The 143,040-nt window shown below is 37.6% G+C and overlaps 8 protein-coding genes and 1 long non-coding RNA gene across 15 annotated transcripts; 3 read left to right on the plus strand and 6 right to left on the minus strand.

Moving 5' to 3' along the window:
- Positions 1-3,866: 3,866 nt before the first annotated feature.
- On the minus strand, positions 3,867-12,521 carry RTCA (RNA 3'-terminal phosphate cyclase). The gene is made up of 11 exons (XM_059821925.1): positions 12,458-12,521; positions 12,233-12,333; positions 11,091-11,234; positions 9,489-9,612; positions 8,931-8,989; positions 8,339-8,480; positions 7,039-7,163; positions 6,842-6,900; positions 6,112-6,206; positions 4,830-4,934; positions 3,867-4,473 (listed from the first exon to the last, which is right to left on the minus strand). The coding sequence occupies exons 1-11, from the start codon at positions 12,500-12,502 to the stop codon at positions 4,375-4,377; spliced, it is 1,098 nt and encodes a 365-aa protein (XP_059677908.1). The 5' UTR covers positions 12,503-12,521; the 3' UTR covers positions 3,867-4,374.
- A 1,010-nt stretch (positions 12,522-13,531) lies between these two features.
- DBT (dihydrolipoamide branched chain transacylase E2) lies at positions 13,532-27,100 on the plus strand. 2 transcript variants are annotated; one of them, XM_059821848.1, is made up of 11 exons: positions 13,532-13,601; positions 18,084-18,207; positions 18,380-18,455; positions 19,358-19,539; positions 19,909-20,036; positions 20,807-21,050; positions 21,843-22,009; positions 23,070-23,147; positions 24,025-24,216; positions 24,381-24,452; positions 25,370-27,100. In XM_059821848.1, exons 1-11 carry the CDS (start codon positions 13,551-13,553, stop codon positions 25,535-25,537), a joined length of 1,482 nt encoding a protein of 493 aa, XP_059677831.1. In that variant the 5' UTR covers positions 13,532-13,550; the 3' UTR covers positions 25,538-27,100. The 2 variants fall into 2 exon arrangements, with proteins under 2 accessions (XP_059677831.1, XP_059677832.1); XM_059821849.1 differs by lacking the exons at positions 13,532-13,601; positions 18,380-18,455 and having other exon boundaries at positions 18,189-18,207.
- A 117-nt stretch (positions 27,101-27,217) lies between these two features.
- LRRC39 (leucine rich repeat containing 39) lies at positions 27,218-37,840 on the plus strand. Of its 5 annotated transcripts, none has more exons than XM_059821853.1 (10): positions 27,218-27,636; positions 28,190-28,235; positions 30,456-30,656; positions 31,565-31,670; positions 32,726-32,882; positions 33,441-33,577; positions 35,109-35,272; positions 35,651-35,803; positions 36,646-36,785; positions 37,781-37,840. In XM_059821853.1, exons 3-10 carry the CDS (start codon positions 30,463-30,465, stop codon positions 37,834-37,836), a joined length of 1,107 nt encoding a protein of 368 aa, XP_059677836.1. In that variant the 5' UTR covers positions 27,218-27,636; positions 28,190-28,235; positions 30,456-30,462; the 3' UTR covers positions 37,837-37,840. The 5 variants fall into 5 exon arrangements, with proteins under 5 accessions (XP_059677836.1, XP_059677835.1, XP_059677834.1 ...); XM_059821852.1 differs by having other exon boundaries at positions 30,495-30,656; XM_059821851.1 differs by lacking the exon at positions 27,218-27,636 and having other exon boundaries at positions 28,131-28,235; positions 30,495-30,656.
- Positions 37,841-38,095: 255 nt separating this feature from the next.
- TRMT13 (tRNA methyltransferase 13 homolog) lies at positions 38,096-44,973 on the minus strand. Its single transcript, XM_059821850.1, has 11 exons — positions 44,833-44,973; positions 44,364-44,410; positions 44,209-44,275; positions 43,291-43,353; positions 43,093-43,162; positions 42,539-42,645; positions 41,406-41,573; positions 41,029-41,101; positions 39,950-40,024; positions 38,614-39,028; positions 38,096-38,301 (listed from the first exon to the last, which is right to left on the minus strand). The coding sequence occupies exons 1-11, from the start codon at positions 44,971-44,973 to the stop codon at positions 38,106-38,108; spliced, it is 1,422 nt and encodes a 473-aa protein (XP_059677833.1). The 3' UTR covers positions 38,096-38,105.
- A 56-nt stretch (positions 44,974-45,029) lies between these two features.
- Positions 45,030-57,804, plus strand: SASS6 (SAS-6 centriolar assembly protein). Its single transcript, XM_059821874.1, has 17 exons — positions 45,030-45,130; positions 46,390-46,450; positions 47,295-47,374; positions 48,536-48,640; positions 49,576-49,747; positions 50,698-50,775; positions 51,767-51,886; positions 51,991-52,182; positions 52,390-52,584; positions 52,979-53,068; positions 53,158-53,337; positions 53,938-54,019; positions 54,483-54,592; positions 55,401-55,520; positions 55,845-55,933; positions 56,417-56,508; positions 56,602-57,804. Exons 1-17 carry the CDS (start codon positions 45,063-45,065, stop codon positions 56,682-56,684), a joined length of 1,917 nt encoding a protein of 638 aa, XP_059677857.1. The 5' UTR covers positions 45,030-45,062; the 3' UTR covers positions 56,685-57,804.
- Positions 57,805-58,558: 754 nt separating this feature from the next.
- Positions 58,559-73,111, minus strand: MFSD14A (major facilitator superfamily domain containing 14A). Of its 2 annotated transcripts, none has more exons than XM_059821692.1 (12): positions 72,963-73,111; positions 67,392-67,487; positions 66,160-66,222; positions 65,413-65,540; positions 64,185-64,299; positions 62,869-63,087; positions 62,462-62,575; positions 61,955-62,026; positions 61,397-61,509; positions 61,116-61,213; positions 60,478-60,641; positions 58,559-59,821 (listed from the first exon to the last, which is right to left on the minus strand). In XM_059821692.1, exons 1-12 carry the CDS (start codon positions 73,047-73,049, stop codon positions 59,615-59,617), a joined length of 1,476 nt encoding a protein of 491 aa, XP_059677675.1. In that variant the 5' UTR covers positions 73,050-73,111; the 3' UTR covers positions 58,559-59,614. The 2 variants fall into 2 exon arrangements, with proteins under 2 accessions (XP_059677675.1, XP_059677674.1); XM_059821691.1 differs by having other exon boundaries at positions 60,502-60,641; positions 72,963-73,088.
- An 8,284-nt stretch (positions 73,112-81,395) lies between these two features.
- Positions 81,396-102,714, minus strand: SLC35A3 (solute carrier family 35 member A3). The gene is made up of 8 exons (XM_059821860.1): positions 102,676-102,714; positions 90,795-91,000; positions 89,749-89,903; positions 89,545-89,667; positions 88,248-88,419; positions 84,498-84,616; positions 83,858-83,991; positions 81,396-81,566 (listed from the first exon to the last, which is right to left on the minus strand). Exons 2-8 carry the CDS (start codon positions 90,979-90,981, stop codon positions 81,476-81,478), a joined length of 981 nt encoding a protein of 326 aa, XP_059677843.1. The 5' UTR covers positions 90,982-91,000; positions 102,676-102,714; the 3' UTR covers positions 81,396-81,475.
- Positions 102,715-104,219: 1,505 nt separating this feature from the next.
- Positions 104,220-108,312, minus strand: LOC132317637 (uncharacterized). Its single transcript, XR_009484127.1, has 5 exons — positions 108,277-108,312; positions 107,816-107,851; positions 106,008-106,046; positions 105,273-105,302; positions 104,220-104,865 (listed from the first exon to the last, which is right to left on the minus strand). It is a non-coding gene; the product is annotated as an uncharacterized LOC132317637 (long non-coding RNA).
- A 2,247-nt stretch (positions 108,313-110,559) lies between these two features.
- Positions 110,560-118,768, minus strand: LOC132317626 (peroxisomal membrane protein PEX13-like). The gene is made up of 10 exons (XM_059822171.1): positions 118,757-118,768; positions 115,547-115,585; positions 114,768-114,806; positions 114,445-114,483; positions 113,637-113,675; positions 112,748-112,786; positions 112,270-112,308; positions 111,887-111,922; positions 111,049-111,078; positions 110,560-110,568 (listed from the first exon to the last, which is right to left on the minus strand). Exons 1-10 carry the CDS (start codon positions 118,766-118,768, stop codon positions 110,560-110,562), a joined length of 321 nt encoding a protein of 106 aa, XP_059678154.1.
- Positions 118,769-143,040: the final 24,272 nt, after the last annotated feature.

The raw sequence follows: 143,040 nt of genomic DNA on the forward strand, positions 1-143,040 counted from the left end.
ATGATATGATTGTAAATGGATATAAATGAAAGTTAAAAAGCTTCAAATAACGCACTGTAATTATTAGTTAATATTCGAAAAGGGCAGGAAGTTTAAAAAAAAAAAGTTACACCACTAACTACCAACAACTAATTTGCATATACTGCATTAATTTTAAGAATTAATTATGCTGTAAAATTTAAGCTTAAGTACATACAGCACATGTGATGTAGGAGTGTGATGTAACAAGATCTGCAGCTCATGTTTTGACTTGTAGATTTAAAATCTAAGTGAATTGAAAGTAAATGTAAACCTGGAGGATTTAAGTTTTATCATGCAGAACCCCATTGAAAAGGGAAAATAGCAACTTGGTACAATATGAATGATACTAATAGTCCCAAATTAATTTTATTACCTCAGTTAAAATTTGTTCAAGTATATATGTAATGAAGAGTAGTTAATTATTGTATATATAAAAAGAACAGGAATCGTAATAAACATTTCCATGACGTGACAGGATGTGAACTGGGCCTGGTTAATAAAATTCTGTGTGTGCATGTATAGCAGGGAGTCAAAATTGGTTTGGGAATTTAATCCTATTGAAGAGTAAAATCTGTTGTGAATATCTCCCATCTAGAGATTTTCTAACACCCGAGGAGAAAAAGGTTGCATGTAAAGCCTGATCAAATCAGCACGAGCTTTCTTCAATGCAGGAAGCACTGCAGGGATGGTGTAAGGGCACAGCCATTACAACGACAAAGGTGAGCAAAGATGGGCCAGCACACCAGCTTCCTCATCCACCCAGTGGTGGCCCCAGTGGTCGTGTCACAAGAGGGGGCTGGACACTTGAACGGGCCTGCAAGGAAACTACCAAGGACTGCCAGTTATTAATGACCAGCTGCTCTTTTTAACAGGCTTATGGAGAGCAGGGAGGTGCAGTAGTAGTTGTCAGTATTGTTGAGCTGCTATTTATTGTGCGTTTACTAAGAGGAGGGTTTTTTTCTGGTAACCTGGGTTTTGTTAATCTTTGTTAAATATGTTCATTGAGCATTTATATGCTTCTGCGTGTCTGTTTGAAAGACAGGAATTGCATTTCAGTTTTTCAATGGCAAATTTTTGTTCAACTGAATTTTGTTTCGTTTTGTTGATTTTTTTAAATTTTCCTTAGAAACAAAACCTGTGCATTTTAAAATTCTTTCCAAAAGATATTTTTAGTTAGATAGACCTGATTTCAGGAAGTGTTGGATAGAGCTAGAAATTTTAATGTGAGAGTTCTCTCAAGGTTTCGCTAGCTCTTCTTTTTTGCTGCAATTGTTCCAAGACAGTCTTGGGCGTTTGTGAATGCGGGAAAAACTTTTGTAGCACTGCAGACAACATCTCAGGTGTGCAAACTGGCATAGTTTTTCAGAAGCAAAGAAAAGCTATGAAAAAGCTATGAAAAAGTACTCCAGTCAGCCTTTGAGACTGGATATAAACTCATGCTCAAGCTTATCCTACTTTTCATCCATAATGCAGTATGTATATGTGCACACATATATAAAAGTTTGCCTAAATTTAAAAGATTTAATTTAGCTGTGCTTTTATTCATAAGGTTTTCTTAACATGACAGGAGCTAGTTATGCTCATTTATTTGGTCTTTAAACCATCTAGGCATTAACATCCAAGTATGTTCACAGTCCACAAAGAATCTATTAGGCGAGAAAGCTGGTCATTCTTATTTGATTGCTGAAGTGAAGCAGTGATTACAGGACAAGAAGTCCAAGTGTGTAAGGCACTCGCTAAAGATTTTAAAACCTAAAGGGAAGGTGTTAGTTCTGGACTGGAATTTATAAAGATGTACACAATGTTGGCTTACTTTGAATAACGGTACAAAGAATGTAAATTTTATTTTCTCTCAAGGAGCATAATTTCTACAAATGTTGGAATTGCATAATAAAAAATAAAGGTAATTGACTGTACTCTGTGAAAGTTGCTTGATTGGATATTGGTAAAAAGATATTAAATTACAGAGAATCCGATGACTGAACTTCAAAGGTAACAAAAAGGAGTACTTTAACTACGTAGGTTACAAACTGTATTCAATATGCTTTTCTGTATTAATTTTCAGCATGGATATATAACTCTGTAATAAATTTTTGGTTTTATCATCTTGGTTCTAGGGCTTACTGAAGCTTCCTTGTTCTCAGCTGCCAGAGCAACCTGAGTATTTCCCACATACCAGAAATCTTCTGAGTAAGGTAGGACTGATGATATAATTTGCTTCTGCCGTGTTTTCTTCTGAAGAAACAGTGAAGAACTCGTATATTGCTAAGCTCACCTTCCCAATGTTTCCTGCAGCAAGAAGTAACTTCCATTTAAGAAGCAGTCCCTCAGCTTAAGAAACAAGCAAACAAAAAAAACCCCACAAAAACTAAACAAACAAAAAGCCTAACCCTTTTGCCTGCTCACATTAAATACCAGTTCTGGGCGTGGTTAAGCTCTGTTAACAAGTTGTCCAGAAAAATTGTAGAACATCCATCTTTGAAAATTTTCAAAACCTGACTGGACAAGGCTCTAATCAACCTGATATAACTTCTAAGTTAGTGGTGCTTTGATCAGGAGGCTGCATTAAATTACACCCAGCCATCCCTTCAGCAGGAAACTCTCCATTAGAAGTTAAATTAGTCAAGTATACTAATTTTTTGTATTGTAGAAACAGGTAAGGTCCATTCGAATGTCATTTAGAAGAGCTTGTTTTCTTAAGCACAGACAAGAACTCTTTCGGGGCTTTCTTTCAAGTTTTTTTGAAAAATACATTCAGAGTTCTTCCAAAAGGAAGCACTGAAAATCATTAGCAGCACAGACTAATAATTCGGAGAGGTGCTCTTCAACGGCAGTCGAGGATCAGTGTTACAAACATTCTTCAGCCGGTGTCTGCTGCCTCCCAGTGTTCGAGAAAAAGAATTACTATTTAGTCAGAAGTTAATAGCATCCCTTTCTTTTGCACTAGTTTTCAGGTGGGGAGAGGGGAAGGACCCTAAGAAGAAAGATATTCTTAAGAATATAGTTGGTGAATGTTTTTGTATATCAGCAAAGGATTTTTTTCGTGTTAGAAATGCACAGTAATGCAATTATCTTAATGAGTAAGACAAATGATACTTCAAGTTACATCTTCAGCTGTCAGGTTCAATAGTCACAAATGAGGAAAAAAAGATCTTAGCGCAAAGGCTGCAGACTGGGCTGTGGAAAACCTGGAAATCAATTCAAGCTTCCAGAGTGCATTTATATAGTCTTGGTTAAGTGATTCCAACTCTGTGATTCAGTTCATATGCAAAACAAATTATGCCCTGTCTCTTATCTTCCTTTTACTTCAGAAAAAGCTTTTGTAGCACAATCAAGGCCAGATTAGCAGAAGGTCTTCCTTACTTAATCCACAGATGGGGGATAACGCAACTGGATTTTATGTGCCTAAATACAACTGTGTGTATAGGTAGTGCTCAGTGTACATACATGTACGTATCCCTGTGTATCTATGTATGTTCAACAGCTCCCTAATCTCAGCTGAAATTAAGTACTCCCTTTAAAAAGAACAAACAACAACAGCTTGGTGAAAATGTAGACCTAGTTAGTACGCTAATAAGGACAACTGTAGACGGGAAATCCAATCATAGCATTTTGCGTTTGGGATGTAATGTCGTACATTGTTTTAGCTTGCCTGACAAGGATTTTTAAAATAGATGAAAAGAAAATATTTAAAAGAAGATCATTTTATGCATTGAGTGTTCTTTCCACAGAGAGAGAGAGAAATTTTGCTTCTGAAAAGTTACTTTGTATCCATCTCCCACTAACACAACCTGCTGAGGTAACAGCAAATATAAATACGAGGCTTTCATATAGTGATGCTGCTTTATTATTACCTCACGAACAATTTAAGCAAAATGGTTAAGGAAGAACAGCGATACAGATTTGATGGTGCACTTCATTCCATATACCTCATAACATAAAGGTTCCCAAAGAATAAAACTTGCATTTTTTTAAAGGAGAAAGAATGTAACAGTATTTTTTCAGGACTGAAATAGTTACTTTCTACTTTGGTGAATCCAAATTTTCAAAGCTTCTAATTGAAGCTCTCAAATACATACAAAGTATTCTGTTTGCTGTCCTGTCTGTACTCATTTTGCTGCTAAGAGTGAAAAAAAAAAAAAATAATTAAAGTTTTCCTTTTTCACACCACAGATTCCCAGCACACCAAGGAAAAAGTCGACATAATCCTTGACGTTAAATCACTCAGATGTGACAGAGGGCTCCTCCTGTTCACATGCATATTATTATACATCATTCAAACGTAGTGCAATACATCGTTGAGGTATGTTGAGTTTTGCTTTTGTCAACTTGCTGCTTTTTTTTTAAAAAACCCTATAAATTTGGGTTTATCATCCCCATTCCTTGGCACTCAATGATGTAGGTATCTTCACTGGGATCTTCCTCTTCTGATTTTGTCACAGTAAATTTGGCCTAAAACAGGATTAGAAATATATAACTAATAAAGTTGTAACATACATAAGTTTAAACACTCAATACCTGATGCCCAATAATCATATTGCCATGTGTTTACGTATATTACAGCTTTGACTGGTTTCATTAAAACACATTTAAATAAAGGTGGTAAAAGTATCTAACCATTATAAGGCATTTAACTCCAAAGTATGTTCACTTTCAACAAGTAAACTCCCATATAAATATTGCAGCAATTATTTTCTCAATGTTTGTCCTCCATGATCAAGTTCAGTTCAAAATGCCTGCTAAACTGTACGTTGTCTAGTTACTGGAAGACAACCGATAGGTAAAACTTCCTGAACTTGTGGACTCACCTTTGTTAGCTGCTCTGCAAAGTGTATGGCTGTTTGAGTATGAAGTGTAATTGGTCCACTTTTCACTCTAGACACCCCCTTTGCTAGCGCCATAAAAATGATCAGCTGAAAGGGAGAGAAAGGTAATAATTAAGTAACTTTTCAGATCCTAGGAACTTATGGATTAAAAAAAAAAAAAAGGAAAAACATGCAAAATGTCTGTAGATGTAAAAATGTGGTCTGCCAAGTTTCACAGAAGTTCATGATGCTGAGTGTTAAGAGTGATCCAAGGCTCAAGAAGCTGGGAAATTACTATTGTAGTGCCTATTACAGAAGGGCTGCTACTTTTCCACAGTGGAGTTTGCCACTGAATTCCTGTTACTACATTTAAGTTTGCTCTCTCTCGCCCTCCTGCCCTGAAATTCCTCAAAGTCCTGTCAGACTCCAGATTGGTAGCTTACCTTTTTGGAGAGAAAAACTCAGGAAGAGGTTTTTTAATTCTAACACTTCCTGATCACATATTTGCCAGATAGATAATTAAAAAAACCTGATTTGATTTACAGCCATCACCATGACAAGTACTCTGTAAAGCGCGATATAACTCTGAGCAGTTCCCACACATACTGAATCTAACCGTGGCATGTTTCCACTAAATGTACTGCGCATGCTTTGAAATAAGTAGGATGAGTCCAAGACCTAAATACTTCCTTTTATACTACATAATAGTAATGTGTGGCCAGCTGTTTACAGCTAAGAGGTAACATCATCCTGTCTAGAGCAGCCCAAGATTCTCATCAGGCTGTGTTGTCGAAAATAAGATCGTGGAGGGTCTTCATTCTCAAATTAAATTAGGTGAGCAAGACAAACGGGAGCACATCCTAGATATTCTATTCTCTATTAGGTTCACTTAGCTCCCTGGTTACATATTAAGAATGACAGTATTTTTACTCCACTACATGGAGTGCCAAATAGAAGCCAATTCTTACCTCTTTCTTCCATACCTACTAAGATTTACAGGAAAGGAAAATTCAAGGATGTTGGTGCAAAGCCAGATGCATCTGTGGTTCCTAGGAACTGTATGTAATTTGCTAATCCTAGTGATGTTGTGACCACACCCGGAAACCTCTTAAGGCTTCTAATTATCAAATAATTCTGTAAAGCCACACCTACCTGTGGAGATACAGTCTAAGTTTGAAATCTACATCTCATTCATTCCCTGTTCAGATTTATATTCTTTACAAGTAATACATACATGCATGTTCCTGCTACTTCAACTTCATGTAAACACATACAGGAGCCTTACTTGGTCTTGCAGAGAATCATCCACAGTTCCACCATGTTTAAGATTCCTAAGCAGTGTCTCAGCTGCTTCAATGCCAACCTTGTCAGAATTCTTTCCTAACAGAGAAATCCAGGAGATTAGGATGCTGCCAATTATTATTTAACATTTTAAAAATACAGAAGGAAAAAAAATAATCAAGAAATTATAAACTTTTTAAACCTTATTCCCATGCTGTTGCCTTAAATGTCTGCTTAAAAAACCCCTCCCATCTTATGATGACATATAGTTCATACTTCCTAAGCAGTGGAAAAAAAGTAGCCCCACTTAGAGAAACATTTTATTCAAACCATTTAAAAAAAAAAAATCACTTCTATTCCTTTTAATCTAGACACACATCTAAATTCACTGTTGAACAAAAACTTCACAGGTAAACCACAAAGACTGTATGTTCTTGAAGTCCAGAAGCATTTTCAGCTCAGTGATCCTTAACAATGCATTCTGATAAAAGATGAGTTTAACAATTTTGTAATTTTTGTCACTATGCAGAAGCACAGTGTACAAAGTGTAAGATTCCATTTCCTACGTTTAAAATCTGCTCATTTCCACTGTCCTTTATTACTAAACAACATCCATTTAAAAATGCAACACTCAAAGCACCATGTCTTTGAATACATTATACTTCAGATTCCTATTCGTTAACAGTATATTAAGTTAAATCTGAAAGAGGTATACCTCATGGAACTCTTATTACCTCTCTTGCCAAGTGATGACCCAGCTAACAAACAACCTGTTGAAGTCTCCGCAACAACGCTAAGCAGAAAAAAAACAGAATCATTATTAAAAACAAAATCACTCACATCACACTTTATTTATCAAATATGTAATCAAGATCTAGCTAATCAACCAACAAGGTTACAAATATCAATAAAAAGTTTGGCCTCATCTTACATTATTCCACTTCCAGTCCCAAAGGCTTGATCATCAGGTTCTCGAACAGGCTGAATGTTAATGTAAAGATCTCTGATTTCTTTTCTGATGCATCTCACTGCTGCTGCTGACATGTCTTTTGCCAGCTAACAAGATAAGAGATAAAAACAGTAATTAAATTATGTAACCATAGTAATGCTTTTTCCTCATAAGTCTAATTATTACAGTGAATCCCTGAATAAAGGGGCTACTTTATTAATTAGAAAAACAAAGGATTGTTATAAAACCACTACAAGCAAGCACGGAACATAATCTCTTCCGAGAATTTTCCCACAAAATTAAGGTAACATTAAAGGCTGAACAAATGACAATTGTAGTGATGCATGTAGAAGCTTCAATATCAATAAAAATTCAAGAACTTTTCTCCATTCATAGGGAGAAAGATTTGATTTTAGTCTTGATTATCTCAAGACATTAGATTGTTAAAAAAACCCAAACACCCACAAACCCACAATTATTATGTACAGGATATACTCTATAAGATATAATATGTAAAATAACAATTTTAAAATCACAGGCAGGTGGGGGCAGATGAAGTGCTTATCCCATCCTTGTGATCCAATCACAGCCAATATTCATAGGTTTGGAGATTTTAAGACCAAAACCAGCACAGCTCTTCAAAAAGTAACTCAGTTTCTCCTCTTCCTTCCTCTACTAATTCCCAGCCTGTGTGGGAGAAGGAGCCTTAAGGAGATCCCACCACTCATTCTCTATAAACACAGACAGGATAGGAATAATAGAAAGAAGGGGGTACAAAGGAGCAAATTTCTCCCTGTTTTATCTTTGGTTAAACCTACCCTTAACTTGTTCTATCTAATACCCTTAGCAATGGTTGAAAAATTTTATGTAGTCTAACCTCTGCCTATTACAGTGCACTATAACTTACCCATAAATCTATGAACAAGGGCCATGATTTCAGGTATAAACTAATCCGCGTAAATACAAATGATACGTAAATCAGATAGAAGATACCCCTCAATATACGCTAAAGACTTTTGAACAGTCATATGAAGGATATCAGGGATACCGTTCTCATTTCCTGTTTTAGCTGTTACCATATTGCTGTGCAATAAATGCATTTTAGAAGTGTCCAAAATTCTATTCTACGGCCTGAATAATTGAAACCCTTTAATAAGGCTACTTAGTTTGCATGTAAAAGACTGCAGAATACAGGAACAGTAGAGGTATGTTAAGCAGATTACATGCAATTTTACATAGATATATGAAGTTGGATACTACCAGAGCTATTGTCAACACTTACTTTTATAGGCAGCGCTCCAGCAACAAATGCTCTTCCATATATCTTTGTCACTGTGCCACGTTCTGTTAAGTTTATTGGGCTCAGCTCTTTGACCGGTGACATCTGGACTACAACTTCACCACCTCCCTGAGGATAGTAGCCCCTATTTAGAAACAGTAATCTGATATAATTAAATGCAAAGATCATAAGGAAACCATACTGTACATATGAATACATATGATGTGTGCCTTAGAAATCTTTACAACAGAATTAGGTTCTTTAACAGTATTACCTCATAACACACATCTTATTAACTACTTAACGCTAACATAACTGGCACCTCAGAAAAAGCTCAGTAATGCACTGCCTGTTCAGCATGCACTTCCCTCAGGGGTAGCCCATAGGAAACATTAAACAGCAGCTGAAGACTCAGCAACGAAAAAAGAAGACATTCATCCTATGGTGACAGTACACACAGGGGCAGCTAAAGCAGGTTAGTTCATGTATTATAAACTCATCCCTCAGCTTGATTGAGGGCACCTTGTGTGCGTGCCTCTGTGCTCACATACTGGTTCAGTAAGGCCTGCCTCTGCCACATGTCTCCATAACTCACCTCTTTTTTATGTCACAATTAAATGTGAAATTGAACTTTTCAACTATTGGCTTGAAAACCTGAAAAACAAGCATATATAAAAACACAGAGTGAATCTATTTTGCATTTATAATTACCCACTATTTTATGCAGTCTTCCAAAAAATAAAAAAGTTCAACACAAAAATTTCAGTTACATTATTAAAAAAAAAGATAGTCAGTCCCATCCAAACAGCTCATTTGAGATTCCTCATACTTCATTCTGAATGACACTTTGTGTAAAAGGATTTTCTTATGGAAATAGAAAGAGCAATTCTTAACAATTCACAGTACTTCTAGAATAAAGAATATATTTTAAGTGAAATTTTCTTTAGTAATTAAAACCAAACAGACTAGTTGCTATTTCAGAGAATTCCACGAAACACTGGTTGCTCTCTACATACAGTACACTAATAGTGTTATATTCCCATGCCTAATTCCATAATTACAAATAAACTTGCAGTAAAAGCAACAGAAGTACAGTATTACATTGCATGTATATGCATGAAAGATGCACCAAGCCAAAGAAATTTTTCCCTACCATGACTGTGTAGTCTATCTGAGGAGCCATCTCAGCATTAGTCCCACCTTTTAAATGAAGTTCTGATGGGGAAGCAGCAAACAGCACACAGGGCATTGCTACCTGCATCAGTAGACACACACTCCTAAAAGCAATTATAAGACACTCAAATGTTGTGCAGTCAAAATCCATAGAATCATTACATATCAAAGGCAAATTACTTCCCAGAGCATTTACATAAGTATTTGATTTTGAACATTGTATATAAAGTAAATGTATTAGTCTTAAAAAAATACTAATGTAAAACTTCATGTCCTTAGCAAGCCTAAATATGGAGGGGTTTGTATCACAATAATTACATCTTTAATATTCCTGTTTGAAATAAAAGTAATGTAGCTTACTTAGTATAGTGATGGGACTGTGAAAACTGTAGGTTTAGCTAGCAGATGATAAAAGCAGAAAAGGCTTAGGCAGCAATTTTAACATTTTAGTACTTATTTAATAACAAAATATTTAGAAAACTACAAAATTGCTTAGAAGCTGATCAGCATCCCACACAAGAAAAGTCAGGGGCATAGAAAATATGCTTTTAGATACAAGACTCCCCTATCATTGAATCTCTCCACATTTCATAGATAATAAAAAACTTAAAAAATAAATTTTCCAAAAGTAAATTTGTTCAGCAAAACAAAACAGTTATCTCACAGGGGTTTCAAACATTATTTTGAATTGTGAAAACAGTAATCACCACTGAACTGGAAAAAACACGGTTTTGTCTTCTTAAATAACTTCCAAATGTCTGTGAACCGTGCTGTTACTCTTTTGTTTTGTTTTGTTTTGCTTGTGCTTAATTACTAATTCTGCTGCATTGTTGCTTACTCAAATCTTTCTGTGTTAAGTAAAAGGTATCAGCTTGGTTGCTTATACTATTGTAGCTCAGAAAAATATTTTTCTTAACTTAAATGAATCTTTAACTTATGCCTAACCTGGCTTATGCTTCCAAACAACTGTTCACATCAGCCTTCCATAGCTAAACCCATTTACTCAGTTTTGCAACAGATTCCAAGAACAAAGGACTGAATACAAAAATATAGAAGAAACACAGGCACAAAGAACCGTGGGTAGAATATGTTCCCAGTTCCAAAAGACTAGTATCCCATATTGTACCATAATGTGCGTAAGTAAAATCTCAAAATTTACTTTATTATATGATGAGCATTCTCACTGATTTGAGATACTTATCTAATTTGATGCATTTGACCTGATATGTAATGTATTAACGTGAGAAAATAAGAGATATTGTTTTAAATACATGGACAGCTGTTTTTTTGCTTAACATCAATCAAGTGTTCCAGTTATATATCAATTATAATTTTAAAACTATTACACTTGCATGTACTTTATTCATACATATCCTGCCTACACTAGAAGTTTTTTGGTCACATATATCTGGCTCAGGCAGCACAGATTTTGGCTCATTACCCCTGTATTAATGTTCTTTTTTTCCCTGCTCTTTTATGATAATTTTAAAGTTACCAAGACATCTTCCGTCATAATTTTAAAGCTACGAAAAGCAGTTAAGAGCAGTTACTGGTCAGTCATTATCCATGAACAAGGACATACCCTGCTGTTTTTGTATCTGCTATGTGGGTTCCACCTTTGATCTTCCCAGGAGTGAAGGTTATTTCTGTTGAGCCAATTTCTCCGCCTTCCAGCTTCCCCTCACATAGATCTCGAATGATCTCCAATCCAGACAGATGCTGAGGCCTTGGAGTGCCAATACGAAGTTATAGGTATGCGCAAGTAGACCACATACTCATGTAACATTAAAAGAACTACTAAAAACTAACTAATAAATACTACAATTGCAAATTTCAGATCAAAAAAGGATCAGAAAATCGATCTAGTTCCTACAGTATTTCTGAGTTCACAAGAGCTAAAGGAGCAGCATCCAGGCTGTTCTGGAATTTCCAGGATTCTGGTGCGTTTTCCATTAGAATGGGTCCAGACAGATGACATGCAGGAACAGTCGCTTGTCCTAATGTGATAAATGCTTGGAAAAAAATGCAATGGGATAACGATGGCAACACTGAACTGGAGCCAAGCCAACAGCTGGTTGCCAGAGCCACAAGAGAGCTAACAGTTTTGCTACGTATCTGTCTTGCTGTGCTTGCATTTCCATTTGTTTGAGTAATCTAAACAGGAAAGAAATGAACTGTTCTTAACGCTATACGCCCGGTGAACCATGTTTTGCTGAGGCATTACATGACCTCAACTGTATTTTACGTTTCATACCGTGCAGTCTGCTTAGCACCTTTGAAAACATTTTCGAGAGGCTCTGTGAGTCTGTGGCGCCTGACAGGTGGCGACGGGGGCAGCGCCCTCACCTGCCCGGGCAGCCCGCCAGGGCCAGGGGCGGGAACTGCGCTGAGGGGAGCGGGCGAAGGGGTCCCAATCCTCTCGCCGGCAGACTGCCAGGGGCCCGGTTCATACCCTAGCTTTCCTCCGTGCTCAGTCCTTTCATACAAGCGAGCCACAGGCGGGATTTTCTGATAAAAAGGCCCTCTTAAAGCAATGGAAACACATGGGGTTTGTTCTTGAAAGTATTTCAGGCAAAAGCAAGCCAAGGCGTTTGCACGGCTACGCCCCCGGCCCGGGAGGGCCTCTCACACACACCAGGAGTCCGCTGAACGCGCCCGGGGACCGCCGCGCCCCGGGACAGCCCCCCAGGCAAGCGGACGCGAGGAGGCGGGAAGGGCCGTTACCTGAGGCCGGGCTGGCTCCTCCCGGCGCGGATCCGGCGCACCCGCAGCGGCAGGCCCAGCAGGCAGCTCAGGGCCGTGGACACTCGCAAGATCTGCCCGCCCTGCACGGAGAAACGGCGCTCGTCAGGCGCTACGGCGCTTCCCACCCAGCCGGCCGCTACCGGCCCGCCCGCCACCGCTGCCCGGGGCGAGGCAAGGGGAGGCCAGCCCGCCGCTGGTGCTCACCCCTTCCATGATCCCGCCGTCTATCTCCACCCTGTCCCCGTCCATGACTGGCGGTGAGCGGAGCTGTCTCTCGCAGAGGCCCCTGCCGCGCCGATGGGATCCCAGCGGAGCCCTGCAGACGGCGAGCCCCCGGCGAAGCAGGTCCCCGCGGCCGCAAACGTTTGGCGACGGAAGCGCGCCCAAGATGCGCTCCGGTGGCGGCGGTGCCCCGACCTGCCGGTGCCTGGGCCGGGCGGCGGCGCTGGAGCAGGCGCAGAGCGGAGCCACCTCCCCGCCCACCCGCCGTGGGTCGGCAGAGGCGGCTCCGCTGCGTGAGGAGCAGCCACCGGGTCCCAGCGCCCGGGCAGCCGCGTAGCGGGCGGGGAGAGCTTCCTTCCCGCGTTAACGACCACGTCCCGGCACCGGGCAGAGCTGCGGCGGCTTGGTGTCCCGGAGGAAGCATCGCCTTTCCCCTGTCCCGAGGCTACAGCCAAGGGCCGCGCTAGGCCGGAGCGGTGACAAATGCGGCACCCCGCAGGCTGCGGCTAAGCGGCGGCTGGGACGGCAGCCCCGCGGGCACAGCTCTGCCCTGCGGCGCCCTGTGCCGCCGCCGAAGGCCGGAGGAGAGCGGCCGGACTCCTGCCGTCACGGTCACAAGCGAATAGTTTTCCCCAGAAGCGAGATCGCTAAAAGAAGCACGGAGAGACATGCGCGTGTTGGTCTGGCAGTCACACTCGGAACTTTATTACGGGCGTATCGGGAACGGCCGGGCCCTTCGCGCCGCTTCGGCCAAGCGAAGGCACACTCCCTCTACCACCGCCAGCAGTTTTGTTACGCGAACCCCCGTGATGCGCTCGGGACAGGTGACGCCCTCCCGTTACTTCCCGTGGGCGTGTGACGGCGCCGAGGCGCCGCCTGCGCTCCCCGGGCAGCGGCCGGGACCGGCCGGCTACCCCCGCCGCCGCCCCGCGCTCCCGGCCCCCGCCGCCCTCTCTGGCCCGTGCCCAGGGTGGCCGCCCGCCGCCTGGTTGGCTGCGGTTAGCGTGGCTGCCCTGCGGTTGGCTGGTCGGTGGGAGGTGTGCGGGGCGTGGGGGCTGCTTCTTCCCGGAGTAAGATGGCGGCCGTGACCGCTCTGAGGAGCAGCTGCCGAGCCGCGGGGCGCCTGGTAAGGGGAGTAGGGGACCCTGTGGGTGGTGGCTTTCCCGGTTAGCTGGTGGACAGTGCGCGGCATCTGCGCCTCGGCGGCGGCGGCTTCCTGAAGCCCTGTTGCTTCCTTCCAGCCGGGCGCGAGCGAGGACCGCGCGGCCAGACCCTCGGAGCAAACACGAGACGCTCGCGCGCTTGCCGCCTCCCCTCAGCTCTCCCGGCCGCCGCCTCCTGCGCGCGGGCAGTGCCCGAGCTGCCCTCCCCGCCTCTCCTCAGCCTGCCCGTGCGCCTCAGCCGCGCCTCCGGGCGGGCAGCGCCCCCGCCCGCCCCGCCGCTGCCCCACGGTGCGGCCGCACAGGTGACCGTATCCCCCGCGGCCAGTCAGCCGGCAGTGCCCGGCCCCCCACGCCCCGTGCTGCCGCGGTGCCGGCGGCGCCCGCCCGCTGCTCCCTGCGGGTCAGAGTGTCCTCGCTCCCCAGGGACCCCCAGAACAGACTTCCTCCGCCCCACGCTGCTGCTCCCTGAGTGTCTTCCCCGTCGCCCATGTTTCCTGTGGAAGAGACGTGTGCCTCCTGTAACGAGCCACTGACATCCTTCTCTTCTGTTATTCCTTAGGCATCTGATTCATTGCATTGCCTATACGTTACACTGCCATCACCGCTCCTCCGCCCATGCATCAGCGCCCTTTTCATACCGTGTCTGCACAGAGACGGTGTAGTTACACACACAGAAAGGGGAAACGTATTCCCTTGAATCCCAGTAGCCTTGATATTTGTGAATTAAGTAGTTGAGATACCTTACCATACTTCGAGAAGTGAATCTACGTGGTTGCCTTTTAGGACACTTGTAAACATCATGAAGACTTACTTCATGCTTTCTTCTGCCTTCTTGTAGTCCTCCTGCTGTAGTGAAGAGTGTTGGTTTCCAATTATGTCACTGCTGTTTTGTGAAATGTCAGAAAAGGAAACATCTTATTGTAATATAAACCAAGTGAAAACAAAATTAAGGATCAGTTCTAGTTTCTATTATTATTTCTGCTCTTAATAGTAATTCATACTGTATTTTGAAAGCTAGTAATGAGGAATTTTTTCAGTGATACTTTTGTAATTACCTAGTTTTAGGCTACATATAAATAATTTTACTAATTAAGAATATTGAAAATAGCAGCTTCTTTTTAGTTTTCTTCCTAACTAAACCATTTACTCTTAAATCCAGAGGGAGATTCTGATAAGATGAAAATGCTCATCTTATCTATGTGCATGCTGAACTATAGAATTGGCTACTTATAGTGTGTGTTTCCTGAAAGCACATTTTGAATTTTGCTAGGTACTAATTCTTCTTGTGACTATCTACTGTGAAACAGTGATAAGATCTAAGAAATAATATGTTTATTATAATATTAAAGGGCTTTATTTTAATATTCTTAATGCTTTTGCAAACACTTTGGCTAGCAAGAGGAAGAAGGACAAAGTAACGGTGGTTGTCCATGGGGGCTGTAAGTTGTGAAAAAGAAAAGAAAGGAGCCTGGGGGTCTTTGTGTTAAGTAGTAGGGAAATAACAGTTACCGAAGCACTAGGACATGGTGCCAGTTATTTAGGTGAGGAATAACATCTGACTGAAACATGCTACCAAGGACATGGGTTTAGTATATAGGCAACAATGCACTTGGAGATACAGAATATGTATGCAAAACAAATCCAATGTAAGTAAATGTTCACTAAAATGACTCAATGTGACAGCAAGTCAAAAGAGTTCTATAGAGGAGTATCCTTTAATGAGAAGTCATTGCCTTCAAGTACAAACTATTCAATTTGTCTTTGAAATTCAGTGTTACTTCATCAGGTAATTGGTTGCCTCAGGCTGCATAAAAACATTTTGTTCTAAGGTCAGCAATAGATTTTTAGGATCAGTGGTGATTTAGAAAAGCACAGTTGGCTTCTTTTTAAGGAAACAACCAAAACTGAACTAAACGGGGGCAAGGCAGTTCTCCCCCAAATAGCATACAGCTCCCATGTTGTCTTGGTTCAAACCACAAGTCTTAGTCAAACAGATATCAGTGGCTGATGTGTCCTCAGGATCAGTGAGAGATTGGAGTGGGCCCTCAGTTTCTTCTCACCACACTAATACAGCACTTTGAAGACTTACACAGAAAAGGTGTTATCTTACTGTGGCATTATTGCCTTTAAATTGTCATGTAGAGTAATAGTGGTGATATAAACATAACTGCAAGTACTGTGCTTGTTCATTTTTTATTACTATATTTTTACAGACATCAAGATACGTAGATAAGTATGCTATGGATATTAGAACTAATTTTGTCTTTTATATGCTTTTGTTGCTTCCTTATTCGGCATTACACAGAAAATAGTATCATGGTAATTAAATACTGAAATTAATAAGCACAGTCTCTTATTTTAATGGATTTTAATTTTTCCCCTTGTTAGAAAGGAACACTGTTCTATGAAGAGATTGGGTACTGTATTACTGCTTTAACATACTAGCACACCAACTTTTTAGCAGAGAATGTGCAAAACTGCAAACCAAAAAGATTCCATTTTTAAAAAATGTAGTGGTTTTGAATTATTTCTACAAATATAATTTGAAACAGCGTTGAAACTCTTCTGTAACAAAACCAGTCTGGTTTTTTGGCAGAGACGTTACTAATTTACTACCTGCATTGATTACCAAATGTTAAAAACACATGGAAAGCATTATGAACCTTCACGTTTAGAAATAGTTCAGAGATTTGATGTGCTCCTTGTGGTCATCTTCACAGGTAAATATTGAATGTTTTCCGTGTAGAGTTACATAAAGAGAAAAGAGTTTTATCGTAAGTTTGGGACAAAAGGATCTTGTTGGACCAAAAAATGTAACCATGGACTCAAGCAGGAAGAAAAACACAATTGAAATAGGAGAAAATAGGCTTGTGAAGATGTACGTTATATACCAGTTCTGTAATTGAATGAGAATGTTAAATGTGTTCATAAAATAAGATTTGCCATAGCTTAAAATTGTAATTTTACCTGATTTTTTTTTTTTTAATAGAGGAAATTTTTTGGAGGACTAGTGAAAAGGGCTTACTGTTTGCTCATTATAGGAATTGGAAAAATATTTGTTCTAGATTAGTAGATACAATCTTAGTAGCAGGCAGTTGAAAAGTAACTCAGTATAACTTTGGTTGTGTCCTTTATGGTAGATTATATTGTATAAATATTTGTTCCCAAAATAAAGGTGATATTAAATATAACTTGAAATGCTAGATTAAATAATATAGAAAATGTGTACATTGTCAGTTCAGAATTGTACATTTTTCTGAATAATCTACTTTTTTAAAGTGTAATATAAAATCAAATAGTTTAACAGTTTCGGGGGCGGGGAGGGCAATCAGGAAGTTTCATGTGCTCTGTAATTACTGAAAGGATTTTTAGAAAAAGAAGTTAAAATTAACTTTCCCATGCAGGTGTGCTGTTTTCTGGCTCCTCTAAGAAGATAATTTCTAAATTTTACAGTTTTGAGCTACTTGAGGTACATTGCAGCACCTGAATTTTTTTCATATCTCTAAATTAATTAGAGATAGTATCTACAGATAAATTGTTATTTTTGTGAATTTTACAGCACTCTAAGACAACGTAACACCAGAATTATGTTAGATTTAAGAAATCTTACTAAATAAGAAAGGGTCTGGACTAACTTCTGTTGAGATTAATGATAAAATGCCTGTTTATGTCAATGCAAGTGCTACTGGCTTTGCTTTTGACCAAAATCATGACTGATTACATAATGCTTTAAAGCATAAGGTTTTGTTTGAAGAACCTTTCAGAAAATTCTGTTGACCCTTTAAGTTGATTTCTGGATAAATATAATTGTAATGATGAAAGAAAACCATCTCACACCCAGTTCTTAAAAAAATGTCATTAAAATTGATGTGAAATGGTACTAAGCTTGAAGATGATTGCCTCCTATATATTAACAGAAATAAAAGGGCAACTGTCTGTGCCCTCTGGTGTGAATTTCCTTTCCTGATCAACCTTTGACTGGAATAAGAACTGACAAAGAAAAATATGCTGATTTTTTCCTGTAGTCTAGGGGACCCTTCCAGCATCCATTCTGGATGACAGTATTTCAGATGACTGATGTAGTTCATATTAATGTATGCTTTTTGTGTGTGTGTCCTGATTAAACTAATTGCTTAGAGAAACAATAGCAAGTATGAATCTCTTACCAGATCTTGTCATGATTTTTGTTAATTGGTTATGTTATTGTGGCTTTGATCTCCCCATGTGTTGTGTTAGCGAAAGAAGTTAAAGACCTGGCAAAGCTTATGCTAATTTAATGGTTATTGTACATTCAGTATGTATTCAGTATAATTGTGTTTCCTTAAGAACTTCTCTTATATAAACTAGAATTAAACTATTTTAGTATTACTGTTGCATCAGGAATATTAAATGAACTCTACATTCCTCAGTCCATTATATTAACACTTGAGACTTTCCTCCCTCAGGTTTGCATTCACCGTGTTAGATCGTGCAGCAGCATTCGCTTCATAAAATCAAAATATGTGTGCGTGTTTGACAAATCTGCCCTCAAGTTTAGTCATCAACAGCGATTATTCAGAACATCTGCTGGTAATCTTTTTCATAATAAAATAATTTATTTTATTTTGCTGTTTTATGAGTGTTATGTTAGCAGTTTGTGTATGACTGGTATGTAGACTATTTTTGATGCATTCAGATTTTTCTGTCTGATATCTTATATTTAATATTAAACATGCCATATTTCCTTATTGCCTGTTTTAAGTTTCATGTGGCCAAATCGTCCAGTTTAAGCTTTCTGACATTGGCGAAGGGATTACAGAGGTGACTGTAAAAGAATGGTAAGCTCTACTTTCCTAGAAATATACTAAGAAATCAGCAAGTAGTTTAACAGCTGTATTATTAGTTATTTTTCTGAGAATGTGTTTTCTGGGTTACTAGTGAAGTTTTTCAAGTTTCATTTTCAACATTTTAAAACCTTGTATATACTAAGCTTTGCATTTTGTTTATTTGAGAGTGGAAAAGATGGAAGGAATGGGATGCCCTAACTGCACCAGTATATAGGCTTTCCTTCAGTGATTAATGTTTCTAGAGTGCAGGAGGTCTGTCTTTTATTATCTTACTTAAGCTGAACTTTGGAAACAAATTATTAGTCTGGAGAATCCACATAATTTTATCCTATACCCCTTCTCTATTTACTTTAGTAAAAGATTTGAACATTTAAATTGTTTGTAAAAAAAGCCAGTGATGAATGGATTAAGCAAAACCAAAGTGTACAGTGAAGGAAGGCAGTGTTGAAGTGCTTTGTTCTTTGTACAAATAGGTGAAAATGCCTCTCTTTGCATATAAGACTGTTTCCCACTTTCAGTTTCTTTTCTGAAACTGATCATATACTGATCCTGGCAATTTGAAACTAAGAACTTCCTTAGGTTTAGACTAAGCTGGGCTCATTCTTATTTTTAGATGGTTTATAGTCTGTCAAGAAAACTCTGCTTTACTAAAGTAATAGTAAAAATATGTGTGGTGATATTCTAAATCATTGTGTCATTTGACACAACAAAGGGTTGTGGAGCAGTCAGGCAAAAGGTATATAGGAAATGTATCCATTATGTAGAATTTGACGTCTTATCTGGAATGTGTTTTCATGTTGTAGGGATGTACATAACTGAACTTATGAAAAGAATACACAGCATAGAATTTTACACTTAGTATGTTTTATACTAGCCTGTGTCTTTTCTCTTAGGTATATAAAAGAAGGTGATAGTGTGTCTCAGTTTGATAGCATCTGTGAAGTACAAAGCGATAAAGCTTCCGTTACTATTACTAGTCGTTATGATGGCATCATCAGAAAACTCCATTACAATTTAGATGAAATTGCTTATGTTGGAAAACCGTTAGTGGACATTGAAATCGATGCTTCAAAAGGTATTGTAAGCCCTTTTTTCCTCTTGTATATTTTATGCTTGTTGTCATAAAACCATCAGTGGCAGAGGAGTTTACTTCTTCCTCCTGAAAATCTTAAAACTGAATAATTTTTTTCCCCTGTATAAAATCAAGGAAATTAAGTGGAAAAAGTGGTGATATTTTATTAGGATTTAAAATCTCAAAAGCCAGATGTTTCCTATTGAAAATTTAGCTTAAGCAGCAGCCTTTAGTATGCTATGTTCCCATCCGCAGTAGCTCAAAGTAAATGTTAAAAAATTCAGCTGTCACAGAATCACAGAATGGTTGAGGTTGGAATTTAACAAATGCTTATAATGTAGTAAAGTTAATTTTTTTTCTTTTTGTTTGCAGGTGTTGCCCCAGAAGAAGATGTTGTTGAAACACCTCCTATGTCTCATGAAGAGCACACTCACCAAGAGATAAAAGGTCACAAAACATTAGCAACCCCTGCAGTTCGTCGTCTCGCCATGGAGAACAATGTAAGTCTGCTGAATCGGGTCCTGCTGCTTTTTATCCATCTTTTACATAGCAGTTTGGCCGACTAGGAGAACATTAACCTAGAGGAAAATCACTTGTTTTCAAATACATTTCAAATGTGTAAAAACTGTTGTGAATGGGATTGTGCTTTCTGGTGATTATGGTGGACAGGAAAAGAATTACTGGGCTTAAAATGCAGTTAGGATGCTTTAGGCTGGAGATTAAAGAAAATCTCTTTAGAATAAAAATAATGAAGTATCAGAATAGATTCCTGGGACAGAGGAAGGAGGAGTGAAAAATGGAATCTCAGCTTTAGCTACCTTGTTCTGTTTATCAGATTTGTATTAGAGCAGAGGATGTACTAGGTGATCTTTTAAGCACTTTTCTAATTCTTTTTTCTTGTGAATCTATGAATATTCCGTTGGTTTTGAAAGCTTGTGGTGCATTTTTAGGAGAAAAAGAAAACAATAAGTAGAGAAAATTAAGTGACAAATATAGCTTTCCTCAAATCAATGTTTCACTATTGATCCTGTGAGTTAATTAAGAGGTAAGTAGTATTCATAGTTCCTCCTTGAAGTATGGAATTAGACACCTAGTGGGCCTTCTGGGTGATTTGAAGAATGTTGAGTACCTAATAAATCATAGAAATGGAAAGAAAACTGTAGGTATGTTAGATCAGTAACAGGAATAATTTTTAACCGTAGCTCACAATATAGCATATTTTTATATTGCTGTAAAGTGGAAGTGTCATAACTCGTTATGTACTTTTCAGATTAAATTGAGTGAAGTTATTGGAACAGGGAAAGATAACAGAATCCTTAAAGAAGACATACTCAATTACTTGGCCAAACAAACAGGAGCTATTTTACCTCCATCACCGAAGGCTGAAATTATCCCACCTTTGCCAAAATCAGAGACCGTGCCAGCCGCTGCAAAGGACAAAGCACGCAAAATTCCTGTACCTGTTTCCAGACCCATTGTGTTTTCAGGAAAAGATAAAACTGAACCTATAACAGGTAAATCATGAAATATAATATCTTCAGGCCATGTTCACAGTACACTACCAGTAAATGTTACTCAGTGAACAGTTGATTCCTTTTGATGGGAGTGTGTTTCATGTTATTGTCATGCAGGTGAGCAATAGGAAAACATGCTCTGTAAGAAGGTGTTGTATGAAATTATTATTTTATTAAATAATTGTTCATGTTTTGGTTGGATGGAGTTGGGCTGCAAGTTGCAGTTGCTCATTTTTAATCCGAGTTTCTTCAAATGTATGCTGAAACAGGTAGGAATTCTGAAACACACGCAAATTTGTCACAATATGAAACATTATGCAATTAGTGGCAAAGTGCAGTGAATTTAAGGGTTTATCAGTGCTTAACAATAGCATACTTCAGTATTCACACTTCTTCTGGAGAAGAGTGCAACAAAAGATACTAAGGTAAGAAAAATCACATTAAAAGAGGAAGATAAAAGTTTTTTGCTTGCCTTTCAGGTAGCACTTATTTGAAGAGGCTGGAAAGAGTAGTGCAGATTAGTGTATTATGATTTCAAATACATACATACATAGGAGAGATATGCAGTAATATAATCTGAAATATTACAATCATAAAAATTGAGTTCCATGTGCTGAATAACTGTTGATCTAAAAGAGAGGTTTACCCTGTCCTTTTTTGGTTGTGGTTGGGTTTTGTTTTCATTTGTTTTAAGTTATGTAATTTGTTTAGTAGAAACAAATAATTGAATTTTCCCCATAACTTTCCAGAAGCTCATTTTGTTGGTTTAAGAAGTCAGTGAATATTTTCCAGGTTTTCACAAGGCAATGGTAAAGACTATGAGTGCAGCCCTGAAGATACCCCACTTCGGTTATTGTGATGAGATTGATTTGACTCAGCTTGTTCAGTTGCGAGAAGAGCTGAAACCTCTAGCACAAAGTCGTGGGGTTAAGCTTTCCTTTATGCCTTTCTTCATAAAGGTGAGATGTGCAGCATGTAATACTTATGCAGACTTTGCCAAAATCTGATCAGTGATTGTTATAAGTTTGGAGCACCTCACTATCATCTGGATAATTACAGGTCACAAGAAAAATCTCTCTTGTTTGTTGAACCACTTAGGAATTTACTGTTGGAATTGTAGTTAGGGTTATATAATATAATGGAAAATGTTTGAAATATTAATGGGGAAGGATGGAGCAGATAAAGCATTATTCATTATGGGGGTAAGCATCACTGGGTGTTTGAATTACACAAAACAAATTTTGGAAACTGTCAATATTTTTTATTAGCTCCATTAAAATGACTCTCGTGCAATGCATCATTATTATTGTTACTGTTATTATATTTTTGTTGGTAATGAATCCCTCAGGTGAATCAGTATGTCTCTTCTGTTGTTCAGGTGAATGAGTATGTCTCTTCTGTTGTTCAGAAGACCAGGCACTTGCACTCATTAGTTGCCATGGTTCCATTTCCAACTGTTGGCATCAATGAAGGCTGATGCACTGTCTAAGATAAGCATTGAATTCATAGCTTAGTCTGAAACTTCTGGTAATGCTATTTCAATTACAGTGCTAAGTAAGCACTTGGTCTACTCACTGTCTTTTAGCGGGAATTAATATTACTCCCTTGAAATAATTGTCATCTAAGTGGAGAGCCAAGAATGACATTGCTGCTGAATCTCATAACTTTTTTGTCTTGGGATATTTGATTTGAATTGTGGAACAGAAATAACAAATTCAGATTCAGCTTCAATTATACTTGGGAAAGGGCTTATCACTTTTCATGAGTCTGTCTGACCTATATTTGGTTTTTGTAAGCTGTCTTTTTCTTCTCCTATCCTAATAATGACAGAATATCAGCAGACAAGTTTAGGAGAGTTTAGGCCAAATTTGATTGCATTGAGGAAATCCATATTGTTATTAATCTAAATTGTCTCCCACCTTCCCTCCCGTTCCTTCCTTTCCATGCAGCTCTCCGGTTATAAAACATAAAAATTTATCTTTTTTTTCTCTCCCCCCCCCCCCCTTTTATATTTAACAGGCAGCCTCTCTGGGATTATTGCAGTATCCCATTCTTAATGCTTCTTTGGATGAAAGCTGTCAAAATGTCACATACAAGGTTTGTAAACTACTGATAAAAATTGTGAGCAGAAAACCTGAACTAACAGCTAACAAGGGCTTTTCAGAATGTCTGAGCTAATTGTAAGAACCAAAATTATGATGTTGTGCTGGAAAATAATTTGTGTGTCCAGATTCTAAGATGGATTTGATTTATTATTGATCTTATTTCAGTAGTTTGTTTAATTAGTGATTTAATTTAGTATAGTGATTTCCTGTTTTTCATCAGAAGATGGGCTAAGCATTTAAAATGAGAACATTTGAAACCTAATACAGTATTTTTTAGGTAATGGCACAATGGTTCCACTGTTCCAATGCTCAACCCTTATGTATTAAAGTCATTTTAAAATCAGTTTTGATAACAATTATTTAATTTTCATACAAGGTGCTGGATTGATACTTCTGGGCAGCAAGTATCTATTTTCTTAAGTGATGTGTACATACTTCTTGCAGTACAAACTCCTTTTGTGCTGTTTTATCGATATCTCCCAGATGAATCATTATATATTCCTTCTAGCAAATGAAAGGCAACTCAGTTTCCTCTTTTTTTTCATTTTAGTGTTCTCTTTAAAATCTGCTAGTCATGTTTTGTTACCCGTATAATCATCCTAAAGTGAAATATTCTCAGTGTGAAACTGATTCCAGGATTTTGTATTTCCTGGATTTGAAATTGCTAAAATCAGTTTGCACTTTGCAGATGTGGAAAGCTAATATTTAAAAATTTACATACCCTTCTCCCCTCAAAGTTGTATAGAGGAGTTGCTTACTACAGACAGCACTTTCTAGGTTAAAAAGATATATAAAGAAGACATTATTCAGGTGCTTTTTCGTGTAAAATATGTTTTATGTTGATGTCCAGTTAATGAAACTTGTTGCAGGCTTCGCACAACATTGGAGTTGCTATGGACACAGAGCAAGGTTTAATTGTCCCAAACGTGAAAAATGTTCAAGTCTGTAGTGTGTTTGAGATTGCTTCCGAATTAAATCGCCTACAGTCCCTGGGCTCTGCAGGCCAACTGGGAACAAATGACCTCACTGGGGGAACATTCACCCTTTCAAATATTGGCACAGTAAGTAGAGGAAAAATGAGAACTCATATCTGAAAACTGCTTCTGAAATGAATACCTTAGTAAAGTTTAATGTGCAATGAACAAAACATAGCAATTAATGCAAGAGGCAATCTGCTTTAAAAAAAAAAAAGGCTAACTAATACCCTCAGCTTTTTCTTTTCTAGATTGGTGGCACTTACGCCAAACCAGTGATTCTACCTCCTGAAGTAGCTATTGGAGCACTTGGAAAGATACAGGTATATTAACTTCATCTTAGTGATGTGAGGGCTTAACTCTAGCTAACTAAGGTCATCTGTAATGAAAATGAAATGTGGAGTGTCCCTTTGTTTTGTTTTTCGTATATAAACATTTCCTCTTTATGTTACAGAAGCTGCATAGCTTGTGATTGAAAAGTTTTGTGATGTTTTTAGATGACACTGGAGAGACACCAAATGTTTAAATAGGACTTTTGTTATTCCAAAGGGTCAGATTTGTTTTCAAGAATCCTGTTAGATTTCACTCACATCTATGTTTAGCCTTCTAGTTATTAAGAAACAATGTAAATATGTTTTTACAAGTTTTGCAGTATGGCAATAGGATTTTTGCTATCATCAAGGAGACAACTTGAGACTAAAAAAGTATTCTGATAATGAAGTCTAATTTCATGAGCCAGATAGCTGAATCCATACAGAACTCTGTGTGGTGAAGGCAGTTTCATATTTTCTGAATTTCAGGCTTTAATTCTTTAATATAGGCATTTGAGATCAATGCTGGAAATGAAATCAGTATTAATTTAAAATACTTTTTCTATGTTCTTCCTATGAGCCGTTTGTTTAGGGAGTGCTTTAAGGAAACCATCACTTCGAGCACTAACAGTGCAATAAACTATTCAGGAAAAAACTTTTGAGTCAAGAAAGGTTTTTGCTACTTCAGTATTTACATGATAGTGGAAACAGGATATGACTGTGACTGTTTACTACGTAGGTTTGCAATATATTCTGATCCACAGCACAAACAATAATGGGAAGGTCTTTGTTTTTTGAATGACACTATGCTGTCTGTCTAATTTAGCAAAATGTTTAAATTTAGATTAACAAATTAACAATTAAAAAAACCACAGGTTTGTTAATGAAAGTATTTTATATTTCTGTTTTTTCCTTCCTCTGATTTTTAGGTTCTTCCTCGGTTTAATGGAAAAGGTGAAGTATTTAAAGCACAGATAATGAATGTGAGTTGGTCAGCTGATCACCGCATCATTGATGGAGCTACAATGGCCCGGTTTTCTAACTTGTGGAAATCTTACTTGGAGAGCCCTGCTTCGATGCTGCTAGACCTTAAATAAAGGAAACCATGGCTAGAATATACCTTTAAACTTTGTGGATTAGACTGAATAATTATAAAAGCTGGCTCTGCTAGCACGTGCCCTTTGCTACTCACATTATATAATTATTTTATGTGGTTAAAAGTTCTCAACAGCTGATACCAGTCTATCAATTAGTTGTTACTTCTTTTAATTAGTAGTGCTGTAATTTCTACAGCGAACTGTTAAACTTAATAGGTCATGGTGCAACTTCTGAATATAGTGATGGAATGTCTTTTATTTTGCCTTTTATAATACATACGGTTGTGAGGCTGGTGTGACTGAATGACACTATGTCTGCAGTATTTATAATCTGATTAACCTGTTTTGAAGGGAAATACTCATAGTTCTTCCTTGTTGGACACAAATTTATTTTAACAAATAATATCCAAATTCCCAAAAGAAGTTATGCAAAAATCATATACAAATAAATGCCTTTTATGCTTCTGCTGTAAGATGTCCAGAGAGCTTTTTGTTGTTTAACTGAGTAAACCTCTTAAGTCTTTTGCTAAACCACTTTTTCCTGGCAATTACTTGCACAGGTACTCTTTATCAAATTATAAATGAAGAGGCCATATTTATTCAAATGCTTACTGATAACTTTTATTGATAACTATCAGGGCTTTAATACTCTCTAGAATATCCTATATTTTTATAGGCTGGAAGTAGTTGCAGTCCTTAAATACTTTCCAGTTATTTTTGTTTCTTATAGAAAGGATCTGCTTCTTTAAAAAAGAAAAAAAAAAAAAGGAAAGAAAGTAAGTAGGATTTCATTTGTTACTCTGTCATTAGGTAAGCCTGATAGTAAGCAGAACATCTTCTAAAAGCTTGCATGACCTTGTATTATTGATGTTCAGATACTAGCATTTGACAGATTAATCAGATACAATAAAGAATTAACATTAAAAAAACCCTATATGTGAGATCAGGACTTTCTAAACTCGGATACAAGGCATATAATGAATAGATTCAAGTTAATGCCTTCAGAACAGACAACAGTTATGTGGCTTTAAGGTAAACTACACAGATGATGAGGATTGCACTGGTTATTTAATAGGAGATATGAAAAAACCCTGTTGGATATAAATACCTTCTAGAAACCTAAGTTGCAAACAGACACAAGAAAAGACAGTTACATGGCTTAGAAACTAATTCGTGAGGCACAAAATGGACATTTTCTCCTTTCTTTAGATATATCAAAAACTGCCTCTACAGGAGCATTCTCCAAAATTGTAGACCAAAGTTGTCTATTGCATTTAGCTGTGAAGATGCAAGACACAAGCTACCAGAGGTAGAATCTCTGCTATCCTTGATGTTGAGACTGAGCAAGAGGAAAGCTGGTAATGTAGGGGAGGGAGCATGGGAGCATACATGTAAGGTGCTATTTATATTTCTATTGTGGTATAAGGGTCTTTTATGTATAGGTCACTTCTTGCAAAGTTTGACTAATATATCCTGCTTATCACCTATTTAATTTTTATCGGATTTATTTATTCCTAATAAAAATGAAAGCCACAAAGAATTGTAGTAATACTGTTTCTATTTGTGAATTTTATGCAGGCAATCCTGTACAGGTGACTCAAACTTCTATACCAATACCTATACCAAAGAACCTGTTGGATCATTTTTGCTTTTGCATAACTTTTTAAAAAAAAAAAAAAAGCTTAGAAGATTGAAAGCTAAAGCAGTTACTGTCTTTTTAAATAGATATTGGTGTTCAGGTAGTTAGTGGGTGATGGACTGGAGAGGGGTTTTTTGGTTATAAAGTCCTATGTGGTAGTGATAGAATCTAAGGCTAATAATGAGGATAAACTATTTCTGCTGAAAGAGGGTTATAACCAAATGAATGAAGTTTTTAAAATTTCATCCTCACATTTTATATTCCAGTGCAAGAATTGGTTAGAATTATGCAGTTCTATGGCTTCTGCCTCAAATAGTAACCTGTGATTATTGCCGTCTCTCTCTTTGCATTTGATTGAAGAAAAAGATTCTGACAGAGTTGTTCTCCTTTTATCTTCTCCAAGGGCTCTTTGAAGAAATACAATGTTAAAAATGTTTCATGATTGGAAGCATGAAAAGGGGTGAGTAATAACCCCTCTGCACATCCTGATAAAGGTTACTTTTCTGTCTGGACTTTGATAATTTGCACTAAAATTCTTCAACAAGAGAATTCTTCAGCATGGGCAAAAGTAACGAATAAAATACCTAGTGATGTAATACTTTTAATAGTCTAATTAATCAATGTTGCTGTTTAATAGCACTTTGAAGCTTAGTTATCTTGCAGAGAAACATTACTAGACTAAAGCAAGTAATTGTCATTTTGAATTCAAAACTAGCTTATTTTTCATTGTGGAGCATAACAAGTACTCCTTTGTTCTTTTTGTTCACAATTTGTGAATTTTGTTAATGGATGTCCAGGAGATTATGGCAGTCCAGTCATGTTCAGCAAACTGGGAAGATGTTAAGAGTGGTAAACGCTTGGGGGTTTTGCAGAAGTGCCTCATGTGATACCTTCTATTCTCAGCATAGGTTAAAATTAGAACTAGACTGACATTGCATTGGAGTCTGAGTGAGAGTTCTAAATGGTTTTGGTAGTACAGACAAGATTCGTAATTTATCTCTGCTTTTGCCCAGAAAGCAATGAGTCCCAGAAAATCCTTGGAAACACCAAACAATTGAGGTAAGTTGTTAAACTCTTTCAGATGTTTAGAGGTGAAGTTGTTGGGAGATCCTATTACTTGTGAATAAATTAGTGGTTGTTTTACAGCCACGCTTGGGAATTCACTTCTGAATTGTTGGCCATGATGGCATGTTTATTACAGCTTTTATTTTCCTGACAAATAATAAGATCTAAGAACAAGAAGCTTTTGATGGTAGTCCTGTTATTATATAATTAAATCTCCTTATACTTAGGCCCTCTTTCCTATTTCAGAGTTATAGAGCAATGTTTATTGAATAATATGCTTTCCACAGCAAAAGAGAGTAGCCCAGTGTAATCTTTACTAAAAATAAGTATTGTTTTGACTGCATAGTCTGATACTGGTTTTAGTAGTACAAGTATTAACAAATACCTCTTCAGAGATTTGCACCGCAATGTCTCTTTTCTGCACAATTTATATAAAAAGATTTCTAGTTTTCTACCTAAAAAGGCTTGTAGTTCAAAAAATGTCACTAAACAACAAGAAATGTTAGATTGTTAGATCAAGTAAATCACTTAATCTCAGAAGTTTAATCCTGAAAAATAAGGCAATTTAAATTGTAACCACTAATCAGAGAAAAAAACATATAATGTCTTAGTCATTGCTGTTGCATATTGGGATGAGGAATGGGAAAAGTAATCACTATGAGGACCACTGAAAGAGAAGTTAATCCTTCAAACCAGTAAATATGATCACATTTATATGGGGGAGGGAAAGAGGATATAATCCTCTCTTTACAGCAAAAAATTGAATCCCTTTTTAGGAACTCAGATGCCAGACTGCATTGTGCCACACTGTGGTTGCCATTTGTGTCACCTGTCAAATCCTGTCATTTTTCCTTAACAAACAGAGAACAGTTAAGAAACCTTAATATTAAAGTATTGGACCAGATTCTTCTTTATTCAAGCATTATAATTTGATTTTTTATGCTGTCTTTACAACAGGAAGCAATCCTGACAATTTACATTTCTTATTATTTGCTTGCCTGGACATTTTTAATTAGGTGATTTCAGTATAATCAGGCTTTACAAATTACTATCTTAGCAAAAGACATGGTAAACATAAAACAGAATAATTGACAGTTTGAACACAAAAATGTTCACTAAGCAATTGTGACATATCCATGCCACAGAAAATCATAATAGATAAAAAGATAGAAAAGATTTCTCTAAAAGACAGACCTGCAGCAATTATTGTAGGGTAATATATGTATTAAAAGACCTGAAATTCCACTTTTGGTGTTATCTACCTGCTTGTTTGGAAGAAAGTTATCCTCACTTTTTTAGTTTGAAGGGATATGTAAGACATTTTTCTTACTTGTCCCTGGGAGTATTAGTAAAAAGTTTGAAAGGGAGCATTCAGATCATCAGTGTTCAGAGTACACTGCTGTTGGCATAAAATTTAGCCCTCCAAGCTTATCTGAATATCAGTATCTTGGTTCCAGTTTATTTCCAAAAAACCGCTTCTCCAAATGACTACAGTAATGGCAATAAGAATGCTTTTTAGAGGGATGCACTGATTAGGATGACCGAGTATCCTGCTTTGCTGTTCTTCAGGAAAATATGTATTAGTTGTCTCACTAAGGAATAGGTGACTTCAAAACTTTAGGTTGAATTTTTTTTTTAAAATGTGGATGCTGACACTCAGCAGGACTACAAGAAGATTCAAAGAGAGAGATGAATTTAAAAAACCTTTTCTTACAGGTAATGCATTACTAACTATAAAATATATTATGATGAGTTAAACTATGAAGAAAATTAATGCAAATGAAGTATACTAATTTATTTCCAGCAACAGTTCAGTTTCTCTAAAGTGCAAAACTACTTTAGTTACAAATATTTATACCAGGTAGTTGCCAGGATGCAGCTACTGGGATTTAATTGCTTTAAATTGCAGGTAACAGCTTAAATTTCTTCCTGGGAGGGGAATGAATGCTTATATCTGCATTTAATAATTATGGTTGGTTCTTAGCCTACCGTTGGAAGGAACTGAGAAAAGCAGTTGTTCACTAAGAATGCAGACAGATTGCAAGAATACCCTTTCTTATTATAAGAAAATTTAACTAGGTGCAATTATCTATTGTTATAAAGAGAAAGTAGTTGGTAAAATTCTATCAGTTCTATACATTAACTAAATTTAATAATATAATCAAGTGGGTATTGCAGTGTTTTAGTTTTCATGTCACTATCCCCATCTGGTAGCTGATACATGTGCTTATGCATTGAGCCTGAAATTCACAGTCAGATTCCTGTGACTGAATCTGAACATGTAAGGATCATGACTGAAACTGCAGTTTGCCTTGGAACATTCACTGCTGTGAAGACACTTTGGGAAGTGAGAATACACAAGATAAATGAAGAATTACAAAAAGAAAAGGAATTCAGACAGAGGTCTGCAGGAAGGTAGGTAAATTGTAGATCTTTAAGTATGTGAAAAGACAGCCTATATGTTACATTTCAGAAAACTGTAATTGGTCTTTTCAAACTCATCCAGAGTCTAATTCTTTAGTCCAGCAGAATTCTGGAGTTATGGTTATGGTTAGAATCTAGCAATATGGTCAGGTCAAACCAAGAATTGTGTTCTGTAATAAAAATATTAGCATATATACTAAATCCCCTAAATTCAGAAATTAAAATACTCTCCTGTGTGGATACTCTAATCAGTGGATATTTAATTTGTTACGCTTTCTTCTCAATGGAGGCATTAACAGGTTCACTTGGTCTTCTGTCTGGCCAGCATTTTCATGAAATGTGAAGAAATATAGCATTCTATTTGTGAAACACTTCCTAATTTGTCAGATTTGTTTGAAACGGAATAACAAAATCAAAAGTTACTAATGGAAAACATAAGCAGAAAGAAAGAATTAGCTTAAATTTCATAATTCTTGTTTAAGTCCCCTTTGGAAATTAAGCTAAAAGAATCCCTAGTTTCAATTGCACTTACATTTGGTGGAACTGAAAGCTTTCTTTTTAGGAGACTGCTTCAAAATTAATGGCTTTGGAACTTAATTTCACATGACTTTATATTCTGTTGCCCTGCTGCAACATGGTGAAAGTGAATGAAGTTATGTCTTCCTTCTGACTGTAAATGTGAAGAACTGTAAAATAGAATTCCTATAAATTACCTCAGCCAAACATTACTTTATGTTCTTGTCTTCCCTGTAATTGATAGTATATTTAGCATCGAGATCTAATAAATGTTGTTTGCCATCCGAAAAGGCTACTGTCTCTTTGTTCCAGAAAATAGAATGGAGAGTAATTATTGCCTGTTTTCATTGTTGCACCACTGACAGATCTTCTTTCCCTTGTAGGCTACTACTTGTCTGGGAGGAGAGAGCTGCTTTAGCAAAGCTCAAAGAAAAAGTTGTTAATGAAGATGGAAGAGCAATTTTAAGGATAGAGGAAGAAGAATGGAAGGTAGTGTTGATAGGAATGAATGTTGCTTGAGTTGAATGACTGATGCATTAGAAAACTACTATTTGCAACTTTACACTCACAGTTGTACTATTTTTAATCTACGAAGTGCTCACTGTGTGCTTTGCTAACAATGAATTGAGACACACTGTTGTGAGAGTGTAAAAGCAAGCTGATTTTTTTTAGTCATGAATATTAAGCATTACTCTGCAAAAATATCACCCAAAAGGCTTTTCTGCATTAGAAATGATTTACACTGCAAATTATTAGTTTAATTACGTAAATCCTCATTTAACATTAACACACCAGAACTACTGAAATATATCAAGGTGAAAGCCCTCTGTATTTAGGTACATGAAAATATTTCTTACTGTTGTTTACTTTCTCTTTCTAAGAGTGAAAAATAGATTCCCAGAATACTATTATTCTTGTTTCTAATGCATGGGGGGAAGCAGCTAGCTGTAGAATCAACAACAGAGCAGAAGCTAACAGTCTGTTCAGAGCTACAAAGAAATGCAGGTGCCAGTTCCTATGAAGCGATGAGAATTAGACCATGGTGAGGCCAGAGAGGGACAGCCACACCCAGCAATACTCTGGTGGTTCAGAATGCATAGCATACAGACATTGCAGTTTTTCTATCCCTTGGCTCTTCTGCTCTCAGATGCTTACTGTTTTTCCTAACAGAATAGGAAGTACAATTTAGATCACCAGTTAAATGCAAAAAGATATTTGGAGCAGTTTCATCTTCAGTTATATTGGCTTTGTTTAAAAAAAAAAAAAAAAAGAAACAAAAGCAAGCCTGAGGTTTTTCAAGCAATGACAGTAGTGCAGATATCTAAATCCTGGGAACAAAAAGTGGGCAGGTTAAATCTGTGGTCAGAATGACCCGCATTGGTGGTGTGCATTTTGGGATGTTACAGTACAGCTTGAGAAGAAGAAAAGATTTCTTTTACTTCCTTAATCATAAGTCTGTTACTGTTTCAGATAACTTCTACCTAAGCCTGCATTCTTGTTGTATACTAAGCTGAATTTCTTCTGGTTCCTATTTCTTGCCTTAGACACTACCATCATGCATACTGAAACTAGCCCATCTCCAGGAATGGCAGCTTCACAGAACTAGTTTGCAGAAAATTCCTCAGTTCATTGGAAGATTTCACAATCTCGTTGTTCTGGATCTATCCCGGAACTCAATTGAAAGTGTACCTAAAGAAATTGGTGAGCTGTGCTTTCTTTTAAGCTGCTTTTCTAAGAAAATTAATCTTACAGAAACGTGCCATTTTTGTGCACTTCGCCTGTCTAGCAATCCTATTGTGTAGTTAGAAAACAGACAATTTAAATCTGACAGTGAGCTAGAGATCTTAAAACCATGAATTCCCTATGAATTAAAAAAAAAAAAAATGGCCGGATGGAGGAGACGTATCATTATGAAAGCTCCCCGTGAGAAAAAAGCTTGTAAGCACAGCAGGTAGTAGACATCAGAGTGGAGCTAGAAAAGTGATACTGAAAAACAGGCTTCATGTTCTGAGTCCGCAGCACGAGTAGTCTATGTTCGTAAGTTTGGTTTTTTGGGTGTTTTTTTGTAGCACTCAACTAGAGTGCAGTTCTGTACTAAAGAGTCCTGAGGTCCTACTATTTGAATTTCAGTGAATCTTTTTTTTAGTGAGAACACAGAGCACTTGTATAACAGTATAAGGATAACACAAACCAAGTAATATTGTCTTTCAAATAGAATGAACATGAACATTTATAATTTCTCATCTGTGCTCTCCACAGGCCAGCTGACTAGCCTCCAAGAGCTGCTTCTCAGTTACAACAGAATAAAGTCTGTTCCTAAGGAAATAAGTAACTGCGTCAGTCTGGAAAGATTGGAACTTGCTGTCAACAGGAGTATCTGTGATCTTCCTTCTCAGGTTTTGACAGACTGTTTTGTTTTGTTTAGTTTTGTTTAATGCATATTTTGAATTTATCCAAAACCAATTATCATTAAACATTGCACTCCATGTTTTCACATTTGCTTTGATATTCTGATTTCACAGCTACTCCACAGAAACACATATGTGAACAATATTTATATGACTAGTCAAACTGAAGCCACATAAGGACATACCTATACCTGAGTAGTTGAAGGAGCCAATCTTTATTTTGTCCAGATAAATGACTTGGTAGTGCATATAGGACAGTGATACACTTGATGTTAATTTGTTTAGGCTGAAGGTCTTCACCGCTGTACCCCACTGAGGATCTGATGTCTTAGCACCGAGAAGTTCCCTTTTATGGTTGAGAATACAAATTCATACCATATGCCAGGACAGAACTGTAAGCATCTTTACCAGAGCTGCTAGCTATGAAAAAGTTCTGTGTGATTTATACAACTGCCTATGCACAGAGTTGAATGAATGTTGTTCTGAGATGTTGAAAGCAATTAAGAGAGAATAAAAACAACTGCTCACTTACTGCTGAGCTTCAGTTTGGACTGACCTAAATGTGAGAGAGACCTGTGTCTCTTCATCTCTTAGATAGAGATGACAAGTATGTAACCATATTTACTTGTTTTAACTTATTTTAAAAAAAACAGTAGCGGCAATAGTTGACAGCAATCAGTGCCTTGCAAAATTGAGTGAGTCCAAACAGTAATACCTAACAACAAATCTTCAAATGCAAATATACACTATTAATCAGAATCCAGAATTTACAAAATCTATGTGAATACAGATTACATGGTGTAATGTAGAGTCATAGCTTTTAAATTAACAGCTCATAGCAAATACATAGTTCTGTCCTCTTGAGATGACGTGAACACCATGAAGCTTTGGTTCTATGTACTTCAGTGGCATTCAGCGTTTAGACAGTTGGACCAGATTTGCAATAAAACATCTTTGCATCACTTGAACATTGTAAAAGCACCTGGAGGCATGATTCACCAAAGGACTTAGGTGTTGCAATACTGAATGATGCTACGTTTAATTTTTAGAATGTCTTGCCATAGTACTAGACTTCACAACATGGAAAGTGTCTAGGTTCACTCTAAAATACAGTCCATGCAATTTGATCCATAAAAATTGAAATATTTGACTAATGAAAAATGGTGTACTGCATGGAGAAACACCACCAAGTATGAAAGACTAAGGACAGTGGTGTCTTTTAAAATTCCTTTTCTTCTCAAGGCTTGGGGTATATCTGCATTGTAGTCATTGCATTCAGCTTCTCAACAGTTAGGGCACTCACTACCCGGTGGGAGATACAGTTCTGCCTGATCAGTTTCAAACCTACTTACCAGGTGAGAACTGTAATTATTAGGTAATACCAGCTAATGTAACTCAGAAACCATTCCGTGTTTACTAACTCCAAAATATGTTGTGGTGTTTTTAAATTGTTTCTTTTTTTTCAGTCAACATTATTACAGCACTGCTGTAATGGAACAGCTATACAAACTTGCATTAGATTTCACTTTCTTTTCAGCTCAGTGATTTAAAGAAGCTTTCACACATAGATTTGTGCATGAATCAGTTTACTACCATCCCTTCAGCTCTTCTGAACATGCCAAACCTGGAATGGTTAGATATGGGGGGAAATAAACTCCAACAGCTTCCTGATGCGATTGACAGGTAAATAAATCTCAAAGCTCACATCTTAGTCTCAATTCCATTGCACTGAAATTCTAATTACTAAATCCTACTTCAAAAGATTATTTTAATGTTGACCTTACTGCAAACTTAAGATTTATCATCCCCAATGTGATATTTTGGATGAGCTGGAATAATCCATTCAATAAACAATAAATCCAGTATCAAGTTAAATATTTCCTGTCACTGACATATTTGACTAGAGGTTAGGTGATTATGTTGGACACAGGGTTTTCTTTGAGAATTGTTATATTCTTTATGCAAGTCCTTGATGTGGCTGTAAAAATGAATCAATTACTTTACGTTAATGATTGATAATTTTCTAAATCTTGATTGATTGCACAAATACCTATTTTACAGAATGGGAAATCTCCACACTTTATGGCTCCAAAGGAATGAGATAAACTCTTTGCCAGAAACCATTGGTAATATGAAAAACCTTAGTACTCTTGTTCTTAGCAACAACAAACTTAAGGATATTCCAGCTTGTATGAAGGACATGACAAATCTGAGGTAAGAAAAAACAATAGAAATATAAATAAAAATACTGAAAGAAAAGTTTCAAAGCCTCCCTTCAGTTGTATATCATAGACTTAAGGAAGCGGAAAGGAAAAGGCATGTCCACCGTTGTACAGATGGACACAATGCTATATAAATAAGCATAATTGCACAGATTCACAACAGTTGAGGATCTGGTCAAGAAAGCTTTGTGTAGCACAACTCATTTGAAGAAGTAAGCTTTATTTGAAAAGTAAAGGAGAACGAATGTGAATTTTTAATTGGTAGAATTGGAAGTATTATTTTGTATACTGTGACAGAAACTTTCCTATTGTTTGCATTTTCATTTGAATTACTGGATGCTGGCCATTTCAGAGAAAAAATGCTAGTCTAAATAAATCACATCTAACCCAGTAAGACAATTCCTGTTTTCAGATGTTTCGGAAGAAGCAACATCTCTTTAAACAAATATATATAAGCATTGGCCCAGGGATGGACCAAGAACAAATGAAGACAGGGCTGGTTGTTGCCTTGCAAAGTTGGGAGGATGCACTCTTGTTCTCATCCACTCATCTGTTTGTGGAAGCTCAATAAGGCTCACAATGAGGTGAAAACCTGAAGACAAAATGATGAGGACTGCAATGTTTTCTCCCGCCACAATCAGCTACTGTTATTACAAGGCACCTTCTTAGTTTAGTTTACTTAATATTACTAATATAGTGGTGGGTTTAATATAAGACAAGACTTACTTTATTTTGCTCGAAATAGTGTTTGAGGAATCTTAATTCAGTTTCAAAAGCATTGTTGTCTCTGGACAAAACCTGTTGCAAAAGTAACCTTTTCTGGTGAACCATCAGATTTGTCAACTTCAGAGACAACCCACTGGAGTTAGAGGTAACACTCCCTCCATGTGAGAATACAGAAGAGGAGGAGCAACAGGAAATGTTTGGCATTGAATTCATGCACATGTATATCCAGGAGTCACTAAAGAAAACAGGTATGGCTTTTTTATTAATTCTAATCCCTCTAGAATACAGTGAGGAAGGGAAGGATAAACTGGATAAAAGAAAGCTAGGATATGTATGCAAATGAAACATGAAAGATCTTAATAAATGATTAAGATTTTGCAAAAATCTATAAACACATTTTTACTGAGGGCAGGGGGACTTTTATGAGGAATTGGTACAGCAGGTCTTCACATGAACAGCACATATTCTAGTAGGAACGTACTGGAACCATGGAACACTGGAATAAATGTGCCTGAGTTACCTACAGCCTGGGTAACTGGAAGTTGATGACTGTCTCCTGTATTTGCAATTTAATCAGAGTTTACATAGTGTGGGCCTTCCAGCACTGTCTCACAAAGCTCAACTTTCCCTATTTTTGGATGTTGTCCAGATGGGGACAACATACAACATTTTTTAGCAATGAATTATCAACACCTGATAAACAGATGTTTCTCACAACTTACTTTCCCTGACAGAAAATCCAGTCACCTAAACAAAACACTCCTGCCAATTTCATCCCATTTCTAAATCGCTGTGACAAAAAAATGCTGTTAGTAGTTTCCAAGGTAACAGGTTAAAGGTTGCCGTAAGAAACCAAAATAAGCACTTTTGAACAGATGTGCAGGTAGCAGCTGTTACTTGTAGAGAGAGCTTCATTCGTTGCAGATATAAAATGTTCTCTCTGATCATCATTCTATACATCGTGAAGACTTAAATGAATGACTGAAATGCTCTTGATTTAGAATGCTAAGCCAGCTTTTTTCTTATCAATATTTCATTAATGAATAATCAAATTAACAAAAATATATCAAGATGATAGTTTACAAATAAAGTTTTCTTCCTTAACAGATTCCCCTAGCAGCATGGGCTGATGAAAATACCTAGGCCTACTTAAATAATTTAAGAGGAAATACAAAGCAATCCTGTACTTCAAAGTGAAAACAAAGTATGTTGATTTCTTTTATTTTAACTCATTGTCTTTCAGGAAACTTGGGAAGTTGTACTTCTGGTCCTTCTTCTATCATAAATGCTAATGAATAAAGAATGTAACTGTGAATGGAAGAAAATATCAAGTATACTTCCTAACAAAGAGGCGTACAACAGGGATTTTGTTTTTCCACTGATGAGAAGTGGTTTGCATATTTGTAATTCTCAGTGAAACTGGGAAATAAGACCTCTTCCTATGTACAGGAAAGACTAAACCAGTTTTTTTTGTAAGCAATGAATTAGTTTTTAAAAAGCTAAAAGCAAAAAAAAAAAGATAGATTTGGAATTGGTAGGAAAAAAACCCCTGTAAAACCTAACTCCTGTCATGTAGTTGGCTCTGGTATCAAAGATGGACTTGGGATAGCTGTCAACAGGACATTCTCCAAGGACACAGCAGACTCTGTATAATACTGTAGTGCAGCCTTGTATCCTCGTTGTTGTAAATATTCAATCCGTCCATAATCAATCAGCAGTTTACAGAGGCAACCTATCTCCTTTCGTTCTTCAACAGTAAGTATCCTAGTTCCATAAAAAAGAGGAAAAGAATGAACAACATCTGTCAGAAGACTAGTTTTGCTAACTAACATTAGTAAAGCTTAGAAAAAAATTTTGAAATCGCTAAGTTCATTTCAATTCTGGCAAGCATGACTGTTCAACTATTTTGAAATGTATGTCCATTAAAGTTTTATTTTTAAGGGAGAATATTGCTATAAATTTAGTAATTAAAATGTCAATATATGAGTAATTTTGAAGACCCAGAACAATTTTGTATACCACTATACATAATTTTGCTTTTCTGCAGGAGTCTGTTTGCTAGAAAAAATTACATACCCTTGTAAAGTATCAGAACCACTCTCTGTCTTGCTGAATGTTTGCTCATGTTCTTCTGTGTCGTTAGTTTGATCTTCACTTTCTTCAATTGTAGAGGCTTTGGGTGTGGTTTCTTGCATGCCACAAGTGGCCCAGCTACTCATTCTCTGAAAATAATGAAATTCTACTGGTCCAAGTCCTACTGATTTAAAGAAGTCTTTACCTACATAATGGGTCCAGTCACACTTGTGATGGCAGCACAAAGCAATAACAATTCCAGCTACAGGCTTACAGCCTTCTTTGTTGCTTTCATTATCAGCAGAATTGTTAGAAGCCACCTCTGTCTTATCATTCCTAGAGCGTTTTGGTGCAGGCTCTTCATTTTCTCTATCACAGCAAGTTGTATAACTTTCAACCAAGCATCTCAAAGCAAGATCTGGGAAAAAACAGATACACCCCAAAAAAAACAGTGATGAGCACGATGCTGTTATTTATACAGGCTGTATCATGGTTGGCAATGTACTTCCCACAAACAATAATAAAAGTGTACATCACAACCTAAGCTAAAAAGCAAGTTTAAGGATAACTAAAAATTAAAAACATGCTTTGAAAAAATGAAAACCCTAAATGCTAAATGAATTTTATGAGACCTCTGGAGCTACTAATGGTTTATCCTCTTGAATATTTGTTCTACACAAGTGAATTTGAAATACTTTAGTTAACAAACTTGCATATTATAGGAATATCTCCTCCCTGTAAAACATGCAAGTATTTGCTCTAAAAGTTTGATGTGTAGAACACAATCTATTTTAATATGTACATATACTCCTTAAATGCTTAACTGTGTCATCTTTGTAATGGTACCTATAGAGGTGTAATATTTGAGATGTCTTTCTCTACTTAGTAGACATATAACATTAGAAAAAGTGTATTAGTTGAAAATTATCAGGACAGAAACACATTCTTCTCTTCTCATTTGTTTGGTTGGGATACATATTCAGATAGCCAATACAAATTTAGAAAGAAAAGTATTTCAGAGTAGAGGCGATGGTGTTAAAAAAAAACAAACAACACAACTTTCAACTGTTTACATATACACGACCTATGCCACTATTATTCTTTGTTCTGCTCTATAGAAACCAAGAAAAGTTTTACTTCTCTCTAAAGTAGCCTTGCATCTATTATCCATTTACTATTCCATTGAAGTCAACAGATATTTAGAATATAATTGCTACATTCACCAACAAAGGGTTAGAGGGCAAGAAAAGCTTAAAAGGACAGTTTGGAAGATCAGTCTATGCAGATTATAAGATTTAGTATTCTAACTTTCTGCAGTTAACACATATATTATTCATACCTGTCGCAGCACCACACAAATGCTTCCCAATTCCTACCACTGGTAGTTTTTTCTTCTCCAAAATAGGTACCTTATCTGGAAAAATAAAAAAAAATAAACACACACAAGCCACAACAACCCCAGAACCTCTATTATTATAGTTAGGGCAACATTTTTTCTGGATAATACAATTTCAGCACACTTTAAAAAAATAAATAAATGTTTACCACTACTAAAAATACAGTGGCCTGTACATACAGTTATAATGTATTAAAAGGAAAGTTTCTTTTTCTGAAACAAATTAAGAGAATTAGATGCTGTGGCTGGGAAGTATATTCATCTTTTTCTTAAACAACTCAACCTTGTCCAAAGGCAAAGTATGTATTTTAATGCTGTTATGAAGCAATCCAATTTTGTTTCTAAGCAGCAACACTACTATATAGCAGTAAAATGATTACCAGAGAACAATGGACTGATTTTCCTTAACAGAATTATTTGTGGCCCAGTGATTAGCTCCAGCTAAATAATAATATAAATACTTTGCCTTTTATTAAAATGAAGTATTAGCATAAATGCAAAATCCTGTATTTTTAAGATAGTTACGTTTATCTATTTAAGCATTTCAGCCTTTCTATACTGCCTATGAAATGTAAATGTGACATTAATACATCTCCTGAGGACAGGTGTTCCCACAAATTCTATAGTATTGATATGCATAGCATATCAATGATATGCATGACTTGCTTCATTCTGCACACCTAAAACAAACAATGCAAAGGTGTTTAATCCTGCAAGTTCTAAAAAAAAAAAAACCACACAAAACCCTTCGAAATGTTTTTATTTTGGTATTTCTCACATATAATGATGTCCTACAAAAGCAGAAAAAAAAAGCAGAAAATTTTAAGTCCCCATTTAATATATATGTGTGTGTGTATATATGCATTTACACACAGCATTAACGTGTCCAAGCAACCACTGAGAATAATCTTCAGAATCACGTACATTTAAGTGTGCTACATACAAATTGACTTGAACTCCAGTATTCAAAATCTAAAATTAAGCCTCTATTTCAGAATTATGCAAGCCAAGAAGGAACTTACTTAAACATAAGTGTTGAATATCAACTTGAAGTCTTTCAAATATAGAATCTCTCCTTTTATGTTTTCCATCCACCTGTGTAAACAGAACAAGATCATTAAGTAGGGCTGGCCACTAATAATTATAATTTTGCTTCATGTATTAATAATGGACTTTTTTCCTGTCAAGTCAACATCTGCACATTTCCTACATTAGTGGATTTTTTTCTAATAAATTTCCTTTCAGCAAAGTATGGAATGTAGGCAATCACACTTCCAAAACTTTTAACATTTCAAAGGCTTTATGTTATTTTTGAAGATAAAAAACAAATACTAACTTCAGCTTCAGCGACAACAGTTTAAAAATTATACTCTGCTAATGTGACAATATCCTCTCTTACCTTGAATCTTGTAGTTGCCCTTTCCACAAGCAAAAACTGAACATCTTCAACATTCTGTAAGGCAACATCAACCCAGTGAGATAGTTTTCCTCGCCCAGCTCCAAACTCAACAAAACATCTTCCTGGACCAAGTAAATGTAATTTTTCCATGTTACCTAAAATAGAAGCCTGCAAACATCAAAAGATTATTTACAAACCAAGCAAATATATACTGTGTATTGTAATGCCTGATAGAAAAATGATTATTTCACCAAACTGCACAAGACTTTTTCAAGTCTTCCCTTCCGTGAGGGATTAGGGAAAAGATCTTGTGTGTACAGAGCAAAGGGATTATAAATTCTGTCTAGTCAGCATCACCCTGCCCTTCTTCCACTGCTCACAGAACTCCACCCAGAAGTTTTTGGAATAGATTTTTGGGATCAGGTACACATTATAATATTGTTCTCTGCTGATTCTCGAAGTAATCATCCAAAATACGGGTACTGTACTGGATTTTCTGTGAAGCCTCAGTGCCTGCAGAGCCCTTGCTCTCTGCTGCAGTTACACATTATGTAATACATACGAAAGGAAAGGTGAGCACAGGAAGAAAGTACAGAACAACAGACATTTTCACTTTTTAAATTTTCTTCCTAAAACTTTCTATTTTGCTACAGTATGCAATCCATCTCTCTTAAAATTCCTGCTGTTCAATATACATTAAAAAGGCAGAAGGTAAACTCAGGCTCTCCAATCCTTTTTATGATCTGTTACACAACCAGGAAATCTAGGACCAGCTCTTACAGAAAAAGTAAAAAAAAAATTCTTTTACTTCTTAGCAAATGCAACGTTTTACCTTTTGTAGCTCAGATTTATTATGAGTTAAAATAAAATAAGTAAAAATTCAGAAGAGCACCACACAATTTGTAATTTATTTCAGTATCCTAATAAACTTCTGTTACTAGCACTTAACAAAGCAGCCATTCAAAGGTTATATACATATATATTTTATTTGAAGAGCATAGAGTTATAGGGCATATCAGATTTCCTCTATATGAAGTGACTAGCATTATGCATGCACAGTCGCTCAAATTTACAGCAGCAGAATTCCGTATGTTTAAAAACATCTATAGCTATTAGTAAAGCAGTGACCATACCTGTTGTTTCAAGTGTTTGAAAGCAGATTCCCCATTCTTTGGGTCATTTAAGGCTTCTTGTAAAGCCTGGTGAGACAGTATTTGTTCCTTAAGGCAAAGTTCCAGGCCTGCATGCAAATACAAAACTTTTAGGTATAGGTTTCCAGTTTCAAGAGTTTCTGGTTTTGTAACACACACATTGCAATAGTCAGACATGAGCTCAATTTGTAGCACTAACAAAATAGTCTGTTGGGAGCACAAAGCTATCATCATGTGTTTATAACAGAGCTGTACTGTTATCTGTAGTGATATTTGAGTGGGAAACAAAACACACAAAAGGAAGGCAAATTAGCTATATGAACAAAAAGATCAGCGTTTTATCATTCTCTCCCTCTAGTTTATTCTTCTGAATAAAATTTAGCTATTGGAGGACTGCCTACATCTTGATAATTACTTCAGATGTGTTTAGTGCCAAATGTCTCACATTTTCACAGATGTCTAACAACAAAAATAACAATGAAATATTTAATCAACTCAATATAAAACATCTTATTTTCAGTATTAAGTAAGCTCACCGTTACTTGCTTTTTTCAACTTGGTAATTAAGTTATCCAGCTCTTCTTTGGATAGAGAAGAGATAGCTACCTTTTTAAGGAAAAAAAAGTGCCATCCATAAATACAAGACCTTTTTATTTTTGCTAGTTCTTTAGTCATATGATAAATTGCAACATGCTATGTAGTGACTGAGCTTTAGAACGAATAAATGTACTCACTTGTTTTTCTGGTATTTCTGCTGTATCTTTTAAACCTGCATTAATATCTTGAATGAAGTAGACCTTTAAAAATCAAAAGAAAAGTAAGCTGCTTCTGTTAATTACCAGGAAGCAAAAAGCTAAATCCTTCAGTGTTTTTATCATAAGGTACATAACAATAGGAATCCACTACACAAGAAGATATTCCAAGTAATTTTTTTTCCTATCGTTTGATCCTGAATCCCCAGCAGAAAGGACTGTTCTGACACATTTTGACAAGATTGAACGTGTTCATAAGAGTTAAGCTGTCAGTGCTTACTAGACTGATTCTAGAGAACATTTTAAGGTTTCCCAGGTAATACTAAAGGTGCAATATGATAAGGCAGAAAGGCAGACAATAAAGAAGCCACCTTCTGTTTTCTTGAAACAGCTGTTGAGACATAAATCCTGTTCCTTCCCTCAGCACTGGCTGCAGCTGTCAGTCTAGCTTTTCATAACTCACTGCTAGCTTGTCTGAAGCAGGCAGTTGGCTAGGGCAGGAGACTGCCAGAGATAGGAAAACGCCTAGAGCCTCCCTGCTACTTTTGCTTTCTAAGGACAATCTCTCACCCAGCCTCTAAAATGAACGGCACTGTGAGAGACTGTTCTTAGAGAATGTTTTTGAGAAAAATGAATTCAACATTTTCATTTGTAACTAAGAAAAGTGAAAAGCTGTACTGAACTACAGTGAAAGGGGACATAGAATACGAGGAGAGTGGAATGTGAATTCCATTTCAGCAAGTATTTATTCAGCTTCCACACTGTCCTTACTGTAGTGCTTGCTAAGACTGCTGTCCTCCAGTTCACAGCTGCTCTCAGCACAATAAATTCTCTGCAGAGCTGCAATGTTTAGGGTCTCAAATCTGAGAGGAAGTAGTGCTGAATTTATGCTGCACTTACTGGCTTTGGCTTCTCTCTTGAATTACATTTTTTTAAATGTTTTTGTAGTTGGTCTTCATATACAGTGCTAAAATCCAAATGGAAAGAAAAGTAAGTAACAGCATTTATCATGTGAACTCTGACAAAGAATAGAAAAAGCATTTACATATACTTACTGTTTTGGATCAAGAGGACATGGAATTCTTTTTCTGTCATTTTCTACCTAGTTAGAAAAGTTTTAGACAACGCTTCAGCACGCATTCAGTGTTCCCGTTTTAGAATAGCTGTTGAGGGACATCTGAGTTTCGTAAAACATCTATTCTGAGGTGGGTGGGCTAACCGACATGGAGAAACTGAGACAAGAATTTAATACTTAAATGGATCCTAAAAGACTGAAACTGTAACGTAATGGCAATGTTACTGCTGGACTGATCTGATGGTCTTAGCACCTCTAGAGCTGAAAGGAAGGCGCAGACGCTGCCTCTCCTGCCCGCGCTGCGGGGCTAGCTCCGGCGGACGTGCCGCCCCAGGGCCCCCCGGGGCTTCCCACCTGCCCCAACCCTCCCAGGGCCCCCCTGACCCCAGGAGCCCATCTTCCCCAGCCGGAGAAGGGAGCCTGCTGCTCCGCCCGGCCAGGCCCAGCACCTCCTGCTGCCCATGCTCTCCGCAAAAGCGCCTCCCAGGAGCCGGGATCATCTTGCAGAAGCGCTTCTTCCTCTCCACGAAGTAGGCACATCGACCTGGGACCAGGGAGCCGCCGCCCTCCCCCAGCTGCGACGCCGCCATTTCCGTCCCAGAACCCCCTGCGGTCGCGCCTCGCCTCCATCTTGAGGCTCCTCCTCCGCGGGAGCCCGGCGCCAAACTCGAAGCGCAAGATGGCGGCGGAGAGTATCTTCAACCGGCCGGTGTGTGTGCAAGTGAGGTGCCAGGGCTGCGAGGAGAGGTGAGGGGCTGGCTTGAACGGCGCGGTGGGCTCTGACCTGGTTTCCTCACCAGCTGCGCGGAAGCTTTATTGCATCCTTTAGGAGAAGGGCTGCTGTGCCCCAGGCTCTTTCCTCCTGTATTTTCATCCTGCCTTGTATCCTAACAGCTGCTGGGTGAGAGGCGAGGCTCTGTGCGTAGTGCGGGCGGTCAGCTGAGTAGCCTTGTTCTCGCTTTGGGGCTGGTCGTGGGGGGACACTGGGTTGGAGAGAAGGGGACTCGCTCACAGCTAGGCTGGAGGTAGTCAGTGAGGGCTGGAGTGGCTGCTGGGGTGCCTTGCCGGGGGGAGGGGGCGGAGGGGGCACTGGTCGCAGAGAAAACACGCAGTGGCTTTACAGAAATGCTTTAGGGGTACGGGGGCAAACGCGTCTCCCCTGCAGGCTACATGAGGGCCGGGATTTCTGCCTCGGCCCTGCACGGGCCCTCGCAGCGCTGCAAGTCCGGCTGGCCGGGCCCGTGTTTGCGCGTCTCCCAGGCCGCAGCGGTTGCCCCGCGGGCAGGCCCGCTTCTTCCTCCTCCTCCTCGCAGTCTGAAGCCGGCCTTACCGCGGCCTCCTGGGGCGTTTCAGCTCCCTCGTTACAGCCCCTACGGCGTGAGCGAGCCCACACGTCCGTCCCGGTCGGTTTCTGGCGAGGGATAAGTCGATTTGGGCGCACCCGTGTGCGTGGCTTAGCACTGGTGTTTGGGAAAGCCCAGGAATATTTTATGTGAAGTGTCTATCCAAAATATAGTGAATTTCAGTAATATAGGTCCTATCTGGACTAGACAGCATATGCAGGCGTTAGAGCTACTCTGGGTTGCCTATATTACAAGGCACAGAAAGGCTGATGTCTGTGGGTGTATTTTGTAATGCAAGCAACTTCTCGGATTACTCAACAAGAAATAAAGGAAGACAAGGTAGTGCCGTATAAGTGATTATTAACAATTGCTGAAACTTTTGATAAACTTCAGCAAGCTTTTCCAAAGGTTCCAGTTTCTGGACGAAGTTTCAAAACTTCTGCCTTGCTACTTAAAGTTTGGTGGGTAACAATAAACAAACCTGAGCTGATTGTGGGTCTTTCAGATATCTTAGTAGTAGTCATCAATGGGAACTTTCTCGATATTTCTGCCTAAATTTTTGCTTTCTGAATGCCGTCCGATTCCTGTAGTGTGCCTATGAACACTTGTTATTTGGAGAATGTTTCCTTGATTTGTTACTAAGTTTCATCTTTTTGTACACAGGAGATTAAATGTTCGAGTCAATATTGACCTACTGTCAATTTCTAATCCTGTTCATAAAAAGGTTTGTGGATTAGTTATATTTGTGTCATTCATTAGGTATTATCTGAATTTCATTGTATAAGAGGACAAATAGGCAAAGGAAAAGCAAAATAGTATCTTTGTCACTTGACCTTATTTTCCTGCAGGGAAAATTATATTCTTCACACAGGTTTGAGCCTCGTTATAGAAAAAGGGGTGCCTGGGCCTAATGGGCCAGGTGTTTTGCATAACCCCAGCCTTCTAATGAAAGACTAATGTTTACAGAGAACGCAGTTTTTCCAAAACACTGTGTAGTCCTCCTGTGAACAAATGAGTTTATTTTTAAAAGCTAAGCAGCATGATGCTACAATTTTCCTTACTAGCTTACTGGACTTCAGCTGTATCCATTTTATGTTTGCTTTGTGAAGCTCTGTGTTCAAATATATAAACTCTTCAGAAGGTGGTTTCTTAAAATTTTAGGAGCAGTATGCTCTGAAAAACTTCCAGTTACGGGAATGATATGTTTGTGATCCATTACAGTGGACTGCTAGTGCTACACTCTGTTTCATGATGGGGAAAATAGCAAATAGTTTTCTTTCTGTAAAATGATGACGACACGTTGGATTTCGAAACTTTTGCTGCTCGAAGTTGAAGGTTTTTACTTGGTTCATTTTTGTGAGAAATAGTTTTCCTGTTTTTCCCACTGTAATATTTGAAGTTGTGTTAAACATCAATGTTTACCACCTTCTGAATTAGTTGCCACAATTCTATCTTAATTTTTGGTTAAACAGTAAAAACATTATATACTGTTTGCAATACAATATTTAAACAGTCCTGCAGGGTGGTTTATAGTATTTTAAATCATATTTAAATGTCTGTCTTTTCAGGATTTAGCTGTTCGATTGACTGATGATACTGACCCTTTTTTCCTTTATAACCTTGTCATATCTGAGGAAGATTTTCAAAGGTAAGTGAAATTAAAATGTCTTGTCTGTGAAATGTTTCTAAGTGGCAAAAAAGAATGAAGGAATATTTTTTTAGTTTAGAATGGTCTGTCTTAGAATTTAGATTTTGGCATTTTCCACTTGTGAAATTTTGTCAGTATTTTGGTATTATTCTTCTCTGACCAGTTGGTTGAAACAGCCAAGTACAGGGAAGTGATTGGTTCAAGATTATGCAGATGAGTGACAGAACCCTGATGTTAAGTTCCCTGTGTAGCTACAGTACCACAGTTTATATTATTATTTGCATCTTCTGTTTATCGTAACTACTTCATATAGACTATTATATGCGTGTGAACTACTTAACGAAATAATTGCAAGAGGAAAGTCGGTTTGCATGGCCGTGGGTTCACAGACCTAAGCCTTTGTCTTGTGGGTTTCTTGCATACTAATTGTACTGTTGGGTCTCATTTTACTTTACTTGCTCAGAATTTGATCATCACATTTGGGCACCAAGCATGAACAGTTGAGTTTTCTGCTTTGTGGCTTGGTGGTTTTGTTGGGGGTTTTTTGGGTTGTTTTTTTTTTTTGGTGGTGGTGTTTTCTTGGTGTGGTTTTTTTTTTTTTGAGAGATGTGACCAGTGTGTGCATCAACAGGCAAAAGTAAAATAGTATTTGTAAAACAGATGTGCAGAAGTGTTTTGTTATACAAGGTATGGCTTTGTGCGTACACTGTTGAATATTTGGTTCTGTCTTTGAATTTACTGCGTCTATGGTGAAGGTGTGCAATTAAATAAACAAGTACGCAGATAAAGTCTTGATAATGGTTGAGTCTCTCCTTATTGTCCTTTGCTTCTTCCATGTGCCCCTATCCAATAAGCTTACCACTCTGTGCTGTAAGGAAGACATATACTCAAAGGAGCACATTTGTTCTGCCACAGTAACTTTTTTTGTTCTTAGTGCAATCCATTTGCAAGAACTCTTGAAATCAAAAATACCCTCTGGTGATTATAATTCAAGATGTGATCACATTTCTTCTGTGTTCAGGATTGAAAATAAGATGCTAGCAAACTTAAATGACGTGATCAGAATTAGTTCTTTCTACTAATGTAAACAAAATATTTTATAGGAAATAAATTACACCTCTATATACGGTTAACTTTTTTTTTTCCAATCTGTTTATATAGTTTAAAATCCCAGCAAGGTCTTTTGGTAGACTTCTCTGCTTTCCCACAAAAATTTATAGATCTGCTTCAGCAGTGCATTCAGGAACAGAACAAAGATATCCCAAGGTAGGTAATAAGTGAGTGCCATATTACTCTGTGTGTGTGTTGAGGTCTTAAAATATGTGTCAGCCACTAGGACTGAGAGGAGTCAGTAGAACAAGAATAATGTAACCTTCCCTAGACATATCAGGATATCAGTCAGTGGATGTTGCTGACAAAACCTAAGTCTCAGGAGGACAGAGCAGTGGAATTCATGTCTAGTAATAGTCTCTCCATCTGAGCTGAAGCTGGCAAGCTTCGCAAGCTAGCAGAGGTGCAAGGTTGCAGCACTGGTCCTTTTTTTTTTTTTCTTTTTTTAACAGTTTAATGCTGGAGAGCTAATCTGAATTTCATGGACTGAGGTGTAAATCATTCTGTTTCACAGGAGAAGGCAAAGTTATAAGGCATTCTGACAAGGATTTTTTTTTTCTTTCATTTCAGTGTTCAGATATTAATATGTGAGGGGGGAGACCTGAGGTCCACCCTTCCCTGTAGTGGCCTTTTCACACATTATTTTTGTTTGTGTGGGTACAGAGGACAGCCCTGTCCAGAGTACCTAGTTCCACTCCAGTAGTCAGGCCATTTCCTGAAGTATGTACTGTGGGCTATGAATTTTACTAGGTTATAGGATACCTAAAAGTCAGGAGTCTGTTTTCCTTTTGAATGTGGTTACAAAGGACTTACTTAGTTTTGGACTCCTAAGTCTAAGATGGGCATCTGAAAATTTTAAAATAAATAAACCGATTAGTTTTGTACATTTCTCATGATAAGGTGCAAGCATTTTAGTTGTTATTTGTAGTATTAACTAAAACATAGGGATTGCATTTCATAGTTCTTTTTTTAAACAAAAATTGGGCAGCCTTTTATTGCACATACAAAAATGTATTTTATTTGACAATATCTTGTTTTAGTTTCAGGAAAAGAAATATGCTAAACATTTGGCTATTTTTTATTTTCCCTAGGTTTTTGCTGCAGTTAGTTTCTTCAGCGTCTGTTCTAGATCACACACCTGTCTTTTTAAATGTAGTGGAGACCAACCCTTTTAAACATCTTACCCATCTCTCTCTGAAATTCATACCAGGAAATGACACAGCAGTAAAGAAGTTTTTAGCCAGCTGTTTGAAGTGCCTTAAGGTAAAATGAAGGCTTGTCATAGCTGCAGCTAGGCCTTGATGCTATGTGTGCTTAAGCATTTTTTCAGTCTTAATACCTCAAAAGTATGTACCAAATTTTATGCTCTGGTTTGTTTTTTATTTGCTATATGTCATTGTATGCAGTTATTTGGGTGCATGTTATAAAACTAAATTGTTACTGTCGCTCCAGCAATGAAAATATTACATGCATATTCAACCAAGCACTGTAATTTGAACCGGCAGAAAATCGGCTATTTTACATGTGCAGTGCATGTAGTATGCAGCTGTTGAATGCTTCTGAATCCTTCAGTGTCTCGCGCTTTATAGCCTTGTGCTGATTGCCAGATCAACTGCGAAAGTAAAATACTGGTAAACTTTCAGTGTCTTTGTTCTGCAGTTGTGTTCAGGAAAGAATGTGTGTGTATATAATTCTAAGGCTTCATGAACCTCAAAGGGCTAGTAGCTATAAATAGCAAATTAAAATTGTAATGTTGATGCAGTTGGTAGCATGCTAGGTTTTATTTAATAAGTTAATGGTCTCATAGTTTAGTTGTTGTCTGTTTCAGTTTCGTAGCCTGGGATTTGTGTCTCTCCTACTGTCATGTTTATAGCCACCTAATAAGCCATTATAATAATATAAATGTACAGTATTTCAATTGATTTGTTGTTCTTGCAACTCCTTTGTAAACAAGTCTTTATGATGAGATACTATTTCCATATAGAAACTTGGTAATAATTTAATTCAGGGTTTTTACCTTGTGAGCTAATGTGTTTTCTTTTAAATTTATAGATTATATCTTATTCAATATGAAGTTTATTAGATAAAGATGATTCTTCCACAAATATAATGGGCATGCAGTTGCTTAGGCAGAGTATGCTGATAAAATGGAAGCTAAATGCTGCTAGCATTTTGGGAGCTAAGGATTTGACTTGATGTCAATTTGTACGTAGGAAGACAAAATGATGTTGGAAGAAAAGCTTAGAAAAACTGAAGAGGATCTTACCAGGCAACTGAGCTACACTCAACAGGTAATGTACATTTTTAACTTTCCTGTTGTAAGTTGCGCTTTTTTTAATCTGTGGAAAATGTACCTTCTTTTGGGTGCTGGTTGGTTAGCCACTAGCTAGCCAAGATAATTGACTTGGGAGTGAGTGAAAAGAAAAGTAATCTACAGTAGCTTTTCTTAAGAATGAGTAAAGCGTGCAACTGAAGAATAAAATTCAGTTCTTGTAGTACTAAAACAGAATTTTACTTTATTTTGTACAGAGGTCTGTCTGTATATACACACACAAGTTATATACTAAATATATGGTAGCATGAAGATAAATATACTCTGCATATTCTGTGAATGGTTGGAAATCCTTATATTTGGAAAAATTGTGAAACCGTGATAAATAAATCAGAAGTCTTGGGACTTTGTGTTACTCTACTATTTGGTTTTTGCAGTCAGCCCAGTAATGACTTCAGATTTGTGTTTCAAGAGGATGATTTGGGTCAAATTCTAGAATTATCAAGGTGACTTTTTTTGACTAGCGTGAAACAGAGAAATTCCATGAAAACTCCTATTACGGAGCAGAATACTTGTTACCTCATCTTTGCATTTTCAGTTGGAGTTACTGGAATGTGTTTGCTGAATTGGAATGCAGAATTATAAATCCAAAAGAAGAAAAGATGCTGCTGAAGAACTCCCCACCCCCCCTCCCACCCCCCCCTCCACTAGGCACTTTGTGTTATAAGGGTAGGGAACATCAGCAGACTGTTTTTTCACTCTTAAATAGTGGTTGGAAGAAAATACAATTGGAAATTAAGATTGTTTTATCCACAGTGTCAGAAAGGTGCTCTTTAGCTTCTCAGTGCCTTACTTTCCTGTTTACAGAATGAACAGATATTTTGGCATCTGGTGCTGAAATTTAGACTTTTTGTAATAATTCCTTGTCTTTTTTAAGAAGTAACAGTAAAGAATCATTCAGTATTGACTGAAATGCTTAAATTTTTAAAACTACATGCTTTGTCAAACAGAGCTTGTCAGAGAAGAGCCGAGAACTAGACAAACTGAAAAATGAATGGACATCATACACTACAGCTCTAACAAACACACACACACAGGAGCTGACAAATGAAAAGGAAAGAGCTCTCCAGGTATGACAACAAAAAAGAATTAACAATGTTCTTATATGGGAATAATTTCTTGGCTTAATTTTCAGATTCATTTAATAACTGCTGAGTTTCTTTGCTTCTCATAGGCACAAGCTCAGTACCAGCAACAGCATGAACAACAGAAAAAGGAATTAGAAAATCTGCATCAGAAAAGTATTCAACAGTTGCAGAACAGACTCTCAGAACTCGAGGTCATCAATAAAGATCTAACAGAAAGGAGATACAAAGGAGACTCCACAGTCCGAGAACTGAAAGCAAAGCTTTCTGGGATAGAAGATGTATGGCTTATTAATTTCCATAACCAAACTTAGTATTTTTAGAGCATTAACACTACCTGCCTATGCATGTAACAGAAAAATACAGCATATTAAGTTTATGCAGCTCCCCTTCATTCCACGTTATGCTTACTATTTAGATATATTTGTTTAAATTACTATTACAGGTTTTATTAAAAAAAAAAATAAAATTCCTTCCCAACATCCTAGGAATGTCAAAGAGCCAAGCAAGAAGTGCTGTCTCTGCGTCGGGAGAACACTACTCTGGATGCTGAATGTCATGAAAAAGAGAAACTCATTAATCAGCTACAGACACGGGTTGCTGTACTGGAACAAGAGATCAAAGATAAAGATCAGCTAGTTATTAGAACAAAAGAAGTATTAGATGCGACACAAGAACAAAAGGTTCCTTGAAGTTTCAAAATAATTTTCTCTAAAGCTCTGTAGAACCTTCTTAATTGCAGTCTCTATAGATTAGCAGCTGACCAGTTTATGAATACAGCAAGTAAGCTTTCAAATGTAGTTAAAGATTCTAAGTTATGGCATCAAAAGTATACTGAATTCAGTTTTACAAAGGTAGCTACTGTTTTAATATTGTGTCACTGGAGTAAAGTTAGTGGTACTTTTTGTACACAATAAAAATGGATTAATTGAGATCCTATGTAATTTGACTGAAAAGCAAGGGCTGAATTTCTTGTAAGGATTAGTTCTTAAAGAATTATTGAGGTTCTACTTGAAATCATAAGCAATGTCTATCGCGTATCTTTATTATAATATATTTTTAATATTTTTTTAAAAGGCAATACTGGAAGAGAGTACAGAGAAAAAACAAAGTCATATTGAAAAACTAGAGACAACAATAAAGTCGCTGTCAGCTGAACTTCTTAAGGTTTGTTTGAACATGCTGTTATCCTTATGAAATGTCTTCCTTATTTTTAGGTGTTTATTTTGAGAATATCTGATTTATTTTTTTAATAGGCTAATGAAATTATCAAGAAGTTACAAGGAGATTTGAAAACTCTAATGAGTAAATTAAAATTGAAAAATACAGTAACAATTCAACAGGAAAAACTATTGGCAGAAAAAGAAGAGAGACTTCAAAAAGAGCAGAGAGAACTGCAGGAGACGGGACAATCTCTTCGAATGAAAGAGCAGGAGGTATTGTGATAGGTTAACCCTCTGTCCTTTAAATGCTACTGTATGTAGTGTGTTGGTTTTTGTGTTTTTTAACTTATTTACAGCAATAAGGTCTTAAATCTTTCCATGAAATAGAAAGTACTCTTACTTAGTTAAAATGCTTATTTAAACATGTAATCAACTTTTCATTTTTTTCATGTTAAACTGATTTGTAAGAGCCAGCCATCCATATGGAAGAAAATTAAAATTGTATTAAGAGTACAAAGCAATGTAATGGATGAATCGACATGCTTTAGAGGGCATATTAATGTGAAAGTTGGTGAAGGAGGCAAGAACAGGAACAGAGTGAACTTCTTCCATTAAGTATATTGCCCTGCTTAGAGTCCTTGCATTATTTAATCATAGAAAAATTAAGGTCGGAAAGGTTTCTGACTGTCATCTTGTTGAAACTCTACCTAAAAGTAGGACTTACTATAAAATAATTATCGTATTGCTTTTGTAAAAAACTGAGTTCAAACTTCTTTAAATAATTTTAGAACAACTTCATAGATCTTTTTTATTTATTTATATTTTTTCTTCAGTTTGTAATTAGGTGTTATAATTATTATGGGAATATTGCAGGTTTGCAAGCTACAAGAACAGCTAGAAACTACAATACAAAAACTAGAAGAAAGTAAGCAGTTACTGAAAACCAATGAAAATGGTAGGTTTATATCATTTCATTTCTCCCTCCTTAAAAATGACATCGTGATCTAGTTGCTACTGAAAATTAATGGAAGCAACTACATTGCTTTATCTGTGTTCTGTTTTTTGTAAAGAGCTGTGATTATTGTCTTTTATGGAAAATAAGCTTCTGTCTGTACTGGGTATGCAACAACCTAGAGCTGCAAGTAGAAAAGACTTCCTTTGCAGTTGGCACGTGTGGTTGCTTGGGGTAGTGTGTGTATGGGGGGCTAACTCTAGAGGGAGGAACAGAATGGCATGCAGGGGTGGAGAAAGCGTGAACAAAACGGCTTTTCATGAGACTAGGACTTGTAGTGATGCTTGAGCTTAAGGAGGAAGAATAGCCCACAAAGCTGTCACTTGTTTTGAGGAAGGGCTACTTGCTGTTTGAAACAGCTTGTAAGAGGTAGGAAGTGAGCTTGACCTTTTTCTTCTCTCTTCAGTAATCACATGGTTAAACAAACAGATGAATGAAATTCAGATGGCAAAGAAGCTAGAGACTTCTGCCAGTACACATGGTGGTGTTAGGACTGCCATTTCACCTCATGGCATGGTAAGATACAACTATATGGTTATGATGCAGTCGCTACTTCCTGAAATGTATGGCCTTAAAAGCAAAAAAAAAAAAAAAAAAGTGTTTTCATCTTCTTTGGCCCCTATAGTTTTGGATGGGTGTGTGGTTTTTTGGGGGGTTTTTTTGTTTAGGTTTTTTTTTTAGTAACGTAATACCCTGTTGGGTGCTACTTGATGCTCAGGCCTTCTAAGTAAGAATTTTCTAAGGTCTCATTTATTAAAATGCAAACAACACAAAATTATCTTGGAAAGGATGAAGGGGAAAAAAAGAAGGCATTTTTGTGTTGTGAGGTTAACTTACATACTAATTATCTTTGTGTAGGTTGAATACTCATTACTAATATTTAGAAAGATGAAAATAAGGGGTAATAAACATTACCTACTATCTTAAATACCATAGCTTATTGGTTCTTACTCTTTGTTGTCCCTGTGTGTACAGATGTCTGTTGTCACCTAGTTGATTGATGAGCTGCTTATTCAGTAGTGGCAAGGCATATTCATGCAAAGAGGTCTCTGATGTGTAGCTAGATACATTTAATATATGAATTAGTTACAGGGTGTGTAGCTTATAATTATTAGGTAAGAGTGTAACTTTTAAAAAAGTTACAAGTTTTCCCTAAGAATGTGACTCTTGGAAAAAAGGATGTTTTCTTCTCATCAGGAAGACTCGAGTAAGCGTTAGCTTTGTAATTGTGGTTAGTTGTTAATTTTGGAATTTTGAATCTCTACAAACAATTACTTCAAGAATTGCTTTTCTCCTTTATGGATGTATTCTATTTCTCTTACAGCCTGACCGACCATCCTTTCCCAGCTCAGGAATCAATCATCCCATTTCTCCTCTGTATGCCTTCCAGCACTTTCTGGAACCAGCACACAACAACGTTAATTCACAATGTCCAGTACCAAAGGCAGGCACTTTGATATTTTACACTATCACATTCTTAACCGAACAGAAGAGTCAAAGCTTAATGTTTTGAATATTTTTCAAAATGCATAAACATTTACTGTATGTCCTAGTACTCTTAAACTTCCTGCCTGGAACATTATCACTATTAGTACTAGGTAATGCTTGCTTTTAGATTGCTTATTCTTGCCTGCTTTGCTGCACAGAAGTGCTATGCAAGGTATAGGAACATTTGTTCCTGGGAAGCTCACTCTCCCAATACACTTACTGGTGGACCATCCTATCTGGAGTAGCTGTCTTTAACCTGCAACTCTTCTGTTTTCTGCAGATTCAGTTTAACACACAGCTTTCTAAGATGAATCGATGTTCAGATATTCAGACAGTGACTGCAACTAGTCATCCAGCAAATAAGGAGAAGTAAGTGTCATCTATAGCATTTTTAGTGTTTGTTTTTTATTATTTTTTATACAGCCATTTGTCTTCTCTGTGTGTCTGGAACTGAGCAAAACGTTTCCAGTACCAAGCTAGTTCTGTGATCTGCCTTTCTGCATCAACATGTTAATGAATTTTAAGTTGTGGCAGACTTAATTGGTCACTACTGGTTTGTAGATAACTAATGAAGAGCCATGCTTTCGGGAGTGGGTCCCAAGGAACAAGTTTGTTGTCCCTCCTGGTGACAGATCTAAGGCTATCAGGTGATGGGTCAGTCAAAAAATTAGTTCTAGACTGTTCTTAACCTACTCAGTGATGGTTTACCTTTAAATGATAAAGTTCACAGGAAGGCAGTAGTTCCACTTCAAGTTAAGATTCTTCTGAATGAGTTGGTATCCACACTTGTTGACAATGCACTGCTAACTAACTACATTTGTTTCAAATTTTAATTAGCCTTTTTATTTCTAGTGGTGATAATTTGGGGCTGGAATCAAAGTATTTCAAGAAGAAAGATGACAGCATTCCTTTACGAGGGCTTAGTCAAAATACACTTAACTCAGGTATGTATGGAAATAGTAAACCAAGACCTTATTTGAAATGTACTTTAATAGTTATGGTTCTATGAACAGTATCTTGTTTCTGCTGTTTTACAGAGTATCTGAAACCGTACTTACCAAAAGCCCAACTGTCACCAAAAGCTGTAGTAACACCAGCCTCAGCTTATTTTCCTGGATAGCAGACAGGATTCTTAAAGTAAGAGCCCTCTTTTAACCATTTGGGGGATTTTTGGATGTCCTGCATTAATGTATTCTAAAGTATCAATGTGAACTGACATAATTTTAGAAGTCTGAATCTATTTTCTTTTGAGAAAGGTATCTTGACTGACTTGGATGACTTCTCAGGATACTTAAGCCTAAAGAAAAGCTAAAGCTTTAAGCAGTCTCAGCCTTAGTGGGAACAGGGGCTGTACAGAATTTTCTCTTAAAGTCTTCAAGTCTTCCTAAAAACCCACTTAAATAAGTGCACTGACTTTTTTTGTTATAGGAATTGACAGGGGTGGCTCTGTAAGACAAAGCATACACTGTAGCATTCTCTGAGAGGGAACATTTCTCTATGAATACTTTTATTGACTTCTTTCAGAGAAAGGAAAGAATGATGCTGTCAATTTTAATAGTTGTCAAGCTTTAAGTTAGCATGACTGCCTCATTAATATTCCCTTTACAGTTTTAATTTTGAAAACTTGCTTAATTTTGCAGCCAGCTTATTTGAATTGCATATAAACTTACAAATACATTTACTATTAAAGAAGATGCTAAATTATTTCACTGAAGGTCTAAAATTATAATTTAAAATTCTCGCTCTTGGTTACCCTAACTTTTCTATTTATCAGTATTCTATTCCACAGGCCACACTGTACATAAAACATTGCAAGGTGAAATAGCTCAACAGTTAACTGTTGAAAGTATCACAACATCTAAAAGCTACTTTATTTTTACTAATTGTACTTTACAACTGTAAGACTGCATGGAAATTTAAGATACTCTAACACTCAAGTTTAGGTGGACTGAGTCTGCTCAGCTTGTTTTACTACCTGGGTTCAAATGCTGGCATCATGCAATAACTTAATTCTGTGCCAACAAAGAACGGGCATGCAAGTATTTGTAACATACAGAACATACTTTTTCTAACAACTATTTACATACTTTTGTTGTTTAAAATATTTTGTACTTTTTACCTTAGTTATTTAAGTGCATCCAGATGACTGTAAATTTACAAGTGGTTTGTTTTGCAGTGCAAAATGTATATATTTTTATAAATCAGCACCATGTTAATGTATATTCACTTGTTCTGGCATGTGTAAGTTTCAATGGAAATATTAAATGGTTTTTATCAAAAACTCTGATTAGTAATGTTTTAAGAGTACTAAACCACCATCTCCACTGTACTGAAATGCCCAGATGAGGTAAGTGCCAGAATGGTACTATTTTATTCACCTTACCTTTTTCTGGAGTTTTCTTCCCACCTTACTCCTTTCCCCATGCAAGGCAGTGCTACTGGACCAACACTATGATGCATGTACAATCCCCAGATGGCAGCCACTCCAGTCTAAGGTCTGTGCTTATGCTACTATTTCTAGTTAAAGCTTTACTGGGTGTAAATTAATGCTAACTTGGTCTATTTTGCTTGAAGTATATAGAAGCTGCTATCAAACAGGAAGCATAATTAAAATGTGGTAGCTTTCTAGATCTCCCAGTCCTGTTCAAATCTAAAATGAAACAAAACTGTAGCAGGCCTGGAACGACTAACACCATTGCAGCACAGGGGAGGCAGAAACTGCAGTGTACTGAAGGGTGACTTGTGTCTTGTAGTCTGCATCTATCGCAGTCCTGTTCCATCAGATCCCCAAGGAAACAAGCAGGTAGCCTTACCTAACAGATAAAACAGTGGTGGACCTGTACTCCAGACTTTTCCTCTCCCCTGCTGAAGGACAACACACATACATGCACTATAGAACTTCAATTAAGGCTTTAAGAGACATTAACAATTATTTAAAAATTCATTAAAATATTCAACTTTATTAACAGTATATTTACATATTTTATTTCCTGCTCTGGGTCAACCATGGTGAATGTTCAAAGGTAAAAAAGCATTAAGCAATAACCACAAGATGAAAACATTTTAAACCTATACAATACTTTATACACAAATTTATACAAAGGAACACTTAAATAATACAACCGGACACAAAAATATACACTTTTAGAGAAATTCACATCAGTAATTGTATAAAGCTCTCTTCTGTACTAAGGGTCCTGAAAATTTAGGACTAAAACATTAGCTCTGTAATGCAAAAGGATTATTGTGACTGACAGTCCTCAAAGGCCACTATATAGCACACGGACATATTCAAGGCTATCAGCTTATATTTCAGTCTGTGTATTCAAGTTTTGAGGTCCTTTATGATTATGCAGTGGTATCATAAACGGTACTTAAGAAAGCAGAGTTTTAGAGCCAATATTAAAATCCGTAGGCTCAAAACACCCACTTAATATTTAAACAAGTGTTTGATACTACCGCTTATTCAAAAATAGAAAGATTAAATGCACTTACATAAAAATAACTTTTACTGGTCAGCAAGCGTGCTCGTGTGATTTTTATATTAGTACTAACTTAAAAACCTGCATATGACTTGGAAAATAAATGATACTAACTCACCTTCTCTATACTTGAGTACATTTACATTAAGGCTTTGAATCATCTGACCCAAGATTTTACAACATTAAAATGAATGGGTCCTCATGGATGCTAGTATGTCTCATTGAGACTTAGCATGATGAGAATTAAAGCTCACCACCTTAAGGAAACAGAAGGACACATGCTCATGCCTTGACTATTCTTTTTTGTCTCTGAACTAGAAGGTAAAGTTTAGTAGTAACAGTATTTCATGGCAAGAGACAAATACGTAACAGTTTGTTTGTAAAAGCAAATTATTAATTCAATGGCAACATCTTTGGAGAAACTTTTTTTTTTTTAATTCCTACAACTTTCATGCAGAAAGATACTTCTTAAGATTACCTTAAGAAATTACTTTTTTGATGGAATTGGAATGTGTATCCCAAACTGCTGATGAAAAAAGAAAGTCTAAAAGATCTTCCTTGGCTTTTGTCATACATTTGTATCTTGCAATAATGGTTCTTTAGCTTCACCAGGAGCTTGTGGACTGTGGGGATGGCCATGGCTGCCACAGTGTTTCTTCCAGTTGCTGGATCGTACGTTTAGGTTCGTGTGTTCAGGAATAAACAAGGCAACAAGTAGTGCCAACAGCACAGAGCATGCTCCAAATAAGAATGGGGGTCCAGGAATTATAGAATTCTGAAAACAACAACAGTAACACCACAAAGTATTAATGAACCTTTAGACACATGTTAACAGACTACAATTGCTAATTACACAAATTTCAGGACAGGGAAGAACTTTTTCTTGCTCCACTAGCCAATACAGTATTTGTCCCCATGTGGAGTCTTAGAAGAAAAGGGGAAAGAATGTTATGGCCTAAGACTTAGGAGAGGGAGCATATGGTGCCAACTTCCTTTTCTAGTGCAAGTTCTTGCTGCTGAGTTTTCTCCACAAATTAGTATCTATTAGGAACTAAATAATCTTTTAACCAAGCTCTGCATTTTAAGGACAACAAAACAAAAACGTACAACATCATGTGAAAGGTAAATATAATGTCAGGGAGAGAAGAGGGGGATGCTGTAGTTATTAGTGCATCCTTCCCTCAATCTGTTCTCTTTACAAGGGTCATCAGTTGCTGTATCTCTTTGAAAGTTAAACTAAACCATACCATCTAGTTAAAAACAAACAAACAGAGCAACAACCCCCCAAAAGTGATTTCAGAACCTCTTTTTACATGCTTCATTTACAGTTCGCGTAACAAAATGTAATAGAGCATCATACTCAAAAACTGGTGGGCACCTGATCCCTTCCTAATTTCTTTTCTTTTGAATTAATAAGTAAAAGAAGAATACCTGTTGTAAATGGTATTGTGTGACCATGCTACCTCCTGATGGCGATTCAGGCATGGGGAGTTCATTCAGTTCAACATGAAATATATAGAATATAAAACCATACAGTGCTGGGCCCAAACCATTACACAGTCCTCGAATTCCTGTTATCATCCCTTGAACAACACCTGGGAAAAGTAAAATACACTGTTATCTATCTATCTATCTTTATACATACATAATTAACTATTTTTAATGGATTATGAACAACAGATCAGTAAGACTTTATCACTTCACCTTCAAACTGATGCAAGCAGGAAAGCTGCTCTAAATGGTGTTGCACTAATGGTGTTGCACTATGGGTAGCAATAAGCAAGGAGTGCAGAAAAATTGTCATTATAGCGCATTCCAGTTTTTTTTTTTTCCATCTCCCCATAGGCACAGAGTAGCACTTCCCATGCTGTATGTTGTCCCTCTGTGCCAGAAGGATGTGATAGGCATTTATTACAATTTCCAAGTAACTTGGATTTTAACATCGTGTGGTATATGGGCTACTCTGTGCCCAGATTCAGGCTGACTGACTAGCGCTATTATGACACCCTGACATGTCTGTCTTCACAGTATTCTTTGATTAGAATTCAAAGTATTAGGACAAAACCTACCCTGCTGGTCAGCATCAGCAGTTCGTGAAACCAGTGCACTTACAGCTGGGAAAGTAATACTGGACATGGCTGCAACAGCTCCAGCTGCCCACATCATCCTGCAAAGAATACAGACTCACAGTAACTGTTCTGCATGGCCGGCGTTCTGCATTTGGAGCATATACATATATATGCGTGTATATATACATGTACACACACTTAAGTGTCTTGTCTCCCTTGGATAAAAGATAAAATGCAGAAAAATACTGTCTCATTCAGATATTAAAATGAAATTTACATACCATGGCTCTGATCCAAAGCCATACCACGCAAGTTGTAGTATTTGAAATCCTAGGCCCAGTAGGATCGTGTTTTTATTTCCAATGGACCTCATAAGTAAACTCAAAACTATTGTCTGTCAGAAAGGGGAAAAAAGTTTAAAAAAAAAATCAAACAAAAATAATGTTTTATTCTAAATGTTAAATGCATGCAGATAAATAAATTAATCTTAAAAAGCCAAGTAAAATTCTCTAAAAGCAGTATTTGCCAAGTATTCAGGAGCCTCTACCAAAAAACCCTGATCATTTAGCAAGTAATATGAACAAACTGTCACCCCTTCTTTGATGCACAAAGGGTTTAGTCTTCCCAACAAAATACACTTTGGATATTTATGAACCAAACCGTGGTGGGCAAGCTGTTTTGTCATCTAAGTTAGAGTGTTAACCAATTGTTAACCAATTGACTTAGAGAAACAGCTACAGAAAAGGTGAGTCACCTTTCCGGAACTGCAGTGTTACGGAAGTTCTCCACAGTGCTCTTTCAGCAGTACCAAATCAATGAAATACATAGCAGTGGCTCACCTGTGCAATAATGGAAAGAATCCCAAGGACTGCTATAAATGCTGCAACACTTTCAGATGAAAATCCCATTATCTATATTAAAAAAAGGCAATTTGATTATTAACTGTAGACCATGTATCATGATGTCACAAACATCTGTGGGGGAAACACACAATGCAGAAGAAAAAAATGTTGTGGGGTGGTTTTTTTTTTTTTTTCATTAAATCAAGCAAGTATACAAAAAGGGTCTTAGAAAACAAGTAGAATAAAAAGAACAGTTTAACATAGTGAACCTCGTAGTCTAAGAATAATGCAAATTATTACAAAATACGAGAAACTGATTTCTAATGCATTCATCTCTCTCCCCTCTTTTTGTCTCTCTAAGTAGAGACAAAAACAGAACAGCAAGAGGACTTAAATCAGCTGCAGGATCTATAGTTATCTATATGTTCTGTGTTCATTCAGTAATACTGAAAACTTCCCTACAAATTTACTTTTGTTCAAATCCATATCAAAATGGTAAGTTACCTGTCTGAGGTATAGGAAGAAGCTGGAATATTGACCTGCCTCTGGGAGGTAGGAAAGAAAGACTGTTATGCAGATTAGCAGCACAACTGAGTCCTGGCCGACTTTCTTCAGTGACTATGGCGAGAAAGAAGTATTATAAAACATGTAATCTTCATATTCAGAAAAGCATACCTAGCAACAATCTGAAAAGCACGTCAATTAATGAAGCTATTATGTGGTACCACCAAAACATTCCCGGCACATTTAGCGAGATCGTTAGCAAAAGTATTAGCACCGACACAAGGTTAAACTTGAAAAAATATGGGCTCTGTTTTTCAAGCTTGAAACATTAGTAAATTCAGTCTCTTCCCTGTCTCAAAAGCTCAACATTTACAAATAACACAATATTCCATATTTAAATAGCTTACTGCAAAAGGGTCAGCCTGTTCCCACGAAATGGGTGCTCCCCAGGATGCTGGCCTCATCTTCTCTGGCAGTGATTCTGGTACAGCAACAAGAATAAAACAAATGTCTAACAAGGCGATTGCTGTAGCCAGGACCACAACCAAGCTGTCTCCGTAGACTCGACCAAGGTAGGCACCAATAGCAGGGCTGGTAACTAAACTTGCTGCGAAAGTTGCTGAAACCTAGAACAAATAACAGCTGGTAAGACTTTCAATGATATAAGTCAACTGTATTATTACCCACTTTCCTGCATTTTCAGAAGCCTAACCGTTTTAATCAGGTAGTGATTAAATGGAACCTTTTTCCTGTGACTATGTAGTAGTAGCTGCGTATTTCAGACAGCCAAAATTTTTCAAGAAAAACAATTTTTTTTTCGTAACAGGACAGCAATGTGAGGCTCACAGAACTCTTGTGAGGTTTAATTACCTACACAGTCTGCTGATATATCTGGGAAGTGACGAGCTGTATTTAGTCTTCATATTAGTGAAATAATGCAATGCCTATTAAGAAAAAAGAAGAATCACACGTATCAAGGGCATATTAAATTTAATATGCTGGTTAATCCAACTCAGTACAATGGATCTTCAGAAAGTAGTTTTAAGTTAACCAGCTGGCCTCCTTGTGAAGGATGTTAACTTTAAAACTGAAGGAACTTTCTCAACACATCTCAATCCCTGATGTGTACATGCAGAAAGAAACTATTTAGTTCTATATCCATTGCTTTTCGTTGTTCCTGCTGAGTATGATAATGGAGTCTGTAACTTGAACGCAACAAATAATTCTGCTAATCCATAAAATACAGGGCTGCGAAGGCTCCTGAGGTCTGGCAGATTGTTGGGAGATAATGGAGAAGTGGAGGCCAGTTGTAAGAACTTAAGACAGACAAGTTACTCAGCTACATTTGTTCTGAACTGAAGCGCAGCAGTGCGATTGGAGACATGAGCAGGAGTAGTCAAGATGTCATACAATGGGAGTTCCAAAGTTATCCAGGAACAAAAGGTTAGATTTTGAAAAGATGACAGAGTAGTACTAGTGTGAGAAACAATGGAGGAATAACTACAGCCTCTCAAATTACATCATTAACACTGATAACTACTGTTAAAACAGGCGTCTGAAAGACAGCTTTCAACACGTTCATATTTTGTTTAAGTCAGAAGTAGAATACTCCAAACTAAAATCAACTTGCCAGAGAAGAAACAAGAATACAATTTTGAAGAGCTTTACCTACTGAAGTGTTTACTACTGAATACCACAGGAACAGAGCCAAAAAAATACATACCAAACCATAGGCCATGCTTCTTTCATGTTCTTGGGTTATGTCTGCTACATATGCAAAAACCACAGAAAACGTCACTGCAAACACTCCAGAGACAGAGATAACAGCGAAGTACCACCTAAGAACATTACAAAACAATTAGAACAGCTAAATAGAAACAAAAAGTATTTACAGTCTGAGTACAGTTCAATGGTAAATCACCTCATCCAACTTTTCCTGACAAATATTAGGATAAACTTGGATAAAGCCAATGTGAAAGTGTCTCAATACAGTTGTGTAATTCCTCCTTAGCGCACCAAGTACAAAGATAAACAGCATGATTTTGTAACGTCTACAAAAAGCTGCTGTGATTAAGTACCTCTAGGAAGGGAGGTGTTGGACTAACTTCAACTGGATGCCTATGACCCAAAGCAAATGAGGAACTTCAGTATTTTGAGAATCCGGTCATTGAGAGGTCTCAACACGAGTCTTATCTTTATGCTATAGACACTAGCACTCATCATTTGAAACATTAATCTACACCTAGAAACAAGCTACTTCCCAGAGAAGGGATGAAGATTCCCTGAATAATCCATGTGACTGGAGAGAAAACTGAAAAGGCTCCTGGAGCTACCTGAACAGCTGGCTCTGCCCTGCGTCAGTGCACGGTGTCTTATTTCAGCTACACCCTCAGGTACAGCACTCCAACAACAGCAGTCCAACAACACTGAGAGTTCTGACTCAAGCACTACCTGGGGAATGTACGTGCCAGTTAAGAGCTTACTAACTTGCACACAGCATGAAAGCTAGTGGATTTAAAACTTGAGAAACAGAAGTATAAAATTGCAGCAACATTTTAGGTTACAAACAGTTACTTCATGCACTAGCTAGCGTTAGGTAAGGCTTCCATTTCTGCACAGTTGGTCAGTATTTGAGTAATGTGGCCATCAAAAAGCTCTGCGCAGTTTACTGGATAGCATTCCAATATCTATTGCAAATGTGCTCAAGTAGGAAGTGGGGCCTACAGCACAGAGATCAAAACCAGCAGCTCTTAAAATTCTGACCAAGGTGTTTGGCCTCATGGCAGCTACTTCAGTTTGATTCTGTTCTCCCAACTTTGCACCAAAGTAATACAAAAGCCTCAACCTTCCATGGAGCACAAACAGTATTTTATCAACAATGCTATAAACATAAGCATTGTATAGCAACCTTGACACGAAACGGCAAATCTAGTGTGAAAGAATTTACTAACCATGGGCTGATCTTCATTAGTGGTATTGGTGCACAGGTGAAAAATACTGTTAGCAGCAAGAAGGACTTTCGTCCCCACACATCAGACAGGGCACCTATGAGTGGGGCACTGAGGAACGATAACAAGCCCTACATGAAACAAAACATTTAAAGTTAGAGAAGGGGTGAGAATCGTGCTAGCTGACCATACCACAATCTGATAGCAGGCTGGGCTCTATTTTTATTAAAATTGATGACTACAGCGCAATGCATCAAAGGCAATTATGGTCAAGAATTACTGATCTTTTATCCCATGTCTGGTTACATAAAATTTGAGATGTATTACCTCAGAGCTACGCAAAATTCAAAATGCACATGATCCAGTCATACTAGCAGTTTTATGAACTGTGTTTTGTAGTTTTGTATATTTAGAATTCACATAAATGCAAGTAATTGAAAATACCCTACTGGAGCAACAAGCTCCAAGTAAAAAATTCTCAAATTTTAACACCATGTGTGTCATTTGGGATTAGTCAACAACCTTTTTATTTGCTGAACCCAAACAGCACGTATAGACCAAGCAGTATATTACTGAAAGTCAAATGATGCTTATTTGCTTTTTTAGCAATAGTTTATTCCCCTGTTTTAATCACAGTGTGAAAGCTATACTGAAAAGCCTCTTGAACATTTCTCTCAATTGGCAGTCATTTCTATATTCTTCCCACCATTCACTTTAATTTGTACTTGTGATTAATTTCTGTCACCTTACCTTTACTCCTTGAATTAGACCATTCATTAGAAATGTATGTTTTGGGAAGGTTTCATGCAAAACCTGGAGAAGAAATACGAACACCGTCATTTACACAATATTAACTATAAATATTGCTCATGATGCATCCAACTTCTTCTGTGGCACACCCACAGTGGTTTTATATTTTCATAGAATATAGAGAAAGAAAAAAGAAGACACAGCACCAATAGTCTATTTAATCTTTAATTCACATGGAAGGTACTTCGCGATTTTAGCTTTACTTGACAGAGAGGCCTCAGTTCCCTCAACACTTTGGGAAGGATTCACATTATTCAACCTCAGTGTCTGAAATCTAAATAGACCACAGAGAACCTAGAAAATGATCTCAGACCAGCCTCTCCACATGCTACGGTGTCATCTGTAGGGGGCTGGGAAGAGAGAGGAGAGACATCATCATTCTGAAGTGCCTCTCAATTCGGTGGCCAGAGCCTAGATACACAGGTTAAAACAGGCACACCTCTCAGCCTGACTTGTGTTATGTGAGATGGATTCCATTCAGTGACCGACGTGCAGTTTCTATCCAAGAGACTGTTCACAGTTAACATCAGCTTACAGAGCTGCACCAAGACTGCATTTTAGGTGGAGTTTGCTTGGAGATCTTTAAGCCTTCGCTCCTTTTAATTTGTAAGCATGTGTCACTCTCAAAGATTAAATCTAAATGGAAAGCAACCAACTACATTAGAAAATAATTTGGTACAAACATGTTGGTATGACTGTCTCGCTAATCATAGGGAAGCTTCGACTGGTGTAACAGGGTCTGTGCTCTGAAGCTTCTCTTTAAAGCACACCCAGGTCAGCAAAGATCTCCCTACCTACACACACGCGCTTGCATAATTTTACCGAATTTCAAGTGTATTTTTGTCCTTACATTTGTAATGTGCCAACTTTTTGTAGCATCTTGAAAGGAAAGATAATTTCATTACTGTTTTACTGGTTTCAAGTCAGAACATATTTACATACAAGCTTGAGTGTTAGCAGACTTGCACATAAACAGCTATGCTGCATCATTACATTGCTTTAATGAAATAATTTTAAATTCCTGATTCCATGTAAAAATACAAAACTTTTTACTTGCACAACAGAGCAGCTCAACGATATATAATTTTCACTGAATTCAAAGATGTTCAGTACTTTTGCCTTAATTGCCCCATCTCCCATACAGCAAGAAAAAGCTTCAGCGTATCACTTACCACCAGAGTGGGCGCCGTCAAGAGTCCCCAAGCAAAAAACTCCAGGAAGATCACTATAACAGCGTGGTAGACACTAGGTGAACCTATTCCTTGAGGCTAAAAAGAGAAAAAACAGGTGATTAAAACGTCTAACAATCTATCACAGTCATGATGAATGCATCTGAACACTATAAACAGAAGGATTAAGAAACAAACAGGACTCAAACCATCGGAATACAGTTACTCAAGCTAACTGGTACCGAGTGATACTCCTTTTTAAACCCTTTGCTGCTAGTGTCCTGAAGTGTCTTAATCCTCCGCAGAATATAAAGTGCACTCCCATCTCAAATTAAAAAATAAAGCACTTATACTGCCAGTCTGGGAAACAAGGACACTACTTTAAGCATTAACACTCTTCTTTGGAGAATTAGTTCCTTTTCCTGGAGAAAAAAGCTTAAGCCCACACAATGCTGCATGGAAATCAAGTTTTCATAATTCAAAACATGGTAGTGTTCACACTCGGCTATCCCCAAGTCTACCTCGTCTATCAAACAGCTTTATAGTACTTCTGTTACTAAAAGGCACCATGGCTACGTACAAAACTTTGATAGCTCTAAATGAGGAAAGAAAAACAGATAATGAACCCTAGAAGTGAATCTCAGGAACAATACTGATCGCTTCCCAAATACTGAGAGCAGGCCTATTAGCTACAGTGTGCTTCAAACATAGGAAGAGATTTGGATAGAAGATTTGAAATAAGGAACTTCAAATTCTTTGGTGATTTAGTATAATCAGAAGAGCATGGGTGGGACAACCTGCTCATCTCATATACTCTGTAAATGCTACCCTGTCAAACAACATGCCACAGCTCATCATTTGCAAATTGAGGAAACAGCGCACAAATTATTTTCATATGAAGGTAGTATGAATAACTCATCAGAAATCTCACATGCATTCTCTAAGCTTAGAAGTGCTACCTCAACATCTACTTTCCCGGCTTTGTGTGATGGTGAGTTACTAACAGAGTGGCACTGATTTGATCAGACCTAGCGTTTACGCTGAACAAACACACGCAGGCTGAGGTCCTCAGCTGCTTCTCAAAAAGGCGCAGGGGGGTCTTATCAACGTGTATAAATATCTGATGGGAGGGAGTAAAGACAACACAGCCAGACTCTTCCCAGAGGCGTCAGTGACAGGACTGGAGGCACACACTGAAATACAGGAAATTCTACTTAAACCTTGAACAAAACAAACCCCTGGAAACAGGCTGCTCAGTGAGGTTGTGGAATCTCCATCCCCCAAACCTGAGTGGACACAGCCCTGCGCAAATTGCTCCAGCTGACCCTGTTTGGGGAAAGAGAGTGGGCAATTGGATTAGAGATGTTCAGAGGTGCCTTCCAACCTCAAATACTACACAACTTTAAGTTTCAGTTAGGTAATACTAGAGCCTTTTATTACAAGATTTATGCAAGTCACACCTAGCTTTTCTTTCCAGATTCCAGTATTTCCACACAGAAAAAAAAAAAGCCTTTTGAACAACTATAGGAAATAAATACAGAAAACCACACTGGCCATTCACCCCTATTGCTAGAAAAGATCATAATTTTCAAAAGTAACCATATCAATATGTAAAAGGTGAGTTACAGAAGTACTGTAACACTGTGCTGTTTTTCTTTCCCAAGCCCTCTTCAGTAAATACAGACATACCATACAGATATTTCTGCTATTTTTTCATCCTATTCTCTTGAGGAGGTAAATTAACAGTCTTTATAGGTACAGAAAGTGGCTATAATTATCTTCACTTCCCATGATTCCTTTCCCTTTCCACCCACAACCCTTATTTTAGTTTTGGTTTAAAAATTTATCCAGCTCTGCACAAACTGTAAGTAACAATCTTAGCTGTTTGGCTCAGTCTGATAGAGAAAATCAGGTTCATTCTCATAGTCCTCAGATTCCTGTCAAGTTACTGGCTCGTGACCCCACAAAGCATTACAGATGGTGAGGTAGGAGTCACGAACCATCCCTGTCCCTCCAAGCACCTCCATTCTGTTCACACAGAGCAAACACAAGCTCAACAGCCATCTGTCTCTACGCTGCCCTTGTCCAGTTCTGGGCAGCTACTTGGAGATCACGTGCACAAACCAAAAGAGCAGAATGAAACCGGTGGCTGTTTTGCACAGCTCCGCTGTCGGTGATTTTAGGGGCACACAAGCGGGTGACTGCCATCCTCTGCCATGTCATCCAGCTATAAGCAACCTGATCAGATGTTTCCATTATATGGGCAGAAACAAACAGAAGTGACATTTAGATCACTAGGGTTAAACTTCCTTGCTTTCTTGTTGCTAATGCCGACTTATCACAGGTACCATTATTTGTTCTTATCTATAAGAAAAGAAGTAATTTAGTCACATTTAGATCATCACCTCTATAGCTATTTTTAAAGATGGTTGCAACTATAAAGTAGCAAGAATAGTCCCGAGGTGGAAGAACGAGGGAAGGAGATTAGAAAGCGGTTACATTACAGTGCATTAAGATATATTATGTGCATTAAGTACTAGTCTGATGTAGCCTCCTACCCTAACACGTACAGCGCAGGTGTTGGGTATTCAGCCCGGTCTTACTCTACAAACCAGCCCTGCTGTGCTTTACAAACTGGCTAACGTAGTGTAATGTAATGTAATAACCTAAGTGCAACCAAATCAGAAGGCCTTACAGCTGGAGATAAAAGATACGGAGCCTGTGTGTGAGATGTTCCGATCAGAGTAACAGCAACCCTTCTCTGCAACCATGTAGTCAGAGCAGAGCGTATTTAATGTTTGGCAAAATTTGTGGCACAAAGTAGTGCTCTAAGAATACCTCTTTCTCTAGTTAGACAGAAAATGTCTTTAACTAAACACTTTGTAGTGTCAGTCATGCCAGTGATAAGAAGCGTATATGCCGGGCAACCCTAAGAACACACATCTGACAACAACAGAACAACTATGAAAGCACAAAGGCATCAGATACACGATCATAGCTGCTGCTCCTCTGCTGGAAAGGAAAAGGCACCAAATAAAGTACTAAGCTCTAATTCTCTCTAGCACTGCCCAGGCATGTACCTCCTAATTTCATTTCATGACCGCTTCAAAAATGTGTAATCTTACAGAAGATGAATTCCAACTGGTCATAAAGGCAAGCAAAATTAAGAACAGTGTTGAAAACACTTCACTGGTGTTACTGCCTCTCCTTTGGTGAATCTGACAACACACACCTGAGTACACACAACATTACACATTTTTTTCTGTGACAGAGCTACTAAGCTGCAAAGAGAACACCACAAAAATACCACTGTGCACCAATCCAACCTCCTGCACCACCCACCGCCTCAGCAATGGGACTCAGCATAACCTGTGGTGGAAGAAGAGGCTTTGCAGAGGCAATGGGGGGCTTTTTTTTATTTATTTATTTTTTTTCCCCCCACATCAGAGTCAGTGATTAGAAGTGACAATAAATTAAATTGGCTGAAGTTCCCCATCAGTAAACTCTTTTTGCCTGTGACACAGCCTCATTAAACAGCTGTATATTCTTGCCAGCAAGAGACTCACACAGTTTTCTTTGATGTCAAATAGTTTCAAAATAAACCAATCAGGCTGGAAACTGTACACTTAGATACTTGATTAATTACTGGTTTGCCAGTTGGAGAAATTCAAGACGTGGGCCGTTTATCATTCACCTGTTTCCCATAATGTCACATAGCATGTTGGGTAAGCAAAGAAACTAAGGAGACTGCTCATAGAAGGCTAATTAGACATTTCAGCAAACATTAAAAAAAAATCCAAGCATGAAGTTTTTGCTGTCATTATAAAGAATGCTCTGCTATACCAGACTTCATAACTTTAAAAATGTATTTAAAAGAAATAAATTCTCAAAACATTTGAAGGCAGAAAATATCATAAGCTGGTATTTTTGTTATCTAACAACAATCTTCATACCTTCATCTAATGTTCATAGCCCATTTTTCCACTATTTTAAAAACAACTGAAAATTGTACCGAACTCATGCAAGTTTGCACTCTGCTTTTGAAACTGGTAGGAGACACTGAATGTAGAACTGAAAGTATCACTGAATGCAGTTATTATAATATCTTTTCTCCTCTCTTGGCAAAAGAAAGTTAAAGTTGCGAGCTAAAGGACACTTGGAAATATATTGTATTTTAATCAATGATTACTCCAGAGAGAAATTCTGAAGCACCATGTCACATGAGTAACAACATTTACTCTGCTTCTATTACTCACTACATGTATTTGCATTTAACATTTGTGTAAGGTAATCTCGTACATTTCTCTTTACAAAGAGCAGGAAAACATGTCCTGAAAAACATCAACATCCATCACTGGAATTAGTTTTGCCTCTTACCACTAAGTAATCCAGACGGTCACCAGTTCAATGAACAACTATAGTAACACCTCCCTCTTCTCCATTATTGTTCCAAAAAAACGAACTGAAGGGCCATCAGTAATTTAGTCTGTCATAGATGTCTCTCTTTAGTTGAAATAATGATACTGTATTTAGAAGAGTGCACATCAAAGCTACACAATGTTACCCAGTGGAAAAAATCCAGGGGCAATGATACATTGGAAGTACTGCTACTCATGAACTAAAAAACCAAGCTCCAACAGCCAAAACACTTAACAGCTTCCTTTCTTTTTCAAAGTTATGTATTTAGGAGGAAGCAAGATAGTGGGAGGGAACTGCAAAACACTTCTCCCAGGCACCCTTTACGGGACTTCTCTGATGCACGAGTTTGTCCCACTCGCTGGCCTTTTCTTTCTCAGACTATGGAAACGGAGAGGCCAGAAGGCTGCTGTAGTGGCGACCCATTCACCGTGCGGGCAAAGCCCACCCCAGACGGGCTTTGCACCAGCAGCAGAACCGCACCCTACCTCCCCACCACCCTTCACAAGGGCCAGCTGCCGGCCCGCACCGTCCCAGGCCCTTCTGCCGCCCGCCGCTGCTCCCGAGCACACAGCCGGCTTCCTAGCAGCTCTTCCTTCCCCAAAGATGCATTGAAATAATCTCCAATGTCGAGTCAGGTTTAGACACGTACCGCATGAGCTCGGACAAATGTAAGTGTTCTGCAGCGGCCTACGCCTAAGTCGAGACGAGGCTCTTCTGCACGCCTGCTCCCGAGCCCTGGACACCGGCCCACACGGAGGAAGAGCAGCCACGGAAACGGCCCGAACTGGAGGGACGCCCTTACAGGTGTTTCTCGGGCAACTGCCTCAAGGAAGCCAGCCCGGGATGCCGGCGCGAAGCTACCGGGGCTGCAGCAACCCGCAGCATAAAAGAAACCGAGACCTCGCCGCAGAGCTCAGCCCAGCGCCGCCGCCGCAGCACGGGCCGCTCGCACGCCGCCAGCCGCGGCTGCCCGAGGCCCGCGGGCCCACCGGCCCACCGCCGCCCCGGACCAATCTCGGCCGCACCTGCCTCGGCCCCCTGCCCGACCGCTGTCAGCCCTCCGCATCGCCGCGGGACGCGGGGCTCCGCCGCCGCCAGCTCGCCCCACAGCCGCCGTCCCCCCCGGAGCCGCCCCGCGGCCCCGCCCGGCCTCACCGTCCCGCCGTCCTTAATGATAATCTTCTTGGCCAGCATGATACTGCGGTTCACGGCGCGTTTCTTCTTCTTTCCCCCCTGGGTCATTTTACCATCCTACAGCCCCGGGGGCGAGCGGGGGCAGCAGCTGACCCTCCCCAGCAGCCGGGCCTTCGCCTCCCCTGCCCGCGCGGCCCCCGCCACCGCTCACGCACCCGGCGCCATCTTCGCCAGCCACCCCCCCCGCACCCCATCCCCGGCGCAGCCGCCGCTGCGCATCACGCGATCGCCCCATTGGCCGAACGCCGGTCACGTGCGCGAGAGGCACCGCCCGCCCTTTCCCGCGGCCCGCCGCGCCACGGCCTCCGCCTGCGGCCGCTCCCCCGCCCCGGCGGGGCCTCGCCGTGGAGCCTTTCAAAAAATCAATGGTTAGAGCTGGGAAAAATAAATACGTTTAAAAAAATAATTAAAGGCGACTGCCGCCGGAGGCCGTGCGGTTCGCTGTGGCGCGGCCGACAGAGCCGGTGCCCCGGCCCTGGCAGACGGCGCGGTGCGGCGGCGCCCGGCGGGAGAGCCCGGGGAAGCCGGAGCCCGCCCTCCTCCCGTGCCACCTCCCCCTGGACAGCCTCCAGCTTTCGGCCCACCGATCGCCCACCTGTGCTGCCGGGGACACGTGACTTCTTCCCCTCCCCAGAGGACACCGGCATTCTAGAATACACCACCGTGGCCTTTTCTGCCCCTCAGTTTCTCGTAGACCTCTGCAAACATCAGTCCTCCGAGCTACCCCCTCCCCAGCCGAACCCGAAGGGTCCTTTCCAGCCCCTTCCCCCTCCCTGAGCTGGCTGAGGGGCCTGGAAAAAAGGAGCAAAAAAGGGCAGTTCGTACTGGATATACCTGTTAGACATCGAAAAACATTTCTAGAGACAAAGTACATCACCACAGACATCATCCATCCTAAAAATCCAACCTGGAGACATGCTGCTTTCTTACTCTCAAGTTTTACACTTCGCTTACGAACGCTTTAACAACTTTAAACGGGCCGGCCACTTCAGGTTCTGATTTACCACACAACCTGTGGGTAGTTAAGATAACAGGGATCGGCTTTCCCAAGGCATCATACCCGTTAGTGGAGAAAATATTTTAGAAACATGTACCATTATTACTAATTATTCTATGGCTTATAGCTTAAATTCCTTCACCGCTGATGTCTGGCAGCACTAAATGGAGCAACATCTGTCCACATCCAGTACTACTACATTCCCAATCTCAGACACAACCCTCCATCACCATATCCACATACCAGTCTTCTCTCTATGTTATTCTTCACTCAGTCCTCCACCTTCCAGCCCTATTACTGCATATCCCTCCCTCCCCAGCTCCTGCGACATCCCTGTGTCCCCCAAAACCTCAGCTGCGCATTAACATCTTCCCTGTCCACACAGACAGTGGCTGCTACGCTGAACCTCAACCCTTACATACAGACCTGTACTCCAGCTGCCTTACAGCACGGACACCGTGTTAACAAAGGGGTGTAAAATCACTCACCACTGAAGATCATGTGGGCTTAAGTTAAACTGTTAGCCTTAAGACCAAGAACCCTCTTATCACAATGCAGCTTTTAAGGAACTTAGAATTTCATGAGGTGTAGCCCTACTCAGGCCAAGGGATCTACTCTGATCTCACAGTGAGACAAAGGCAAGCAGACTCTAGCTCGTGATACAAAGTGTGGATCTACCGGGCTACCCATAGGATAAGAGGATGTTTGCAGCCATTGCTATTGTAAGTCATTTGTTACAAGTCTTAATACGTTATGCCAAGTATGTGACAATTGCAGTATGTTCCAGGGTTTCACACCCCCTCTATTTGGAAAGGAGAGGGGTCCTAAAATTTTGCCATGGTTTCAAGTCTACTCCGTGGAGAGAGTGCCATTACATTTTGGTAAGTAACACACAGACATGTATGTGACATGTAAGGACTTCATGTAAAAAAAGTTTACATCTCAGGAAAGACATTTTGTAAAAAGGCTGATTAAACAGCTGTTTTTCCATGCACACCTTTATATTAGACCAACCCCTGTTATTAATGTCATTATCCCAAAATAAATGCATCTTAAACATCAAATTTGCTCATGTAGGCTGAGCAGATGATTCAAGTAAGAATTCCTAAATTTAGAATAAACTCAAGATAAATATGACTTGCTTTTGCTGTCATGAATTTCAGCCAGCTACACGTTTTCAAATATCAAACTCCACTTACCTACGTAAGTCCTGGCATAATTCACTCTGCCATTATTTAACTGAGACAAATTCCTGACAAACATTTAATCTCCTGAAGAAGAGAAACAAAAATTGTCTGTTACATCTGAACACCTGTAGTGTTCAACCTTCTATACAAAGTAAATGCATAACAGTACCTGCTAGTTGTAGCTCTTTTTGGAAGCAGAATGAAAATGGACAGAGTACTTATCTCCCCAAGGGAAACCTTTGATTCTAAAGCACAGAGAGACGATGGTTTCAATGGTTTCAGTTAAGACTCTTACAAATTGGTTTTGGGCCAAACTCAGAGAACACTGTCCCCTGCATCCCAGTACTCTGTACCAGCTATGCTCCTTTGGTTAGTTGATGAATAATTCGTTTCTGTCACCTAATGGCCTAAAAATTTCAGTTTAAATCATGCTGCATGTGATCACTAAGATCAGAGCCAAACTGACAAAAGGAACTGACAGAAATGAAGAGTCCTGAAAATTACTGGTGCATAGCTGGTGAAATGACCTGATTTTATTTTTTATATATATCTCTGGAAAGGACAGGGAAACATGTTATCCACCACCTATAGCAATCTGTTCATGAACTCTGTTCAGGCCTTTGATATATTCTAAATTATAGCTAAACAAAACCTCAGCTTCTAAATTGTAACATGAATCAATGGATTGTGTTGTATTCTAGAGGGTACATTGTACAGTACTTTCCATTGCTATCAAAATTAAATATTTAAAATGGGGGGGGGAAGAAGCTACTGAATCACCAGCTGCCTCGTGGTAACTCGTGGCAAAACTCTTCTACAAAGGATTACAGTGTTTTACAATTGGACACCATACTATAGCTTGGTACTTGATACCCAGACACTCCCTACCACCTCCAGTTCAGGAACCGCAGTCCTGAATAAGGAGATCAGGGTTTTCAGACCAGAACAGTGCATAGACAGAGTCACAAGAACACTGCTGGAATGTTATTCACAAGAAGTCATGATACAGTGGTCAAAAAGAAGCATGTCTCAGTCAAAATTAAATTTCTGGCAAAATTCAGTAAGCTGTATGTTAAAAGATACCACTAACAAACACCTTACAATAGCCTTCTGGAGTTTACAGAAAATTATGCCACAAATTATGTTCTGAAATAATAAATGTTAATTAAAACATTGTTTTATTTCTGCTAAAATATGCATAAGGCAAGCTTCTCCATTTCCAAAGCTCTCAAACAATTTTATATCATATTCTTAATAAAGCTGGTGCTCAATTTTAACCAGTTTATTACTATAGTGACATTATCTACACTTACAGGAGAAAAAAAATACAGTATTTACCTCAATATGGATTAAAAAAAGACAGTATTACATCATGTAAGATGCATTCCATGTTTCAGCAGTATTATACCAAAAAAATAACCTGTTTCCAAACTGCCTGGAAACACCATGTATTATAATTGTATTCAGTGTCACACACAAATATCAACATCAACATATAAAAAAATCCTAAGACTACCTTAAAAACTTTGCTACAATGTTTGAATATGTGATTTATATTTGGACTCACATATTTAAAATTAAACGTAAAATATCTTGACAATAAAGAAAAACTTTTAAAAATCTAAAAAAGTGTTACTCATGGCAGCAAATATAAACATATGCTTAGCATATAAGCAATACTTACTGAGCTATAAATCGCTAATGAAATGAATATGGCTAATAACAGTCAGATGTTGAAGGCAAGAGTTAAAAATTTCATGTCTACTCTTGGACGCAAATGTGCAGCAGACTTTGAAGAATGAGCACTGAACGGCACCTCAGGACAGATTTTTTTTCTTCTAGAAAGAGTTATAAATTCAACTAGTGGGAAATAATTAGAAAAAGTTATAAATTCAGCTGAACAGAAATTTGGATTCACAGTAACTGGAGCAGAAGATATCACCTAATTAATCCCACTTATTTTGCTGCACTTTCCCCTGCATTTTTTCCAGTAAAAATATCTTAATTCTAGACATCTAAAAACATATAATGAGCTTACCTGGAAAGAGTAGAACTCTTTAGTAACTTTCCATGGAAAATAATCAGCATTAAAAGTGAACGAAACAATGAAAATAAAGGCAAGGAAACACTTCTTGGACTTTCTTACAATAGCTGAACACATAGGTAATGATACACTACCACATACAGGGTATAATGCCACATTATAGGTAAGCATTATCTTTCTAATACACAAAAAGACTCTTGATGTTTTTTAATATCTCACTCTTACAAAACATGGATTTCAGAGAAGAAAACAATGACTAATCTTCCTCATTCACAATATCCAGCAAGAAACTGTCAACAGGAGGAAAAAGAACAACTTTAAATTTGGAAAATTATGATTGCTTAAATGCAACAGAACATGCACAGCCAATAAAGAAATATATTAAAACATGAAAGTTACTGACAACGAAAAACAGAAGAAATGCAACGTTTCATTTATCAATTTTAAAACAATTTAACAAAATCCATTACAGTCTTTTGAATTAACAGCCATAAAAATAAGTTAGGAACACAAAACAATTACATACTTCTAAAAATCTGTGAAAGGACTGTATGAGTAACTGAAGTGCAAGCATATGCTACCAAAATAAGACTGTTTTCTTGAGGAAAAATAAAACAATGGTTTCTAAAAAGTTACAGTAAAAACCCCAAGGTGTTATCTTGTAGAAGCCGGTTCTAGAACATCAATGTACCCATTATTAAAGAAATAAAAAGGGAAGTTTTCTTACAGTTTGTCTAAAAACAAGTTGAATAGAACTATAAAATTATCTGAATTCTTTGAGAAAAAAGATTATTGGGCACTTACGGATAGCACAGAAATACAATGTTTAAAGAAAAGTTTATCTTACTTTTAGACTCGAGATCTTTCACCACTGAGCTGCTGATTTATTTTGCTTTGAAGATAGTTCTAAGTTTATTGTTATTTGACCATTTATCATGTATCCCAGAGATTCTCAAATAAAACTACCAAATATCCAAGTATTCAATAAATACTAGTACTCCCATTACGCAAGTCTTAAAAAAAATACATCACATAATTCAAATTATCGCAAATAAATACCTAGCTATAACTTTATAAATATTTAAATACAATTCTGCTAGGTATAGGTTACCCTCCTAAATATACAACTAAACTAGCAAATACATTGTCTAAAAGTCAGAAAAATAGTTCCAAAAGACAGGTTTATTTTTGGAAAGTTAGACTCCTAGATTGCTTTTAGGGCAAACTCAAAGCATACTACCCCCTACTTCCCAATGCTCTGTGCTAGCTATGCTTCTTTGGTTAGTTAATGAGTTACAGACTTAAAACTGGTTTTTTTTTTTTTAATTTTAAAATCCAGATACAAAAGTATCTCAATGAGAAAATGTGCATATGCTCGGAGATTGCAAAGGTTACAGAGATCAGTAAACCCTCCTCAAATCCTTTCTGTTCTTAGGAAACATATGCTGTCCTCCCTCGGTCTAGAATTATGCTTTCCAACCTGGAGGGCCTCAGGCAAGAGTCTTTCCTTAGCCTGTGAAGGGCTAAGGAAAGACAGCTCAAAATGTAAATTCCTATTTCCTTTACAGCAATAAGTGTATGAAGAGATCTATCCCTTTACTGGAAAATTTAATGGAACTGTCAGCTGAAGAGTCACTGATCTACAGACAGGAGTTACTGTTCCTTAGTACAGTACATATATTGTTTTTCAAAAGCTGTAGGACATCCTATTCTAAAGCAAAGAGCACATATTCCTGTTTTTTCCTTTAAACTGATCCTTGTTGACAAATATTGACAGGTGCACCTGAAATATTAAAACTGGGTTATGTGTAACAGAACTCCAGCAATGTGGTGATTATTTGGCCTATTTGGTCCCTTCCTGTGCAACTGGCTTTAAAGTGTTCTCAACCTGCTTCTTATGTTTTTTGGAGAAATTCCTCAAGGAAGTAACCAATTATATCACCTGAACATTTCCACTACTGTGATTCATGAAATTAAAAAGTACTATCGTGTAGGCCAAACTCCAATTCCGATATTACTACCAACACTTCTCAGATAACTTCAGAGTCATGCACTTCCCATTCTACACTAGGCAACACTGCAAGTCACTGTTCTAGGCATATATCTTACCTCATGTTGTATTTCAGTGGCAAAATGACTAAATGTAATTTTTCAAAGATTTTGCCACATTGAGTGTTACAGGTAAAAGGTTTAATATTAACATAGAATGCCAATTTAGGGTAATACGAGATAGTTTTGACTACTAAGTAGCAGAGCTCCTGTAATTACGGCACACTGGGATAAATTCACAGTTCACAAAGCTTAGCAAGACCTTGGCATAACTCTGAAAATTCTTTAATGTCTTGCACTGATATGATAAACAAACAAAAAGTTGATAATCCATGTCATTGCCAACACAAGGAAAACACGATTTTTACTTGGCTGACGTAAGTGGAATTTTTCCTTTCCCATTTACAATACTTCATTAAAAAATCTCAGAGCACTTGTACAGAATCTCCTTGTCAATCCACCACTAACACGTGGAAAAGACGATGAGGTACTTCGGTAAACATTTTAAAACAGCTCTCTCTTCACAACGTGTTCATTAACACAAGACAGAAATGAGAAAGAGCATGAGGGGGAAGAAAAACATACATTTTTACCACTTGCCATTCTACAGGTAAGGGACTATTGGTATGTTTTTGTATAAATCCATACCTTTACAAGTGTAACATGTGGATAAGAAGTCACTCTACATTAATATCCATTGTGAATAGGTCTCCTGAAAAAAGTGATTTTTAAGACAGCTTTTTTGTTTATTAGTTCTGGCATATTTTTGTGTGTGTGTGCGTGTTTCTGGCTATATGCAAATACTTCAACAAGTGAAGTGTTCGTAACAGTCTAATTGATCTAAGTTCTAATTGCATACAGGTTTCTTTGTGAAGTTTTTTTTTAGTTTAAAACAGAAGAACAGCATGCTTTTATATTTACCTATTCCACAATTAATTACTTTTTTATTATGTTTCCTTATAAAGTAATTCCACTAGTAGACTGAATAGCTCCAGAGAACCCATTTTGGTTTGTTGGCTCAAGGACTCCCAGAACAAAATAGTCATAATAACAAAAAAAATCTCTAATTAAGCTATTACATAGAAATACACTGAAAAAGCCTTGGAGAGTGCATGAGTAAACACCACTTGTTTAAAAAACACCTCTGTAATGAAGTACAGTACAGTATAGAGATGATATACCATAATAGCTCCAGATGGAGGTGTTACAGACAACAATAATGTATTTAAAATGTTTATTATGGGCTTTTTTTGAATTGTGGTTAAAAAAAATCCCAGAGGACATTTCAAGCATAAAAACTACTTTAAAGGTTCTACCAAGAAATTGATTTATAATCAATAAAAATAAAATGAACATTACATCTGAGCAAGCACTCCATCATAACCCTACTCTTAGTGCCAGGTTAGTGCAGTAATCCTCTGTACTGTGTTCACTGAGTTATTGCATCTGTTGGAATGCTACAGGCTATCCTGATGAAGGCTGGAGTATCAACACAGATTTCCAGCTTTCACTGTGAATTTCTCCCTTTGTGTACTTAGGTGAGAATGTTAACATTCTTACAATAGTTTTATATAAGCAACAGAACACAGGTTTCTGTTATTAAATCAGCCTTCTAAAAATAGAAAAATATTTGATATTGTGGAATTGTCTCAATCATACTTCACTCTTCACAGTTTTAATAAGGAATATCTAATTAGAACCATCACTTTAGAACTATGATGTGTATTCAGCTGATTTCATGTAAATAGACAAACAGTAAAAAACATATTTACTAAGATTAAATAGAGTCAAATTGCAAAAACATACAATCTGACAATGTTGTCATGTGCTCTTTCAAAGAGTGCATAGGACATATATCTGCAGCAGTCATTACAGTAAATTCTTTTGATGCAATCCCAGTGAGAGCTGTAAACATTCCTAATTGCTGTTTCTTGGAAACCTTTTGTTCCTTTCAAGTTTTTATTAGCAAGCTGCACTGGGCATTCCCCTGTCTTTCCCCCCCCCCGCCCATCAGTTACAGACAGTATCATAATCCACCTTTAACCCCTCTGGCTGTTCAAAACGACTCATAAGCATTTCTTCAATAGATTCAGGGTAGTAATCCTTTCCTTGCAGCGCACAATGACACTTTCCATATGCCATTGTTAGCAAGGCCCCCAATGCATAATCTTGAGAAGCAGGTTGATGAGGAAGTCTGCTATGCCTTAACGGGATTTCCTGCAGGTTTGGGATCATAACCATATAGAAAAGTAGCTGCTATTACAAGGACAGCTCCGAAGAAAAAGACACTGAATAGAATAGGGATGAAAAAAAAAAGTTAGCTCATTTTAATTGATGCAATTTTATTTATGTAATACAATGAAAGGAAAGGACATTTTTCCTGTGGGAACACAGAAAGATAAGTTATATTTGTCTGACTTATAAAGAATAAAATAATTTGCATATATTTATTATAGAACGATGCAGGAAGAATTTGAAATAAGAAACTTGCATCCACTAAGTAACGTATCATTATACTGACATATTCTGAAAATTAAAATTATAGTTTCATGGAACAATTGTCAAAAGTAATCAGACCAATCCTTTTCTTTTCCTTTTGCCAAAAGCTCTGTGCAAAATGCAAGCAGAAGCTAAAGAAGTGCAACTACCGTGGTTACCCAGCCATTTTTAACATCTTACATACATCATCTTGCTGAAGTTGTGTTTGCTTTGAAGTCCAAAGCTTATGTCAGAACAAATTACTGCTGCCCAAGAACCAGTTTGCAATTCAGTATAATCTAATTTTTGGCAGATACATAAAGATTTATGTAAGGAAAAGATAATAAAGACATCTTTTGTATTGTGACATATGGGCCTTTCAAGTTGTTTTGATAGTTACAAGTCTGAAACAAAATATCCAAAGCCAACAGACAATCAGTACACATTTTGGAAAAGAACCTTGTCATAAAGACATGATAATGTTGACAATTTGATCTTCTGAACCAAACACTAAAAAAACTGTGGCACATGACATGATAATCCTTCAGAGAATACAGTTAGCCTATTTCTGGACATGATCCATTGCAACACATTCAAGCACTTAAGTACTTTACATCTATTATCCCAATCAAAAATGTTTGTTGAAGTGAGAGAAACAATTACTCAGTTTCAGTTCACATAAATTCACTTGACATAAGGAAGGTACTAAAGATTAAGTTTGATTAACTCAAGTTAATCGAGTTTTATTAAATGAGATGGCTTCAAATTCTACATGCTGCCAGTTGGCTCCATCTCATTTAATTATTTACCACTGTTTCCATTTTCACCATGTTTGCAGAAGCTGGTAAGTTACTTATTAATTTTTCGTTTGAGCACACAGAAATTCTTAAACCACCTTCTACATTTGTTTTAATAGGACAAGTATAGGCTACTTATAATTTAAGTTCAGTATCTTCTACTTTTTAAGTCTAAATAGTTGTTCCACTTCCTTTTTTGAATGTTTAAGTAAACTCCTGCTAATATTGCAAATATTAATTTTAGATAAAAAGATGTTTCTTTATATCAGATACAAAAGTTGCAAATATTATTCAAAATATTTTTACACTATGAGTATGTGTAACATATGTGAGGAGTGTAGGTCAATTACAAACAAAATCCTATTAATGTGTCTGAAAGTTGGAACATTACTTCTACACTCCATATATTAACATGCACTGCCAAGACAAGCACTATTCCAGAAGCTACTCATGTACAAAACTCGCAGAACTACTAAAACGTGATTCACAAAACGTATTCACAGTGTATTGGGGTTAGAAGCATATAGCAAGCATTTTTCTCTCTTTATTGGTTGAGTGTTTTCACTAATAAATACGGTATTGTCTTTAAAAAAGAAAAAAGCTCTGCCCTGGGGCTTCGGGTGTCCTGGGGCAACTGATTGCTGTAGTGTAACTTCCATGTGTGTAGGACTGCAATTCTCTCTTTTAGAGACTGTTTTGAGATTGGATGAAAACCAGTATAAAAAGATTACCATCACTATCATTGTTCAGCCATAACTCCTCTTGCAGTGAGATGACTTGTGGAAGATCTGTCCACTCAGGGGACAAAGAGAAGACAAGAGACAGGCAGTCCCTTTGTCACGCTCTTACTCAGAACAGCCAGCAGGGGGGGCGGTGCAAAGAGCAGAGCCAAGGGCAGTGCAAGGCACGCATCCAGGCTAAGGACTGGCTTCAGCGCAACAAAGTAGGAGCTGAACAAACTGAGGGAGACCAGGTAGGGAGGGAAAGATGAGAAGGGGACAGTTAAGTAGAACACAGAGCCTGAAAGAGAGTCGTTTGTCAAAAGCCAAGATTTGAGATCCCATTATTCCTCACCTCTGTGGGCCTGTATGTTACAGAAAATTTAATCTTGCCAACTATACTGAAAAAAATAAGTATTAGTTATGGTATGTTATGAAACTAAACTTTTATGTGCAAGTTGTGTCTGAACAGTCTAAAAGTGTGGCTTGGACTGGGTTTTTTATTTATTTTTGCAGTTCTATCTGGTAAGCATTAAGTGCTCAAATTTTTTTTTTTTTTCAGCATACACGGAAAATAATTCTTACCTTGTAGGAACAAAATCTTGCAGCCAGAAGTAGGAGATCAATGTTGACAGTATAATAGAGAGAGAAGTTGCAAATCCCTTTAAAATGTTGTCCGCGTATTTTATAACAGCAGCAATCACCAGCCCTCCAAGTGCCTGAAAAATATTGAGGTTTGGATTTGCAACCTGATAATTCCACTAAGAGCATCTATTGTAACAACATATGCTTACTTTAGGAAAAGCTTTTGTCTATGTTTAGGAGCATTACATTTATTTTATCATATGGATATGTACTGTTGATGATAAATATTGGAGGAGTTTTTCTTTCCCCATTAAAGAAATTGTTGATCGTATTACCATCACTAAATTAGTGGAAATGCATGTACTACACATTTTTAGCCACAGGACGAAGGGCGTTTTTTTTTTTAAAACATTGCAAAAGAAATAACGCTTACATGCTTTTATGCTGCACAATACTTAGTCATATACTTGCTGTATATTTTCCAGGTTTTTATTTAGAGGTTTATTCTAATAGTGATAGAATAGACTTTTGACTATAGAATTCTCAGTAGCTTCAATGACACCCATTAGTTTCCCTAGTCATTTATAGCAGAGTAAATCCCAAGTGCCTTCACACAAACATGCAATTCAAGGTATCTCACCTGTAGAACAACTACTATCCAAGTAAGTTTATTGTATCCTTGAAAAAATCCATTCTTTGACAGTTGTTCTCCATCATAAATGTATACACCCATCAGTCCAAATATGCTACCAAAAAATCCTGAAAGTACAAGATTGATTTAAAAGCTTCAGGTGAAAAACATGCAAACAGGTTCCTTGTCCTGAAGGACCACTCACGTATACCTGATTTTAAAATACGACTGCTACTTGCAATACCATCGCATTCAAATGCAATCAGTGTTCAGACAGATATTATCTTTTAAAAGCTATTTTCCACACTTAGAACAAGTTTTGTCTGTTTCCATTAGGACATTCTCATAAACTTATCTTCCATTGCTTTCTACTGGAATGGAGTGATTTTTGTTTATGGCATATAGCAAAATTCACTTAAACACAATTTCAGTTTTCCTGAAACTAGTCATGACTGAAGGCTGAAGTTACACTATAACCTGGAGAGAAAAACAGGGAAAACTTTCAGTGGAGGAGATGGTCACTGACATAGCAAGAGCAGGACTTAGCAATTTGCCGATTCAGACAAGGATCTCGGAAGTGGGATTCTTCTGAACCAGTCTCAAACACAGCGAATGTTTACTAGTAAAGACTTAATGTCAAAAGAAGAAATTGAGATGAGATTAAAAAGTTCATGATTTGGTGAGTATAGAAGAGTTCTATCAGATGGGAAACTTTTCCTAACCTCCTCAGGCATGGAAGTAATGCAAGCACCTCCTCTGTGACTGATGTAAGCTCTAGTTGTGAGCAGGAAAGGGGGAACATTTTTTCCATTCCTTTTCTGTGAAAAGCTGACCTCTACTTTCATTGCATTTCTTTGTGTCTGAGAAGGTCAGCATTGTTTTGAACAAAATAAAATCTTCATTTGACAAGAAATAATTAGTTTTGTAGACATAATTAAAAATTCAGGTTTCATTCAGATTAAACCAATTACTTCTATTTTGAATTGATCTGCTAAAATAAATAAATAAAATGAACTATTCACACATCCCTAATATGATACTGGTATGCATTAAAAACAGAATTTTTCAACAATTATTCAAATATATTTTCCAATTTTTTCTACAGTTCAAATAATTCTCTACAGATATAAAAATGAAAACCAGGTTTAACATATGTTTTTTGTTGTTTGTGTTTTAAGAAAAGCTCTATTTCAAAGCTCTGACTTATGACTGACTTGCTTTGAATGATACAATGTCTTAAGCGGGCAACTATCTTGCATTTGCAGAAAGGATACACTAACGTATTTTTGAAAATGTGATTTCACGTTTTACATATTTTCTAAAAGCTGTATCAGGAAACCCTCTGTGAAATACGACAAAATTAATTTCATTTTTTAACTGAAAACAACCTTAATGTTAAACATTCTACTGAATTTTGTATTGAGGCAAATTAAGCTCACTGACAAAAAATAAGTAAAAAAACCCAGGTGAATCAATTCCCACTATTAGCACAGACATTTATGTCTTCATATATATCACAGTCCTAGTTATTCATTACCTTGAACATTTTGTGTTTAGACGCAGTTTGTTCTGATCTCATAAAACAATTACTGGAACATTTAATATATGACCAGGCTGACTATGAAACTACTGAAACTCATTTTTTTTCATACACACTTTTGTGCACTGTAGAAAAATGTGAAGACTGTTTTAGAAGAGATCACTGATTTTTCAACCATTATGAATGTTTAATTGGAAATTGGTTCAGATATCTGCATTGTTGCCCACCAAAGCACTTTTAGCATGGAAATCAAGAGTAGTAATAATCAGCCTTCCTTGGCAATGGATTTTACATTGTAGCTCCATCCAGAGCACCAAATCTTACCTTAAATCCCAGACCAAGCCCCAGCTACTCACCCTTCTCTGCCTCCAAAATTCCCTAATATAACCTTTCCTGATGTATCCCCTACACCCTGTTCAAGAAAACTTAGTTTTAATATACACAATTTCAATAAATACTAGCAGACAGTAAGTAGAGTTTTTGATCCCCTTCTCTATCCTCAAGTTTCAAAACATTATGAACATGTAAAAATATTAAAATATAATCAAAATGCAGTTCTGCATTTTTAGCTGAAACAATTTATAATTAAAACACAGCAATAGGAAAAGAAAGCAAAAATATTGCTTGTATTCAGACATTTTTGACCACACCAGTTTTTGACCAACTATCTAATTACAAAAAACCACACTATATCCTGTTTTTATGGTACTTCATTACATTCTACCAGACTCAGTACACAGCCCTGATCCACTAAACCATCCTCATGACTTAAATATGACAGTACTTGGATTTGTTCAAGAGTCCGTTTTAAGGTGCTGGAAAGTTCAAATTCTGCTGAAAGCATTTATTCAAATATGCAATAAATAATTATTACCTACAGGTAAAGACTAGAGGGATTCCATTAGAGCAAGAAGGGCAACTCCAACAATAAGTTTTGTTTCTGTTGCAAAACAGGAACAAAAGATATTGCTGATGTGACATTTCCAATCCTATAAACTGGACAAGATCGCTCTGAGGTGAGGGAAAACTCATTCAGGAAAATGGATGAACTCTGTCACCATTAAAATCTAGGGTCTAGAAGACCCAAAACTACTTTGGAAATAGAAGGTGTTCTCTTACTGACAGGTGCACAATAGGTAAGGCCATTAAAATAGTTAAGATGAACTGTCTTTTGCATGTGCCTCTCTCCAGTGATCACAGAATCACTAAGGTTGAAAAAGACCTGTAAGATCATCAAGTCCAACCATCAACCAAAAAAAAAAAACAACCACCACCATGCCCATTAAGCCATGTCCCACAATGCCACATCCACACGTTCCTTGAATACCTCCAGGGAGGGTGACTCCACCACTTCCCTGGACAGCCTGTTCCAGTGTTTCACCACTCTCTCAGTAAAGAGATTTTTCCTAATATCCAGTCTAAACCTCCCCTGGCGCAACTTGAGGCCATTTCCTCTTGTCCTGTTGCTAGTCACTTGGGAGAAGAGACCAACACCCACCTCTCTGCAACCCCCTTTCAGGTAATTGTAGAGAGTGATGAGGTCTCCCCTCAGCCTCCTCTTCTCCAGACTGAACAACCCCAGTTCCCTCAGCTGCTCCTCATAAAATTATACAGACAACTAAACCAAACTGACCTTTGTACTGAAATAATAACTCATTACTTCAACTTTATTCACAAACAAAGCAGTTTTTTCGTATTAAAAGTGCCAACCTGTAAGAACTGCCTACAACCCATAAAAACTACCCAGACACAAGAGAAAAAAAATGGTAATTTTAAAACATCTCAAAATATTGATTTAGAAACATACTTTGGTTTAATGTTCCTATATTCTCTAAAACAAAGTGAAAAAAAGATCAAAGAGGAATACTATCTATATTTATCAGATCTTACGAATTAGCGCAAAAGACAATCATTTTTATACACAGAGGATACACAGAATCCTGTATAAGACAACATTCTTTAGAAAATTTTAAATACAAATTCAATCAACAGATTCTCTACAAACTTACAGACACTCTATAAGCAAGTTAAATCAAGAACTAGGTTGAGTTCAGAAAGCAACTGCTAGAATTCTACCTAGCAGAGTTTATACTCTTGGTTTTAAAAGTACATTTATGCAGAAAAATGTTGGTGTTATTTTTTATTTACATATATTTTGCACATTTATCTTAATTCTTCAAAATGCAGTATCTCTAAGAGATGACTAAAATTAAACTTACCAAGCTGAATGTTTCTGATCCACACAGACTGCTTAGTTTCCTTTAGAATTTTCTCAAAATAAACCCCAGCAAATCCACTAGAAAAGCATGCTATAAGAACAGCGATCAGGCCTACAAACTGAGATCCTGCTGAATGTTCCTTAGCGGCTGTTGCTTGAGAGTCTGAAGGCCACTGGATGTGAAAACAATTATATAAAATTCACTGATAAAATCAAGTCATGAGTGTCTATAAAATGCAAATTTGTTTTCTAGCAACAGTAACAGTTACTAAATACAGACAATCACATGCTTGTACAGTTTTGTATTTTGCACCATAAATACTTTCAAAGGACTCCATAATTTTTATTTCTACATATTTGTAAGGCGTAAAATTGTGCCTGAACTGGGAGAATACCCATCAATTTAAACAGATCCAGGATTTATGTTTTATGAGCTGGAACTGTTTCTGAATCCCAGCGTGACTTATGGTCATTCACAGTCACCAACTTTTGTCACCTGTCAGTTAGTTACCTTACAGTTAGAAAACCACTTACACCAGCCATCATTAAGATAGGATGAATTGTCTTTTGCATGTGCCCCTCTTCAGTGATTAGGCAGATGACTAAAACAAGCTGAAATTTATGAAGCTAAATCATGCAATATATCTAATGCTAACAGAATAAAAGGCAATGCCATAGACAAAAACATACTGAAGAGTCTGTTAATTACTATCAGAAGGTTTTGTTCTAATTCTTAATCATTAAATTTGAAAATTCTATAAAATTTAATCCTCAGAATTTTTTTCAAATCCTTATGTTTTAAAATAAAAATTTCTAGGATATGCTAATATCTGCTAAAAATTCTTAGAATAACCTCTTATCCCATGATCCTGCCCTCTGAAAACTACAATCTCCTGTACCTGCACTATGTAGAACAGAGGCCAAGTTTGCCTCTTGAAAAAGTTAAAGTAAATTTGTCATGCTGAAACCTTATCACCAGGTGAGCTGCAGGACCGGCTGGCACAGAAGATCTGTGAATCCCTAATGTCTGAATAAGCGTGCTAATAAATACTGCTATCACTGTTATTTGCAGGTTGCTCCAGAGGCCCTGGTACATTCTACAGTAGAGCACTGGGACACAAAAGAGGTGTTATATTCTGCCTTTGAACCGTTTCTGGTGTCCTCTAGCCCTGGCCAGTTGTGATTCGTAGCTCCTGACCATACTCTGGTGCTCGTGTGCAGCTGGTATAATCAGTATAGAAATCCATGGTCCTTGAATAAACACATTAAATAACCACAAACCATCTGTTAATATTTACCTGCACAAATGCCACTCCTGTCATCAATATTACTAGTGAAAGCCACTGGTATACACCCAATTTCTTGCTCAACATGGACACAGAAAACAATGCTGTGGTAAGAATTTTCAGTTGATATGTAACCTACGAGAACCCAGAAACAGTTACTACTGCATAATTCATGGCGTTTTTTGAAACTTACGGAGAAATCCAAATGTACAATACCTGGTATGTGGCTGCATCTAGGTTTGACAATGCTACATACAGCAAGTTATTCTGAAGAGTATAAATTCCTGAAGGAATAGCAAGTTTAAGAGTTTCCATGGGTTTATTAAGGATTTCATCATGTAGCACTCTGTTCAGAGTCCGTAAATTGCACTCTACCCAAAGAAACAATAAAAGAAATAGACATTCACTAAAATGAGAAAAAAAAAAAAGAGATAGCAATGTTCTGTTCTTAAGATTGTTGCCTCCTTTTTATAGCTATCACTGCTATCAAGACCTCAAAATACTATCTATGTTTGTTTGACTTTCATGAGCCTCATATGTAAGAAAAAAAGGCTGCAAAGTGTCTTCCTGTAGCCTGGAATATCAGAACTAGAACAATTACTCAAAATACTTTAAGTAAAACTTATTGAAACCATCTCAATATTTGAAGATGATACATTAAAGAGTATCACCTAAAAAGTGCACATTTAGAAGCCTACAGAGTCATCAATATTTATGCATATACAATGATATTTTTAAGCTATTGAAGATCAAACACATATGTCAAGAAACCGGATAAATTCAGTCTAAAATGCACAAAATAAGAACTAGATTAAATCTGAATATACTTTTATTGAGCTCAAAACTGTTCTTCCTGTAGTAATGAAATTACTGCCTCCCTTCTGCATCTGCTGTTTATTATAAGCTTCTAAATTATCATTCATGCTTCGGACACACTTAAAGCTTTTCATTTTTTCCTACTTACTCATATGAATTTCTTAAAATGCCTGAGAAAACACAAGCTTCAATCTGTTAGTAGAAAATTTATTCTTGCACTCCTCAGTATCCACATTCTTTAAAGAGAACTCTTTTCCGCAAATATACAATATCGTGTGTCATGTGTTGAGGAGTGAAGTATGATTAGTGTCTTTCCAAGACTATTTCTTACATGAGAAGGGAAATGCTTTGTTGTACACCTGTACTCACATGGCTGCTTTGCAGTTGCCACTACAATACAGCACATTGATTAGGAAAAATTACTTGGTGCAAAATTTGACACATACTGCTGTCTTTGTAGACCAACACAACACAGGCCAAAATCTTCAGAAGTTCAGCAATAACTACTGCAGTAGAGGATAAGTAACGAGGTCCTTCTTCTTTCAGTGTCCGCGAATAACGCATGGTCAAGACTAAACTTGTGGTCTGAAAAACCAGGATGCCCAAGGAAAGGTATTTTAAATTGGTAGACATTTCTTGACTTTTTTTCTTCCTGGAAAAAAAAAAAAAAAGAAAAAACCCAAACCCAGGCTTAAAGGGTAATATGGCAGATAGATATGTCCCTTGGGAATCAGCATATTAAAAAAAGTTATCCAGGGAGCTCAGCCAAAGGAAAACAACAAACCTAACCTGATACTTAAAAAGAAAAAGTAGATTAACACTTTAAAAATGTTTTTCAAATAATGATTACAAATGGGGACGTATATCAGAATATTAGGAGAAGTGATAACTAATAGAGAAATTAAATGAAATATTTCTTATCTGTAATAATAATAATAAAGTAAAATAAGGACTACTAATTGATAATTAGCTTTCCAATAACTGTTTTCACAAAAGAAAGCTCCCAAGTTAAACCAATCATGGATTTCTTTATGTAGGTGAAAGCTCAGAAGGTATTTTCAAAGTGAAAAAGCCCCACACTGTGGTACTGCAGAATGCCCAGTACCGCTGCTGCAATAAGCTATTCCCAGAATGAAGAGATCTTCTCATTCTTCCACTTCTCCAAAGTTTTTCAGGCTGCAGTCTCTACCTTGCTAGATGACACAGTGCCAGCACAAGACAGGGTGAGGGTTGGCCTGCTTTAAATGAAAATGAGAGGTATGCCTGATGCTGAAGGAAAAGGAGAGTTGTGGGAAAGCAGGGCTGGATAGGAAGACATGGAATGGAGGAGCTGCAGGGGAGACAGCACTAAATCTGTCCTGCTAATTATCCTGCTCGGAAAAAATCAGTTGAATAGAAATGACTAGGTGACTGCACCTACTTTCTCATACTGCACTGATTACTACAAACCTTACATTAGTAAAGCTGTATCTTGCTCATACCTACCATGAACTTTCACCAAGCTGACATGGTTTTCTTTGCCCTCTGTCACCAATTAAAGCATCAACTTAGTGCAGGGACTAACAGAGAGCGCAGTTCTCATTTTGCAAGCACAATTTATTACAAGGAACTTAAAAAATGCAGCACTGCTATTCAGAATATTATATAATTTTCTGCTATTCTTCATATTAAGCAAGAAGAATTTCCATACGCACAGAAATTAATGCTTTCTATAAAAAAATTAACTACTACTGCCTTCACTACTCACATATTCAAAAACAGAGCAGTGTTTTATAATGCCAAAGTTAAATCAAATCAGTATTTAAGTTAACAAATACATTTTCAAGTAAAAGAAAAACAGTAACAAGTCAAGACAATGAATGCGGTTCTCACTTTCAGAAGTCTAGTGATGGCATAAGCAGTACTTATTGGATGCATATGCCACAGCTGTCCCTATGCATGTTTTATACCTACAGGCACACAAGTTTTGACTCATTAACTACCTAGTTTTGTACACACTGCTGAAGGATGTGCTGGTGCCTCTAAATATTCGAAGCTGAAACTGAAGCTGTTTCTTGCCAACTGCATTTCTGTAGCTCAAGATGCATTTCATAACAATTTTCATTGCTATTTTTTCAGAGATCTGAAGACATGTGCTATTCAAATATTTCTGACTTGCCTTCATCTTGTCTCTAAGCACTAATAGATTTTCTCCAGTCAAGTACACAAAGTCAAATTAATACCTATATGGCATGGATATTTAAGAGACATTGCAGTAACCTACAAACAAATATGAACTGCCAACAGCCACAGAGATATGAAGTACATACTTGTATCCTACACAATAAAATTGTTTACCTCAAGACTCATATGGCTGTAAAAATATTTGTAAAAGCATATTGGCAAAGGAGGAAGAAAAAAATGCCAGGATGCAGAAACTGATGAAGAAATACACAAGGATTCCATTAAGGACTCTTAATAGAAGATACATTTGTATGAACTATGAACTCATTTAACTTGCTGAAGAAACAAATACTAAAGATGCAACTGCACTGGACAATATAAATCAGACAGAAATGTAAAGCATGAAGGAGAAGAAAGCTGCAGACAACATTTAAGATTTGCTAACTTTTTCCAGAGGTTCTGGTGGAATAACCCTTTACATGAGGATGTTAACTGTGGAATTACACATCCCCAACAACAGAATGGAGAAGATCAGTTAGTCAAAGATTAACATCTTTGAAGAATATATTTGCTATAGCTGAGAACAAGGAGGAGAAACAGAAGAACAATTCCTGTGAAGGGATGAAGAGGGGACATGCAAGATCAGAGATCATAATCTCTGGAGAAATACCAGCAGAATAGAAAAGATAGAGGGAGAAAAAGGGAAAGCAAAAAAAAAAAAATCCACTGAGATAAAATACAGAACTGAACTTCATGAAAAGGTCTGCCTATGCTACTGGAGAAAACTGGCATTGCAGAACGCACGTTTATGTGAGCCAACTTGCACAAACAATTTCTTCCACCTTTTCCATCTACCTCATTTTTTAGTATTGAGACCTGACAATCTGGAAACACAAAAAGCAATATATGGTTAAGATGAACAACGCTAAATTTCATGAAAGCACACTTACAGATAAATAAGTTTTTAAACTTTTTGGTTTTCAGTTTTCAAAATGCTTCTGAACAAAAGACAGATAATGGGAACAAACATCTCTCCTGAACTGCATTCTGTGAGCCTGTGAAGTGACAAAGGGTTTTACAAATATTCAAAATCCTCAGAGATCAATTCCTTAACCTTCAAAATAGGTCACAATATCAGAAAATAATGAATTCACATCAATTTCTTACTGAAATACAACCATCTATTTACTAAGCAGCTTAAAATGTAATTTTAAAAGTAAATCACTGATACCTTGTTTTTGAGCAAGTATCAAAGCATTCAGCGTGAAAACATACCAACAAGCACAACAGTTTAATAAACTCATCAGCAAAGCCATAAGGAACACATACCACAATATCGTCTTGAACTACAGTCTCGTGTTCATTAGTATTCATGGTAAAAAAAGGCAACTTTCCCCAGACAACGTGTCTCAAAAAGGTGCCAGCAGCAGGAAACATTTCTTTACCATAATTCCCTCGTGCAGTTTCAGAGTTTCCGAAATTCACACAAAATGGACTTTAAGTGTCCAGTGTGATAGCTGAAATAAAGATACTTGTTAAAAGTTGTCTGTCCTGTCAGGGGTCAGCAAGACAGGCTTGTAGAGAACACGTGTGTGAAGTTTCATGCTGTACTTAGAAATAGTTGGTTCACAGAGCAGGAACTACAGAGTCCTGAAACTTACGTATGCCAATAAAATAACCACCCTCTACTGAGCACACATAATATACTTATCAGCTCTCCTGGTGCCTCTTCCTTTCTTTTTTAAAAGAGCTGCATATCAGTTTGTAGAACTCAGTGCAAACTGGGGACTGGATCCAGAAAAGGAGGCAAGTACTGAACTTCAAACAGTTGAACTGTCTTCAACCGCAGTTTCACAGCAGGTTTAGATTTACAGATTACTACCAGAGGTGTAATCGCTCTCTTCTAGCCATAAGTTCCAGCTACCCTTACTGCACCAGACTGTGTAGTCATTATGAACTATTGACTAATAGTCATAAATGAACTATGGTCTTCAATAACAGCCCACACTTTGATTGTCTTAAACCAATAATGAAATGAAAGTTCCCAATGCATTTCCTCTACAGAGTTACAACCAAGTGTAGATTTCTTATTGGGCTTTGGACATAGTACTCAGTACTCTCCAGGATGCATCTGTTCCAAAAATCAGATTTAGGTTTGCTAATTCAAAGACTGGAAGTCACTCAGTGACTTTTGAACTATATCTTACACCGAGAGGTGCTAAGTACCTGCAACTCATTGACTGTAATGTAGCCTGTCATATCTGCTAACTCAGTGACTAGGCTCATTATTCTTTTATTTTATTAGTCTAGGTAAAAAAAAAGTAAACCCCTTCTGTGTCATTTATTTAGTATATCATGTAGACACACCCTACAGCCAGCAACAGGGAAGGCAGGGGAAGAGGTTAAAGGCAGGTCTATATGGGAAGTCAACATGCAGTAAGCCAAGATGGTATTTACAGCTATGTAACATTTGACTTCAGTACACACAGGTGGATAAAAATGCAGATGGATACTACGTGAAGAGTTGTTCTCCTTAGAAGTATGAAGGAAGAGGACCCTGGAAAATTTTTACAGTCTCAGAAAACAAAACAAATCCAACTATACAGGAAGTAATACCTTCAGCTCAAAGTATCACACTGTGCGAAATCTGAAAAATACCTGTTCAAAGGAAGCAGTTTTTTTTAAAGTGGAAAATCACTTATTTCCATTTCATAACATTCATTCAGATAAAATGAATAAAATTCTGACTTGCAGATTTTCATCTCCCTTAGTAATTTCTCCACCACAGGCTAAAATTTCATATTTTACATTTCATTTTTATATCATCCCTACACTTTCCCTACTAAAATACTGATAAATTCTAATGTTTGCAGATGAAATATTTGGCCAAAAGGAACATAAGCAATTTGACTTAATGAACAGTGAACATACTGTATGTATTTTATTTTCCTCTACTCATGCTTAACAAAACTTGCTAATATTAATCAAGATTTACCACATGAGCAACAAGAAGATTACAGGACTTGTCTTAACCTTAAGATTTTGTCTTTTAAAGATCCGATGGTATAAACGCTTGAGGTTCTCAGCTGCTAAATATCTACAGTAACAGAATCTTGTGCAAAATTAAGGATTAGTTTATGAATTTATCCTATTCTTGAGTTTGTAGGAGGTCTCAAAATCTGACTTTTAGGTATCTAAACCACTAAAAAAATAGAACTCTAGAAGGAAAGGTGACTAATTGATTTTAAATACTCTTTAGTTAAACTCGGAGACTAGAGACCGTCTTGAGACATTTTCCAAAGACAATTGGAGTTATACTGCATATTATGGAGATCCTTCCAGCAAGCATGGCCTAACAGCATCTGCAAGAACAAAAGAGCAGAGGCAACTCCACAGATTCAGGCAATTCCAAAATTTCACACCATATACATACCATGATACAAATATATTAAGATAAAGTGAGCACAGAACATTTAAGACTCAACTTTGTCTAGTATCAAGTATCTAGTTGACTAGCATATTTTAGACTCATAGAAATTTTTAAGGTTGGGGTGCCTTACATTTTCACATATTATTTTATAAATAAAAAAGATGATAGTCCACCCACAAATGCACAGTCAAACAAATGAAATTTGGATAATTTCTCCTGCATCAATTACATTGAAAGTTCTTTCAGTATCCCAAACTATCCAGTATCCTGCATTACATTTCATTAATTCATCCTGAATTACTAAGAATGCCTTTCTTACAGTCAGTGCAGCTGGCTCACTTTTTATTATATTCATTAAATTTAATTCTCCTTAAATTTCTGAAACTTCAAGAGAATATCAGAGAAAACTTGAAAAAAAGAAATCAGCATCCAAAAAAACCCAAACACCCAACACTATCTCAAGAAGTAGCTAACACAACAAAAAAAAGCAATTAACAATGAATTCCAGTAAGTCACCTACAAAAAAGGAGGTTAATTTCACAGATTAAAACAACAACACACTCTGTCAAATAACTGAGCAATCCACAGGAAAAGTCATGCATGCAATTACTACCAGGTGACAGATGTAACAGGGTACATGACAGTCAATGAGTTGCAGGTACTTAGCACCTCTCACTGTAAGATACAATTAAAAAGTCACTTCAGATAGTTTTGGGGTATCTATGGTCATGATGTCTATAAATCAAGGTCCATTTACCACTTACCACTAACACATCTTTAGAACAAGTCCATACAGAAAAAGTGAGAGGAATTAATGACAGAGGGAGGGTAAAACGTACTGCTGGTTTAGGCTCCCATCCTGCAATTTACACCTCACTGGGTGATCCTAGGATTCTACACAGGCACAAAAGCAAAGGCCTTCCTAGGTGATGGCCTAGGGATGGGCCGTATTGAAAACAAATGCATGCAGAGTAACAGAAAATGGTGAAATAAGGCCTTTCCAACAGGCTATAGAGTTGATGTTTGTATTAATTTCTACCCATTTACCAAAAGATTTGACATGAAAATAACTTCTACTGGCAACTATTTCTTTACTCCTCCCTACTCTGTCACAAGGAAAGTTAAATTTAAAAATAGAAATTACTAACTACTATTATGCTTCCAGCCTTCACAGTGACGGCATTATGTGAATTACATTCCTTCCAGCCTAGCTATGAAACATTTTCACTGCTGACGGTCTTTTAGAGTTAAAAGCCAAGTTACAGGAGTTATTGCTATTGCTAGCTCTTAATCTATTTTATGATTAATGAGTTTAAGACTGCTTAACCAAACAAAAGGTAGTTGCAGATTAGTTAAAATACAAGCCAAACAGAAGCAGACAACCAGCCTCTTAAAACTGCAAAAGGCAAAGTTTAAGTTTTGTGTGCCAGTACACCAAGTTCTCCATCTGGCATCTGCCAGAAAACAAACACTGATTGAGTCTACCTTACAGAACGAGAAACAGAATAGAAAGTAAAGTACACCATTTCATTTCAGTGGAACAGGTATGGACACACTTCCAGGGCATTTGCTTTGAAAACAAGATAGCAGATTAAAGAAACAGGATTGTGTTCTCGTATTTCTCAAACGAAATGTGAACCCAGAGCTGATGCTACACCTATACACACAGAGTAAGCTGGCAACAAAGAGGAAAAACACAATTGGAAGGTGGAGCAAGAACTAGCTCACAGAACCTGAAAAACCTATTTTTATAAGACTTCCTTCTACGCTTTCGCATGTGCATTGCCCTCTTCCCTGTGTTGGATAACACACAAGTAACATGCTACTTTCTGTAACACAATTACATTTCTCAGAGGAAAGTTCTGTTCCATAAATCTTCTTTCTGTTAGACTCCATATAGCCTTCTTTTTACCAAAAGTATTATCTAATCCAACAAATAGTTTACGTATAGAAATAAATGGATGGAAGGAACCTCATGAAGTTCAACAAGGACAATTGCAAGGTCCTGGACATGGGCCGCGGCAATCCCCAGTATCAATACAGACTGGGGGATGAATGCATTGAGAACAGCCCTGTGGAGAAGGACTTGGCGGTACTGGTGGATGAAAAATTGGACGGAAGTCAGCAATGTGTGCTTGCAGCCCAGAAAGCCAACCGTATCCTGGGCTGCATCAAAAGAAACATGACCAGCAGGTCGAGGGAGGTGATTCTCCCCCTCTACTCTGCTCTCACAAGAGCCCACCTGAAGTACTGCATCCAGATCTGGGGCCCACAGCACAAGACAGACATGTCCTTGTTAAAGCAGGTCCTGAGGAGGGCCACAAAAGTCATCAGAGGGATGGAACACCTCTCCTATGAGGAAAGGCTGGGAGTGTTGGGGTTTTTCAGGCTGGAGAAGAAGAGGCTCCAGGGAGACCTTATTATGTCCTTTCAATTTATAAAGGGGGCTTTTAAGAAACACATAGAGAGACTTTCTACCAGGGCCTGTATTGTCAGGACAAGGGGCAACGATACTAAACTGAAAGAGAATAGATTTTGATTGGATGCAAGGAAGAAGTTTTTTCTGATGAGGGTAGCGTGACACTGGAACAGGTTGCCCAGAGAAGCTGTGAAAGCTCCATCACTGCAAGTGTTCAAAGTCAGGTTGGACAGGGCTTTCAGCAACCTGATCTAGTGAACGATGCCCCTGCCCATGGCAGGGGGGGCTGGAACTAGATGATCTTTAAAGGTCCCTTCCAACGCAAACCATTCTATGATTATATGATAAATACACCAGATGGTACTAAGGGTGTGCAGACATTTCCAAACCTAGTAAGTGCTGCTGAAGTGGGTTATGAACAAGATTTTACATACATAAGAATATTTACACTGCCAAATTTGGACTGCTATCATTCAACAACGCATTTCCTTCTTCCCCCCACCCCTGTAATATGTAATCTTTCATGTCCGTGTAATTTTTTTATAAACATTTCTAATAATCTTAAACCTTGTTTTTCTCACTTTAAAATGTCACTGTTAATGTCTTCCATCTTCCTCGTACTTGATACAAGTTTCTTCTTTGACTTCTCCCATAAGCTATCTATACTTGTCAGCTGTTCCTCCCCAAATACATGGCACTTTTAAACTAAACCACTGCAAATGACTTCATCATTTTAAAACTTATGTTGCTCTTTCTTTTGTTTTTCAGTTTGTTACTCATTCTTCCCGACGGATACATTATAATGTGTGTTAAGTACACTATGGAAAAAATACGCTGTTTTTCTTAGACCTTGTATTCTTCTTCAGAAGCGTTATTAAAACCAAATACTCTAGTGAAGTTTTTTCCTTACTCTTCTAGCAGAAACTGAGTAACAAAGATTTTTTTCACATGAAGGTTTCCTTCAGGCAGTATTTCCAATTTCTGCATTTACATTAAAAAAAATCTTAACTGGTGAAAAAAAATTAAAAACATCACTGCATTCAAATGATATTTTCATGACAAGGATATCAAGCACAACATAGTAGAACACTGATGAACCTTGCTCCTGCAACATCATCTAGCTCCCTAGCCACAACCCCATCTTGGCCTTTTTAAAATCATGCAGATACTTTTTAGCTCTGGCAAGCACACTTATGCACAGAGCAGTTACACATTAAATTGTAACTGCTAAAGATCAACCAATGATTTCTTCTCAGCTTTGCTCCAAAACCCTAGGCTTTTGCCAAGGATAGTGGAGGCTGTATCAGTGATTCACTGGCCTATCACTCAACCAGGAAATTCCACCATTGCCAAGTCTAACAAAGGGAATGCAATTACATACTAACTAACATCTAATTTCAGACAATGCTACAAATTGCTTGGGACTCAGGTAAGGTTGTCTTACAGGTTGACAGAAAACCTGGCAGAAAAGGAACTTAACACTGCTGATTTTTTATGATCTCACAAAGGTTTCTTGTTTGCTTTTTTTGGGGGGAAAAAAAAAAATCACCATTCTAATGTATATATCAGACAGAAAATGTTGGGCATTGTGAATCTTAAAAGTGAAATTTGTGGCTAAATACTTTTTAAGCCCACGCCACCCCTTTATCCTCTACACCAAACCTAAGAATCCAAAGATAAGATTTCTTTGATGGATAGGAATTTGGTTTCATGAATATTAACAAAATCTCATATGAGTATAAATATTCAGCATTCAGGAAATTCAGGCCCTCATTGAGCTAAATGTAACACCAGCATTTCTTGTAAGATGAAGACTTCGACTATGTGCACAGTAGTTTTATATTGACAGAACAGTCATTAAGCCAAACTCTGCCTGCCTGCCAGCATAGAAATTTGATGCAACCTGCCTTAACTGCCTCTCTTTTTCAAACAGTACATACACTGGGTTCATTGTGTAGATCACAGTATAGAAAGATCCTAGCAGTCACATTCAGATTCTGGGAGCAAGGAGACATTCAGTTCTCACTTTTAGTTCAAATGCCCATCCCTCCTCAAGCATACAGGAGCGCAATGGCACGAACTGAAGCACTGCCCGAATGCAGCTCCTGTGGATGTATCAAGCCAATGAAGGAGCTTGATTTAAGGAGCTGAAAGACTGAACATTGAATACAGCCGGGGTTCAGCTACAGCTTACGCTTATGCTATTTATGAATTACTAATCAAGTCTGGGTGCTCGAGGCAATGCAGCCACCCTCAGTCAAGGTGACCTAGTTTGAGTAGAGTAACACAAACCAGATACTACAGTGAAAATAAATCTGTAGACGCTTATTGCAGAAAGCTAGTAATTACAAATAAAATTAGACAGCTGAACAGTGTACTAAAGGGGTACGAAGATAAGACAAGAAGGTTCAAAAATTCAACAGGAAAATCCTGAACTCCTAACCATCTTACATTATCATGCTAGATCCTAAGAGGTACAGATCTTAAGAATCTCTCCTCCCCTCTAGAGACACCCTCTATTGATGTGATCCAGCTGTGCAGCCTCCTGAGTTCCAATGAAGGGACTGAGCCTGCGCAAGCAGCATGCATATGGGTATGAACCGAAGTAATTGGTGAAGAATAAGCCCAGGTGGTAAGCAATTCATGAATATTAAGAGAGGACTAACTATAGTAAGCCTGTCCCAAAGATCAAGTATATGTTGCCTTCACTTAACATTGACAAATCTGGAACTATTTTAAGGAGACACATGTGATTTGATTTCCCTAGATAGCTGGTTCAGATGATCCCTCTCTTTTTCTTGTTATTGCAAACAGCAGCATAACTAGCATAAGGAATTAGGCTGTGTAGGCAGCCTGAAGGATTGTTAAAGACATCAGAGTTACTCATAACAAGACATTGCTCTAAATAAAGCAAATTTATACTTACTACCACCATAGTCTTTCCCAAACCCGGTATTTTTGCTGTGCATTCTACTTCTACAAACCAGAACATCACACATCCCAAACCAATAGATCCTTATCTCCCAGAACTGAAATTTTCAATTACAAGTTCTCACAATGCCTAACAATGTACAAGGGAATAATGAGCTACAGTTTCTAAAGGAAGAGGTTATTGTAAATCAGCTTCTCCACAACTATCACCTCCCTCAAACTCACCCTGCAGCTTCTAAAGAAATTTGATGTTGCTTATTCTTTTATAAAAGAAAAGCACACCTCACAGAGCTAGAGCCTACGCTAGCAAACTGCCTACACAGCAACAGTTTTTATGGAGCAGGTTCCATGTACTAACTTAATAGAGAAGACCTGAACCAGTCAGGCTCAACTCAGTCCACATACAAAGACTTCAGATGAGTCAAGTGCAGTACCTATGGAGAAAGGCAACCCCACAGATTTTGGAAGCAGCACTCCATCACCTAATGTGGATTCTAAAACCCATTTTGTCAGCCTGCACATATGTTCTTTGTAAAGCAAGGGTTGCCGCAGATCCCAGCCCTCCCGTGTAGAGGCCACCGTGACAGATAAGCTTCCCAAATAACACATCGCTCCATTCCAGAAAGCAGTCTCAGTCTTCTCCACCCAATCATTCCTTAAAAATCTTTTCTCTGCTGTCCAAGTCTTCCTCACTCTGATTTAAAATAGAGTTCATAGGATTCAATAAAATGAAGCAATTCGGAGTACCTTTTGGCATTTATCTTTTACCTTCCAGTCTATTCCATAATATGTATTATCTTACTATGTTCACTATGTCTGCATCTTCTGGTTTTCTGACTGAATCCATAAGCTTTGTACTGCTACAGTGTTTCTCATTTCAAAAACCCAGTATGAAGTTGCGATGCCATGAAAAGACTCATAAAGTGGGCATTTCTGTTAACTTCACACCCAGCCCTACATCAAGCATAGCGAGCACCTCCTCAGCAGAGCACCTGGCGCACCTACACCGAGAAGAAACCCGGCAAGGGAGCCACAACCTCAGCAACGACGACACGGCTACTGACCAGATCCGTATCCCTTCCCAACTTCACAGATAGCTGCTTCCACACAGTAACCTCACCTTCACCCCTCCTCTCCCTCCCTCTTCCCCAGACCATTCCATTTACAGACATTTCTCTCAGTATCTCCTCAATCCCGCTCTGCCTCTCCCCAGCCTGCTCCCACAGACCTACTTCCCACCCCCTCCACCAACCCCAAACGTCTCCCCCTCCCACACCAAAGGCCTCCCTCAGGCTTCCTCCCTCATCCATAACCCTTGCGCCGCTCCCTCCGGGGCAGCCTCAGCCGGACTCTGCTCCTCCCGGTCCCAGCCCAGGCCTCCCACCTGCAGCAGCCGGCCGGCGGCCCAGCTCACCCCTCACTGCCGGCTCCGCTCGCACCAGCCGCCCGGTGTTTCCGGGTGCCGCGGTCCCGTCCCGCAAAGGCTCCGGCTGCAGCCGTGGCCCCGCCCGCTCCGTTCCCAGGGCCGCGGCAAGCAGCGCGCTCCGCCCGGCGCGGGTCCGGGAGCCGCCGCGGCGGGCGGCGAAGCGGTAGCCCGCCGGTCTGGGAGCGGCCGGGCCAGGTCCTTGCCTGGTGGAGGCGGGCAGGGGTTAGCAGGGGCTGCGGTGCCGGGGCCGCTGCATGAGGACAGCGACGCGGGCAGAAGGGTCCGCAGTGCTGTGGGGCGAATACTTGCGCCTGAAGCGGCGGCTGGGGCAGGAGGGGTGCCGCTTCAAGTAGAGGGTGACCCGTACCGCCGCCTCCCGCTGCCGCCGGCACTGGCACCGCGGCCCCGGCAACGCCCCGGCGGCCTTTGGGGAGGGGGGCGCCGCGGGGCCGGGCCGGCGCCAGCCCAGGCAGCCGCCTTCCCCCGCGCGGTCTTCTTCGGGGGGGAGAGGGGAGCGGGGTGTGGTAATGGGGCAGTGCTGCAGCGAACGACGCGAGCATTGTGTAGGAAATCCATGATACCTTTATTAACGAAGTGCAAGGCTAGTTCAAATTAAGATACGGACCTCTCAGAGAACCTCATTGCGTATTCCAAAGAAACAAATTGTCCACCAAATTTTGAAGGTCGTATTTAGGCAAAGCTCCTTATGCTTCAATTACAGCTTCAGCTGCTTAGGTTGATGTACTGATGGCTGGCAAAAGATAGCGTGGCCTGGGCGGCGTATCAAAAATGGGTGAAATCCTGGCCCCTCTGAAGGTGGTAGCAGAACTTGAATGGAAATGTATTTCATCAAGTACAAGTGTAAACCGTGGGAGATAAACATATTACCAACAAACGTAGTTTTAACACTAGGCGCACGTTCAACAAGACATTAATTAGAAGCATGCACTTTGTAACGCCAAACGAGCTTAGCCCATGGCTAACGCTGATGCAGGAGCTGTCGGAGCGGCCGTACAACAGGCACACCACTGCCAACTAGGTGCCAGAGCAGTGGTCGCTGTGCAAAGAGAAGGCAGCTCCAAGAGTGTGCTGCAAGATGGGGAACGGCTCTTGAACTCAAAAACAGGCCGTGGTCTTTCTATGACCACATTTACTGTACCTGCTTGCAGATATCAGCATCATTGTTGAAATTAAACTTGCAGATATGTTGGGTATCACAGGTTAGACTAAACACTTGAGAGAAGGAGCCAAGATACTATCACTTTTATCAACTTAATTAAATTTCCATTCCTTCCCAAGGGAAAATGCATGGTTTTTCAGCAGCTTTTAGACTATCAGCCTAACCTGGGGTGCATTGCCTCACAGCCTTCTCTGCAGAACTCTAGGTATTGGCAGTCAGTTTGAACAGAGTTCGGTATTTCTGCGCTCTGAGCTGTTTGGCTACTCTAATGAATAAATTTTAATTATCCCCGCAAAATTTCAGTTGCATGGATTTTTTTTTTTTTTTTTTTTGCTTTGCAACCTCCATATTGAACTTGCATTTGACTACGATAGACTAAAAACAATACTCTGATACTATTTTAGCATCTTTTTTTCTGTCCCCTGGAGGACAGCTTATCAGATGTTTACATTAGCCTTATTTTATGCGATGATGACCAGGCACAGTGCTCAGTTTGCATATACAACAATTTGTTTGACCTCCTCCGCTTTGGTTAATAACCAAGTATTTGTTTGTCGCACCAATCAGATTTCAGGTAGGTGTTCATCTCATTCCCCATCAGAAATAAAAATAAATCATACAGGTAGGGTACAATATGCTCTCTTAAAATGATGCCTAAAAACAGTGACAAAACTAATGATATCTACTAATGACTAAAACCAAAGGTAAACTAATGAGAGGCATGACATACTAGCTAGACATGCAACGTAACAGCCAAGCAGCATCTGCCAATTTGACTTAAGGGTAATTTTTTTTCTTACATCAAGTAATTAGTCTAATATCATTGAATATAATCCATGTCTAGGATGCCAAGGCAACTCTTCAGAAGTTCATAGAGACCATTTTGATGTAGCAGCAGAGAGAGCAAAGGCACTCAAAACACTGAGTAACAGCAGGAGTCGGGGAGTGGAGTGTTTCCCAGCAGAGCTCTATAAAAAAAAGAGAGCAATTTGATAAACCCAATTCAAAATAGTTCTATTTATTACTATTATAAAAGCACAGGAAGTTTCAGAAAAATCTTTTCCTATTAGCCCCCTTTATTATGTACACACTGCTGATATTAAAGGATCATGTGCCATATCTATAGTACACGTAAATCAACAGGTGTTCCATTTTTCAAGTGATAGGCATTATCAAAAGGATAAAGCACTTATGTGGTCGTACTTCTCATTTTTGTTGATACTATTCCCATTTATTATGTTGCACATGTATTTTCAAACTTTTATTCAGATATAGGAAATCTGACAGATACCTCACAGTATAAACAATACTTTCAGTTTTCTACAATATGTATAGGAAGAAACCAGTAGAAACTACAAAGAGGAAAAGCGCTTACCACTTGACTGCCCCCTGAGGAAGGTGAATTCTGAAAACAAACAAACAAACAAACATATCTACAAGTGTTCCCACCCAATGGCGTTGAACACAGTTTTGGCTATGATCAACAAAATTTTAATAGCTTAACCCACAGCATGGTTTTAAGTTGTTCAAGAGGAAAGCAGCTTTGCATAGATAAAGTAAATAGTTTTAGTTACACCCTCTATCTCATCTTAACATCTGAAAATTTCAGCTAAAATTGATGAAAGGGCAAAAGTCTAGTTTTCTTTCATTCCGTTATCATATTCCATACAGAGTTTTTCATTCCTATAGTTGAAACAAGATGTTAAAAATTGATGAGTACTGAAGAAAAAAAAAAGTGCAAAACCAGGTAACCTGCCAGTGAAAAACTCAACAATCTCGCTTATAAAAACAACAACAACAAAAAAAGATTAACTGAGCAGAGCCTACACAGAGAACAGGAATTTAAAAATAGAGGACAACAAAATGTAACAAGGCCACTAACTGAAATGTAAAGCAAGGAAGATTCAGATTTAAAATATAACTGTTATAGCCTTCCCAGGCTGAGGTCGTATTTTCAACAGCGGTTTCTTCAAATATGCTCTAATACAAATGGAACTAATACAGAATGTTCTCTTCAGATCGAATCATCCTGAAATTGCTCTATCAACCACCCAGGTTCTTTATTTACTAAGAAAAGAAGATGAAAATGCTGTGATGAAAGTATTCTTACCGGTTTCCCAGAATAAGTGCTTCCTGAGGTAGAGAAGCCCTGTAAAGTAATTACAAACCATTTATTTTTGTTGTATGAGACTCCTAGTGAATTGTGTCCAAAGAGCACACTGCAGTCTTGAAAATGCCCTAGATATTACTAGTTTTGATACTGACTTTGAATTTACCTTTTCCTTGCACCTTTTTTCCTATTTTAATTGAATGGTCTCAAGTAAGCACCGCTATGTCCTCTTTATTCCATCAACCATTTCAGAGGATTTTCAAAGCAATGTATCACTGACTGAACTACAGAGTTTGAAACTGAAACAGTTATCCTGATATTTAAATACATCATTCTAAATAGAATGATCCAGGCATGTTCCTGTGAGTAAGTAACAGAGTATATCAAAATTTTGCTATGGGAGGAATGAATGCTGCCTCATCCTAAGGTTCAAGTTTGAACAAAATATTCCAATTTTTGTTGGTCAGTTTTCTCATACATTTACAATTGTAACATAGTTTTAAATTTCACCCTCATTATTGTTACCTATTTTAAATACCAATATCCACATTTCTACCTTGGTTGTGGAATACTGAAAGAAGAATATCCTTACTGGCTTTCCTTGATGACTGCCTCCTGAGGAAGATGAACCCTGAAAAAAGATACCCATTTTTGACTCTAAGCCTATTTATACTTCAGTATATTCCTGCTATCTGGAATAAAGGACCACAGGAAAATGAACACTATTTTGTGTCCAGTTATCCAAAAATCCCAGGGAAAAGCTTATCTGAAATACAAGTATTTAACATATTTTTTGTTACAAGTATTCTTTTGAATGATGTATTAGTCAGAGAAATTAATTCAAAGAACAGCAACCTGTTTTGTAGTTATGATGTATTTAATATACATAAAGGAAAAATAATAAGGTCCAACTAAACATTGATTCACCTGGAATCAGTCTACAGTTAGATTGGGGGAGGGAGAAGGTAAATGTTAGATTCCTTTGCTCTACAGCCCTGCTTGAAGAAAGCACGAATAAGGAAGGTAACTGAAAATAAAAATGGATACTGAAAAATTAGATGTTCTACAAGACTCTTATTCAGTTTTCTGGCAAAGTTGCTCTGCTTATTTGAATGGCATTGCCAACAGGAAATCTTACAAGCATTGACTCTTTAAGAAAAGCCATCAAATATGGTACACAAAATGTCTCATCTTTACGATTCATGTATAAGAAAATGTAACAGTTGTGCCCACTTTTTAATAACAGGTGGATACATCTTATTTTCTATAAGAGATAAGCTAAAACATTTTGTGTCCTTATTTATATCTCCTGCCATTGAATGACAAGAGCAAGATCTAAGTTACATAGCAAAAAAAGGGGTCTGAAACAGATTAAAATATGCATAGTCAAATGTCAACTATTATTTCCTTCAAAAAGAAAAAGAAAGTATTTTCTTCAAAGCAACCCAGAAATACTTAAGACATGCATATAAAATCAATGAAAAGGTGAGCTCTGAGTACAAAGTGTATGATTACTATGAATTTAAACAGAAATAACTGTTGAGAAGTCCCTGTAATCTCATTCTGTGATTACTAGAACGAATCCAGAGATTGACTAGAAGTTCAGTCAGAGAGTAAAATGCTGGCTCAAAACTATGGAACTGTGTGAAAATAATATTGTGTTTGAATTGTTGAGATAAGTAAGAGTGACACTCTTTGCATATTTAAGTAATTCTCAGAAAAATGTCTAGTCCATAACCAACTGGATATAATTTTTTTAACAGGCTTATAAGAAAAAAGAAAGGTGAACTCGAAATTTGTTTACTTACTGGTTTACCATGTTGTCTGCCTCCAGAATATGAGCCCTGTAAGAAGTCAATCAAACATCTATTAGTTGAATGAAAAAATTTTTTATCACTGTCTTGAGACAATTTGTGCAGTACTTAGGACAAACTTATTTGGATGTTGTTTGAACAAAAAGTACCTGGGGTACCTGAAACTTAAGCTATCTGCTGCACACCAAAACAATGGCAATTTGTTATCTGAATCAAGAAAGCGGTGCTATGAAATACATTATAGCGACTATAGTTTTATACAGAGCAGTAATTCATTATAAACAAGTCTTTTATTCAGCTTGCTGAAACGACTTTAATTGATATTACCTCAACTATTTAAGCTCAGTAAAATGGCCAAACGAATGTATCTTTCAGCATCAAGTCACCATCTGACCTGATCCAGATGGTACAGGGAAAGAGTTAGGAGTGATGGGATGGGAAGAGAATATACTCACCTGCCCACCATACTGGCTGCTTCCTGAAGGAGAAGATCCCTATTAAAAAAAAAGAAAAACACAGGAAACTTAAGTGCTTAAGCATTAGCAGAATAACAGCAGTTACTCTTTTTTTTTTTTTTTTAATCTGTCCAGAATGAAACATCACAGAAGGAGCTATTGACAGGAGATCTCAATAGGAATCTGGAAAGTATATTAATCTAAAAAGATGCAGTGTAGGAATTCTGACTTAATTCCGCTAAGTTCCTTAACAGTTGAACTAGTACATTTGGCAAACAGTCACAAAACACCTGCTAAGACTATTCCCTGACATAAATACATGGATATGAAGTGTCTTTAAGTATGGCTCTGTTCAAGAGAAAAAAACCCAAACTTGCGTTTTTCTGCTAGGTCAAACGTGTTCAGAGAGCATCATGTGTATTGTTGTAAGAGCATCCTTATTATTCCGAATAAGTAATTTGGGAAAAATTTGTTTTGCAGCTTTTAGAAATCCTCTTCATGCTACAAGAAATTATCTTCTTAAAAGAGTGATACTGAACTCAAATGCTTGCCAATGGAGTAAAAAGAAATTATTTTTTAGTATAGCAGAGCGAAACATTGCGAACAGTAATATTAATGAAAAATATGTTCCACCTTCTTATTAGATAGCCATCCGTTACATCTGTTAACTATTTGGGCTGGTAAGATTTCTTGACCAGTGACAAACCACTAAGTCTACAAAAGGTACGTAGGGAGCTGCTTACAGTAAGGGACTCGAATTGCAGCTGAAGATGAGGAAAGTAGTATTATTGTGGTTAACACATCAGAATTTGTATTTTCAAAGCAATGTCTATTGGTATATTTTGTTCCAAATTTCCAAGTATTTAATCTAAACAAATGCAAAAAAAAAAGGATAATTTCAATATAATTGAAAAATAACACAGAAAATAGATTTTGAACTGGTGTCATAGCAATGTGAAAGTAAAACATAAAAATGGTTAATTAAAATGATACTTGAGATAAGAGGCATTCTGAGGCAAAATACCTAAAATTACGATTTATGCAGTTTCTTTAAATTGAAGTTTACACATGCTACTCCATTTCAGTTACTGAGAAATGGTCCGTATTTTCAGATATTTATTGAGAGTAAAATGACTCTGAAAAACTGACTGGCAGTATATGCACTGCATCATCGTTTTCATTTAATACATAGCAAGTAGGAAGATGATCTTGGAAAACAAAGAAAAATTGCTTGCCTGTCCACCATACTGACTGCTTCCAGAATACGATGAACCCTGTAAAAAGAATGTGAAACTTTTGTAAATATTTTTTTTAAAATACCACTTGGCATCAAAAAAACTCTAGACCTAATCTAAACAATATTAATGACACTGATTAACTGAAAGAACTTTACACAGTTATTAATGCAGTGGCAAATGGCTACTTATCTGCACATCATATTAGTGGTTCATGCAACGAGATGAACCCTGTGAATTATTTTTCAGTATTTTTTTTGAGGTAAGTACAAAGTAAAATCTCGGCTCTAGTATATAGAAAGAGATAACTGAAACATCAAGAGTGATTCAATGAAAAGCCACGTGCCATCTCTGGAATTATTGTCCCTATCTCTGTGACTAAACTGAACTCAATATTTAATGGCTTCTGGGCAAATATGGCAACTCAGCCATGTTTATTCCTGAGGAACTGGAACTAATCTGTCTAAATGATAAAGACAAATTGCCTACCTGTCCACCATGGTAGCTGTTTCCTCCAAAAGAGCCCTGTATTCAACAAAAATAGCAATGTTTACTCTGTATTAAATTCAATGTCACGTAGAGGAAAAACAAGAGAACATATTGATCAAGTAATTTACACTATTACTAGTATACTTTTCTCTTTGGTTGATTAAACAAGTAAAGGATTTCCTTATTCCTTCAGATTATTTGCTTGCAAAGAGAAGTAATTTATATGTTGTTTTCAGCACTTCTGATTCTCAGAAGTGGCATATATACCATGAGTGATATACTTATAGCATGTGGGTTTTGCTTGATATCATAATCTCAGAAAGTGAAGTCATCTAAGCAATTTTGACTATACTGAGACGACAGATAACTGAACACTCTTAATTTCAGCAACACAGTGGTGGTTTTGGTTTTGTTTTTTTTTTTTTAAAGTATTTACAAAAGTATAGAGAATATACTAATTAGACAGAAAAATGGAAATAGCTTTAACTTTTTAAATGCATTGTTCTGCTCCCACTTCAAAGCATTTTGGGGCAAGATTTCAGATCTAAGTTTCACTAGTTCAATCATACTGTTAATAACCATCATAAAAAGAGCACTGTTACACACGTGTCCAAAACCCAGCAGATGAGAGATATTTGGGAAACAGATTCTCATAAAAGTCCCAGGCCTCTCTTACAAACAAAAAGAAATTAAATGCTTTGAAGCAGTTTTTCATGTCTGGATATTTTAAAGTCTTCCTTTAATACAGATACTGGAGAACATTACTACTTGTTTAGTCAAAGGTGGAGAAAGTGCAGTTTATTTCCCATGTATTTGTTTGAAAATAGAAATGCATCTGGGTAGCTAGTTTTGACTACAATACTAAAGTTGCAAGTGACTTAATATTTTTGTCCTTAGCAGGTTCAAAAATTCTCATTTTAGCACAACGTGAAAAAAACTTTCATCATACATCTAAATTCACAGACAGAATTCAAGAAATGCAATTCCTTGGGAATTTTCCAGTATGTGTATATACTATGAAAAATATACAAAGACAAAGAATACTTACTGAACTTCCACCGGGGCATACACATCCACCCTGTATAAAACACAACCAAACTTATTTTCCTGAGTCTATGACTGGAAGAGGCCTCTGAATTAGTAAATCAAACTCACATTCTCCTACTGCAAGAAAATGGACTATAAAATCCTGCTCATAGAGTCACCAAGCTCAATCTAAAAAGTAGCTTCTTTGTCTCTCCACTGTCCTTTCAGTCTAGCTGTGCACTTTCTGATCAAATTTTTAAATCTAGTCTTCTAATTTCTTATTTAAAACTTACAGTAAACACCTTGCTCACCAAAAGGATGAGTAAAAAAAAAAAAATTCTGAGTAATACTACAGAAAATATTTGGTTGGGAGGTTTTTTTGTTTTGTTTTTATTTTTTTGTGGTGTTTTTTTTTTTTCCTAGAGAGGCCAGAGCACCTGGAATACATGCAGTACTCTTTCATGCTACAGATGTTACAGAAAACACTAAAGATGACTTCCAGTGGAGGCCTACTAGGTGATTTCTACTCTGATAAAACTGACTGAGAGGTGGCCAGGGGTTCACCATTCAGTGTCCAACTCTCCACATTCAATCCACATGAAATGCATAAGAAGAAAAATGTTCAGCACCAAAGCAGGCACAGAAACTCAAATACAACTGCCATTCAGACAGTTACTACTGGCTGCTCTAGCCTGCGGATGTCTGAATGACACGGAAAAAGAAAGCAACGTGTTGCTGAGGCTTTGGGCAAAAAGCACAGTGGTGAAGGAAAACAGTTCTTGTGAAGGAAAGATACGCAAAGTAAATTGTGAGTGCCTGACACTAGGACAGCTGAACGGTATGGAGAAAGAAAAGCATACCTGTCCACCAGACTGGCTGCCTCCTGAAGAGTAGCCCTGGAAAAAAAAAAGAGTAACTAATTATGTTACTGAGTAACATTCTCACTTGTTCTCTGTAGTCCTTAGTCTTTCAAATTGCTTCTGTTTAAACATAACACCAAAAATGAGCTTCTTAGAACCATGATCTGTTTAAGGAAGCATTTCCATGCAGTCATACAGGCCCGTGTATCATTTGCTCATATCATGATCTGACATACCAGACAGACCCATACTTAGCAATCCTCATTCAGTTTGGCTTAAAGACATTCTTTCTTAGAATGCTGCTTTTTTGCAAAAAGTACAGGTCAGTTTTCCTAATGAACTGTGTACCAAATCTGCAAATACTATGAAAGTAGAAGTTTTACCTGTCCACTGTACTGGCTGCTTCCTGAAGAAGCTATACCCTAAAGAAATGGGAAAGCATTCATAATGATTCTGTGATATTGCACATTCTTTAACTTACGACCTGTCACAGAAAAACACACTTGTCTTCCATGGATTTAAGTGTCACAGGAATGCGAATACTTCCTTTATGACCATACTGAAATCTATTGGCCTTTACAATGGCTACTGTTTAAACAGAACAATAAAGATTAAATCAAAGTCAGCTTCATGCAGGTGTGAGCAGTGCTGCTGCACTGGATTGTGTGCTCAGGCCAGCCTCTTACGTTTTACTTTCCTGAGTGGGCTGACACAGCAGAAGGTCATATATTCATCTATTCTGCCCAAACACTGTTCTGCTGTAAGCCACCCCTTTGTAAAATATTGTTTTCCACAAAACAGAAAAAGAGAGAAAGGTGAATAATGGAAAAAACAACCCATAAACAGAAAAACAATTCTCACCTGTCCTCCATAATGGCTGCCACCTGAGAAAGATGGACCCTGAAGCAAAGGTGCTAATTATTTCTCTATCAAAAAGCTTCTTTAAAGGTTTTTTGAAAGAAAGACTATTTTCTTTCTCTGATGCACAATGAAAGATAACAGAAAGAGAAACACTCAACCTACTCCTTTATGTGTTCTATGCAAATTAAGGATGGTCTGTAACGTACGAACCTTCCATAATATTGATCACGAGCCATTAGGATTATATACCTAGTTTTGGGGGACTGTATTTGGACTGAAGGTCTCTTTCTCCTCTAATTCCCTCTTCCAGAAGTCTGACAATAAATGTTTTCAGAGGCTAAGGATGAGTTTGTTGGGGATTTCACTCCATATTAAAGGCTATACCACTAGGCAGCAGTAGGAACCCTATCCATCATCTTTCATTTCACAAGGGCATGGAACACCTTCTTTTAACAACTCCTGACCTTCTCTTCTGTTCCCCTCCGAGACATACTGCTTCTCTGGTATCAACTCTGATATTGCATTTTGCTGAAGGAAGTGAGGTATACCATAGGTTGAGGTAGAGGAGGAATGCAATCTGCTTCCAGCACTCCTTACTGTTAGAGCTAAGAAAACATGCCAGCAGCAGAAGGGAAATGAGTCCAGAACAAGGCGGGCAGGTCAGACCAAGGAACAAGGTCAGAACTGCATTTACTGTGATACAACAGAAGTACTGGCCCTTCATAGTTTTTCTATTGTTTCAGATCCTATATCTTTAGATACCTGATTATCTATTACCAGATTAACAGAGTTTAATCAAAATACTATTTTTTCAGTCAATAGAAAAGTACCAAGTTTTGATGTAGAAGCTGGGTGTTGGGATAAGGACTATACAAGAAAAGATTCTCACCTGTCCTCCATACTGGCTGCCTCCTGAAGAAGGTGAACCCTGAACAAAAAGAATTAAATGATCTCTATATCCATATCACAGTACTCCTTTAAACCATGCTCCATATGAAGGAGAGGTACCTAACTCCTTTCTGTACAAAACTGACTGGACTGAACCAGGCTGTGCAAAAAGGAGTGAGACTCATCTGCATTTACCACGATGCATCAGAAATTACATCTAAAAACTCTTCTGTGGCTTTGTATCATATACATTTATAACTACTATATACCTCACAACAAATTAAATAAAACTTGAAAAAAAGCCCAGCCACCTCCTTAAAATGTTCTTTTACACAGAAAACTACCAAGTCTCTTGGATAAAGTAGTAAGCACTACAAAGGAAGAATTTTCACCTGTCCACCATGCTGGCTGCCTCCTGAGGAAGGTGAACCCTGAATATCAACAAAAAAGGAAACTGAAACTTCTTTGCACCCATTTAATAGAATCATTTCATGAGGCTTCTAAAAATTTTGGTCAGCTTCATGAAATATAAATTTATTTCAGGAAGACATGACCTCTACTGCAAATTTCAGGAGCCAATAGAGTCAACCATGTATTTAACATTCTCTTTTTTCACAGACTTAAATAATGATCTTCATCTGAACTCGTTTTGTTTAATGACAGTAGCACCATAATGCTACAGAGAAAGATTTACTGAGAAGATTTTAGACTAAGATAAATAAAGCTAAGGTGGACAGCTGGGTAGACAATGAATAAACTACAAGTTTGCATAGGTCAAAACTATAAAAGTGGGGACTATTAATGCTTACTTGTCCACCATAATGGCTGCCTCCATAAGATGATGACCCCTGGAAAAATATTGAAAATCAGTTATTTCTGAATATGTAATTCATGGAGACAAGCGGCAATGACATCTGTATTTTGTTATTTGAGTGTTTGTTTGTAATCTTCCCAGAATAAACTCTATATTTTTGTCTTCCTTCAATTCACAATATTACTACCGAGAACAGACCCTTATAAAGTTTCTTGAAACACTAAATTGAGATAGCTATCTGGATAATCCTTTACTTGATAAGAGTCAAATAATGGTAAAACAAATATATCATATAAAATATTGAAAGTAAGAGCTTACATGTCCACCATACTGGCTAGCTCCAGAGGAATATGAATCCTGTAAAGAATACCAAATAAGTGAATTTCCTGATGTAGGATTTCCTTAAATCAAAACATAACTCTCCCAGGACAATAGGAGCAAGAGAGCAAAGTAAGAGTGAAGGTGAGCGAGCAGGACTTCCAGTACGCTTTAAGAACTAGAGTTCAAGCCTTACAAGGTAACGGGGAAATACCTGAGTTCCTAAGAAAGGGTGGAAGGCAAAAGAACCTACTACTTTGTTTGTGTGACTTCTTGGGAAGGTTAAAGCAGCATTCTTTCAAGTTCTTTCTCTGCTCATTTCTGGAGAATGGCATTTCTTTATTTGGAAAGTTGAATCCTGGGCCAAAGCTAGCAGTAAAAGGCTGGCTATCTAACAGGACTCTGAAAACCAAACCAAGCAAATTTACTGAAGCCTCAATACAACAAGAGGCCTCTTTAAAGAGGGGAGGTTGGATTTGTTTTACTTCTAATGGAATTAGGTCCACTAGGAATGAAAAATGCTGCATTTTGATTCATCATTTCCCCACACCTATTTTTTGTGAGCTTCATCATGCAAGTTTCACAAACACAAGGGCACTATTTGCTAAAAAAGCCATCGTGTATAATTTTTAGGACATATCAAACTCAATGATGAATTTCATTTACTGAGTTTTTGCTTAAACATAGTTCCCATATCAAAACTGAATTTAACTGAGTTTGTGAATAACCATCACTTTCAGAAGTGGCAAGCTGGCTCTCCTCTTGGAGTGAGTGCTTACTTGGCTACTGTATTGACTGCCTCCAGAGGAAGACGAGCCCTGGGGGGAAAAAAAAGAAAAGAAAAAAAAAAAGAAATCAGTTATTTTTCTCTAACAGAACTATTTTAAAGCAAAAATTCTTGAAGGACAGCAGTATATAAATTTCTATTTTAAACTTTTTTGCTTGGGTTTAACATCCACTCAAAATGTAAAATCTAGCTTTCCCTACTTTGTTAATAGATCTAAAATTTAGTGTGTACCTGTCCTCCAGAATGGCTGCCTCCAGAGTCCTTTCAGAAAGGAAATACCAGCTATTTCACTTCAAAGGGTCTGACTGAAGGATAGGCAGCTTATTTCTTTCAGTTTAAAATCAGCACACTGAAGAATGACATCCCCACAAAAAGCTTTTAATGTTCATTCTTGCAGAGTACTACGGACATTTGAGTACTCTGAGCTTCCACAAGATCTGCTAAGCTCATAAAGAAATGAAACTATTTTGTGTTTAGTTTATAATGTTACGCATCTATCAGAAATGTATCCTTCATAAGGAATATTAACAGTGTAAAATGACTTTTCAATTGCCCTGTAAAGAAGGTGTTAAAGACCATATTCTGAGGCAGACTGCAATATATAGTTGAGGGAGAACCAAGATCTACATTCAGTATGCAAGAGACATTCTCCCATGCTGAGGTACTGGGTGCATCTACGCATTAAAGTACAGATCAGGAGTGTGCCTTTGAGACAAAACTCATGATAGTCCCCACTCACTGTAGTTTGTTTTGCATCATGGAGTGATCTCAGAGTGAATTAATTGGATGCCTTTCAGATTAAACTAAATTGTAGAATGCTCTCTAGGGACATGCTTAAGGCATTTACTACCACGACAAGGTAGTAAATGGACTTTTGGTCCATGGGACCATACCAGAGCAAACCCTTCCTGAAATGTGTATGGTATCACCATTAGCTTATCAGCACCGATCATTTCACTCTGTAGAGTGAAACAATCCTAGCAGTTTGCAGTACTTGTCGATGTAGACACAATCACTATGTTCCCTTAATCTTTATACACAATCCCTGCTTCCAAACTGCTGTCCAAAGACAGCTAAGTCAGTAAAAACCAAAAACCTCAGTCCCAATTGGAAGTTTCAAAGGAAACAAATCCCAACATCAATAATATGAAGGATGTAGAACACGTGTGGGTAAGAATATTTTCCTGACTGTAAATATATACACATTCCTCCTTCCTACAAGGGAGCACAAGACCAGCCCTATTAATTAGGACTAATTTTAATTTTTTTTACATTTAAAATTAATTTTTGTATAGTACATTTACGTAGCTGTGACCAAGCCAGCTTTATATCAGTTAGCAGTCTAATAACAACACCACAGACTTCAGGGCTAGATACCAAAAGACCCAAATGTTTTTTCTCCCTTTAGTGTAGCACATACAGAGCTCCAGTGACATACACTGCATGACTTTCTAACACATGATGAACAGAACTGGTCTTGGGAACCCTGTAAACAGGTGTCTCCTGCAAAAGAGTTCTTATCCATATGAGAGGGCTAACATCATTAAATTACTGATCTATGAATACTAACCTTTCTTGCAGTAAATGATCTAAGAGGAATACAAACACATAAATCCATGTCCTTATGGGATATTTTGACATAATTCCAAGGAAGCCAATGGAACCGGCTCCCAAAATAAATATTTATATTGTATGCATCTGCATTTGTGCCAAACAACATTTTTTCATTCAAAGACTTCTCTTTGAATGAATACTATTTCAAATGGAAAGAGAAACGGCGAGTGCTGCATGAACGTCTCGTGTGTATTTTTAATTGTAAGTAAGGCAGGTTATTTTCACAAGCGTATGACTTCTATTAGGTACTGCCTCTTTTTAACCTCTCTAGCCATTATATTGACAAAACAAACACAGGGCACCCTTAAAAGCTGATGAACATTGCTTACATTTGCAGAGGAATCACTTCTGACTAAGGTAGGGGATCCACCCTGTAAGGGGGGGGAGAGGGAAGAAAAGAGAAAAATTAGCCTTTGTCTTTGAATCTAAACTAAAAATGAAACAAAACCTTAGAATGCCTATTCTATGGTATTTTAAAGGAAGAATATCACACTCTGAAATTAAATTACACTTCACTTACTTAATTTGCCAAGACAGCAAATAGTCTTTTTCAGCCTGGAAAACCATAAATCACAAAGTATCATTTTTTATCTAGCCATGACTCATTGCCTAGAAAATAAGAACGCTACCCAAGGTGCATGAATGTCCTTTACATACTACGTATTGATTGACCATATATGATTTGCTTTGGAAAGCATGTATTATCCTATTTCACAGTCTTTAAATAATTTCATATGGACTTAAAAGCACCAATGACAAGTGGCTCTTTTTTTTTTTTAATTTGGTAAAAATTGATTTCTGAGACAACTTTTTATGGTTAGCAGTTTTGTAGACTTGATATTATTTTAGCTTCCCTTCATGATAGATCTTTTGTCAATTAATTCTACTATTTAATGAAATAATTTTTTTTTTTTTTCTTTTGGAGAGGAGATACACAACTCTGTAAATACTGTATGGTAACTGAAAGTCACTGCTCAGAGAAAACACCTTGCTGCCAACTTAGGGGCTTCCTGGCCTGTATCAGAAATAGTGTGGCCAGCAGGAGTAGGGAGGTGATCATGCCCCAGTATTCGGCACTGGTGAAGCCGCACCTCAAATACTGTGTTCAGTTTTGGGCCCCTCGCTACAAGAAAGACATTGAGGTGCTGAAGCGTGTCCAGAGAAGGGGGACGAAGCTGGTGAGGGTTCTGGAGTACAAGTCTCATGAGGAGTGGCTGAGGGAACTGCGGTTGTTCAATGTGGAGGAGACCTTATGGCTCTCTACAACTACCTGAGAGGAGGTTCTAGCGAGGTGGGTGCTGGTTTCTTTTCTCAAGTTACAAGCGATAGGACGAGAGGAAAAAGCCTCAAGTTGTGCTGGGGGAGGTTTAGGTTGGCTATTAGGAAAAATGTCTTTACCGAAAGGATTATCAAGCATTGGAACAGGCTGCCCAGGGAAGTGGTTGAATCATCATCACTGGAGGTATTTAAAAGACATGTAGACGTGGTGCTTAGTGACATGGTGTAGTGTTTGTCTTGGCAGTGTTAGGTTTATGGTTGAACTTGATGATCTTAAAGATCCTTTCCAACCTAAATGATTCTATGATACCAAGTTCCTCATCGTGGCGTAATGAGAAATAACTCCTACCATGTCAGTAATATGTAAGTCACTAAAGGAACAATGAATATAAAATTAAGAGTACATTCAAATAAATAAATTAGAAATAAATAGGACTGCAGATAATTTTCTAGTTAAATAATTTAGTAAAATAAAATATATAATGAACAAATAACACTTACAGAACTTTCCCTGGAACAATCACATCCACCCTGTAAAAAATGCAGAAAATATTTAAGATATCAAGAGCCCAGGACTGAAAGGGACTCCAGTTACAACTCAAATTACTTATTCTACCATCCCAGGTATGCACACCATAAAGTTACATTCATAACTGCTCAAGTGCCCAACTTCTAGAAATTAGTCTATTTTTTGTTCTCTTCATGCTGTGCAACTATTCCTGCACTTATTGCTCTGATGGGGCAAAAAACTTCTAATATTGTTATCTTCAAATTCGTTATCTACAGTCTTTACCTTAAAAATCTTACTCACCAAAAGGATGAGTAAAAAAATTCTGAGTAGCACTACAGAAAATATTCGGTTGGGAGGTTTTTTTTGTTTTGTTTTGGTTTGGTTTTTTTTGTGGTGGTTTTTTTTTTTTTCCTACAGAGGCCAGAGCACCTGGAATACATGCAGTACTCTTTCATGCTACAGATGTTACAGAAAACACTAAAGATGACTTCCAGTGGAGGCCTACTAGGTGATTTCTACTCTGATAAAACTGACTGAGAGGTGGCCAGGGGTTCACCATTCAGTGTCCAACTCTCCACATTCAATCCGCATGAAATGCATAAGAAGAAAAATGTTCAGCACCAAAGCAGGCACAGAAACTCAAATACAACTGCCATTCAGACAGTTACTACTGGCTGCTCTAGCCTGCGGATGTCTGAATGACACGGAAAAAGAAAGCAATGTGTTGCTGAGGCTTTGGGCAAAAAGCACAGTGGTGAAGGAAAACAGTTCTTGTGAAGGAAAGATACGCAAAGTAAATTGTGAGCGCCTGACACTAGGACAACTGAACGGTATGGAGAAAGAAAAGCATACCTGTCCACCAGACTGGCTGCCTCCTGGAGAAGTTGAACCCTGTAAATGTTATATTTTCATTTAAAAGATTTTCTTTAAGTTTGATTACAATATGTTGTCTTTTACTCTCTAAACTATGTTTGAAAATAGCTCACTAGTTAAGAACCCAGTTTTATCTGTTGAAAGATTAATGAGGATAAAAGAACCCCACAGTAGTCTGGAAACTTAGGGATTGCCAATCTGGTAATAGTTTCTTGAAATATGTACATTGGGCGGGGAAAAAAAAAAAAAAAAAAAAGAAAAGAAGAAAAAACTCAATACTGAAGAAAAATTTCCCACCTGCCCACCATACTGGCTGGTTCCTGATGAGGATGAGTCCTGGGGGGGGAAAAAAAAAAAAATCACTTAACTTATATTTATAAATATAAAAATTTGTATCAAATATTTATTACTTTCATTTGTTTCCTGGTGTTAGAACATCAGTTAATACATGAATTGTATTTTGACCACTCTGCTTACACTTAGACTTTTACATAGAGATATATAAGGAAAAGGTATTTGAGTACGAAATGAATTTTGCTCACAGATAAAAAAAATTGCTGTAATACAATATGAGGACTCAAGATTTTGTATAACAGATACTTCAGGTCAAAAATACAAAGAGTTAGTATTTACCTGTCCACTGGAGTAGCCACCACCTTGAGAAGATGATCCCTGCAAAAAATAGACCCAATTTATTTTTGTTTAAAATGGCTTCTGAAAAACAAGACTATATTGTCAAACAGTCATACACACATTTTAAAACATTTTTAATTTTTTTTTTTTAAAAACAGTTTGCCATTTTGTTTCACAAGACATGATGCCAGATGTCATGAGAAATTCTAGGAGATAAACAGTTGGGTATAATTTACTCGTCAGGATTATTTTTAAATAAAAAGCTATTTTGGAAGGGAACAGCAAATAATGAATAAAATAGATGCTTACATGTCCACCTGACTGGCTGCCTCCTGGGGAATAAAAATCCTGGAAAAATGTATTGAAATTATATGAAAAAACCAAAAACTTCCTTTCTTTCATAGTATGGAAAGATCAGGATGGAAGCTGAACACTCCTTCTTGCTTCTCCACTTTCCTTGATTTTCTCTCATGGATTGTTCAAGAACAACAAAAAAAAGGTCTTTCTGTATAAAACAGTACATGCCCCTTTATGCCTGTTGATAATTGCTCTTTTGGTGAAAGATATTCTTTTGAATAAAATGATGAAAGATTTCTTATATCTCCAACAAAAAAATTTCTTAGTCTGTGTCATTTATTTCTCATTAGAATAAATAAAATGGGTGCCACGTAAAAATGACAGGAAAATGGAAGCCCTCATAAGTAAGTCATATAGCACAATAAAGCAAAGGGTTTTACTTAGAATAAATGCTGGACAAATCATGGTATTGACGCCTTTTGCAGTCAGAAAATGAGTAAAAAAGCACAGGAACCTGAACAAGTAAATTGTGGTCCCATGTTAGTAGTGTGAGTTTGAGATTCAGTGGCACACCTCAGCATCAGTTGGGATTTCTTTAGTCTTGAGGACTTTCTATCCCACACTGGAAGCTACCACACCAGCTTCCACACAAGATGCAATTTAGGTGACTAGCAGTTGCCAAGCAGTGGGGCAGAAACCCTGGCAACACATAAGGAAGTAGTGCTTACCCGTTCGCTCTGCCGGCTGCCAGATGGCGAGGTAGGATCCTAAAAAAATATTAGGATATAGTTATTGCGTGGCAATGTTTCTATTTTTTTTCTAAACAAGGGTGGAAGGCAAAGAAGACTACTGCTCTTTTGCGTGACTTGTTGGGAAGGTTAAAGACGTAGGCTGAAGGATAAGCAGCATTGTTTCAAGTTCTTTGCTCATTTCTAGAGAATGGCATTTCTTTATTTGGAAAGCTGAATCCTGATATAGCATAATAAAGGAATGAGATCACATCTCAACCTATGTTATTTTCTCTTAGAATACTACAGGGGAAAACATCAGCACTTTAAAAGCTGTCTTGGTTCTTATAAAACCTCAGTGGTACACACCAATGTTGTTATACCTTAGTTTCTTTCATACTTTAGTTTCTTTCAGAGGAACTTGGGGCCCTCTGTAGTGTCCTGTTTTAGCTTTGCTGAATATCCACAAGAAGATTTTGATACAGAAACTGCGTGGAAACTAATGACACGCTATACTTGTGGCTGAAGTGCACAGCTGAATTTCTAAAATTGTGTGGAGAACAATTTCCTACTAACCAGAACACTGGAAAACAGACTTCTTATAAATCCAGTTAAAGTACAATCCAGACTCCGAGAAAATGAGACATTAAACTCGGAAAGTTTTATAAACAGCTTCACCAGAAATAATAGGAAATATACTTCAGTCAGGAGAAAAGGCACGTTCTTAAAACAGAAAAGCAAACAGTTCTCACCACACTACATGAAAACAGACCATTCCTATGCAATATATAGATGAAGGAACTTAAATCTTATACATCTGGCATTGGAAAAACACAAATAGTGTGAATTGGAGATGGAAAGAGAGGGAACTAGTCTGTGCAGTATGGATAAGGGAATTTGTGTTGTAGAAAAAGAATAAAATGAGGTAATGATTAAGGGTCAAATATGATGTGTTTTCTCAAAAAACCAAAGAAAAGTTGAATTTTAAAATAAGTGTCTATTTTAAGAGCAATGAAGTTTGAAAGTCTTAATTTGTGGGAATTGTTATGAGAGTCCAGAATAATAAACATATATGGAATATACTCTTAAGGAGATAAATCACAAAAAAATAACCCTTAAGAACAAGAACGGCTGATCTCGCATATTGGTAGTACTGTGGTTGCAGTGTTAAATTAGTGTTACTGTATTAAATTAACTCAGTGAAAAAGTAGCCGAATTAAATCGCTGGAAGTAATAAGTATCTTGTTGTTTTGTGTAACATGAGCATCTACTAATACTGAGTTTCGATGGAGATTGTGAAATAAAGGAAAAAAGGGCTTCCTTTGTAAATGCTACTTCTAATAACTGATTCAAAAAAAATGTGTGATTGTTTCCAGTCAGAACGTTTGTAACTGCAATTTTTATTTGCCAAGTCCTTATCACACCATAGCACAATAATTTGACATAATTTAAATCTACATTTTCCTTTATCTATAAAAACAATATAATTTCAAAGACGCTATTGCAGACAATTACTAAACACCACAGATTATTACAATGTACTGTGAAGGAGCTCTTGAAGATAAAATAATGAGGTAAGGTAAAGGTCCATGTAAGTACCTAGATACTTTAAAAGGTAGTAAATTCTGATATTGATATACTTGAGAAGAAATGCTTACACTGTCATCAGTTTCACTGCCTCCTATGGAAGGTGAATCCTGTAAAATAATGGAAAAACATTTATTTTCATATAAAAAGAACTCTTGCATGATCTTACTTGTGGAGAATATAAAATAGAAGAATAAAAATAACCAGCCACTTAGAATTTCCGATTTTACCTAAATCAGGGAATGTGCAAGAAAAGAAAAAATATGTAACTTTACCTGCTGGTTAAGCAGAAGAGGTTAAAAAAAAGAAAAACCCTCCTTGTAAACATGCATTTTTATACAGAAAAAAATTAAATAAAGTGGATTTGCAAAATTAATTATTCTTTACATTAAAAAGTCCCATTATCTATGTTTTCTTTCTAGATCCTGCACTAGAAGTAGCAACGTGACACAATTTTCTATGAAAAAGCAATCTGGATTATATGTCTTTTATTTTTAATAAATAATTCTATATGACTTTGGCTGGTTAAAATGTATTACTAAACAAAACATAAGATGGTCCCTACAGAATGATCCCACAATGAGATTCACATCAATAAATACAGACTTCAAATATAGTATCTGCATTTCCCTAGACTTTCAATAGCTTCTACATAAGTAAGGTGGGTAAAGTAAATGCACAAAATATTTTTCTTTTGAATGAGCTAATGCATAAATAGTAAAGTAGTTAAAACATTCAATAGTCACAGTGGCACAGTAAGCAGGATAGTGTATATAGTGCACATCACCTTCCCTCCGTTATGGAATCATTTGGACTTGTAAAGGGGTAAATAAACGTAAAGAGAAATAAAAGGTAAAATGTCATTTCCATGGTCATCACTTAAAAATAATTGTAATCTAGAACTCACTGCACATAAGAACCAACACAGCAAGCTTAAGCTTTTGATGTATGAGACAAATAATACTTACCTGACCATAAGATCCAGCACCACTATGTGTGGAAGATCCACCCTGTTCAGAAAAACATAAATAATTTTCATATTGCAAACAGACTTTTGGGTTTTTTTTTTTTTTTTTTTTTTTTTTTTTTTTGACACTTACTGTAGGGATCCCCTTCCGGGGAGATTTAAAAAATATGAGTATTTACTTAGTTATCAGAATGGCTATTGAGCGACTCATAGTTATGTCCCTGGTAAAACACTAATTTAACATATTTTTAACTCAAATTCTGTTTCCACTTTTGAAGAGACCTTCATCTTGCAGATAATTCAAAGCTAGCATTGTTGAAGAGAATAAGCTTTAATGGTTGGAGGCACCCCACATTTTACTCCCCTATAAACTTCCAGGCTACTTAGTCAAAAGTATATTAAAATATAGTGAGAGCCAAAATACAGAATATAGCTATATATAGGAGCCAGGGTATTGACCCTCAGAACCCTTTATACAAAGAATAAAAAGAGAGTGTTTACCTGACTATAGGATTCACTGCTGCTGTCGTAGACAGAAGACCCTCCCTGTACAGAAAATAAAAAAAGTTTATTATTTTGGTTGCCTCAAGAGAGAGTTTTCCTTCTTTCAAGGGCAGTATAGGAATGAAGATAACAGAAGTCTGTCTTATCTTTACAAACGAGGAAGAACACTTACCTGTCCGTAAGATCCACCAGGATAGAAGGAAGACCCTCCCTGTACAGAAAACATACATTTACTGTTTTGTAGTTGAAACGTTCTCTCAAGGAAAACTTTTAGACTGTTCCTGTGCAGGCACAGCGACCAAAATATTTACCTGGTTACCGGAGTAAGAGCTGTGGGAAGAACCTGGGCCCTCCTGAAAGGAAAACACAGACCAGCTGTTTTCTTGCAGACAAGATGAACATTTAAATGACTATATATCCTGTTCTCACTTTACACCCTTTCTCCCAAATTTCAGCTAACTTCTATGTACCTAAATGAAAATCAATCAACCAATATTGTTAAAGTGGAAGAAGTCTTCTGGGGGTAATTTTCTTAGCCTGCTGAAACTTGAATTCTGCAAGGAAACTACAGATACCATTCTGTACTGTTTTCTGTCAAACCTCACAATACTTAGGTTACATCAGGGTTAATTTAAGTTTTCTGCTCCAAGAGACAACTGTCACATCTGTAATTATAGCATGTCACAGCACCCAGAATATCGGGAGTCCAGAAACCAGGATGATGGGAGTCTGTGTTATCCTGGTAAGGGATGAAGAACAACTACCTGTCCATAGGATCCTCCAGGATAGAAGGAAGGCCCTCCCTGTGCAGAAAACAAAATGGGTCACTGGTTTATATTTTGCTACTCCTTCAGGGAGGGTTTTAGATGGAGCTTCTGAATAGGGCATTTTATCTGAATGTTTACCTGGTTACCGGAATATGTGCTGTGTGAAGAACCTGGGGCTCCCTGAAATGAAAACACAGACTAGCTATTTTCTTGCAAACAGGATGGTGTAAACAGCAATGTACCTGACACTCACTTTAGGCCAATATTGTTAAAGAACAAGGAACTTTTTATCACTAATTTTCATAGCTAGATGAAAGATCATTCCATGGGGTTGTAAATACAATTTAGTCTTTTCCTCTGACAGACTTCATGTTGTAAGTTACAAATGGTTGAATCAATTCTTGGGTGTTATATTGCACAACAGCCACTATATGGGGAATATAGGAATGAAGATAACAGAAGTCTGTCTTATCTTTACAAACGAGGAAGAACACTTACCTGTCCGTAAGATCCACCAGGATAGAAGGAAGACCCTCCCTGTACAGAAAACATACATTTACTGTTTTGTAGTTGAAATGTTCTCTCAAGGAAACTTTTAGACTGTTCCTGTGCAGGCACAGTGACCAAAATATTTACCTGGTTACCGGAGTAAGAGCTGTGGGAAGAACCTGGGCCCTCCTGAAAGGAAAACACAGACCAGCTGTTTTCTTGCAGACAAGATGAACATTTAAATGACTATATATCCTGTTCTCACTTTACACCCTTTCTCCCAAATTTCAGCTAACTTCTATGTACCTAAATGAAAATCAATCAACCAATATTGTTAAAGTGGAAGAAGTCTTCTGGGGGTAATTTTCTTAGCCTGCTGAAACTTGAATTCTGCAAGGAAACTACAGATATCATTCTGTACTGTTCTCTGTCAAACCTCACAATACTTAGGTTACATCAGGGTTAATTTAAGTTTTCTGCTCCAAGAGACAACTGTCACATCTGTAATTATAGCATGTCACAGCACCCAGAATATCGGGAGTCCAGAAACCAGGATGATGGGAGTCTGTGTTATCCTGGTAAGGGAAGAAGAACAACTACCTGTCCATAGGATCCTCCAGGATAGAAGGAAGGCCCTCCCTGTGCAGAAAACAAAATGGGTCACTGGTTTATATTTTGCTACTCCTTCAGGGAGGGTTTTAGATGGAGCTTCTGAATAGGGCATTTTATCTGAATGTTTACCTGGTTACCGGAATATGTGCTGTGTGAAGAACCTGGGGCTCCCTGAAATGAAAACACAGACTAGCTATTTTCTTGCAAACAGACATTTATGTCAGTGAGTCCATTTCTGAATTTCTATTCTTTCAAAATATAGCCTTCAAAAAGGACATTACTGCAATCATTAAGAGAGAACACTGGTTATTTTTGTTAGAGACAAGAAAACCTTTAGCAGGTACTTTTCTGTTCAGGTTAAAATATCTGAAAGAAATAGTAACTTTCCATTTTACTCTTTCTAATCACAGAATCCTATGTCATACCTGGCAGACTCTGTATTTTATAGACGATCATGACCCTGATCATGTTTTTAAAAATTGCCAGAGTACTGAACTTCCAAAGTGTAAATAGGGTTTAGGAGAGCAGATTTTTCAGCTCACCACTTGAAGAAGGAGACTATTTACCAGTACATAACATCCATTATTACTGTCACATCCCCTTTGTATACAAAACAGACAAAGTATTATTCTATGGTTAGACTGCTTCCTCAGAGACTATTTGTAGACTGAGCTCTTGTCTTTAGATGAAGCTTAGAGAAAAAGTGGAATGATTGCAGTGTGAGGAATTTGGGGATCCACATAAGGAAACCCACTGTTTCCTTTGAAACAATATGGTTTAAATATGTATAGCTTTGACTCTTAATTTATAATCTTTTCCAGGTTTGAAGAGACCTTCATGTAACTCATAGCTTTTAAGTTTAGAAGAAAGCTTTTTGCAGGAATTTTCCTCCTGGGCTAAAGAATCTTCAAGGAAGTAGGTGACTTACGTGAGATTTGTGAATGCTGGTTTATTTATACATATACATCTACCTATACCTTGCTTTTTGCATGCAGAAGAATGAACCTGCCTATCACGGCCAATATGTTTACATGCTAATCTTAGGCACTGCTACTGCCATATGTAGAGGACTGGCCATGGACAGAAATTGAATATAATTCTAGTTTTTAATTCATTCTATTCCTTTGCAAAGATCAATGAACTTTACTGCTGGGTGAAGACAAAGATCACAACTATTGCTACCTAGTTTATCATAAATTAATTCTATCAGCTGATACTATCCCAAACTGAAATACAAGTCTCTTGTGTATCAAAGCGGACACATCTGCACTGAGAACTGGTTTTCTAACATGTCCAGTTTAGATGTCTTATTTTCTTCATGTTGAACATTATTGTTTGATAGCAACCTAATACACTCTTCTACCCCCAGCCAAACTGTGGTGGCTTGCTGTTAAAAACTAAGCCTCCTTTTGCACCAAAAATTTAAGCATGCAAAGAAAAGGGCCCTATTAGAATGAAAACTTGCATAAAGACGTCCATCTTTTTCCTTGGAAATGGATTTGCTTATCTAGCATTACAATCACAGGACAAATAAAAAAGTTTTTCCTCAATGAAGTTTCAATATTAGTTATTTTAATAGCCTAGCCTGTATTTTAAAACATGTAGGTCATAATTACTGATCAGCCTCAATTATATGAAAAAGGCGGTATTCTACCTAACAAAAATTACTGTTGCTATTTGTTAATGACAGTTAAGTTCAGAAAGCAGTAATTTCTTTGTACAATTAGTTTGTTTAAATAGCATGCATTTTTATAGACATAATAATCCACAATATGATTCTTGTTGAAATTGAAAACTAAAAAGAATTACACCATTCAAATGGGTTTATATAAATACAGCCTCTGTAAAAGCTTCAAAAAAGTTTTCAGGGAGACGATAGGTGACTTTAAAATCCATGTTCACCTGGCAAATCCAGGTGAAGCCAGAAGCCTGGTAAAGCTAGCCTATAATGCCCATGTAACCACGCTCCTTGCGCTTTTTCCTGGCACAGAGGCATTGCCCAAGAGAAAAGTTTATCCAGTGCCACTGATCATGAAATTGCAGTGATTCTCTTTATGGGAAAGAATAGTTTAAATATTGATTTAAGAGATTATTTTTTGAAGTACTTATCAGATTTTGACATTTTAATCACAATACCTTATTGCACCAATGAAAAGGACCTAGGCTGGATGCAGTTAAATTCTGTGGTTATTACAGGGTATATTGACTCTGGTTTTTGAAAGTAATGAATAATTGGCACGTAACAGTCAACTGACAGAGCATCTGGATTGCCAAGCACAGTTACAGAAAGTTAGTGGCCAAATGGTAATTATGCAGTTAAAGTGGGACTCATTTTTCCATTTCATTGTATGTATCCATACTAAGGAATTTATCAATAATGTTTAGTGTTACCCAAGTGTCCATACTTACTAGATGATTAATTCTAAATACTCCATTATGTAGATGAAAGTTTAAACTCAGGAAAAAGAATTACCTGTCTATTACCACTGCTTCCATCAGGACAAATGCAACCACCCTATAAATTAAAAAAACAAAACAAAACAAAAAACCGGAAACAATTATTGTTCTGGGAAAGTTTGTCTTATTTCAGATGTGAAACTGTGTTTAGGGGAAGAAAGACTATGGGACTAAAAATTAGCTGTGACCTTTCCTATACCTAGAACAAATGAGGGGGCAGCATAGCTCTATACATTTAATGTTTGCTTTGCAAGTTAGACTGATGCTACATCTCTCAGTGCTATATCTCAATGACAGATACCTCATCAAGAGAGAATTACCTGGGTAGTCAATAGTACAGAGAATCACTATTGTGCTCTCACCAATAAACCATGTGTGCAATTGAAATAGTGTTAAGAAGTGGTTTTAAAGAGCCATTTCAGATAAATTTAATCTGAACAGGGTCACTTCATGTACAGTTTAATGCATAACATCACCAATCCCCCATGCAAAATTACTGGACTTAAACTCTGAATCCTGAATTTAATTAGTTTAATTACCATGAAGCTATCTGGACAAGACTAGATAAAAATAGAGAAAATCCTGACCTGACTACTTGATCCACCACTGGTTGCAATAAATGATCCACCCTGTGAAGAAACCAATTATTTTTTATAGAACCATTTTATCAGAATCTAACATGTATAAAATTATGTAGTGAGAAGTAAGGTGACAAACTCTTTGTACTGCTTCCCCGCACCAACAAACATTATCTGTTCAGAACTCTCTGTATGAATCACTGTGAAAGTATAAATTTGGATGAAACTTAATTAGTGACTGGATACAATACACAGGGAATCTATATCAGGAAAACTAATTAAGAAAACTGTTACTCTCTGGAGCTCAGAGATCTGACTACTATTGAATTAGACTTCAAACTCTCTGAGACAGAGGACTATGCTAGTGTTACATCTACATAATGCTGGCCATAGTGGGATTCCAGATCTCTGGGAACCTGATGGGTACAGTACAAAATATTAAGAAAAATAGAATCAGTTGCAACTCTGGATCAGTTGAATTTCACATAATTCTATAACATATACCCTGCTACAGCAGTACATAAGTCTACAGAATATGAAAATTGGACCTACTGTTGTAACAGAAGCATGTAATCACTAAGATGTACCGTGTAACCAAATTCTAAATGAAACAGAATTACATATCTGGCCATTACTATCACTAGAGCAGGACTGTTTCTAAAACTACTTCTTTCATGTTTTGCAAACAACTTTTACAAAATGTTATGTAAAGAAACACTGACAATGCTTATCTGCTTAGTGGAGTGAAGGAACAGAGAATACAGTATATTCTGGCCCCATTATCATTATTTACAACTGTGCAAAATTATAACATTATAGGGAAAATGCTGCCAAATCAAAATAGCATCCTTCAGCACAGATAAATTAATGGAACCTAATTTTCAGAAATGAAATATAATTTATCAGAAAGCTCCTTGCAATGAGATCATGCAGCAGGCAACTATGTTATTACCTGGAGATTAGTGTGGTTGCTATTTGAAGTAGAAGACTCATTCTGTGGAGAAACAAGAAATTACTCATTTTACTGTAAGGGTAATAAATTAAAATACATAGTTCTATTGGGAAAGAACTACCTACCCCTAAACAGAATACTCTGTTAAAGAAACTAGATCCTTATTCTTCTTTTTGTAGGTAATACAACAAGGAGCTGTAATACCAGCAGTAGTTCAGAAAAAGTGACAAGAATGGTTTACCTGTACATCATAGTCTCTTCTGCTCAAAACATGTGATGTATCCTGTAAAAAACAAAAGACATTTACTATAAGGAGTTGAAAACTCTATGATGAGTGACAGGCCTTATTTTTTTCCATATTATTTATTTACAGCAACTCCAGACTCTTTAATGCATACATTGAGTAGGAATGCCTTATTATAAAATAAAAGGTTATTTGCACGTTATTTTTATAGGCTACTGCTGAGTCTGACTTGAAGCTATACAATACACACATCTGTATCTCCTCCACAACATGCTGAACACAATACCAAACGTTATTCTTTCTTACTTACATTATTCTATCTTACTTCAGCTAAAATTTTACCTGTCTTCTGTTTGTATGATACTCATTTAATTTTAACTTTAGGTGGGACCAACACTGTATGTGTGCTTCCTGAAGAACAGGAATTTTACCTGCCCGATACCTCATAACAGGATTTTCCTGTCTTTTTTCATAGATATACTTCCTTTAAAGTAAATTCACCCAAAGAGCAAACAGCCAAGCTATTTTATTTTACTTTTTTCCTTACAAAGGTAAATATTAATTACGACAAACAATTAGGGAAAACTTAGGCATAACTGGGACAAATTTGGTATAGTTAGGACAAAAACCCTACAAGCAGTGAAAAAAGAAAAAAAAAAAAAATTACTTACTCGGGCAACAACAACTTTCTTGTTTGCACAACCAGAACTCTGTAAAGGATCAAGAAGCCATTTATTACTTTATAGATGCAGCCATCCACACAAAATACTTTCAGCAAAAATCTACCTAAACTTGTGAAGGTGGCATATTTTGGGACAGGAAAGCATCCAGAGAATTGACCTCACTTTCACTGAATAACACAGTGGAAAATACTGTATTAGAGTTATTTGAAAATAAAACTAACATTGATAGACTAGCTTTGGAGCAAGAGAGGAAAGTGTCATTTATCTCCCGAAACCCTGATACTGTACAAATAGGAATCCAAACCACATCAGCCTATTCCTGTGGAACCAATACAAAATTCAGACTTAACTGCACCATAAAACACATTTACTAAACAGTGAGGCAGCAAGGTCTCACTTTCTTTTAGTGTTCTTTTCTTTTTTCACAATTCAGCATGAAATTGTGAAAGTATAAAACAGTTTGTTTACCAAGCTATGTCTACAGCATATTCAAAGCGTGATTCCAATTTTAGGTAAATTGGCTTGAGTATCAGTAAACAATGTAGTAACAAAAGCAAAAAGTTTGTGTCAAGCTCATGACCTGAATTTTGGCCAGTTTCTCAGGAGTTCTGCAATCTGCCATCAGCTGCATGCTGCCACAGCTATCATTTTACTATCAGTAAGAGTCTTAAAAAGCATATTCTTCATCTGTTTTCACCTTATTACTCCTTCATCAGAAGTTCCTGCCTAGTGGAGTCTCCTTCAGCTCAAACACTGTGATTTAGAGAAAAATCGGTGTAATGAAATTTTGGGGTTTTTTTTTGAACATTCCCCACCCTTCTTTGTAAGAATGTTTAGAAGCAAACTGTTTTAAAATGAAGTCCAGCAATACGCACTGGATAGGGATAACCAAGAGAATAATAGCATCTTTTGTGAGCAAAGGAGGAAGTGATGAGACTCAAACAGGGCTTACTGCTGAAGGATTTTCTTTTTGCAGAACCTTTTGCATTAAATCTAATGTAATGCATTCAAGGTAAACACAAGCAAAACCAAAAAATATTTTCAGAAGGCCTCCTTACTTCCTAGTATACATGTTTGGTGCAGTACTAAAGCACTAGAGAGGAAAAATAGGGAAAATAATAAAGCAGTAAAGTATATGGCTGACAACTGAAGGCAAGTAGCTGATGACAGAAGGTTACTCTAGATGGCAGTAAAACAAAAGGAGGCTGTAATAGATGGAAAAAGCTTTTCAATGAACAGAAAGAAGCATGGAAAAATGTCATTCATTTACACAACAGTATATTTGCTTGGTCACGAGCTATCCATGTTAATCACAGTTTCTGCTTGTAGGACAGATGGAAAGTCTTGACAGAGAGAGTATTATCAGGGGATAAATGTTACTTTACAATACTAGCATATATACAAGTTTAAATCAGAACAAGCAGGAAAAGCTTGAGGCGGCTACATGCCTCACGTACACAGATGGTTAACTCCCAAATACCTATCCGGTCAAAGTGCATATACTACAAAAAAACCTGTTAGTATATATTCTTAAAAGTATTGTGCAGTTTTAAATAATTGTGCAGCAGCCTTGAGAATGACTAGAAGGGACTGATTACAGAGAAATATAACATCAAATAATCTCATTCTTTAATTAACTTTTTGAAGGGTATTATAAAGCAATCATACACTAAAATTAGAGGCCCACAGGTCTAATGCAGAAGTGTTCAGTTACTAACTCTGTCATTGACCATAAGGTTTTGAATACTGCAAAAGAAAAAAAAGCACTTACTTGACCATTGGCACTATAGGTAGTGTCATTCTGGAAAAGAATAAATTATTTCCTTCTTCAAGAATTATTTAAATACAGTAAGGTTGCAGAAACCTCATTCTTTCTGATACTGCATACAGACAAACAAAAATAATTTGTTCTTCACATCGTCCACAGCCTTGCCTAAAGTAGTTTGAAATACTACCATCTGAGTCTGAAAAACATTTTAATAGCAACTTTAGAGTGGTAGAAATGTAACATGAAAAGCAGTGGAATATCTACCACTGTATTTCTCTTCTTTCTTTCATTGTATGTATTTAAAGCTTGTCTATGGGATTTTCTTTTTTTTTTTAAATTACTGTAAAATGTATCCTTAGATTTTCGGCAAAATCTTCTGTTAGTGCAAAGCCACTGAAATCTCTTAATCTATATTTAATTTCATCAAGTTAAATGCATTTAAAAGCACAAAATGTATCTGTAAACACTTGACAATTTTCAGTAAGAAAACATGCTGTTGCTGAAACAGCTATTAGTGTGGGAATTCTTTCTGGATCATTCTGCTCACAAGACTGCATCTAGCAGCGCAATATTTTCCCATCTACGTAAAAAATGTTGTGATGAAAATACATTGGAGAAAGCATACTCACATCATCACAAGCATTGGGATTATCATCTGAGAAATCCTGTGAATCCTAGAAGAACATCAGATAACAGTTAGTTCCTCACAAAAATGGATTGTTAAAAATACACTTTGATGTTGTACTCTGCAAGATAGAATTGAGGCTCATGCAAAGAAAAAGCTGCTGAGTTAAATTAAAGTAAGATCTTTAGAAAGAAAATAAGGAGCCAAATACATGGCTGCAATAGTTCCATTCTTCAGTAACAGAAAAAAACCAAACAATAAAAAAAAAAAGAGCACAGAAACTATTATGTTTTATAACATCTATGAGAAAGATGATGCAGGAACTACAAAGATTAGCACAAGATGATATATAACTAGGAAAAAGAATGAACTAGTTACCTGACTATCATAATAGCTGTCTGAGGAGGATGATCCACCCTTTAACAACACCAGAGAAAATTAGAATATAGAAAACCTGATTTTGAGCACAAGTTAAGCTTGTATGAAATGACATACAAGTAGGGAAATAGAGCATTACTTACTTGGCCACCACCATAGTTTTGTGAGAAGGATCCACCCTATAAAAGGAACAAATATAAAACCTACTTCAGAAGAAACCGTGATTTTGTTTGGGGGCTGTAAAGCTGGAATAAACAATTGCCTGGGATTCCTTTGAACAAATACAGCTTTCCAGATATCTAGATAACTTATCAGATATGATAAAAATTCTTACCAGGAGAAAATCAAGGTCTACCTACCTGGTTGCCACCATAATTTTGTGAGGATGATGGTCTACTCTGCTAACAACAACAACAAAATTAGAATTAATATTACAGTACTGCAGATCGGACATTGTTCAGCCAACGTGGAACCTGTGTTAAGTAAAACGTCAGTGGGAGGAAGTAATAATCTAGTACTTACTTGGCTACCACCATAGTTTTGTGAGGAGTATGATCCACCCTGTGAAAACAAAACAGCAACAGTTATCATGCTGGAGAACTGAATTTGATCAGAATCCACAGAGCTAGCTTTATCAGGTTGCCAAGTTCTTTCTATGTAAGTGGAATTTCAGGGCTGATAAAAAGTATATTTGAAGAGAATGAGTTACAGGCTGGAGCTGGGGAAACTCTGCAAGAGTCTATACCCTCCAGAGCAAGAAAACTATACTCTGGATTAGAACTGATTATAAAGTTTTTACCAATGTGTAAGAAAGAGCTACCTACCTGACCACCCTGTGATCCATCCTGTAAATTAGGCAAAAATTATGCATGTTTTAGACACTTACTGTTAGGCTATGGATTATTTTTAATGAAAGCTGCTTAGGAATAGTAAGGAGCCGAGGCAAATATACAATATAGATATGATTTCTAATGTAGTAAGCATAGATTGCCAATAGTGCAAAGGTAAATACTACATGAGACATGTCAAGGAACCACAAACATTTATCTTTAAGTAATACCTAGTACACTGATGAGTTTCATTCTGAACAGTCTCTAGAGAATGTATCTTTTTTTCTCCTGTAGAAAACCTAATTTATACAAATGGAATGAAAAATTCCCCTGCTAGAATTATGACACAGAAAGCTGTGAGACACAGTGGCCTTGAGCAAAAGGTTTCAAATAAAACACTATGTTTCAACATGCCCTCTTTAGAAAAGGAATGTAACTCCTCCAAGTGAAGAGACATTTGTAGAAGTATTAGTGTCAAAAGTGCCCAATAAGAACAGTGAAATCCTGAGCTATCAAAGTGAGTGGGATATTTGCCCTTCACTAAAATGGGGCTGAGACTTCATCCAGAAGAGGCAAAGAAACATTATATGAAAAGTATTATCTTTCCATGTTCTAGCAGTTTTTAGAACAAAATCTAAGTGTTTCCTTTAGTCTTAGAAAGGAATAGCTCCTCTATAAAAAAAAAACCTTGAAAAGCTATTATAAAATAATACAATTATATACCTATATAATATATTATTCTTTCAAGTTGCAATAATATATTACATACAGTGTATTGTATATACTATACTACATTATAATAAATTATAGCAACATCTATATTTGTTTATTTATAAATACAGTATATATTTATATTGCTAAACCACATTATTTGTTAATACAATGAATCTATCCAATTTTTTTATTTCTTGTGAAAAATCAGTAAGAATCAAGAGAAATGTCACAAATAAAAAAAAAAAAGCGATAACTATTGCTGTTTCCTTACCAATTTTTAAAATTTACAGAGATTGTTTCTTTAAACATAGCAGACATCTTTTAGGATAGTGTTTTTTAGAGTTCCAACACTGAAACTTGTAACAAATACACATGTAGCTATCTATACTTCACTGCACAAACTGAATAAATTGTTAAGCCAGTCTCTTTCATGAACCTCAAGTGGCAGTCCTAAAATATTTTCTGACTTTTGGTGCAAAAAGTCCACAGAGAGGCTGGTGAGCTCCAGTCCTGATTTAAGTAGTGCCAGTTGACTAGCTCTGCAGCGGACTTGTTCTTTCCAGAATCTGACCTTAATATCCTATAGAGCTAGACATTTCACAGACATAATGCTAGGAAAAAGGGGGGAAAAAGACCCCAAGCTCCTGTGCATAGAAAGACAGTGAGTTCTAATCTCATAATTGGTAAGATTACATGGATTTGCTCTCTGAATCCGAAGTTGGTACTAAGTTAGTGGCAAAATTAATGTTGGATGCATCTTAAAATCGGAGGAGGAAGGCCATTTACCTGGTGGCAGGGATTGCTATCATACGAAACACCCTGTTAAAAACAAACAAACAAGGTAAATGCCCAAATTTTAAATTTTCTTGAAAAGTAATCAGCTTTCTTAAAACTTCTTGCGTGAGAATTAATGTAACCAAACTCAACATAAAACTTTACAGAGGGTGAGTTTAATTTTATTTAACCCCTTATGTCTGTGGCTTTACCCTCTGTCACTCCCATATTTGCAAGCACCAAGACACATGCACACAAATGATTGAAGCAGGACTATGTGTGTGCCACATGGAAAGCAAGGTAGGCTGGCAATTGATGTCTCTCTGTAGCATCCTAGTTCCTCTTGATTCGTAAAGATGAACTGGCTTTTTTTTGGACAGTCCTTTTAGGAATCAACAGTTTCTGTTGTGTGACCATCTACCTCAGAATCTTGCTAGATTCACCCATCATAGATCTTAGGCAAGGCTGCTGCCCAATGCCTTTCATTTCCCTGTTTTGGGTATAATTTTGGCTACAGCCAGTCTTCCTCTTGGGATGAAAGGGTGAGAAACAGTACACACAATGAGTTCTACTCTGGTTGTCACTCTCCCATTATTAGAGCACAGGTCTTCTGTTGATAAGTCAATCTGTGACACAGCTTTGGTGGAAGTAACACATTCTTCCGGGTTTATCAGTTTCATTGCCGCTAACTGTGTCCTTGTTGTAGTGCTTCTTATGATGTTTTCACATGCATTACCATTCATACTTAACTCATATCAATCCTAATATTTCTGCTAAATACTTCTGCTAAAAAATTCTGTATTTATACTTCTCTTTCATTCTTGTTGCTTTCTCTAATATAGTTATTTGAACATAGGTTTATATCATGGCCTCATCCATGACCCTTTTCACCTGGGATCTCATCATTGAAGACACCATCTTTATACCACTGTAGGCATACACATGTTGAAATGGAACCAGGATGAACACTACTAATTTAATTCTTATTCCACAGGAGCCACACTCTGATCACATTGCTTTCTATGGGAACTAAATAGAGCAACATTTGAAAATCATTCCCAAGAAAAGATTTTGTCTGTTTACTGAGTAGACAGATGAATCACTACTTGTCCGTCTTACGTGTGTAACACTACATGGGAGAAACCACTTCATTTTGGTTACAATGACCAACAGTATCAGCCTTTCTTGATCTCTGTGCTAGATAATTCCATGTAACAAAGAAAACAAAAGACTCCATCTAACAAACATTATATAACTTATTGAAAAATATGTTACTACTACAAAGAAAGCTTGGCCTAGTTTTCAAATTTGGAGTTTGGAGAAATAGGACTTACTTGTCCACAACCACTGCTGCCACCTGAAGATGCAGATCCACCCTGTGGGGGGGGGGGAAAGAGCAGTTCAGTAACCTGAATATTCCTTTCTTCCATTTCAAATATAGAAATAAATTTTAAGGGGCTTTGACTGCCTGACTGCTTAAAAGGTAGAACACCAGCTACATCCCACGGTGAATTTTCCTGCAAAGTATTGTGTATGTTAAATATTCTAGTGCATCAAACAGCTGACACCTACATGCACTCCTGTCTAGGTGGGAAAGAGGTACTTCAATAAGCCTATCGCTCCCAGAACTTACTATACTATTTCAGGAAAAAACCCACAGAATTCTTGACATACATATGGGATTATCACATACCTGTTGTATCCTGACTGGTGACTGACTGATGCTTACCTGGCCATAGGAACTGCCACCTTGAGGCTGGTAGCCCTGTAAGAAAGGCAAGAACTCATTTGTAAACAAAGCTGTAGTCTTAGCACAGCTGTGACAGAAAAGCCCATTTCCACTAAAAGTTCCTCTGTGCTATGTTCTTTTTCCTTCATGGTAATTCAGTGGTACGAACCAGAATCAAGCACCACTCAGCACCAGCTAGAAGGGAAAAAAAAAACCAACCAAACCCCAAAGTCCATTTACAAGGCAGGTCCCTACAGAAAACCCCAATACATTTCAGCACAAAAGCCTCACCTGGCCAAAGGACTGGCTGGCTTGGGAACCCTTTAAAAAAGAGAAGATAATTACCACCTTGACAAGGAGGCTTCTATAAAGAGCATAATGTTTATGCAAATACAGCTGCACAAAGGTTTCCCAGAAAGGCTCTTTCTGAGCCAAAGAAGACAGAGCAGTACGCTAGCATCTGTGCAGTGGATTGTCCTGTTCTCAGCAAAAGCTGTTAATTGAATTGAGATGCAGACTATGAAAAGGAAACATCACTTTCAAAAATCTGCCAGTCGTGCTGGTCACAGAGAGATCAGTGGAGAACCCCTACAGAATATCCGGTTTTCTTACCTGGCCATAAGAACTGCTGCCGCTCGAGTAACTTGGCCCACCCTAAGACAAGGACACCATTTGGTTACTTCCCTCTTGCAAGGGATCCAGCCTGCATTAGGAAAAGCAAGCAGCTACACCCTAAAGCTATGCAGGGCAGTACGAAGAGCCCTGGCCCTCACAATAATGCTGCATGCGATGATGTCACCTGCTGGGATTCCAGATAAATAAGTAGCAGGTGGATAAATGTTGAGTGTGAGAATACACACTTTCAGAGAAAATGCCCTTTAAAGTTCAAATTCTGAGCAATTGCTAAGCGCTTTTGCAGTGCCATGGCATCCCACTTTCTCAAATGCTGTATCCTGACTGGTGACTGACTGATGCTTACCTGGCTATAGGAACTGCCACCTTGAGGCCGGTAGCCCTGTAAGAAAAGAATTATTGATTCACAATTATTGTATTTGTGAAGCAAATGCCTCTCTCATGTTTGTCTCATTCTGGGGGGTTTTCCCCACAAAGAGAACCTACAGACTCTGTTGCTTAACTAGAATTATTTTGATTTTTCTTATTCTCAATGAATAACTGATCACACTGTATTTATCAAACTACAATCATACAGTAGTTTTACATCCAGCTCAGACGGGACTCTAGTCTTATGAAGGTTTTCCAGGACATTGAAGGGACACAACATTTTCTTATTGTGTTTCTTTGCCTGCTGTATCTCAGATTCCGGGCTTTGATGGCTAATGGTAGGTGAATACTGACTTCCTATATTTGTATTTTTGGTGGGCCCCAGTTGCACAACTCCCTTCCTCTTAGCGAAAATAAAGGTGAAAAATAATTTTAAAAAATTAAGAAAGAGTTCTAGATAATGCAATTAAAAGTAGCAGGTCAAATTAATTAGTCAAGGATGCCAGTACCTTTTGAAAAACTTTCAGAATGTAAAGTTACTGGGGGTAACTATACGCTACAGATGCAATCTGCCTTCAATATAATGTCAAAATAGAGCAGATGTCTACTCTGCCCTGGTGAGGCCGCATCTGGAGTACTGTGTCCAGTTCTGGGCTCCCCGGTTCAGGGACGACAGGGAACTGCTGGAGAGGGTACAGCAAAAGGCTACAAAGATGATTAGGGGACTGGAACATCTTTCTTGCGAGGAAAGGCTAAGGGACTTGGGTCTTTTTAGTCTGGAGAGGAGAAGACTGAAGGGGGATCTTATTAATGCTTATAAATACTTCAGGGGTGGGTGCCAGGAGGATGGGGCCAGTCTTTTTTCAGTGGTGCCCAGTGACAGGACAAGAGGTAACGGGCACAAACTTGGTCATAGGAAGTTCCACCTAAGCATGAGGAGGAACTTGCTTACTTTGAGGGTGGCAGAGCACTGGAACAGTCTGCCCAGAGAGGTTGTGGAGTCTCCTTCTCTGGAGATATTAAAAACTCGCCTGGATGCATTCCTGTGCCACCTGCTCTAGGTGAACCTGCTCTGGCAGGACTAGATGATCTCCAGAGGTCCCTTCCAACCCCTATCATTCTGTGATTCTGTTTCATGTACATGCAGACCTTGCCACAGCTGTCTGGGAAACTTATAAAGATGGGGATTACCAAAAAGGATTTGAACTATCTTGTCTATTTCTCCTACCTGACATAAAGGTCCTGACAAAATACATAGCTATCCTAGGGCTGGCTTTAATTCACATAAAAACTGTAAAGGGAGGTAAACATTCATCAGCTGCAGGCTCTAAGACCATATCTTCTTGCAGCTGAGGACCTGACCCAATGTGCTTTAGCTCCTCAACACTTTCTCTGTACTGAGAACCAAAGGAGCCAGTGAAGAAGTGACTGTAAATTTGTCTTGTACCATGTAAATTGACTAGAACAAGAACAGCACCAAATAGATTATTTCTACCATAAATTTTAAAGTTCCATACCCATGGAAAAGATAAGACAGCAAGAGGAACCCATGCTTCCTGCAGGTATCCATTAAAAACACAACTGTCATTTTCACAACAAAAGTTTTGAAATGGATTCAGAGATTATTAAGAACTCAAAATAAATTGGGAAAAAAAAAAAGTTTTAAAATCTGCTACCTTTTGCAGTGCCATTGCACTCCACTTTCTCAAGTGCTGTATACTGACTGATGCTTACCTGGCCATAGGAACTGCCACCTTGAGGCTGGTAGCCCTGTAAGAAAGGCAAGAACTCATTTGTAAACAAAGCTGTAGTCTTAGCACAGCTGTGACAGAAAAGCCCATTTCCACTAAAAGTTCCTCTGTGCTATGTTCTTTTTCCTTCATGGTAATTCAGTGGTACGAACCAGAATCAAGCACCACTCAGCACCAGCTAGAAGGGAAAAAAAAAACAGCCAAACCCCAAAGTCCATTTACAAGGCAGGTCCCTACAGAAAAACTCAATACATTTCAGCACAAAAGCCTCACCTGGCCAGAGGACTGGCTGGCTTGGGAACCCTTTAAAAAAGAGAAGATAATTACCACCTTGACAAGGAGGCTTCTATAAAGAGCATAATGTTTATGCAAATACAGCTGCACAAAGGTTTCCCAGAAAGGCTCTTTCTGAGCCAAAGAAGACAGAGCAGTACGCTAGCATCTGTGCAGTGGATTGTCCTGTTCTCAGCAAAAGCTGTTAATTGAATTGAGATGCAGACTATGAAAAGGAAACATCACTTTCAAAAATCTGCCAGTCGTGCTGGTCACAGAGAGATCAGTGGAGAACCCCTACAGAATATCCGGTTTTCTTACCTGGCCATAAGAACTGCTGCCGCTCGAGTAACTTGGCCCACCCTAAGACAAGGACACCATTTGGTTACTTCCCTCTTGCAAGGGATCCAGCCTGCATTAGGAAAAGCAAGCAGCTACACCCTAAAGCTATGCAGGGCAGTACGAAGAGCCCTGGCCCTCACAATAATGCTGCATGCGATGATGTCACCTGCTGGGATTCCAGATAAATAAGTAGCAGGTGGATAAATGTTGAGTGTGAGAATACACACTTTCAGAGAAAATGCCCTTTAAAGTTCAAATTCTGAGCAATTGCTAAGCGCTTTTGCAGTGCCATGGCATCCCACTTTCTCAAATGCTGTATCCTGACTGGTGACTGACTGATGCTTACCTGGCTATAGGAACTGCCACCTTGAGGCCGGTAGCCCTGTAAGAAAAGAATTATTGATTCACAATTATTGTATTTGTGAAGCAAATGCCTCTCTCATGTTTGTCTCATTCTGGGGGGTTTTCCCCACAAAGAGAACCTACAGACTCTGTTGCTTAACTAGAATTATTTTGATTTTTCTTATTCTCAATGAATAACTGATCACACTGTATTTATCAAACTACAATCATACAGTAGTTTTACATCCAGCTCAGACGGGACTCTAGTCTTATGAAGGTTTTCCAGGACATTGAAGGGACACAACATTTTCTTATTGTGTTTCTTTGCCTGCTGTATCTCAGATTCCGGGCTTTGATGGCTAATGGTAGGTGAATACTGACTTCCTATATTTGTATTTTTGGTGGGCCCCAGTTGCACAACTCCCTTCCTCTTAGCGAAAATAAAGGTGAAAAATAATTTTAAAAAATTAAGAAAGAGTTCTAGATAATGCAATTAAAAGTAGCAGGTCAAATTAATTAGTCAAGGATGCCAGTACCTTTTGAAAAACTTTCAGAATGTAAAGTTACTGGGGGTAACTATACGCTACAGATGCAATCTGCCTTCAATATAATGTCAAAATAGAGCAGATGTGTCATGTACATGCAGACATTTGCCACAGCTGTCTGGGAAAGTTTTCCAAGAAGGCTGTTCCTGAGCCAAAATAGGCAGAGCAGTACGCCAGCATCTGTGCAGTGGATTGTCCTTTTCTCAGCAAAAGTAATGAATCAAATCAAGATGCAGACTGCCAACCTTGTGCATGCTGAGTATTTGTGATGTTGAGTACTGGCCTCCCTGGGGCCTTGGTCCCTAGAAGTCATACCTACCCTTGTGCAACGTTTTCCTGGTTGCATATAGTGGGACAGAGAATATTAACAACATTTGCCTTCCCCCCACCCCCCACCCCAAGGAGGAGGAAGTCTGAAGAACCTTCATACTTGACTTCATACTATGAATATTCTCATGTGTTACGCTGCAACAATTTATGTTAACATTATGTTAGCATTTGTTAAATTCACATACTTGTTTTTCACACAAGTAGCTTAATCTGCATGGCTTTAAGTAAGGCTGAAAGACATTGCACATAGGTCAGCAGTTATGATTCTCCATCGTTCTCAATACGGATAAGCAACTATCCTTCACAACT

Source organism: Gavia stellata, chromosome 10, assembly GCF_030936135.1.
Source record: "Gavia stellata isolate bGavSte3 chromosome 10, bGavSte3.hap2, whole genome shotgun sequence".
Classification (NCBI taxonomy): Eukaryota; Metazoa; Chordata; class Aves; order Gaviiformes; family Gaviidae; genus Gavia; species Gavia stellata.

What these genes read in the sequence shown, in the direction of transcription:
- MFSD14A (XM_059821692.1), bottom strand. Translation starts at nt 73,049, where the DNA reads ATGACCCAGGGGGGAAAGAAGAAGAAACGCGCCGTGAACCGCAGTATC. An exon ending in TGACGGCGCCCACTCTGGTG is followed by an intron (nt 66,223 to 67,391) that starts GTAAGTGATACG and finishes TTTCTTCTCCAG; the next exon opens with GTTTTGCATGAAACCTTCCC. An exon ending in CTAATGAAGATCAGCCCATG is followed by an intron (nt 64,300 to 65,412) that starts GTTAGTAAATTC and finishes TAATGTTCTTAG; the next exon opens with GTGGTACTTCGCTGTTATCT.
- TRMT13 (XM_059821850.1), bottom strand. Translation starts at nt 44,973, where the DNA reads ATGGCGGCGTCGCAGCTGGGGGAGGGCGGCGGCTCCCTGGTCCCAGGT. An exon ending in CAGAAATACCAGAAAAACAA is followed by an intron (nt 43,163 to 43,290) that starts GTGAGTACATTT and finishes TTCCTTAAAAAG; the next exon opens with GTAGCTATCTCTTCTCTATC. An exon ending in GGGCAACTACAAGATTCAAG is followed by an intron (nt 41,102 to 41,405) that starts GTAAGAGAGGAT and finishes CTGTTTACACAG; the next exon opens with GTGGATGGAAAACATAAAAG.
- SLC35A3 (XM_059821860.1), bottom strand. Translation starts at nt 90,981, where the DNA reads ATGTCTACCAATTTAAAATACCTTTCCTTGGGCATCCTGGTTTTTCAG. An exon ending in GATCAGAAACATTCAGCTTG is followed by an intron (nt 84,617 to 88,247) that starts GTAAGTTTAATT and finishes TTGTACTTTCAG; the next exon opens with GATTTTTTGGTAGCATATTT. An exon ending in GGATAGTAGTTGTTCTACAG is followed by an intron (nt 83,992 to 84,497) that starts GTGAGATACCTT and finishes AATATTTTTCAG; the next exon opens with GCACTTGGAGGGCTGGTGAT.
- LOC132317626 (XM_059822171.1), bottom strand. An exon ending in GCAGTCAATACAGTAGCCAA is followed by an intron (nt 114,807 to 115,546) that starts GTAAGCACTCAC and finishes TATTCTTTACAG; the next exon opens with GATTCATATTCCTCTGGAGC. An exon ending in GCAGCCATTATGGAGGACAG is followed by an intron (nt 112,309 to 112,747) that starts GTGAGAATTGTT and finishes CCATTTCTTTAG; the next exon opens with GGTATAGCTTCTTCAGGAAG.
- LRRC39 (XM_059821851.1), top strand. Translation starts at nt 28,138, where the DNA reads ATGGTTTTGGTAGTACAGACAAGATTCGTAATTTATCTCTGCTTTTGC. An exon ending in CTTCCTGATGCGATTGACAG is followed by an intron (nt 35,273 to 35,650) that starts GTAAATAAATCT and finishes CCTATTTTACAG; the next exon opens with AATGGGAAATCTCCACACTT. An exon ending in GGAGTCACTAAAGAAAACAG is followed by an intron (nt 36,786 to 37,780) that starts GTATGGCTTTTT and finishes ATTGTCTTTCAG; the next exon opens with GAAACTTGGGAAGTTGTACT.
- RTCA (XM_059821925.1), bottom strand. Translation starts at nt 12,502, where the DNA reads ATGGACGGGGACAGGGTGGAGATAGACGGCGGGATCATGGAAGGG. An exon ending in ATGATTCTCTGCAAGACCAA is followed by an intron (nt 4,935 to 6,111) that starts GTAAGGCTCCTG and finishes TCTCCCTTTCAG; the next exon opens with CTGATCATTTTTATGGCGCT. An exon ending in TTGCAGAGCAGCTAACAAAG is followed by an intron (nt 4,474 to 4,829) that starts GTGAGTCCACAA and finishes ATCCTGTTTTAG; the next exon opens with GCCAAATTTACTGTGACAAA.
- SASS6 (XM_059821874.1), top strand. Translation starts at nt 45,063, where the DNA reads ATGGCGGCGGAGAGTATCTTCAACCGGCCGGTGTGTGTGCAAGTGAGG. An exon ending in AACTGAGCTACACTCAACAG is followed by an intron (nt 50,776 to 51,766) that starts GTAATGTACATT and finishes TTTGTCAAACAG; the next exon opens with AGCTTGTCAGAGAAGAGCCG. An exon ending in ATGCGACACAAGAACAAAAG is followed by an intron (nt 52,585 to 52,978) that starts GTTCCTTGAAGT and finishes TTTTTTTAAAAG; the next exon opens with GCAATACTGGAAGAGAGTAC.
- DBT (XM_059821848.1), top strand. Translation starts at nt 13,551, where the DNA reads ATGGCGGCCGTGACCGCTCTGAGGAGCAGCTGCCGAGCCGCGGGGCGC. An exon ending in TGAAATCGATGCTTCAAAAG is followed by an intron (nt 19,540 to 19,908) that starts GTATTGTAAGCC and finishes TTTTGTTTGCAG; the next exon opens with GTGTTGCCCCAGAAGAAGAT. An exon ending in GTCTCGCCATGGAGAACAAT is followed by an intron (nt 20,037 to 20,806) that starts GTAAGTCTGCTG and finishes TGTACTTTTCAG; the next exon opens with ATTAAATTGAGTGAAGTTAT.